Source organism: Aedes albopictus, chromosome 3, assembly GCF_035046485.1.
Source record: "Aedes albopictus strain Foshan chromosome 3, AalbF5, whole genome shotgun sequence".
In the NCBI taxonomy this organism is placed as follows: Eukaryota; Metazoa; Arthropoda; class Insecta; order Diptera; family Culicidae; genus Aedes; species Aedes albopictus.
Window position 1 is genome coordinate 193934071 of NC_085138.1, and position 124972 is coordinate 194059042.

General features: G+C 43.4%; 2 protein-coding genes across 8 annotated transcripts; one reads left to right on the forward strand and one right to left on the reverse strand.

The window, feature by feature from the left end:
• Positions 1–2766: 2766 nt before the first annotated feature.
• On the reverse strand, positions 2767–115377 carry LOC109411671 (neuroligin-4, Y-linked). Of its 2 annotated transcripts, none has more exons than XM_062857100.1 (10): positions 114946–115377; positions 114522–114718; positions 52792–53130; positions 31896–32782; positions 17903–18055; positions 17350–17827; positions 12304–12471; positions 12013–12202; positions 5674–5822; positions 2767–5605 (listed from the first exon to the last, which is right to left on the reverse strand). In XM_062857100.1, the coding sequence occupies exons 4-10, from the start codon at positions 32560–32562 to the stop codon at positions 3625–3627; spliced, it is 3786 nt and encodes a 1261-aa protein (XP_062713084.1). In that variant the 5' UTR covers positions 32563–32782; positions 52792–53130; positions 114522–114718; positions 114946–115377; the 3' UTR covers positions 2767–3624. The 2 variants fall into 2 exon arrangements, with proteins under 2 accessions (XP_062713084.1, XP_062713085.1); XM_062857101.1 differs by having other exon boundaries at positions 31896–32518; positions 32586–32782; positions 114522–115376.
• On the forward strand, positions 44209–51452 carry LOC134290086 (uncharacterized). 6 transcript variants are annotated; one of them, XM_062857099.1, is made up of 3 exons: positions 44209–51024; positions 51128–51196; positions 51254–51452. In XM_062857099.1, exon 1 carries the CDS (start codon positions 44434–44436, stop codon positions 50746–50748), a length of 6315 nt encoding a protein of 2104 aa, XP_062713083.1. In that variant the 5' UTR covers positions 44209–44433; the 3' UTR covers positions 50749–51024; positions 51128–51196; positions 51254–51452. The 6 variants fall into 6 exon arrangements, with proteins under 6 accessions (XP_062713083.1, XP_062713080.1, XP_062713079.1 ...); XM_062857096.1 differs by having other exon boundaries at positions 44209–51196; positions 51254–51335; positions 51392–51442; XM_062857095.1 differs by having other exon boundaries at positions 44209–51196.
• Positions 115378–124972: the final 9595 nt, after the last annotated feature.

Consider the following 124972-nt stretch of genomic DNA (forward strand, 5'->3'; position numbering starts at 1 on the left):
AAATACGATTATAAACGACGAAAATATTCACCATTTTCAAAACTAGGTATCTCAGTGTAGAATACAAGAACTTAGTGCTATAACTAGGTAACTAAGAAAATCATATCTATTTCCAACCACCCAGGTCAAAAGCTATCGGACGCTTGGTCGTGGGAATGTTACTTGACATTCTTTTATTAGTATATTGAAAGTCTACTACTGTTTATCATTTTAGGCTTAAAAACTTAATATTTTACTCGTGTTGATTTAGTTAAATGCTGTTATTGTTCGTAGACGATTATTTTATGAATATTTTGCGGTGTCATGTGGTGATATAGCAGGTATCCTAGCAAATTCAGTAATTACACGTTCATTTCAATATGTGGACCCTTTTAAATTTGCATACTGCAACAAGAAAACTAAAATGAATGGTATCAATAGTGGTACAAAATGTGGTATCTCGAACATCTTTTTATTTATGTTGCATTTTGAGTGCTATAACTAGGTAACTCGACAATTTTTCAACCATGTATTGATTTTATCAAAGGTTTAAACCAAAGTAGTTCAAAACTTTTTCTTGTAGTAGAAAGAGTAGAAGCTGAATAAGCAATCAGTGCTAAAAAATTAATATTTTATGGTTCCATACCTTTGGAACAACTGCAGGAAAATTTGTAAAATTTTCAAAGTCGTTTTTCTCGAAACTATGATTTGCGAGTTACCTAGTTCTAGCATTAAGGGGACGATATACAGTTTGAATTGGACATAGGTGATAGAGGAGCAGTACTCTATATAACTTGCCTAATCATTTCTCAGTACTGCATTTTCTATTTATTCTAAATGAGCTATTTCATTATACCCTAATTAATCCCAGACTCGAAGGAATTGCAAAGAGTGAATAAAAGAAGGAAGAATATCTGATGATGAGTTTCATACTATTTGCATTAAGTATCAGTGGAGTACCAGTTACATAGATTAGGTGAAAACTATTCGTGCACATAATACATTTTCGGGTTGTATTATGAATTAAAAGATATTATTATGCAGGGAAATAGCATTCGGGGAAATGTTTTTCGGGGAAGTGGTATAAGGGAACTGTTATTGGATCGTAAATTTCAATTACTTCAAGATCCCCATGAAATTCTCTAGAGATTTCATTGGAAATATCTCCCAATAACAATCAGCATGCCTTAGAGGTTTATTCATGTTTTATCCTGGTTTTATACGAGCATGTCAAAAAGCTAGTTGTTCTAAATTAGTTTTATGTGGTAGTTTTTTACTTTGAACCTTTGGCGTTCCATAAAACTATCATGTAACTTCTGCTATAAACATCTTCAATTAAAGACTTGCAAGTAGACATGAATTGGTTTTACCACTTATTATATACCATTTTAATAAAACTTACATTTGCGGTTGTTGTCGGAGAGATTTTTTTTGTAAACAAATACACAAAACTGTGAGGCAATGCATAAAACCAACAAAAGATTTCGTGGCCGTAACATAAACCAAAAACATGCTGTGATAAAACCGCTAGTTCTATCATGAGCTCAGTTATGACTACCTCAGGAGGGTTAGCCCTATTGGAGGAATCATCAGGAACACAGAGTTTTGTCAGAAAAATATGTCGCCTAGCCGGGATAATTCATGTAAATACAGAAAAATAATTGCTCAATTTTATGATTTCACGTACAGCTTAAGATCAAATTAAACCATACAACACGTTTCCGTCATTTTATTTTGTCAGAAAAATTACATAATGTCTTTTGAACTCCGCTGTGTTGAAAAATGCTTTTTTTGCACCCAATTCCGCCGAGTAAATTAAATGCATTTAACTTCCAAATTATGCATAGTTTGTGTGGCGCACTTAGTTTTTGTCATTATCACAGTCACATTCACCACAAATTTTCCGTGGCATGTCTCCTGACACGTATTAAATAGGAAAATAAATCTGAATTCCATATCTGCATCTTTCCAATTGATGGCTGGATAAACAACCAAGCATAATTTATTCTGACGATCGAACATTGAGAGTGAAAAATAATCAAAACAATTATTTGACAAGTCAGAAGATGGTTTTATTTAGAAGATTGATAAAACTATGATACAACCCGAAATCCTAAGCCGGTTTGCATACGAAGTCCTGTAGACCCTAATAAGACTGGGCCAATTAGCCAGAACGTGGGCTTATTGAGGCATACAAGAACTCGAGAGCATTTTCAAGTCGGCATCAATGGTTTTATGTTTAGGATTTCTGAATCGCTAAAAAACTTTGATAAAATTAAAATTGTTACTTGGGCTAACATATTGTAGCAGTCCACAACTAGGACAAATCTAAACATTATTTAACGATTTAAATTATAACATAAATAATCACTCAACAGCTATCCCTTATCAACCCAACACAAAACTGATCTCCAACCTTCCGAGTCCGGCTTCTCTATCTTCCTATCCTTCTCAGGCGATTCAGTCTCATCGGCTTCAGAGAGAGTAGATCGCAATACAGAGAAACGTGGTACAAGGTTGAATCTACGACGGGGTTTCGGTGATAAGGAGATTCTAGCCGTAACAATATGTTTTCAAGAATGTCATCACGATTTTCTGCAGAAATTCCCCACAGATTCCTGCTAGTGATTCCAGCGAAGATACCTAAGATTCCTGCATTTCGTGCAGATTTGTGCCATTTCTCCGACGGTTCTTTCTATACACTTCTTCAAGAGGTTTCGGAAGTTTAAGCTTAATGATAAATGTTCAAAAATACATGTATGCTGAATAATCAAACATCGGTACTGGTTGATGTTAGCTATAAAATCTCATTACGAGTTATTTTATTCGATTGCTTTCAAGTAGGTACACTATTCGTACGCTTGTGTGCCTATGTTCTGTGTGTTATGTTTACAACTTTATAAAAGTAATCATTTTGATAGCCGCTAGCCGACATCAAAACAAATCTAACTTCACACTTGTCAACTGTGCGTGTAATGTAATGTACCCTGCCCGGTTGCTCCTCGACAGCTCTGTTTACAACTAAATTATACAAGAGTTAAAATAAATATTTGATCGGAATTATCGTGGTGTGACACGGGAGGACATGGAAGGAGGTTTCTGTCGATAAATACATAAATACTATATCGTCGGTTTCCTGCAATAGGGGCACAACTCAAAAAATGTGAATTTTCAGAATAAGCGTTTGAAAATTGGCAATCATGAAGCACCTCCTGCAAATTCACTTATTTCTCTCATCATTTGACAAAAGTAAACAAATTTTGATTGCTGTATCATTGAAAGGGGCTGAAGGACTATCTGTTTCATGAATTTTTGACAACTATTTTTCAACGACTATTGAAAAAGTTGACCGATTTTGAGTTGTGCCCTTACTGCGGAAAATTGGTGAAAATGCCCAAATCTCGCGTTTCACAACGAATTTTGGAACGGGTCTTTGTGAGATGAAATTTTACATAGTTTTTCATCATTTGCCATCAAAATCTCAAAAATGACTAATTTTGAGTTGTGCCCCTATTGCAGGAAACCGACGATATATGCGATGATGAGTGTGAAAACCCACGGGTGGTGCTGCTGGTCGTACACTGACTGCGGTAAGGGTGTTTACGTGACGGTTTTGTACGGAGTAGTAGTACCGACGAAGTATGATTACAGCATCTTAATTGTTCCGGTGCTGCCGGATGTGGTGTCAGTGGCTGACGAATCGGAACTCATCTCTCGATGCAATGTGCTGCTGCCAGACCGAGCAATCGGCAAACGTGGCGTGGAACCATACGTCGTCGGTGGTTGATGCAGAAGTTCTGGCTTGCTCTCCGTTCGGTTCAGTTCTTTTGGTGGGGAGGACTTGAACGATGTCGGGGGTTTTATCGTACTTGGCGGTTTGATGTAACTGTAATGACTTTCTGGTTTGTGTTCTATACAAATGATGTCGACCGCTGGCTCTTCTGATGGCATGTTCTGTTCAGCTTCGGTAGAGTTTTGCCGGGACATGGTCATGTAAGTGTTTTCATGATGCTTCGGGAGTAATGGCCCTACGTGAAGTGTGTTCAGTGTGATTGGAGGTTCTTCCTCAATTGGTGGTTCTTCAGCCATCACGGGTGGTGAGCTGAGGAAATTATTGCTTGTTCTATTTTTCGAGGACCGTCGACCCAGTGTCGATGAGATTCGTGGGGGAGGCGCTGGAACCAGTCGGGAGCTGTCTCTCCTCAAACTGTGCGAGTTGGTCAACAGGAAAGCTTGCGGTGGCAGGGACCGCCGTTTCATGGAAGCTGTTATACCTGCGACCCCATTCGGGTAATCAGGTAGCACTTTCGGAAAGTTTCTTCGTTGAATGACTTTGAGTGCCTCCTCTGGCGAGAGAGGGTCTTTTTCTACACTTTTATCTCGAGACGTGACATTTATATCACCAGGTTCGATAAAACTAGTGATTTCTTCGTTTTGATATGGGTAATTATTATAAATTGGGTTCGAATCAGATTTGAAATGTTTCGGTTCGACTTTATAATCACAATCGTTGTATGAATATGACGATCCTGAGCTAGAGCACTGCTGTCGTGTGTCGGATTCGCACGGTGAGTCCTGACTGACGCTTTCACTATAGTCGTCCGGCGAAGCACATTCAAACGATTTGGCTTTTGTTATCTCGATTGGTTCTTGCCGCAGAACACTGTTGCTTCGAGCCTGTGGGGTAGCATCAATTGCCACGCTTACCTTCTGTGGCAAGGGGAGATTATCTTTATGGCAAGAACCATTTCCATCGCAGTCAATTTGTTTCGTACAAACTGTTCCATAGTCTTGTGAAATCCAGTCACAGACTTTCGTATGTGGATCCATTGTGTCACCACTGAACTGCCGTGGCAAAGTGAAATTATTCGCCTTCACCACCGGCTCGTATGGGTTCGACTTTCGCATCATGTCCAATATGTAGCTATCCTCGGTATCGTTAAGTTTCGATCGTTTTTCGTTCATGGAAGCAGCGCTCTCTAGGATGTTTTCGTCAAATTTTTGTTTTACTTTTCTGTGTCCAACATTGCGTTTGATGATGTAGCCCACGATGACGAATATGTTGAAAATCAGGAAAACTATCGCCACTGTAATTAGTAACGTGAGAGAAGCCTCAGTTTTCATCATTTCAGAACTCTCCAGGTCTTTTTCGACATTTTCAGGCTTAGGTTTTTCTTTCACCGGTGCTTCAGCCGGAATTCCAATCGATGAAGCCGCAGCATTGTACATTCCAGGTCCTCCACTGTGTCCGTCCTTCATCCGATAAACCAGCGCCTTGAAGGAGTCCTCGGTGGATTTATCAATGTCTACTTTTATTGGGAAAAGGTTGATGTGACCGGTAACAAATTCTGGGCTGGAAGTGGTCATTCGGCGATCTGGTGGGCTGATTAACTCCGAGTAGGGGGAGTACGGTTTTGAAGTAGTAATCCTCTTCAACTCTTCTGGCAGTTTCTGATTCCAAAATTTCATATACTGCTGACGATAATGACGACTAACAACTGGTGTCAACCCAAGATGCAAGAAGCTTTGATTTACACTATTGAACTCGGGCCAATCAACGTCGTAGTATCGCCAATCTTCTGGGTTCATATTCAAGAAGAGGTCCTTCCAGGGGGCTTTCGGGTTTCTGAAATGGAACAAAACAATTTTTAACAAACCAATTCACAATTCTTCAAATCATTCAGCATATCTTACCCAGTTTGAGCAAAGTTGGAAAAATACTTCATCACGGCTTCGGAGAAAAGTCGCTCCCGAGCGTTGTAGTGAGTTTGAAAGGGTCCAACCGGTCCGAGTGGAGCGCCAAATATGTACGCCAAGTCTTCGCCTACAACGCTTTGAGAGAGCTGTTGAATGAAGAGAAAAAGAACAGGATTCTTAGAAGTTCAATCTGATTCGATAGGCACAACTTTGTATGATTATAGTTTACAGTGTTATAAAATAATCATCGGTTTCTCATAAATTAACTAAAAAAAATCTTCTGGAAATTCCTCCTAAAATTCTTCAGATAATTAATCCAGAAACTCCTCAAGCAATACGCTTGTATTGGTAAGGTAAGGTGCTAAACAAAGGTAAGCGAACTCCTCTAAGAACTCCCTTCAGTAATTCCTCTGCGAATTCCCACAGCATTTTTTTCTGGGAATTCGTTCAGAAATTCCTCCGGGAGTATTTCCAAAAAAATCTGCTAATAATTCCTTCCAGGAATTGTTCCAGAAATTCCTCCAGGAATTTCTCCAGAATAAATTCCAGGAATTAGAAGTTCCTTCAAAAATTCCTCATTCGAGAAATCATGCAATTTTGTTTACCGGAATTCTTCAAGCAATTTCATCGGGGGTGTATTCAGCAATACCACCAGAAATTATTCCGTTTATTCGTCCAGAAATTTCTCCGGGAGTTAGTCCAGAAATTCCCCCAACAATTCCTCAAGAATTCGTTTAGATTTTATCCTGGAGCTTATCCAGAGTTTCCTCCAACAATTCTTCAAGAAACTCCTCCAAAAATTCGTCGAGAAATTCCTCCAGAAGGTCTTCTGGAAAATCATCCGGAAATTCCTCAAGAAATTCAAAGCATATCATCAAACCATTTCCAAAACCTTTCTTAGGGATTTTTTCAGAAGTTTCTCCAGAGTTCTTATGGATTTCTCTTTGAGGAATCCTTCTCTAGAAGGATTTTTTTTATCTGTATTAACGAGATTTTTAGAATGAGTGTAATCAGTTTCGTACCTTTTAATTCCGCCCATTGTTGCTTATCCTTTGTCAGATACGCGCATTTCGACTACCACTTGTAATCTTCCTCAGTGTCAGTTATCCACTTATTTTTAGCCCTAGGCTAGTTCATCTCGGGACCCACGCTTCCGAAGGAAGAACTCACATTTTGCGAGTTTGTTGGGAATAGAAGGATTCATCACTTCACAAATTTCTCCGAACAAAAAATAATAATAATTCCAGCTGCATCATCCGAAAAATTCTTCGGGGATTTATTCAAGGAATTTCAAAATTAATTCCCATAAACAAAACATTTTTTCAAAATTTTTCAAGAACATTCACAAAGACTATTGTGGGAATTTGTCCAAAGATTGATCCAGGAGATTTTCAAAGCATACCTTCCGGTAATTGTTCAAGAATTTATCATAAAGTCTCTTGTGATTCTTTTCTCAAAAATTTTCTAGAAACTTCATCAACAAACTTCTACAGAGTTATTTCCAAAGGTTTGTTAGGTTATTTCAGGAATTTACCTGTTGGGTTCGTCAAGTATGTTTCTCAGAAACTCTTTCAGAAATTCACCCAGCAGCTTCACCAAGAATTTCCACAGGAATGTTGAAGAAAATTTCATCAGGAATAGAAAATTTCCGCAGGAATTCTTTCAGAAATTTCCCCGTTTTATTCATAAATATTCTCCATGAAATTCTCCATGAATTACCACAGAAACTCCTTCAAGAATTTCACAGTAATTCATTTGGGAATGTCTATTAAAATTTTCCGTTAAAATTTTTTCACAGATCTCCCGAAAATTTTCTTCAAAAATTTTTTCCAGAGACTACGACAAGAATTCCTCCAGAATTTTCCCAGGAATATTTCAGAAATTCCTTTAGGAATTACTTCACAGATTTCCTCAGAAATTTCTCAAAAATTCCCCTGGCTGATGGCTGATTTTTTAACCACTAGCAGTATATTATGTGCAGATGATACCATAAAATTTTCAGAGGAATCGGTGAAGTATTTGCGGAGATATCTCCGACGTTGGAAAATTAGACTTTGGGATTCTTGCGCAAACAAAGAATTGAAATAAAATTTATATTTTATAGATCTATTTCTAGGAACAGAAATACTAAACCGATTGCAATGATTTTTTTCTCTATATGGAATATGTATGTAGGAATATTGTTTGAAAATTTCATTTGATTTGGTCCAGCCATTCAAAAGTTGTGGTTGTATATGTGTCATCACATACGCAAACCGATTGAACTGTATTGAGACATTCAAAGTTGTCTAACTTCCAAAGTTTTCAGCCAAAATGGCTCAAAATTTTACTGTAAACATGTTATTATGATAGTATATGACTGTCAAATTTTATTGTTGATAATAGCAGAATAGAATAGCAGAATAGTATATGACTGTCAAATTTTATTTAGAATCGGAGCAATACTGATTGTTCTACAGTCAAAATAGTGCAAACGGACCTTAAAATTTTTATGAAGGACCTAAAATTCACTCTGAAGCGGTTTGTGTTTTGAATTCTAGAAAATTCAGTACTAAACCAATCTTGATGAAATTTTCACCACTTCATTTTTATTATGTTGTTAATTTATAGTAAAATTTTCAGATGTTTTGATAAAGTAACAATAAAGTTATAGCCTAAACCATTTTCACAATGAGTGTACAAGAATTCCAAAACCTCGCTCTCGTGTGGAAGATATCTCCGCCAATAACACTAGTTTACAGCATTTTTGAACTCGGTAACCTGATGATCGTTTTTGGTGTAGAATCATGCCCTGAGTTCGAAAACGCGAAGGAAAAAAATTACAGTAGAGCGGAATTTTTTTCGACTTTCCATACAAGGTTGATGATTTGAAATCGATTTTTGTTCTATTTTTAAGCAAAGTCGCTCACTTCACACATCTCATTCTCCGTAATCAATGCTCCGATTGAGCTGATTTTTTTACTGTAAATCGCCTATATATGGTATGTCAAATAAACGTTGAGAAAGAATTTTTAAATTGTTTTTTTCTTAATGAAAAAAATACATTTCTTCATATATTTTTGGAAAAATTGCTAGAATTCAAGGAGATCGTCCCCAAAACTCGCCAATATCTCGAATTTCATCAATAGGATGCAAAACCTGCATTCAGATGATCGAATCGTAATATATTCAGCTTTTAATTTATGGAAAAAGATTTAAAATTGGTTGAACAAAACGCAAGATATTTGAATTTTAGTAAATTATATATTTTAAAAAGTTGTAAAACTCGATATTGAGCTAAAACTCAAAAACTGTTCTACTTTAAATTTTTTGAAGCACGGTTTCGAAATCAGCGCTAAACTATGCTTCAAAAATTTTGGTCGTTGACTGAAGTTCACAACTTTCGTTTTATTTTGTAAACTAGTGTAATTTACCGATTCCGATGAAAATTTTACAGTATCATCTGCGCTATTAGCTATTATTGGTTAAAAAACAGCCAGTTTGATGCATGCAATCGAAAGTTATACACTATTTTCCGTGGCGCAATTTGATTCCGTACACGCTTTATCTCAGTAACTTTTCCGGATATTTCCCAGAAATTTCTCCAAGTATTTTTCCAGAAATTCCTTCACCAATCCACGTAAGAAACTTTCGGAAAGTTCCCCAGGATTTACATTGATTTCTTTTTTTTCTCAATAATTTCCCAGGAATTCCTTCAGAAATTTCCCCAGGCAATTTTTTAGAAATTTCTCCAGTAGTTCATCTTGAAATGTCTTCAGCAAATCTATCATGTCGCATGAATTTCTTAGGAATTTTCTCCTAGATATTCCTTCAGGAATTTCTCTAGCATTTCTTATAAGTACAAAACATCTGCAGGAATTCAGTAAGAAAATTTCTTAGAAATTTCTCTATGAATTTTCCCGGGAATTGCTGTAGGAATTTCAGAAAAATCTTGGAAATATTCATAAAGTAACTCCTAGTAAAAATTGAGGTTGAAACCTTGTAAAAAAACAGAAGGAACTTCAATGGAATTCTTCGAATGAGTGTTATCAGTTTCGTACTTTTTAATTCCGCCCTAATTGATTATCCTTTGACAGATACGCGTATTTCGACTACCACTTCTAATCTTCCTCAGTGTCAGTTATCCACTGAGGAAGATTACAAATGGTAGTCGAAATACGCGTATCTGGCAAAGGATAAGCAATTAGGACGGAATTAAAAGGTACGAAACTGAAAACACTCATTCGGGTTAGAAAAGTCGGTACAAGTTCAATGGAATTGCAGAGATTTCATAAAGGGCTTCCACAAGAAATACCTGTATGAATTCAAGATGAAACCCCTGAAGAGTTCCTAGAATAATCCCAGATGCGTTTTCTGGAGGAACCATAACACAGTGGTCCAGATTTGAAAATACGTGGCAAAAATTTAAAACTTATAATAGTCTGCTAGTTTTAGCCTAAATGAACACTTGGAAGCTGAAGTTTTTCCATACACAAGAATTTCGAATAAACTTCTGGAAGCCATTAAACATTTATATGATTAAACTTTTGTAGTGGTTGAACTTGCTTGTGTTCTTTATCAAAAAATCAGCATATTTTCCATCAGTAGCTATTTAGCGCTGTAAAAAGATACAAAATCATAATTTCCATTTTATTTAAAAGACAGTCAACGCTTCTGATATTGTAGATGAATGATCGATATACTGAAACCCATTTAAGAGATGTTCAAAACTTGAGTTTCTGCCAGCTTTTTTCAAAATTGGACCATTGTGCGTAGATGAAATGTTATGGAGGAATATCAGGGTTTTATCCGAAATTCTTGGATAAACCACTGTTACCGTTGCGATCATCTGCGTTTGTTTATTCGTATGTTTTTAGAATATTGTCAGATTTGATGTTAGTAATTTTTAGTTAAAAATATAACATAGTATATGACTATTGGCTAGATGTTCTTTTGAATCGTTAGTAAAATTGTTATTTGATTATTAAAAATGATTTAAAATTGTTAGTACTGTATAATCACTCAGATAGAGCTAGGGAAAAATGTTTATACAGTCAGGTCTTTTTTTACGTGGTTTTCATTTACGCAGCCGCGTAAATGAAAACCCCATACAAAAAAAAAATTGCATCGTCTTATTTTTGCATGATTCGTCGAGAAATGGTGAGACTTTTTTACGCGGTTTTTTGAATTTTGAACTGAGTTTTTTTTTACGCGGTACGTATCCCCCGCGTAAACAAAAACCTGACTGTACACGAAAACACCTTGGACACGCCTAACAATCTAAAAGCACGGAAGGTTCGAAGAAAGAGAATAAGAGAGTTGAAGGTTGATGAGGGAAAAGGAAGGAAAAGGGAGAGCAGGCTACTGGGTCGAATAGCGTTAGAGCTAAGGGCTATTTTGATCTAGAGCTCACAGCAGATAGACACGAAAAATTACCGAATCCAAAGATTAAGTTGACCGTTAGTGGTACGCTTTCTGAGTACTAAGATTTTTAGTTAATAGTGCGCTAAAGGTCTTCCACAAGCCGCCAAATTCCGAGGAGAACCTGCGAAAGCGGCCTCGAAGAGTGCGTTTTCTTGAAACCTTGACGAGCTCACGCCGACCATAAGAGTCTCTCGTGCTAGGACAGTTCCATCCGACCCGCCGGGTATCACCGCAGAAGCCAGTACACAAATCCCAGATTGAAACTTCTGAGGGAGTCCTAAACTAGAGAAATCCAGAAAGAAATTTCTCGACCAATTTCAGAAGAATCATTTCACTGCTGGGTAAATTGAATAAAGCAGTTTGTGGAAGATGTTCACGGAAAGATTTCCGATAGAACTTCTCGAGGAACACTTAGCGAATCAATGAGAAGCTAAAATTTCTTAAGATTACCATTTCGGCACAATGTCAGATTTAAAAAAAAATCGTGTGCAGCTTGACTTCGAGACTGACTGCCGTAGCAACTGTTGTGCGGTGCCGAGTTGCACTCCTTGGTGACTGACCTTCTACTCCGCACTTCCTCCAGAGTTTACTCCTATCGGGGCTTGTACATGTTGCTTGCTTAGCGAAGAGAAGTATTCTATAGAATTCTTCTAATAGCGTTTCATATGGCTATATTAAAATCAAAAACAAACGAATTCCGCAACTTTTTCGATGAATTGAAGGACCTTGATTAGTAGATTAGTAGATGAGTATCTCATTCCATTCAAACAAAATAAAAACGAAACCTTGTACAATGTATTCAGAATTTGGAAAACCAATTTACATGTTGTACCGTGACCAGTGACTATGATCAAACATCAGCAACATATCGACAAGATATGGTGCTACTTCTGCTACATCTACTATTGAACCAAAAATGCAATCTGCACTTACCCGTCCATATTCGCCGGCCTCGCTATTATGACCGAACACGTACATGTAGCATTTGGGATTAACTTTTGCCAGATAGAGCCCGGTCTGGAGCATCGGGGCGGCAACGCGGGCATCAGATAAAATGTCCAACAAGGTGTCACGGTGGATGTCTGCCAGCGATTTGTTCGGATCAGTGAGGATACCGGTGTACCTGCGCAGCGAAGGGGAATGATAACAGTCAGTGGTGGTGGTTCCTCGGCAAGCTCGAATGGCGATTGAATTTATTGCAAATTGCGCGGTGTATAAACTTACTCATTAAGCGTTGCGGCGAGCGCCAGGTCGGGACGGATCTCGAAGCGATTTTGCATGTAGAACCGCAGCAGATTGTCGCGTTCGTTCTCCAGCAAGCCGTACGTCAGGGCGACAGCGTTCAGAATGTTGTACGATTCCAGCTCTGTCATCCCGTAAAGTAGGTCGTACCTGTTGTGAAATATGGCAATATTATATAGAGCGAATCGGATGGGTGGTCCAAAAATGTGCTTTATTTGAGTATGTTTGAATCATTCAATATTTATGCGTTGAATTCATTAAAAAAAGTCATATGTTTTCGGTTAAGGTTTTCTGATATTTAACCCTCCTACAGGAATATAAGTATAAGTACTAAAAGCTACCGACGGAAGCTGGAAAGTACTCACAGGCTAATGTGGCTGAGGGTTGCGAGAGCGTACCGTACCGTGTCACACGACGCTCTCTGCGTCATTACTGGTATGGTGCCTATCGGCATCCTTATCAATGAGGACATGGAGTGCTTCCAAATGCGCGGCATAAGAGGCATACGCAGGACTGCAAGGATGGCCTCTATGGTAAAATGACAGCGCGCGTGGGACAGTTCTACCAAAGGAAGGTGGACCCATTAGTAGGTCGGCTCCAGAGACACGTTCTCCTCCCATAGGTTGATACCGAGGGTAGATAGTTGGATTAATAGGCGCCATGGGGAAGTTACATTCCACCCGACAGAGGTCCTTACAGGTCATGGTTGCTTCCGACAGTATCTACACCGTTTCGGGCATGCGGATTCTCCCGAATGCCCAGTGTGCAATGGTTTAGAGGAAACGGCGGAACACGTTTTGTTCGTGTGCCCGCGTTTTCGCACAATGCGTGACCGCATGCTTGCCACATGCGGGGAGGACACAACTCCGGACAACTTGGTCCAGAGAATGTGTAGGGATGAGTTTTGCTGGAACGCCGTTTCAACGGCTATCACCCATATCGTCTGGGAGCTACAGAGGAGGTGGCGCATAGACTCGGAGAATGGCTAGTTTAGATGCAGTACAAGCGGTGGTCCAGGGGTTCGGAGTCGGCTTCGTAGGTCATACCGGTGCCCTGCGGTCGAGATCGACTCTTACAGCGATTAAGTAGCCACGGAGACTAAGTCCCGGTAGCGGTGCTGTCGTGACGTCGGTCTTCACGGTTGGAAAGGGGTCCCCGGCAAGGGTCGGAGCAGGGATGGCATTCACCATTTGCAAAGAGTACATTCACGCAAATTACATTCACGGCGTGGAGAGTTGCTTTCACAGCTCGCTCACGAGTTAAGCATGCGTGTGCGACCCTTATGATATTCGGCAAACTTTCAGATAAAACTACAAGATAAAAGTCATCCATACATTGTTTTTTGATAGGATGCTTATGAACTGAAATAGTAGCAAGTGAATGTAACTCTTTGCAAATGGTGAATGCCATCCCTGGGTCGGAGTAGGTGAGACCCTGCTGTCTGCTACCTTCGGGTGCATCTGATAGGGCCTGAAGGGTAGAGATGCCCTTGCTTTGCGGTCAGGTCAGATCGGGTTGCACGTGGGCATCAGTTCTTGATGTCTGCTAAGCAGTTGGGCGCGGGCGGGGTTTGGCGACCATAGGAATGTGTTTTAGTGGATCGAGGAGAGAGTAGTCCTTGCTTTTACTATTGTTGTAGAAGACGGCCTTAACCCCACACTACCCTAACCTTCCTGTTAGGGTGTATGTTGAGCAGATTTTTCACCCTATGGTTTAGAAGAAAATAAAATGTAATTTGATTTAGTCAAATGGAGTTGAAAGTGTTCTTAGAACTATGATAAAACCGCAATAAGGTTTCGTGACGATTCTCAAAACAACATCAAGATATTACTGGCTCTGCTCGTATAATATACAAGATCCAGCAGTTCCTGGAAACCAATTATAGTTCGCTGCCATTATCTATTCATTCACTGCCATTCGTATACTCTGCTTGATCAAATTCCCAACGATGTATCAGACCTACTACCAATCGGCACCCTCTGGTCATCATATTATTCATGCTTCAGTGACGACATGCTCTGCGTGACTGCTCTGTTAATCCGGGAGCCATTATGAGGACGACGTCATTTGCGAAACCGACGATCTTGACTTCTCTGGATAGCTCCAGTCCTAATACTCCATTTTACATCATATTTCACAACGTAGGGCCGAGAATAGAACCCTTCTTTTTCTTCTTCTGTATGGCTCTACGTTCCCACTTCACTTGACACTACGTTGGAACTTGACCTGTTCTATGAGCACTTTCACAGTTATTAATTGAAGGGCTTTCATGGCTTGCCATTACACGAATTTGTATATGGTGAGGCAAGTACAATGATACACTATGCCCGGGGAGTCGAGAAAATTCTCCCGACTTGAACGGGAATCGAACTCGCCTTCTCCGGATTGGCGATCCATAGCCTTAACCACAAGGCTAACTGGAGACCCCTGTGATTATGATTGACCTCTGGCTTACATCAACATCGTAGATCAAGACTCTTAATAGGGTATTGTACCATTTGGGCAGGTGTACCTATTTTGGGCACTTGCCGCTATAACTAAGTCAATTGCAAACCGATTGATTTGGGTTTTTGTACAGAGTTAGATACTGTACGTGCCTAACTCTATACAAAATTTCAAATCAATCGGGTGAAATTGACTTAGTTATAGCAACAACTGCCCAAATGGTACAAGACCCTATATGTAGCTTAGAACTTTGCACAGATTGACGAGGACCCACACACTATGCGGCACTGTGACAATAACGGCCTTCCAGTTGGTGCTGTTAAAACCGTTAAACGTATTCTTCACATCTATGGCGCAGTACCAATTACCCTTTCACTTCCATTTTGACGCTCACTTCGCGAAGACATCCTCTAGATTACATCCCTCATTGATCTTCCTTTCCGGAATCCGCACGCTTCCCAGGGATTTCTCGATCAGTTCCCGGGAAGCCAAACTTTTTACCAAGTTTTTGCCTTTCTCGTACACTACAGTGTACTGAAAGGGACTGAAAGGCTGCATGTTCACTCAAAAAACTAATTTTCGATTAAAGGCTCGGAGAGTCGAGTCACATATACCAATCAACTCAGTTCGACGAATTGAGTTGATGTCTGTATGTATGTCTGTGCGCAAAAAAAAGTTCACTTACTTTTAAGGCACTTCCCATTGACCGGATTATAGCTCGAATCGAACCTGAAGTTTACCGCATTGATTGTTATTGAAAGTAGTCCGGATCGGGCGAGGCGTTTCGGAGTTATGGCCATTTCAGTGATCCTGACCAGCATGCAACACCGGTAAAACTGGTCGAAACCAAGCTTCATCGTGCGACACACCAAACCACGGCGACTTTTGTAACCTTTAGCATGGTTGACGAATTTTGTGCTGTAATTAACATTAGAGACCGAAAATTCCCCGTTGTCGGTCCAATTCTGGATGGTAGCCTAATATTCGGCTCCAAATCCATGGTGGCGGCTGTTTATTGGTGTTCTAGACTCTCAAACCATGCGATATGAGCATTGATATGAGGAAGTAGTCTGGACGGTGACCAGAATATACAAGATGGTGGCCTAAAATCCAAGATGGAGGCTCCCATTTTAAAATGGCGGCTGTTAAATGGAATTTTAGCCTCCTAAAACCATGCAATATGGGTATATTTGGAAAAGGGAAGGCGTCCGGAGTCCAAGACCAGAATATCCAAGATGGCTGCCTGAAATCCAAGATGGCGGCTCCAAAATCAAGATGGTGTCTGTTTAATTGAGTTTTAGGTCCTAGAACCATGCAATATGGGTAAATTTGATATAAGACGTCCGGAGTCCAAAAATAACGACCAAAATATCCAAGATGGTGGTCTAAAATCCAAGATTGCAGCTTCAAATACAAGATGATGGCTGTATAATGGAGTATTAAGCTCAATATGGTGTATGGTATATTTGGAATGGGTAAAAGTTTAAAAAAGACGACCAGAATATCTTAGGGTGTCTTAAAATTTAAGATGGCAGCTATTTAATGGAGGTTTAGATTCTAAAATATTTAAATATGGGTTTATTTGTTATGTAGAAGAGTTCAAAAATGGCAACCGGAATATCCGAGATGGCGATCTAAATCCGACGCTTGGTACTAAAGTTGTACCCTAGGTAAAGTGAGGTGAAACTTTATTGTTATTTTTTCCAGTACATTTATAAATAATATCAATAATGAAATCTCAATACTGCGCCTTACTTTGCCTAGGATATAATTTTTTTCACAGCCGTCGGATCACTCTGCGGTCTTCGACAAAGATGTTCGGCATATAGAAGAATACCAAAGGATTAATTATCAAACACTTACAGTGCCACCTAGCGACAAAACACAAATCCTCGCCACCCGACACCCGAATCCTGGCCAGAACGTCAAGAACTCCTCCACGTGCTGCACTTCCGCCGGCCGGCCTCATCGATACGAGTTACACACCACATCTCCCACACTCACACACCTCGTAAGTCAAGAAAAAAAAAACAGTTTAAGAAAGAAGAGTGTGCTTTCTTGGACCCTTGACGAGCTCACGCCGACCCTAAGAGTCTCTAGTGCTAGGGCTGGCCCATCTGACCCGCCGGGTAACACTTTCGTCTGTTGGGGCATTATTACAATTTTCTGCAATAAAGGCACAACTCAAAATCAGTCAACTTTTTCCATAGCCGTTGAAAAACAGTCATCCAAAATTCACGAAACAGATAGTTCTACAGCCCCTTTCCATAATTCGTTTACTTTTTCCAAATGGTGAGTGAAATAATATGTGAACTGGTAAAATGTGCTTCAAGATTCCCAACTTTCAAACGCTTATTCTGACAATTCACATTTTTGAATTGTGCCCCTATTGCAGGTAACCGACTATATGTAATAAACTCAACGTGAATATGTACGGATGGATTAGCTCATAGTTGTTGACCGTTTCTAAATCTAAAAGCATAGTGTTAGAAAATTTCAAACATCCCAGCAGTTTAGCACAGGTTTAGAACACCCTACTGAATCCTCACCAAAGTGCACACAATCATAAATTATTGAAATTACCCACTAAATATGTCGCTATACTGGCCCATCACTTTGTGCGGCGTGTTTGGAATCACCAATCCATCCACTATCGGTCCGAATCGAGTGGAAAATTGTGGCGAGGCAATTTTCACATTCAGTATCTCACTGTAGCGTTTCCGTCGCAGGCAGGCAGCAACTTCATCGTTATCGCCGTTTAGCGGACAATTGAGTCCTTGTAGCACCTGCATGGTCGACTGCAAGGGATGCTGCGTCAAGGCCCAATCGGACAGGGCTGACCCGGAGAGTAGAACCGCCCGGTGAAACAATCCCTTGGCAACAGGTGACACCATCAGAAAGTTTACACACGCTGCTCCCGTTCCGTGGCCCATCACCGTCACCAGCTTGTTGTCGCCGCCGAACGCACCGATGTTTTCCTTTATCCATTGCAGGGCGGCTATCTGATCGAGTAAACCGAAATTGCTGGTAGTATGGTCGCTAATGCCTGGTTTCATGAAGCCTGCCCATAAATTTCCATTAATAGAAAGAACACAATCAATTTCCATTCAATTTTCGATTGATAAAATTCATTTACCCAGAATTCCAAGCCGAAAATTTAGCGTGACCACGATGACCCTGCCGTAACTGGCCAGGATTGATCCGTCATACGGGTTGCCGCTGTTCCACTCGTAGGACTCGCCGTGTATGTACACAATTACCGGATATTTCGCTTGTGGTCCAATTCCATCTGAAATCGAGGAAACGAATTAATTATGCAGGATTCAACGTGGGATGATTAAAATAACATTTCGAATTATTGCCAAGCTCAATGTGGAAGCTGCTGCTGTGGTGTGATAGCAATTGTCGATGCCGTTGTACCTACTCTGGGTCGGTAATTTATTCGGGTGATTCTGCTGATTTCGAAAATCAATTATCAAACTGATACAATGTTCTGTGAAAATCAACATAATACCTGGAATAGACTACGTTATTGACCACTTGGAATTGTAATTGGTTCTGTGCTAGATCATCTACCATTTGATTTCGATTTAACCGCAGGCCGCTTTTAATGCCTGAGTTGATAGATTTTCTGGAATTGTAAAGCATATGAATCGAATACAAGTAGGGAATCGCGCCACTTGGGCGGTGGCTTCTATATTCGTCTGTTTTCCACTATAACTCAGTCAAATTTGAACCAATTGACACAACTTTTGGAATGTGGTGAGATAGGTATAGTATCTACCCGTGTACAACATTTCAAGTCAATAGGTTCAAAATTGACTGAGTTATAGCGGAAAACAGACGAATATAGAAGCCACCGCCCAAGTGGCGCGATACCCTAACTGTAGCGTTATGATAATTTAAGAGGAACTGGAATTGAGCCTTAAGTTAATTTTCTGCTGTTTTATGTCATCAGGTAGAGCTGGCTTCGTACTTTTCCTTTCAACAAGGTGTTTCCCAATGTCATCCTCTTTGAACATCTCTTACGTGCCATACATACTGCGTACACTAAAATAGCGAAATTTTGGACCAGTAATAGAACATTGTATGTAGGTTATACCATAAAATTTTAATCAAAATCGATTGAGTATTTGCGGAGATATTGTTGAATCCTGAGATCTGCCATTTTAAAGTTTTGTACAAAGATGATTCAAAAACAAGAACACATTTTTACTGTTTTATTTATATAGCCAGAAAAAGTTAACCGATTGCAATGCCTTCAATGCCGGGACCGCCATACCTTAGTATGGATGTAGCGACACTAGCCAGAAGTTTGCACTTACTGGCGTACACCGAAAGCGAAATTGGACATCATCCGGGACAGTGCCACTACATCTTACGCCACTATATCTATACGCCTGTAAATCAACGTGGCTACCGAAGGTGAGCTTAACGTCGTTCATCGCGCCCACGTGTTTGTAGGGGCGCTTCGTCGTGATAGTGCAATCGCCTACATTGATCACCGCTCCGACTTCCGGTTGTTAACAACCATTACCTCAGTTTTGTGGTGAGCCAACTCCAGTTTCCTGGACCTCATCCACGCCTCCGCCACCTTGATCAAGTTAGTGGTAGTCAACTACACTTCTTGGATCGTCTCACCGTAGATCTCGAGCGTAATGTCGTCAGCAAAACCGACAATTTCCACTCTCACCGGGAATTCTAACCTCAACACCTCGTCGTACATGACATCCCATATCACCGGACCTAGGATAAAACTTTGCGGGACTGCTGAGGTTATGTGAAAGCACTTCCGACCCACCTCTGCGTCGTAAACTAGTACTTGATTCTGGAATAACTTCCGAGAATCTTGTACAGGTACCCGGGTATCCCCACACGCAGGAACGCATCGGCAATATCTTGCCAACTGGCGCTATTGAACGCATTCCTTACATCCAGAGTTACTACTGCACAGTAGCGTATCCCACTTCTCTTTCGCTGGAGCGGTATGTCGACGGTTTTTGTAAGCCGAACTGGCTACTCGAGAGACCATTTAGAACCTCGGTGTGCCTAAACATTCTATTGAGGATAATCTTTTCGATCACCTTCGCCGCCGTGTCGATCAAGCATATTGTTCTATATGCCAACGATTTTCTGGGTGGTTTCCCCGCCTTTGGCAATAGATATAGGCTCTGACCCATCCACACTTCTGGGAGAACTCCCTCGTCTAGGCATTTCTGCATAGCAGACCTGAATATCTCGGGAGCCTCTGAAATATCTACTTTTAAGGTCAGGTCTGGAACTCCGTCCGGACCTAGAGCTTAACCTAGGGCCTAACCTAGGTTAAGGGACTTTGATATCCCCGCAAGTTCCACATCGGTGACCCTCTCCTCATCGCCAGCTCCAGTCCCAGGCTGTCCTACGAAAGGAGCCCAAGGACTAGGATCATGACGCGAGAAAAGCCCCTCGATGATCCCCTCAAACATCTCTTGAGATTGTTCTGTAGGAGCCATTACACCTCTCGTCTTGGCCATCACGATCCTGTAGGCATCACACCACGGATTCGCATTTGCACACTGACAGAGACCCTCAGAGCAGGCCTTTTTGCTTGCCATTATCTCGGTCTTCAGTGAGTGCGGTTTTTGCAGCAACTAACACCACCTGCCGTTCGTTTCGTTCTTCATCAGATCGTGCTCGCTGCATCCGTCGCCTAGCCCGTAGACAGGCGCAGTGAAAGTCCGCAACCGCTTGAATCCACCAGGTAACCGGTGGTCTTCCATTTTTAGGGTGGACTCACCTAGGCATGGTCGCATCGCACACACGTGAGAGCACCGCTACCCGCACGTCACCATCTAAACCAAGTAGGTTTCGCTCACGGCGCACCGCTCCCCTAAATACCCCTTCATCGAAGTATGATGTCTTCCACCTTCGAGGACTAGGCCTTGGCCTAGCCGCCTCTTCATCTACTCGCTGCTTGTTGTAATCCATACTGTAGCTATCATCTACTCTCCAGTTTCAACTAACTGTTAGGCCAGAACTATAAAAAGTTCCGTCAATAATCAACTCTTCACCGTTCCGACTAAAGGTACTCTTGGTACCGACTTTAGCCAGGCCGACGTCTAGTATGGCCAGTGTCTTTAACAAGATCTGACTCCGCTGGTGCGTGAAACGGCTTCCAAATTGCCCGACTCAGATATTGAAGTCACCCGCTATTACCACCGGCCTAAGCCCTGTCAGCACGGTCGTCATACAGTCCAGCATCTGCGTGAGCTGCTCGATCAACCACCGCGGAGGCGCATAACAACTACAGAAGAAGAACCCGTTTACTTTGGCACCCACGAAGCCCTCATAGGTAGTAGGTACCAACTCCTGGACGGGGTATTTACCCGTCAACCCATCCGAGACCCAATTGCCGTTGCTGGCAGGTATTCGGTATGGGCCCACTGTGATAGCGATATATGTCCCCCACTCAGAAACTGCCTGACAAAACAGTTGCTGGGCTGCGTCACAATGGTTTAGGTCGAGCTGCACAGATAAAAATAATGATATTTACACGTCATGTAAACTTCATTATAGTCATGTAAACTTCCTGTTATGATGGTTTACATGATATATTATGTAAATTTGTGTTATATGTCATGTAAAAACTCTGAGTCATGCTGAATTACATGACATATAACGGAAGTTTACATGATATTTCATGAGATTTACATGACATGTCATGCAAACATCTGTGAAATCCCACGCTCCAATCATGTGCATTATATGTCACAGAAATTTACACTCTCTTTTCGATCTGTGTGCGTTACCTGCACTGTTATTTGTCAGTGACGCCTCTACTGAAGGCCGGTCACCTTAAACCTTCCGTTGAGAGCTTGCTGTTCGCAGATTTTCCGGAACAAATCAATCACTTGGGTGGACTCGTGTAGCCTTGTGCCTTGTGACCTACACCGCCACATAGCCTGCAAAGCTTGCTCTTGTTGCGCCTTTGCAGTCCCATGACTTATGTCCTGGCTCCAGACACCTTGAGCTTCCCTAATTTGACGGACTTGTTAGCTTCCGCCACAAGTAGCTATATGTACCAAGGCCACCTGTGTCCCTTCCGGGCCCTACCGTAGCCTAACGGCAGTGGTGACCACCTGCACCTCACACTGTTGTCGCAATGCAGTGACGCAAATCGACCACATCTGCATCAGCCGAAAATGGAGACGGAGCCTTCTTGATGTGCGGAACAAACGTAGCGCCGACATTGCGTTCGACCATCATCTCCTAATCGGCGAGTTCCGACTGCGCATTGCTAGGATCCATCGACAGGAGGAGAAAATCGTGCGCCGGTACAACACACGCCGACTGGAAGACGCAGCGATGAAAAAGTCCTTCGCCGAGGAGCTAGAGAACCGTGCTGTGGATATTCCAGCAGGTGGAAGCGTAGAAGATCAATGGAGCGCCATCAAGAACGCCTTCATCGTTACCGGCGAGAATTATTTGGGTGAGCTACGCTCCCGGAGAGAGCAGTAGATCATAGATGATACCTGGAGGAAGAAAGAGGAGCGAAGGAACGCCATAGCCGCGATAGAGCGGGCAAAAACACAAGGAGGAGCCGTCAGCGCTATTCGGCTCTCGAGAAAAAAGTGAAACGCTCATGTAGACGGAACAAAAGAGCGTGGGCGGTCTTCCTAGCCGACGAAGGCGAGAAAGCCGCAAACACCGGCGACATCCGTCTCCTCTTTATGTTTCACGTCGCCTTAGTGGGACCAAGAATAATGCTACGATGCCCGTGAAAGACACGTCTGGACAGTTACTGATCGACCCCGCTGACCAGTTGAAACGCTGGTTCAAGCACTTTGGAAACCTTTTTCAAGTGTCGGTCACGCCATCAACACCTGAGCATGATCCGCCAAGGATTCGACGCATTACCCGTGTCAACACCGAAGCTCCATCAGTGCAGGAGATAGAAACAGCCATCCGTAGCGTTAAATCGAACAGGGTCCCAGGAGTTGATCGTATATCAGCTAAGATGCTCAAGGCTGACCCCGTAGTATCCGCACAACTACTGCATCAATTATTCTGCAACATATGGGAAACCGCGGCATTTACGGTCGACCGGATGCAAGACGTCTTAGTTAAGGCACCCGAAAAGAGTGACCTGACTGAATGCGATAATTGGTGGGATATTATGTTACTGTGTATCGCTCTCAAAATCCTCTTCAAAGTGATCCTTACAATAGGATCGGATACAGGAGAAGATTGACGCAACTTCCGGCGGCAGCAAGCAGGATTCCTTGCCGGACGATCCTGTATGGACCATATTGTCACGCTCCGTATCATCCTGGAGAAAATCAATGAATTCCAAGAGTCTCTACCTGGTGTGCATTGATTACGAAAAAGCTTTCGACCGTCTAAATCACGGAAACATGTGGGAAGCCCTCAGGCGCAAGGGTCTCTCTGAGAAAATCATCGGCCTCATTGAAGCACAGTACAGAGCATTTTCGAGCAGAGTACTGCACAACGGTATTTTGTCCGATCCCATCCGAATCGTTGCTGGAGTGAGGCAAGGATGTATGCTATCACCGCTACTGTTCCTCATCGTAATCTACGAAATCCTGGTAGGTGAGATTGACCGTGAACCAAATCGTGGATTGCTTTGGCAGACCATTACCATGAAGCACCCAAATGACTTCGAACTGGCTGATGGCGTTGCTCTTCTAGCTCAACAGCGCTCTGATATGCAGAGCAAGCTCGACAATCTTGCCTATCGCTCCTCAGCTGCAGGTCTTACCATCAACGTCAACAAGACCAAATCGTTGTTGAATGCAAACACGGTCAACCTTTCCAGCTTTACAGTAGCTGGACAATCAGTGGAGAAGGTTGAAAGCTTTCAATATCATGATAGCCAAGTGGCGGCGAGGTGCACGGATCAAGAAGGTGAGGGCTGCTTTTGCGAGTTTAAGAAATGTATGAAAAAACAACCAGATTAGTCGACACACCAAAATCCGAATTTTTAACTCGAACGTGAAATCTGTGGTGTATCAATGGAGAACACGCAACGGCTGCAGGTCTTCATCAATAGATGCCTGCGGTATAGAATTCGTGCATGGTGGCCTCACAATTGGATCTCCAACGTGGAGCTCCATCGTCGATGTCATCAAAAGCCGATAGCGACAGAAATTCGGAAACGAAAGTGGAGGTGGGTCGGCCACACTCTACGCAGGGACGGAAACGAAATCTGCAAGCAAACGTTAGATTGGAACCCAGCAGGACATCGCAGCAGAGGTAGACCCAGGGGCTCATGGTGACGCAGCCTCAACAATGAAATCAAGCAAGTCGACAGAAATTTGACCTGACCTGGTGGGCAATCGCCTAGGGTGGAAATCTCTCAATTCGGCCCTTTGCACCACCGTGGGTGCCCAGGACTGAAAGTAAGTAAGTAGTCTAAGTATCCTTGAAAATATTGTACCATATTGAATCATCATTCGATGTACAAAAGTAATCGAAATCCCACTTATGATGCGAACGAGTTATTATGGATTGCAAACATCAGTCTCGAATAAAGCATTAAAAATGTGTGCTACTTGAAGCATGTTTCATGTTGAATAGTTTATATTTCTCATATTGTATGTCTGTTCACAAGTAACAGTAATATAATATATCATATTATGATGACATGACGCAATATAAATAATGAAGGTCATACGTCGAATTCGTTAGTTGCACACGCAACACGGCTCGTCCTCGTCTTCCTAATGATTGCTATTTCTAATTATTTCACTTTTTTCCGTTCGAATTGTTTCCCTCGCTGCAGTGCTTCGATGATTGCAATCTTTCGGAAAAATCCTTTGAAGTAGGTCAGTCGCGTGAAAAATAGTGCAGCCCATTCGAATGCAATAAAATCCACTTCTGCTTGCAGGGTTCCGCCATCGCATCGCAAACGCAGTTCATCGGATGGTTGGTGATGGTAGTGTAGTAACTTTTGCGGGAAGAAGGTGGGCAAAGTGCCACGGTGCGGTGGTGGGTACACATCTATTACTGGTATAGATACTCTCCGATTCCGTCCGTGATCAGGTGAAGCGAGCCAGCAAAATGGAAAATTAATTACACTCGAGTGCTATTGGAATAATATGAACATAAATTCCAATTTCAAAATAAGAGCCGAAGCGCCAACAACCGACGACGTCGTCAAGTGATGCGAAGCGAAATATACTTCCACTGAAGCCGGTCGCCGAGAGGTTTGCTTTGTGCGTTTGGACCCAGCAGAACCGAGGTAGGTGGGAGGATTCGGTAGCAAAAATAATTCTTTTTCCAAGCTGTCGGATGCCAGGAAGATTGGCGAGGGGTGGTACTTAGTTTTGGGAGAGCGGAAAAATTCGTTGGTGGCGTCGTACTTCAATAATATTTTCCGCGCGTCCGTCGATCGGTTGTAAGCAGACTGACGACAGTTAAATCAATTATAGTGGCGACCGGTTTGTGTCGAAAATTGCGCTTCATGGAACAAAAATAGAAGCGCTTCGTTTTTTGATGTGCGGTGTTCCTGTTAGAACTTGGCCTGATTTTTTTACATACGTGTAGGGTAAAAGGGTATAATACGCCCCACCGGGGCAAAACGCCCCCCTTCATTTTCTAGCGATTCAAGCGCTTTTTGCATGCGGGATCGATTGGAAATCTTAAATATTGATGATTAATTGCCATCAAGCTGGTCCGTTAGTTGATTGGTATAGAGAAGCAATAAAAATATCAAAAAGTCTGAAATCGAGGCTTTTGGCGTAATATTTTACCTCTTGCAAGCTGGCTTCATTGTAAACGAAGCTAGTTTTGTTCGCTTATGTTATTTTGCAACTTTTATGCAGTTAAACACTTGTTAAAAGGCCCTCCTAGGATAAGCATGTGGTAGAATTATCCCCTGGTACAGTTTTATCACGGGGCTTTATGTTTTTCTTTTGATGGGACGTATTGCCCCGTTTGTTTTGATAAGGTAAATTTTGGAACGTTTTCGGAAAACGTTTCAAAGCTTCCATAGCCGCCCCTCCAGAGGTAAAGTTCTCATGCAATACTTCACTGACTTTAGAAACAACGATTTGCAGTGGACAATAGATGGAATAATGCGCCAATTTTAGATATAGGGTCTGGGACCATTTGGGCAGGAGCACCTATTTTGGGCACTTGCTGCTATAACTCAGTCAATTTCGAACCGATTGACTGGATTTTTTACACATGACTAGATACTGTGCGTATCTGATCGTGTCTCAAAAATCAAGTCAATCGGTTCAAAATCGACTGAGCTATAGTAGGAAGTGCCCAAAATAGGTGCTCCTGCCCAAATGGTCCCAGACCCTATTACCATTTCTGCTTAGGGGGGGCATATTATACCTGTTTACCCTAAATGATGCGGTTTACTCACGTAACACTCTAGGGGGAGGGGGAGTATGGTCAAGCGTAACGGCCCATACAAAAATTTCCAGATTTTCATACAAAAAAGCGTTACGAAGGAGGGAGGGGGAGATCGAAAATTGTAGATTTTAGCGTAACGTAATAAATGGACGCTGCCATACGTAGATCATGAATAGATTCGATAAGTAGGAACTTAAAGGGGGCGGGGGCAACATGTTTGGGATAGGCAACTTTTTTTTCTCTCACGATTGGAAAGTTAGCGCCCGCTAGCAGACGAACGAAAATGGCCTACGACTCATTGATTTCGCCGCCTCCAAAAATAAGGCCATACGTAGCATCCTTTTCCAACACAGTCTCCCTTATCGTTACACCTGGAGATCACCACAGCAGACGGAATCGCATATCGAATCCGAACGCTATCTGGTGATGGTCAAACTGTGCCCAAAACGCTCCCATCAACAATGTACGGTACCGGCGACCGCTAGGTACAACCAAGAGCGACTAAAACAACCGGATGTCGCCTCAGCATACGCGCAGAATCTCGAGGCCGCGTTGCCGGACGTGAGCGAGCTCGATGAGGCCCCTCTAGAGGATTGATGGAGTACAGTGAAAGCAGCAATCAACGACGCCAAGAGCTCCATCGGGTACGTGGATCGGAATCAACGTAACGAATGGTTCGACGAAGAGTGCACAACGGTTATGGAGGAGAAGAACGCAGCGCGGGTGGTAATGCTGTAGCAAGGGACCCGATAGAACGTGGAAAGTTACAAACAGAAGCGGAAAAAGCAGACCCGCCTCTTTCGGGAGAAAAAGCTCCACATGGAAGAAGCGGAGTGCAAAGAAATGGAACTACTGTGGCGTTCCTAAGAAACACGAAAGTTTTACAGCGGCCGTTCGCTCGTTGCAACATGTTTACATTGCAACGAGAGGATGACATTCTTTAATTGCAACAACTGACAGCTGACAGTTCTTCTGTGAAAAAAAAAACTGAGGGGGCATACCAATGTTTTCATTTGAGTCACAAACATTTTACGAGATTTTTAAGTGTCGGTCAGAATAACAAATGTGAATACATAGTTTGTACATAAAAGATACCGGTAAAAACAGACGTAAGATAGTTCCAAATATTGTTCGTACAGTTGAAAACCGGAATTTTTGACAAGCAAAAATCCATTTTTCTCCTAAACCGTGCGTCGGACACAGTGCGCTGGATAGAGGACCAAATACGCTGTCCAGTGCACTTTGTCTGACGTTAGGTTTCCCGTATGGATTTGGAGAAAAGGCGATTGTCACGTGTGGAGAAACTTCGGGTTTCAACCGCGACAATATGAGTTCGACTGAGAATGAATCACTTAACACGGCATTCGCTGGAGTGCTCGATGAATCAACCAGTTTGGCATGTGATCCATCTTCTGGTTCCGTTTGTGATTCGGAAACTGAATCATCAGGAACATCCTGCATCCTCGTTTCTTCTACAGATTTGGCACCACCATCAGGTAATATTGATGATTCAACCCAAATTTCAAATCTAATTCCACTATTTTTAGCGGACACATCTCCTGACACAAGATCCTTCTCCACGCCTGGAACATCTGGTGCGCTGTCATCCGAATCGATAACCATCACGACATCCGAACTATCTTCTGTTTCGGCTTCTGATGCAGCTTCTGAATCAACTTCTGGAAAAGCTACAGCTGGCGCTGGTGTGAAACGTAAATATACTACGCTCAACTTGGTGACAAAAATGCAAATAATTGAGGAGGCGGAAAGAGACGAACGACGATTGTGAAAAAATATGGGGTAGCAACATCTTCCGTTTCCCGGTACGTGACAAACAAGAACTTCATATGGGAAAATGTTTAAAAGTATCGGGGACATGGAATCGCTGATCAGAAAACAATGAAAGAACCATGCTATCCCATTGCTGGAAGATGTGGGTTCTGCAGGAACGCGAACGGAACATGATCATCCCCAGGCCCGGATGAAGGATTGTGGGGGCCCGGGGCCTGAGCGAATGTGGAGGTCCCTCGGTGCTACACATGCGATGACCAAAAAAGTTTTTTTTTTTGTTTTTGAACAGTATTTGAGCAAAATGAAAAATAAAGTTAATGTTTAGCATGCAGAAACAGTTTTTGTGGGGGCCCCTAAAATGCGGGGGCCTGGGGAACAGGCCCCTTCGCCCCCCCCCCCCCCCCACCCCCTCCTCATTGAATCCAGCCCTGATCATCCGCCCGATGTGCTCAAGGCGAAATCGGAAAAAAATCTTCCGGGCCTTTCAGGAACAAGGATGCTACGCCGGTAAAACATTCGCTGGTTCTGATGGATGGCTTCGTAGCAGAGTTGCTCTCTGTCACTATCAATGGTAGGCAAACTGCCGATTTTGATAGGCTGACTGCGATCCAAGTCAGCGTGTGCTCTGTTGAGTCACCGCGTCACGTCACTTTTCTTTTCCCATCACAACTGGACTGATTGCGATGGCGGGTAGATATCACTGATAGACCATCTTTAAAATTCGTTTAAAAATCAAAATAAACGCTTACAGTGATGAAATTTAAATATGTGGTACAGAATAAAAAGTTTCGTATGATGATCACAAAACATTTTGAGTTTTGACCAAAATCGCAAAAATATCAGTTCAGTTGCTATGATAGTGCTCTGGAGTGTGGATCAGTATGAAGTCGTTGCCGGTCACTATCGTTTTGATATTGGGAATCGCGCTACTTGGGCGGTGGCTTCTATATTCGTCTGTTTTCCACTATAACTCAGTCAAATTTGAACCAATTGACACAACATTTGGAATGTGGTGAGATAGGTATAGTATCTACCCGTGTACAACATTTCAAGTCAATTGGTTCAAAATTGACTGAGTTATAGTGGCAAACAGACGAATATAGAAGCCACCGCCCAAGTGGCGCGATACCCTTGATCGGCCTACAGTGATAGCGACGATAGTGCAAAATCAGTAGTCAACTGACATGACTGATACTTGGCAGCTCTGCTTCGTAGATTCAGGAAACGTTATGGTTTGCGGGAACTAACTAATAGCTGCAGGGGAAAAAGCATTCGCGGACGTGGATGCATAATTTTCGTTCATAACCGTACTTCTGAATAAAATGGTTGAAATGGGTCTCACGGAGCCTCAGGTTTACAACGCAGATGACTCACCGATATTTATTAAAATGATTGCTTCTCGCACTGCGGCACTTTGGGACGAATCGTGTGGATCAAGTCAAAAGTTGGATAAAACAAGATTCAATTTCATTCCGTGCTGTAATATTGATGCCACAATGAAAATGAAATTAATGTTTATCGGCACTGCAGCAAACCCAAGAGATTTCAGCCGCTATTCGAAAAATTTGCTTCCAGTATCTTATTATCATTCGAAGAAGGCGTGGATGACACGTCAACTTTTTCGGTTCTGGATTCATGAAGAATTCGTCCCGGATGTTCGCAAGTTTTCCATACAACACAATCTTGAACCAAAAGCGTTGCTAGTCTTATGAGGTTTTCGTTTTTGTTTCAGTTCCAACCTGGGTTGGAACTGGATCAGATCACAGTTGAAACCCCAACCCGACTCAGGTCCGCTTGCACTGAAATTGGTTTGACGTTTGTTTGTTTACACATTTTCCGCTGATCCAGTTCCAACCCAGGTTCAAAAGCGAATTCGACATTAGACAACTGCTCAGCTCACTTTGATGGTTACGGAGTTACGGAGATCTGCAAAGTGATAATTGACTCATACAAGTAATATGTTTGCCACCTTATGCCAAGCCCGTGCAAAACGGGGGGGGGGGGGGGGGGTGGGTTGTTTCCGACGCTTCATACACTAGGCGCCCCATGATTTGTCTGCAGTAAGCAAGATGAAGTTGTTGCGCATGAATCTAATTGAAAACGAGTGGAAGAAGCTGGGAATATGTGATTTGTGTAAGAGGAAAAATACTGAGTTTTGATAATATCTCTCATACGATAAAAAGAGAAAATTAAAAAAAATCGCATCAAATTGTAGTTTATTTATTTCTATTTGTGAGCCCCTCCGCAAATCTGTGAGTTTATAATTTGACATTTGATTATGACAGTTAATTTCTTTTAAATGCTGCAACATGCTGCAATTAGCGAACATGCAACCAAAAGACGTTGTAACGAGCGGGTTTGCAACGAACGAACAGACGCTGTACCAGAGGCTCAACGCATTCCGAAACGGCTTCGTGCCGAAATATTAAGGGATAATAACGGAGGCCTCTTGAAGGACGGACGTGAAGAGCTCGAAAGGTAGAAGCAGCACTTCGATCAGCACCTGAATGGCGTGGAGAACGTAGACACGGTGTGCGGCGGTGAAGAATGAACCACGAGCTCGCTGAACTCTACGGCGAACCTAGCATCCGAAAGGTAGCAAAAGCTGGAAGAATACGATGGGCGGGGCTTGTAATGATTATGCCGGAACACAACCCTGCAAAGCTAGTGTTCGCAAAAGATCCGGATGGTACAAGAAGACCTGGACGGCAGCGTGCAAGGTGGGAGGACCAGATGCTGAACGATCAGGTAAGTGTGGGACGCGGCCGAGGATGGAGGACGGCAGCCGCGAACCGAGTGTTGCGGCGGAGAATTGTTTATTCAAATTTATTATGGTTAAAAAATGAATGAATGTATGCTAAATAAATGAATGAATGTATCAGAAGGCCAGCTCCAGGGGCACGTTGTCCCGTTGATACAGACTTCACGCTATGTTTTCTGCCTCATTCCTTCGTTATCATGTGTTCCGAAGTGTCCCGAAAAGGTCCCAGTGGAAACTGCGCCAGATGTTCTGGAGTGGCCATATCAGTATATTTAAACTTCAGTTAATCTTATTTGGCGCATGCTCTTAAAATTATGAAGTTTGATCCGTCGCACAACATTTTTTTGGATGAAACCCAAAAGTGTCCCCAAAAAGGTCCCGGCGGAACCAGTGCCAGATATTCCGGAGAAGCCATATCAAATTATTGATTGACTTCAGTCCATCTTTCTGCATCACTTTTTCGAAATCACGAAGATTGATATGTCACATGGCAGGTATTGGATGAAAACCGGTAATGTCCTCAAAAATGCCTCGGCGAAACCTGTGCCAGATGTTCCGGTGTGGTCTTATCAGTTCAAACAAACTTCAGTCTATTATTTCTGATTCATTTTCTCGGAATCACGAAGATTGATACGTTGCATTATATAATCCCATTACAATCCGTAGCATTTCCGAAACGGTTCTGGGAAATGCTTAGCCACTAGGGTGTAATTTATGATCGATTGAGGGCGGTTATTGGCATTAAAACATTATTTTTATAGTCATGAAATTTTATCTGAAATCTGAAAAAATGTACAAATACGTATTAAAATTCTGCTAAACTTAGATAAAACACGCAATTACATAAATGATGATTGCCATTGCTACGACGCAATTCCAAAAATGTTATTCACACCATCAACTCTGAAGCTTCAAGCTAGGTATTCATCAATGATCGAAATGGAACTACCATTCTCTGTTACTTCTACTGCCCACAAACAGGCCGTCCATTAGCCTGGCGTTGTGATGCTTATACAAAATAGGTTGCAAGCTCACGTAATACAACAGGAAACATCCCCTCCCAAACCGCATTGTTTCATTATTGAATAGCCAGCTACCCCGAAGGAAGACTGCCCTCGGTTCGGAAAGATGACATCGATAAGTACACGGTTCAACTAAACACACAGCACGGTTTCCGAATGAATTAGCTTGACATCGACGATGCTCCACTTACCATAGCTAGGCACGTACAAATTTAAATATAAACAGTCTTCGCTCTCAACTTTTAGATATGGAAGCAGTCTTTTCAGCTGATCGTATCTGCCTTTCGAGTAGTTGTTATTTACATTATTTAAGGTGGGCAGATTCTGTGGACAAACGGGCGACATCTTGATTGCCATCTTGAGTCCCGTCCATGGAATGGGGGCACTTGGTGGCATGAAGCGCCTGGATCCAACCGGAGCTTCGGCGTACGGAATGCCCAGATACTGGTCGACACTTTTGAGCCCGGACTGAGGATGCATCACTCGAACGATGCCCTTGATCCGGCCCTGCTTCACTGCTACCTCCCTCGTGTACGGTGTGCCATCATGCGGGTCGAAGCTCGGACTCTGTGAACGTTGAGCATGTTGTTTGCGGTAAGAGCCACCGACACTACTATACTGCTGTTGATTTTGAATCCGATAGTCCCCGAATGGACCATCATTCGACATTGGCGGGAAAATTTCACTGCCATCATGCGCCAGCAAGGCCGCGACGGACTTTTTCGGACTCTCACTTCTGTCACTCACTATATCTTCATACACGTCGAAGGCTTCGTCACTATCGGTCCTGGTTTCCACCTGCTGATAAGCCAAACTGAAGCACAAAACCAGGTTAATTAGCACAACAAATAATTTCATTTTGTTTCACTTTTGGATCCAACCGTTATACTCCGAAGCAGCATTGCCATCGAGGACAAGCATTTCGACGTAGTAAATTATTTACTATTTCTACGAAACACCACTCGTCGGCACTAGAATGCATCGCGCACTGGTCGTCGGACAGTAATTTTCCTCGACGCTCACTGTCACTGCCGGCGTGCACTGATTTTCTCACATTCCGGGTCGCACTCGCCTGGCACTGAAACAGAAAGAAGAAAAAAAATAAAAGCATCTATATTATTCTGGTATACTTTGGAGCTGTCGTCAGATGGATCGTCGTCATCGTCGTCGTCGTCGTCGCTTTGGGACTCTTCTCATACATTTTCTTCGAATGCTGCGTCATTGTTGTGCGGAGGATAATTAAAATGCATATGCAGCCAGGGGAATGGATATCTTTTTAATCAGCATGACACATGTCGAGTTTACTCTGTTTAGACTCCCGGGAATCGCGCGCGCGTTTGGTGATGTGAGGCATAAATTAATACAACGGAAAACCGCTTCCGACAACGAAATAAAAAAAATGTGCTGAGAGAACGAAATGTGGCTTAAACCATAAAACATATCAGGTTAAGCTCCGGAAACAGAACGAAGATTTGATTTATTTCTTCGAGAGAAGATTATGAGATTTCATTTTACATTGGGTTAGGTAGTAAACTCAATAAACAAGCATTTGAGCGCATTGATAAGGAGGAAATGACACATTTGGCAATTTCATAACCTTTAACCCTAGAACAATCGCGTTTTCGACCATCCTCAGCGACACCTCGATAACACTGTGTATAATAAGCATGTTTTGATGGGCTGTGCACTCAGTGAACGACTCGACTGCTTTCGGGTTAAGATAGGAGAGAAGACCGAAACGTGTAGGTAGGTCAGCAGGAGCAAATTCGCACCAACGATTGCGAAGGTTGGCGCCCTTCAGGCGACGAATGAAAACGTCCTACGAGCTACGATTCACTGGCTTCATCGTCTCCAAGAATATGGTCATTCGTAGTACCTTCTTTCAACACAGCCTCCCTATTTGCCATAGCAGACGAAATCCGATTTATGGACGGCACTTCTCCGACATTGTGGAAGTCAGATACTTTCGTGGTGATTACATCGGCTCTGACCACTACCTGGTGCGGACCAAGCTGCGGCCACAGCTACCCGTAATTAACAATATACGGTACTGACGACCGCCTCGTTACGATCTTGAGCGACTGAAGCAACCGGATATCGCAATTTCATACGCGCAGAACCAATAGCAAGAGGCTGGTGCACCCGCACCGCACCCTCAACATTATCTGCGTAGCCTGCAGCAACGAGCATCGTTGACTCGCTCTAGGGAGTCCACCAAGGTAGCATGCTGGTGCTTAGCCAATTTCCCAAGTGGCCTTACCATTCCCTTTGCTCTCGGAAGGCAGGCAGCGTCGACACCACGTCTCCTTCCAACTGCACAGCAAATACCAAGAACTGATACCGCGTGCAGATATGATTCCACCTGCCTCAACCATGCCAAGGACTCTTTTCCAACCGTGGGCTCGGATGCAACCCACGACCGACACCACGACAGCAATGCTACAAGGTTCTCCCCGCGGCCACTTAATAACGTAGCTGACTTGCAATCCCTTGAACTACCTCGCTACACCACTATGTAGCTCCAAGACGATGTAGGTGATAGCCAATGAAACGGCATTTCAGCCGGCAATATCGCGTCTACGGTCGACCTCTCCTTAAGGGAATTCCGAAAGGCTTTACACCCTCGGTGTGCCTCTGTTCTCAACAGTCTGTTGAGGATGATCATCTGGAGCACCTTCTTCGCCGTGTAGATCAAGCTTATTGGACTATAAGCCGACGGGTCTCCGAGTGGTTTCCCCGCCTGTGGCAATAGAACCAGGATCTTCCGAATCCAAAGCTTTGGAACATTCCGGGAGCCTCTACAATAGCTACTTTTAAGACCAAGATCACATTTCCGTCCGGATGTGTGGCTTTACCAACGCTAAGAGAAGAAGGCATTGCTTCAAAAAGGGGCTAGTGCTCATGGCACCCTCAAGTTTTGCTGCGTAGCCTGCGCAGCATTAATGACTTCCTTTGGAGAGTTCATCACGGTAGCATGCTGGCGCTTACCCTAATTCATGGTGTTATGCGGCTTTACGCTTACCGTGCCTAGGAATGAATGGTTAGGGGGTCTTATAAAAACCTAATCGCAAACGGAGCCTGTGGAGTACCAGGGTACCCTCCACAGTATTTGCCCTTACTGTGCTAACCGGAGCAATAGCGCGGTGGACCTTGTGTTTCTCCGAGACAATCAGCTGCCCTTCTTCAATCTCATACTTGAGGCTGAATAAGGGCGGGATTATGAAGATGTTATTAATTAGTTTAAATTATCACCTATATGGTTTCGCATTATGCGTTTTACACAGTGTATTCTGTGCATCCTCGCCTTTGGCGCACTCAAATCGATACCGATCTGGCTTTATTGTTGCTGTTCTTTTTTGTGCTGTGATTGTTAAGAATTTAATCTTGCCTAGTTTGGGTAGTGGCTATGGTTAGGATAGCTCAGATCAATCTTCAGCACAAAAGAACAGCAACGATCAATCTTTGTAGACTTATGCAAAATGGTACAGCCCAAGTGGCGTTAGTCCAAGAACCTTACTTTCGTAAGGGGAATTTTTATCTTGGAAACCTTGTGAATCCGGTGTTTGCTACTTTCAGTGAAAATGAAATGGCAAACTCACGTGTCATGCCTCGAGCATGTGTACTTGTCAACAACGCAATCGTTGCTCCACTTATCTCTGAACTAACTACCAGAGATGTATGTGCTATCACAATCGATGTATCTGTTGGAAACCTCAACAGGAAATACGTTTATTGTTCGGTTTATTTACCGCATGATGAACCATCCCCTACGGATGCTTTCAAGCAAGTCATTGCATACTACACTTCAAAAGGCCTTCCGCTAATTGTTGGTAGTGATGCTAATGCTCACCATATAATCTGGGGCAGCTCAGACATCAATTTAAGAGGCTCCAGTTTGATGGAATACTTAAGTAGTACAGATCTTGGATTACTTAAAATAGGCAACCGCCCAACCTTCATGGTATCTGATATATAGAGAGGAAGTGTTAGACATAACGCTTTGCTCTAGCAGAATTAGTCATGAGCTGACCAATTGGCATGTGTCAGATGAAGAATCTTTATCTGACCATCGCTACATCTTGTTTGAACATGTGAATGTTACTTCGCAAACTTTGCGTTTCAGGAATCCCCGGTCAACCAACTGGGATCTCTTTACCGATTTGATTACAGCCAAATTTCATGGGTACTCGCCATCCATTGACACTCCAAGTGATTTAGATGATGCCGTTGATACTACAACGGTCTTCATCATGGAAGCTTTTGAAGAAGCCTGCCCTCTGCGGTCTGTGAAGACCACAAGAGGAACCCCTTGGTGAAACTCCGATCTGGCGAAGCTCAGGAAACAATGTAGAAAGAGTTGGAACAGACGACGTTCGGCTGGGTCGGAGGCTTTCAAGTCGGCTAGCAAGGCCTACCAGAAAGCTCTTCGGTCTGCTGAACGATCCGGCTGGAAAAACCTTTGTACAAATGTTTCTAGTCTGAGTGAAGCCAGTCGATTGAACAAAATCCTTGCAAAATCTAAGGATTTTCAAGTGAACGAACTTCGTTTGCCAAATGGTGATTTCACTTCCTCTGATGAGGAAGTTTTGGAATGTTTATTCAGTACACACTTCCCCGGATGTGTGGATATTACATCTTCGGATGAACCTGATATCTTTTCTTGTAGTTATGATTCTTTAGCTTCGGCTCGGAGTATCATAATTTTAGAAACGATTGAATGGGCACTTAATAGCTTTGCTCCTTTCAAATCTCCTGGGGCAGATGGGATTTATCCTATTCAGAAGGGATTTGATCATTTCAAACATGTTTTGAAACAACTACTTGTTTGCAGTTTTGCTACAGGGTATGTTCCCAAATCCTGGCGGGATATTACTGTGAAGTTTATTCCGAAAGTGGGTCGCGTGTCGTATGAAGAAGCAAAGAGCTTCAGACCTATCAGTTTGACCTCTTTTCTTCTGAAATGCTTAGAACGCATAGTCGATCATCACATCCGTGATGTTTATCTGGCCAATGTGTCTCTTCATGTGAACCAACATGCTTACCAATCTGGAAAGTACGATATCGAGAAGGCATTCGCTCAAAAGCAATCCTGCTTGGGTGTTTTATTAGATATCGAGGGTGCCTTTGACAACGTGCCTTTCGATGCCATATTGGAAGCCGCACGGGGTCATGGTATATCTCCAATGATTTCCAATTGGATTCACCAAATGCTCAAAAACCGATATCTCTTCTCGACATTGCGTCAAGCGGCGATTAGGAAATTGAGTGTTTGTGGATGCCCCCAAGGGGGAGTCCTATCACCACTTTTGTGAAATCTCGTAGCAGATACGCTATTGAGGCAACTCAATAATAGCGGTTTTCCTACTTATGGTTTTGCTGACGACTACCTAACATTGTTAGTCGATATGTGCATCAGCACCCTTTTCGACCTGATGCAAAACGCTCTTCAGGTAGTTGAGGGTTGGTGTCGCCAATATGGCCTTTCGGTAAATCCGAGTAAAACATCTATTGTTCTTTTCACGGAAAAGCGAAACCGTAATGGTGTTCGACCTTTACGTCTCTTTGATTCTGGAATCAATGTGACTGAACAGGTAAAGTACGTTGGAGTCATTCTTGATTCCAAGCTTTCCTGGACACCTCATGTCCAGTTCAGAATCAAAAAAGCTTGTTGAGTTCAGAATCAAAAAAGCTTGTATGGCCTTCGGGCAATGCCGGCGAACCTTTGGTACAACTTGGGGTCTTAAACCCAAGTATATCAAATGGATTTACACAACTGTTGTTCGGCCAATATTGGCTTATGGATGTCTGGTGTGGTGGCAAAAGGGCGAAGTAAGAGCGATTAAATCATAATTAGGCCATCTCCAAAGGATGTGCTTAATGGCGATGTCTGGAGCGTTCTCTTCAACTCCCACGGCAGCGCTCGAAGTTCTCTTTGACGTTGCCCCACTACACATTCATCTCAAACAAGAAGCACTTTCTTGCACTTACCGTCCATGGGTACTTGGTTTACTAGAGGAAACTCCTGTGAACCGATGGAACACCTCGTTGTTTCCACTTTTGGTGAATTGGGACAAAGTTGTCCTTGCTCCAAGTGATCTTACAATTGCTTGTAATTTTCCATATAGGACATTTTCCACGAAATTCCCTTCCCGGGAAGAGTGGACATCTGGTTATCTGGAGAGAAGTATTTCAGACGGCATCGTATGTTATACTGATGGCTCCCTTCTCGAAGGTTGAGCAGGTGCTGGTGTTTATTCTCGTGAGCTAAGGCTGTATCAGTCTTATTCACTTGGTAGACACTGCACCTTTTTTCAAGCCGAAATCTTCGCTCTTATGTGCGGAGTGCAATCAGCACTCCAGCAGCACGTAATGGGCAAAGTAGTATACTTCTGTTCAGATAGCCAGGCTGCTATTAAAGCACTTGCTTCGGCCAACTCTAGGTCGAAGATAGTTATCGCTTGTCGAACTCAAATCGAGGAGCTGAATTCAGCAAACCTTGTATGAATTGGCTGATGAGTTAGCTCGCACTGGAGCATCACATGACTTCATTGGCCCTGAGCCAACTATTCCGGTATCCAAGCGTTGGGCATAAGCGTAACTAGGTCATAGCTTTAGGGGGGGCCAAAGCCATGTCGATGTAAATTTTTTATACTAAAAAGATACTTTTCGCCTGAATTGCGTGATTTTTTTCCGAAATGCATTATTCTGGAGGGGGCCAGGCCCCCCTTGGTCACCCCCCTATTTACGCCAATGGCGTTGGGTGAAGCTTCAGATTGACACCTGGGCTGCCACTCATCACAAACAATACTAGAATAGTTTGGAGTCATGTCGTCAAACAAAATTGTATTGTACTGAGCCATCTCTAGGGGTGGCAAAGTATCTAACAAATCTGTCAAAGCAGAATTGCAGCATGCTGGTCAAAGCATTGGCTGGCCACTGCCGACTCAGTTATCACATGGCGAATATTCAGCAAGCTGATTCATTTGCCTGTGATAGCTGTGAATCCGATTATGGAACTTCGTCTCATTTAATATGTAACTGTCCAGTTTTTGCGCAATTGCGTTTCCGAGTACTCGGGAAACACTTATTAAGTGAAACTGACTTCAGAAACCTGAATCTTCAGGACGTTCTGTTGTTCTTGACCCGCTGTGGCTCTCTTTACGCTTTATGCGTTATCACAGTGCCCTTCTCAGGGCGCTGTTCGAACCCATTGTGGTACGCTTATGCGTTATTACAGTGTCCTTTTCAGGACGCTATGTGAACCCATTGTGGTACGCTTTTGCGAGTATGACGATCCTATTCCCTTACCTGTCCTTTCCCATGTCCTATCCTTTTTCCTTCCCTTCTCCGTCAGGTAAATGATGAATAGGCTCGTGTTCATAGCGATGGCACAAGCCTGCGCAGCATCGATGACTTCCTTTGGAGAGTCCATCACGGTAGCATACTGGCTCTTAGCCAGTTTACCAAGTGGTCCTCACCACTCCCTTTGTCTTCGGAAGACGGACAGGATCAACCGCGCCCGCGCACAACTGTTTTGTAGACATTAGGAACTGGTGCGTACGTGCAACCAAATCTGACCTGCCCGAAAGGAAGGGTATCAAAATCCTTCAGGCCCTATCAGGCGGAGGTGGAGCTCAGGCATTGAAAAAGCTCAGCTCACGAGCAAAACTCAGCCAATTTCATGCTAACTTGATGCTCAACAGAACGATGGGCCATGATCGTTCAAGCTCATTGAACTTGGACGCTCGTCAGTGTAGTCCCGGGTAGAGGCTAATGGCAAACAAAGGACAAAATAATAACTGGTTTTGCCATCATATCTCGTTTTGCCATTCTTCTGTTATTATGAAAAACTTAAAATGGCAAATCAATAGCAAAATATACAATCATAGCAAATCTTGTCATTGATATGTTATTCATGAATAATTCTAAATAACACATCAATAACAAAAATTACTATCATGGTAAAACTTGCAATTTAGCACCTTTTATAATGAATCATATAAAAATATCAAAACAATAACATAATTTACATTTTTAGCTAAATTTGCCATTATTTTGATATTGTGAGAAATTATTTATAAACATTAGGCCCCATAACATATTTTACTCTTAATATACCATTAACTATTATATTGTAGATTTCAAGCATAACTTTTCAATTCGACGTATCTCGCAAAAGTAAACAAATCCGGATTCTCAGCTGTGTGTTTGATTCGCAATGGATTCTATTTGATGCACATCAATTCATGTTAATATAGAACCCAAACAATTAAAGAGTACAATTTGTAAACCCGGGCAGAAGAGAATTACAAAGCAATGGCAATTTTTACCATTAAAAAAGAATTACTGAAAGGTAAAATTTGCCATTGGTTTGTTTGAAATAAGTGACAAAAGGGCAAAAATAATAACGGACATTGTTCGACGAAATAACTAAAGAATGTCAAATTTTTACATTACAATGGCAAACCAAGAACAAATAAAATTGAGGTTAAAAAATTGCAAAATACGCCATTATTGAGTTATTGAAAACAGAACAACAACAAAATTACTTATTCGCTTGTCAACCAAAATAAGGGTATATTAAGTTGTTTATTCCAATAACAAAAAAAAAATCTTATAAGTTTTCTGGATGGAAAGTAATTACAAACAAATATCAAATGTTACCATTAGAATAATTAAAATTCTAAATTTATCATTATGTTGTTCTTAATAAGTGGCAAAACTGCAATGGTTCATCAAACTCGTAAAAGGTCAACAATATCTCGCCAATTGTAAAATTAGTTATGATAGCAAAATAAGACATTGAGTAGTTATTCTTCCAATTTTCGAATCATATGATAAATGACAAGCAAATGACATATTTTGATATGATATCATAATTTGCTATTAATATGTTGTTTTAAGGTCTTCATGAAGAACTCATGAATGGTAAAATTAGTTAAGACAATAAAATTTGTTATTCTTTTGTTTTTGGTTTGCCATTCACCTCTACCCGGGAAAAGACGTGTCTATCTACCCTAACAATTTTCGAATCATATGATAAATGACAAGCAAATGACATATTTTGATATGATATCATAATTTGCTATTAATATGTTGTTTTAAGGTCTTCATGAAGAACTCATGAATGGTAAAATTAGTTAAGACAATAAAATTTGTTATTCTTTTGTTTTTGGTTTGCCATTCACCTCTACCCGGGAAAAGACGTGTCTATCTACCCTAACAACCCTACGCTGCGCAAACGTACCTAAATAGGAGAAGCCAGAGTAGATCGCGGGCAACGGTGGCTACGTTCATCAGTGAATTTAATTTTTAAATTCGTTTCGTTTTGAGTTTTTAATTTCCACAAAATAAAACTGTTTTTACATTGATTGATGAACTTAAATTTTATTGAAGAAAAACAAAAAGAAATAGCTCATTTTACCTTTCTTCTGCTACTTTGAAATAATAACTGAATCTACCATTATTTTAAAATTGAATTTGAACAACTAAACCTATCATTATTTTGATGGCCACATAAACATCTAAATTTGTTCTTATTCTGTTATCAATAACTCAAAAATGTAATATTTTGTTATTCACCGATAACAGTTAATTTGGGTCTTATTTTGTCATCAATATCTCAATAATAACTTATTTTGTTCTTCAATTTTATCCGCATGCTTTACCATTACTTTGTTATTACAATGGCAAAATAAGTTATTTTTAAGTTTTTCTGCTACCAAAATTTTGTTATTATTTTTGTTATTTTAACTCTTATTTCAAACAAACAAATACCACATTTTGCCATTCAAACATTCTGTTTTAATGGTAAAATTTGCCATTCTTTTGCCATTAAGCTCTACCCGGGGTGAGCTTCGAGCACCGCAGCTCACTGTACCAAAACTAGCTGAGCTTCGATTTTGTTTGGGAAAATATTTCCTATTTTCGGCCGCATTTTTGTGAACGAAACCTTTATTGCGGAGATTCCACCTGTTTAGACTCCTGCGGGAAAATTAGTTGCGTGGATTTTTCTTGCGTGAGCCCACAGATATAAAAACAGACCGCGTCCTGGTGCACGGAAAAACGAAAGTACCCAAAAGTGAGTTCATTCCACCCAACTTCGAGGTTGCGTGCGGGAAGCCAATTTTGAGTTGCTAGAGTCGATGTTTAGGTAGGTAGTTTGCATTTAGGCGTATACGGCCAAAGTACCTAAAGTCAAGGTTCTTTTTACTCAACCGTCAGTTAAAATTACTCAACTTTCGGTACTGTGCCACTTACTCAATTTTGGCTACCCGCATCGAATTCTCAAAGTTGGGTTGTTTTGCTATTCACTCTCTGACAACAATAAAGAGAGCGAATGAAACAGGATGCAAAAAAGAACTCAAAAATGAGTTTAAAAATACTCAAATTTGGGTTCTCTTGTTTTTCAGTGTGGAGATTTAACGCTGCGTTGTCAAGTACACATTTGGTGATAGTTTTGCATTGTAAACAAACATTTATAATGCGCCTACGTTGAAAATGAGCCCAATCAGTTTTTGCCGTCGGAATTTATAAATCTTCGCAACGGGCAATAACAAAATAAGCAACTGTTTAACCCTCCTTTGGCATTAGGTCATTTTTGACCCAAACCGAACATTGCATCTGCAAGATGTTCCCAACGTGATGCAAATAAAAGGTTACCTTATTTAGATGTTTTAGATGCCGTCTATTTATTAGATAAAATACTATTTTGACGATTTTTCGACACCCCCCGGCCCCCTCGTAGGATTTTTTCGCATTCTCCATGACACGTAAGGGTTCTCCTTCCGCAATCAATTAATGGCCCACGGCAGTTGCGAATGAGCAACCAAGTGACTAAAATGTCTACAGGGCACTGCATTGTTTTGATTTTGTATGGGATTTTGACGTTTCTTGGCCTTGTTGTTTACAAAATTTCTGTAAGAGTGAAAGAGAAGGCGCGAATTTCATGCAGTGCCCTACAGTGCCCAAATTGCCAAGTATGATCCTGACGCGGACCACATCGTGTGAGGCCAAAGGGCAATTAATTTCAATAGTTACCCCATGAGTTCAATGACCATTGGTCGGAAGGTATGATTCACAGAATACTCCCGCCAACTGTGGACTATCGGCCAACCCATCAATTTCGTTGGTCTATCCGATAAGGACCATTGTCCATTACACTAAGCCACTTTCAATCCACCAATAAAAACACAGTTTTTGCATCCGTAGTTTCGCGTAGCCCTTCCGAATTACCCCCAGTAGCATACGGGCACTGTGACTATGTCAACGGTCCCATGCTGCTGAGCTAGTAGGTATCCTGGAGTCGTGGTTCTTCCTTTCAGACGCTAGGCATTTTGTAAGCGTCAGTTTCAACTTTTACAGTTACACATGCCGGTTGTGACAGAAGTGACTGTTCCAGTGCATGAACATAATTTTGGTTTGCTATGATTTTCGAGTGGTACAAGCAGAAAGACGTTGTCAAGCAAACTCCAGCTCACTGTTTGTTCCAGAAGCGAGCCATCGTGATCGCTGGCTATAAGCGATTTGAGCATAAAAGTTCGCTCACATAACCGGGGCACTGCGATCATGTTAGGCTCATGCTCGTTGAGCTCGCTCAGAAGTCCAATGCCTGGTGGAGCTACAGAATGAGCTGCAGCTGGGAATTCTTGGACCTCCCGTTGTGTTGTTTACGTATATCCAGGAACAAATCAAACACGTAGGTGGTCTTATGCAGCCTTGTGCCTTATGGACTTCGCCGCCGCATCGCCTGCACAATTTGCTCCTGTCAGGGCCTTTGCAGTCCCTTGACTGGCACACTGACCAACTCACCTTTAACTTCCCTACTCCAACGGACTTATAAGCGCCCGCCACAGACAGCTGTACAAAGGCCACCTGTGTTCCTGCTGGGTCCTTCCGTAGCCTACGGCTACGATGGCCACCTGCACCTCGCACTGTTTCTGCAGTGTCGTGATGATCTCTTCCGCATCGGTGATCTCCTGTAGGTTGTTTATCTCCAGAGTCGCCTCCGCTGTAAGAGCCCTTGTTGCGGATTACAGGCAATAGGCCCTTTGGATCTGCGCCGCATTGACACATGCCTTTTCAATGTCAATGTCAACGTTGACTTGTATGCCGAAGTGATAATAGCCGACGATAACAAAAAGCGAATCGATAGCACGTGAAGTCGTACGGCTAATGAAGAAGCCTAATCTTAATATTACTCGTTTCTATGCAATCTTTTATTATAATAATTATTGAACAAAATCACATGAATTCTTAGTAGTTAGTTTCAGTAAGTTCAAGGTTTGTGGAATGTTAATTGTGCACTTATTTAGCTACTTAATCTATGATCATGCAACACACAAACAACACTTGAACATGTATCTAATCATTCTTAAAATTGCAGTTTAAAACCTATAGTTATTGCCTAAAGTGTCCCTAAACGCTAAATTATAAACTAAATTAGTACTTACTATACGGAGTAAATAGCCAATGATATACAGCTAATTTGACAATTTTGTTCATAGCTAGGTATCTAACCTCACAACTGCCTCATAAACCGATACTGGAAGGCTGATTGGATCAATCGGATAGTTTAGAAACTAATTTGTAAGTTGATTTCAGTTGATTGAATTGGATTGTTCTAAATAAAAGTTTTTTTCCAGTCGAGTTTACGGAAACACCGAACTACGGAACAGTTTTTTGTAACATCCTCGAAAATTAGTGCATCCAATCAGGTTCCAGCCAGTAATGAGCAGTGCAGCGATGCAGTCTGTCAACCACTGCAAGGCATGCAATCGGCCGGACCATGCCGACGATATGGTTGCATGCGATATTTGTGGAACTTGGTTCCACTACACTTGTGCAGGAGTTCAAGCCTCTATCTGCAACAAGCCATGGCATTGTGGATATTGCTCCAGCCGGGACGACGGCACTAACAGCTCAGCGATTTCGGTCAGCTCCGGAAGCTCGAATGCCCGTTTGCGGTTGAGGCAGCTAGAAGAATCTAAGGCGCTGGAAGATCGCCTTCTACTGCAGCAAGCTGAACGCGAGCGAGCTTTTCTAGCCGAGAAGCATCAGCTGGAGGCTGAGATTCAGTCGGACAAGCAGCTTAGAGGCAGCACTTCTAGTTTTAGGAGCCGACACAGTGCTAGAAGCCGTCACAGTTACAGAAGCGAGGTAAGAGCGTGGATCAATGAATCGGTAGATACTCCAGCGAAGACGGTGGATCATCAACCAGGGGCGTCAACATCGACACCTATTGTTTCCACTGGGAACGTGGTTCTAGCGGTACCAGAACAACAAACGGTATCAGCTCCGCCGGTTTCTTCTCTCGATCATCCGATGGTAGCCCAGGGTCTTGGCAATCAACCTCCATTCGTGCACCCCAACGTTGGCCAGGTCACATCGATTCTCCCACCAAGTAATTTGCCGTCAGTCGTCGCACCCGTCGTGTCAGTAGCTAACAGAGACCCACCGAGAACAATGACAAACTGCACAACTATTCATCCTCCTGAGCAGTCGTGTTCAGTTCCGCTTAGCAACGTCGTCCACCAAAAACAGCAGAAACAACACCCACTGCATCAGCCTAACCGGCAACTTCCACCGACCGTTCTGTCAGGTCCGAAGCAGCCAGTGCTTTCAGGTTCGAATCCTTTGGGAAGTCACGTTTCTGCCCGTGTATGCTGTGGAAGTCAAGCTCAGCTGCCAGATGCTCAGCTACCCAGGATGCAGCACCAAATTCATCAACGGTTCCAGCCGTGTGGTCAACAAACTGGTCAGCCCTTTCCTCCAACACTGAACCAGAACGCCTCTTCGTTTCCAGCACAGTGGCCACGAAACGCAAGTGTGACTTTCGTCGACAACCAGCAGTATTTCCCAACTGCAAACCAGATTCCCGTTGTGCAACCGATCGGCGCTTCTCACCCGATGAATTTCTACCAACCGTCGTACCCTCGATGGTCAACAGAATCGGTGCCACTCCAGCAATCGAGTACGACTGTGGGAAATGTAGCAGGAACCTACGCATCGGAACCACAACTCGATCCAGCAAGACATTCTAATCAGCAGACACTTTTTGGTCAAGCTTCGAGCTTCCACCGAGCACAGGCTGCTGAAGGCATATTGAGCGCACAGCAGTTGGCTGCACGACAAGTGGTATCACGTGAGTTGCCTAAATTTTCAGGTGATCCTCTTGAGTGGCCAATGTTTATAAACGCGTTTGAGTCCACGACGGCCATGTGTGGGATTCAACCAGACGAGAACCTGGCCAGGCTACAAAAAAGCTTGGTTGGCGCTGCTAGGGAGAAAGTCCAGAGCATACTAACTCTGCCGACGGCGATCCCAGAGATCATTGAAACTCTTCGCGACGAATGTGGCCGACCGGAACAGCTAGTTCATTGTCTGCTGGTCAAAATTCGACACGCACCTCCGCCCAATGTCAACAAGCTTGAGACGCTAATCAGTTTCGGAAGGGAGGTCAGAAACCTGGTAACCTTCATTGACGGGGCGAATTTGCAAGACCACCTGTCGAACCCGATGCTGCTGTCAGAGTTGGTAGGGAAACTACCTCCTAGTCTTCGCCTTGAATGGGGTCTTCATACGCAAAGAGTACCGCAGGTCTCGCTGAGGGCCTTCAGTGATTACGTCACATCCATCAAAACTGCTGCGTGCAAAGTGTCGCTGCCTACTGATTCGCATGCGGACGAGAACCGAAGAAGTAAGAAGGAGAAAGGGGGGTTCATTAACGCGCACACCGTGGAGGAGAAGAGGAGCTCCCCGGTATCGAGCCCGAAAAAGGAATATCATCCAAAATCCGAATCGTATGTCCCTAAACCGTGCCCTGCGTGTAATAATAGTGACCATAAGCTCCGTACCTGCGATAAATTCATTGGCTTCGGTATGGAGCAAAGGAAGCGTCTCGTCGATCAGCTTAAACTATGCCAACGTTGCCTGGGAAGCCACGGAAAGTGGCCGTGCAGATCGAAGCAAATCTGTGAAACCAACGGATGTAAGGAACCTCATCATAGACTGCTCCATCCTGCGAACACCAAACCAAACAATGCTGAGCATGCAGGTTCGTCAGGAATTATCTCGGCTCACTGTTCTCGCCAAGCCGGCGTGTTATTCAAGGTGATTCCTGTCACCCTCTCCAGCAATGGCAAGTCCGTCTCAACCTTCGCATTCCTGGACGATGGATCGAATGTCACGCTGATGGAAGAAGCTATTGCTGATGAACTTGGGCTGAACGGGAATATCAGTTCGCTATGCATCCAGTGGACAGGGAGCGTTACCAGGAAGGAACCGTCATCTAGGCAAGTGGAGTTGCGCATTTCCGGTGTCAACGGTGGACCAGATTACGCCATATCAGGGGTCCAAACAATACCGCACCTGGACCTACCGCAACAAAGCCTGGATTATGAAGAACTCTCCAAACTATTTCCGCATTTGAAAGGTCTTCCTGTTCGAAGTTTTTCGAATGCAGTTCCTCGTATTCTCATAGGTCTGGATAACGCCGCGCTGAAGTTAACGTTGGACAAACGCGAGAGGCGTAGCAGAGAACCGATAGCAGCCAAAACGCGACTTGGGTGGACAATATTCGGAGGTGGACACCGAGGAATGCCACATACCGATCACGTGATGTTCCACATGTGCAACTGTAGCGCTGACGAGTCTCTCCACAAGCTTGTTAACGACTACTTCGCAGTGGAGTCGCTCGGTGTGAACCCTTTGCCACCTTTAGAGTCTTCCGAAGATCAACGAGCTCGGCAGATTTTGATGCAGTCCACTAAGCGGACCGAGTCTGGCAGGTTCGAATGCGGCCTCCTATGGAAGAGCGACGATTTCGAGTTCCCTTCTAGCTACAGAATGGCTGAACGTCGCTTAATCTGTTTGGAAAAGAAATTTGCCAAAAATCCAGCGCTGAAAATGAAGGTAGCAGAGCAGATCGACGAGTATCTGCAGCGCGGTTATGCTCATATTGCTACCGAGGACGAGTTACAGCAGTCTGATCCACGTCACGTCTGGTACCTTCCCCTAGGTATCGTCCAGAATCCTCGCAAACCTGAGAAACTTCGCATCGTGTGGGACGCAGCGGCCCGTGTAGGAGATGTGTCACTCAACTCCATGTTACTGGTCGGGCCAGATCTTCTAACCCCACTGCTCAAGGTCATCTGTGGATTTCGTCAACGGCAGTACGTTGCAGTTGGCGATGTCCGCCAAATGTTTCACCAACTGCTGGTCAAGGAAAGCGACCGCCAAGCCCAAAGATTCTTATTTCGAATCGATCCCGAGCAAGCGCCAACGGTGTACGTCATGGACGTCGTTATCTTCGGCGCATCGTGCTCCCCGTGTTTGGCGCAGCATGTTAAAAACACCAACGCCAAGGACTTTGAGGAAACGTTTCCAGAAGCGGCGGCGGCGATCATCAACTGTACATACGTTGACGACTTTCTGGACAGCAGAGACACGGTAGATGAAACTGTGCGGATCGTGAAAGAAGTGCGCTTGATCTTCGATAAAGCTGGATTCGAGATTCGCAACTGGCAGTCTAATTCTGATGAGGTACTTCGACGGGTCGGGGTCGACAGCAACGATACTGCAAGATGCTTTTCAGTTGAGAAGTCTACGGTTGCCGAACGTGTTTTGGGGATGACATGGGATCCCAAGGATGACATGTTCGAATTTGAAACCCAGTTCCGTGAAGATCTTCATCCGTTATTATCCGGAAGCATCGTCCCCACAAAAAGACAAGTTCTCCGGGTCGTGATGAGCCATTTTGACCCCATCGGGATCGTAGCTACGTATACAGTGCACGGAAAAATTTTGATTCAGGATGTTTGGAGATCCGGTGTTAGTTGGGACGATCCTGTGACGACAGATGTTTTTGAGAGTTGGCAGCGATGGGTTCGATTGGCTCCGCATCTGAGACAGGTTCGAATTCCAAGGTGTTATTTCCCGAATTACCACCCGGACAGCTACGATTCTCTCGAACTTCATATCTTCGTTGATGCCAGCCTAATGGCATACTGTGCTGCAGCGTACTTCAGGATTTCCGACGAAGGTTCACCACGCTGTGCCCTAGTAGCCGCGAAGACGAAAGTTACACCTCTAAAACCTCAATCGGTTCCAAGAAACGAACTGTGCGCTGCGGTGATTGGAGTAAGACTTCTAAGGAGCATCCAGGAGAATCACTCCATACCAGTCCAGAAACGTTACATGTGGACTGATTCAACGACCGTTCTCGCTTGGTTAAGAGCGGATCCTCGGAAGTTCCGGCAATTCGTTGCTTTTCGGGTTGCTGAGATTCAGTCTGAAACAAGTGTCGATGAATGGCATTACGTCCCAACAAACCTGAATGTCGCTGACAAGGGTACCAAGTGGGGAAGCGGTCCCTGTTTTGACCCAGAAAGTCCGTGGTTCACGGGTCCAGTATTTCTTCATCGAGCGGAAAAGGAGTGGCCGCGTCAACCGGCCAAATACGCAGAGCCTCAGGAAGAGACTAAAGCTGTACAACACCACGTTGCAGTGTGCGACTCAACTAACGATTTCGGAAAGTTTTCTCGCTGGAAGGATCTAGTGAAGAATCTGAGCTACTTGCATCACTTCGTCCATCGCTGCCGAACTCCTCACCGAGAAACGACTGGCAGTAGGATTGCAGTTTTGGAGCAGCGAGATTACGTAGCAGCAGAGGCAAGTTTGTGGCGAGTTATACAAGGCGCAGAATACCCCGAAGAGGTATCCATCCTGCGTAAGAATTCTGAGATGCCCAGTTACGAACGCAAGCCGCTGAACAAGAGCAGCTGCATTCGAAAGTTGTCACCATTTCTAGATGACAAAGGTTTGTTGCGGATGAGTAGTCGGATCAATGAAGTTTCGCTGTATTACTCGGCAGAGTTCCAAAATCCGGTGATAGTTCCTCGGGGTCATCACGTTACTAAGCTGCTGATCCTTGAATACCATCAACGCTTCGGACACGCAAACGTCGATACTGTTGTCAACGAACTGCGCCAACGGTATTACATACCCAAGATTCGGTTTGAAGTGAAGAAGTTCGTGAAGCAATGTATGTGGTGCAAAGTCTACCGAGCAAAACCAGCCGAACCGAGGATGGCTAACCTACCACATCCTCGAGTAACACCTTTTGTTCGCCCGTTTACGTTTACTGGCTTGGACTATTTCGGGCCGTTGATTGTGAAGCGCCGGCGGTGCAATGAAAAACGGTGGGTGGCACTATTTACATGTTTAACCGTACGAGCTGTACATGTTGAAGTAGTCCACACGTTGTCAACTGAGTCATGTAGACTGGCGATTCGTCGTTTCATATCCCGGAGAGGGGCACCGCAACAGATATTTAGTGACAACGGTACCAATTTCCGGGGAGCTGCTCGCGAGATTGCCGATGAGATCAAATTTATTAATCGGGAACTGGCCAGTACGTTCACCAATGCTGAAATCGAGTGGGTGTTCAACCCGCCCTCCGCTCCCCACATGGGAGGTGTGTGGGAGCGGAAGGTACGCTCAATCAAGGATGCGTTCAAATGTCTACACCACAAGCAACATTTGAATGACGAGGAATTGATGACCTTTTTAACCGAAGCGGAGATGATTGTTAACTCCCATCCGTTGACTTTCGTGCCGCTAGAAGACTCTACAGAAGAAGCAATTACCCCCTACAACTTCCTGCTGATGAGTTCGAGTGGCACCAACACTTCATCAAGAATACGCATAGCTGAAGAAGTCAACTTGAGAGTAAATTGGAAACATATGCAACAACTCCTAAACCAGTTTTGGAAGCGATGGATTCAAGGCTATCTACCAACTATAGCGCGTCGGACCAAGTGGTTCAACGATGTCCGCCCGCTCCAAGTGGACGATCCGGTCGTCATCGTAGACGAAGCGGTTCGTAACGGATGGCTACGAGGTCGTGTCGAAAAGGTCTACACATCGAGTGATGGTCAGGTCAGAAGGGTTGATGTCCAGACAGCAGCAGGAAAGTATCAGAGACCAGCGATCAAAGTAGCATTATTGGATGTTCTGCAAGATGGTAAGGCCGTTCAAAGGTAAGGCATTACGGGTCGGGGTGTTGCGGATTACAGGCAATAGGCCCTTTGGATCTGCGCCGCATTGACACATGCCTTTTCAATGTCAATGTCAACGTTGACTTGTATGCCGAAGTGATAATAGCCGACGATAACAAAAAGCGAATCGATAGCACGTGAAGTCGTACGGCTAATGAAGAAGCCTAATCTTAATATTACTCGTTTCTATGCAATCTTTTATTATAATAATTATTGAACAAAATCACATGAATTCTTAGTAGTTAGTTTCAGTAAGTTCAAGGTTTGTGGAATGTTAATTGTGCACTTATTTAGCTACTTAATCTATGATCATGCAACACACAAACAACACTTGAACATGTATCTAATCATTCTTAAAATTGCAGTTTAAAACCTATAGTTATTGCCTAAAGTGTCCCTAAACGCTAAATTATAAACTAAATTAGTACGGGATAGTAAGTACGGAGTAAATAGCCAATGATATACAGCTAATTTGACAATTTTGTTCATAGCTAGGTATCTAACCTCACAACTGCCTCATAAACCGATACTGGAAGGCTGATTGGATCAATCGGATAGTTTAGAAACTAATTTGTAAGTTGATTTCAGTTGATTGAATTGGATTGTTCTAAATAAAAGTTTTTTTCCAGTCGAGTTTACGGAAACACCGAACTACGGAACAGTTTTTTGTAACAGCCCTCATCTCGACCCCTTCGCCAAAAACCTCTTCCGCCAGAATTTTGTAGGCGGCGCCCTTGCGCTCCTTGTTGTGTTTGAGCTCAAGCATCATTTCACCCAAATGTATGCTTCATCCTTCTCGCGCTTGACACCTGCCCTCCTACGTGTCCCTAAGCTCCTGCAGATCTAGTGGTTTCTTTTTTCTTTCTCTTCCGCTCAACTGTGGTCCAAAGAAGGGCCACCCCCTGATCTGCCTTATTTGGTGGTTGCTGAGGGCCTAACAATGGTCACAACGTCTTGTTCCCTTCCATCCGGGACGGGATAGCCTTTTCAGGCCCACCCTTCCCAGGTTTCCGAACGCCTGGCTGGGGTCCGACTTACTGACATTACTGCGGGCTTTCGGGGATAGTAATCGCATGTTAGGGGTTTTAGGCAGTGTTGCGAATACTCACTTGCAAGAGTGATACTCATTTGCTTCTATCTCAGTCCAGAAGCATGCTATCAAAAAATGATGTTAGAAGGGCTTTTAGATTGTTTTTCAATCTAAAAGTTTGCCGAATAAAGTAAAGGTCGCAGACGCATACCAAAGTTGTGAGAGAGCTGTGAGTACGAGGTGAGTAAAATTCGTGTAATTTATACTCACCTTGTACTCACAGCTCTCTCACGGTTTTGTTATGCGTCTGCGACCTTTACTTTAGGGCCCATATAGCCGAGGCGGTAAACGCACGGGTATTCAGCATGACCATGCTGAGGGTGACGGGTTCGATTCCCGGTCGGTCCAGGATCTTTTCGTAAAGGAAATTTACTTGACTTCCTTGGGCATAGAGTATCTTCGTGCCTGCCACACGATATACACATGCAAAATGGTCATTGGCAGAGGAAGCTCTCAGTTAATAACTGTGGAAGTGCTCATAGAACACTAAGCTGAGAAGCAGGCTTTGTCCCAGTGAGGACGTTACGCCAAGTAGAGGAGGAGGACCTTTACTTTATTCGGCAAACTTTTAAATTAAACTACAATCTAAAACCCCTTCGAACATCATTTTTTGATAGCATGCTTCTGGACTGAGATAGAAGCAAGTGAGTATAATTTTTTGCTAGTGAGTATTCGCAACACTGGTTTTAGGGACACAATTAACATTTAGAAAAAATGTAAAGTAAAATCCTAATTGTTAAGCGTATTTCCAACGTTAGTTAACAGAATAGGGTCTGATTGATCCAATATATTTTTTACTCTACAAAGAAAGATTAGAACGATTTTTGCTACATTTGCGTAATTTGAGTGGCCAATTATTCATAAAAATAAATGTTGTGTCGAAGATTGTCCCAAAGCGCTAGTTTAATATGAGATCAATTGCATAATTGTCTCGCTTACCTTTCTGGTCTATCATAGAATTCCCATACAAGTACGTAACCATAAAAATGTTTCCTTGTCACACTTAGGTTCACTCTGCCGTGTCAGTAAACTTGTTCCACCACTTTACTGTTGCATCAGCTCGACGTACGTAGTTTTAAAATTTGGCACCTTTCATGAACAAACACACACCCGCTCTGCATATACACTACTTTTTTCGACGGCTCAGTTTTTCACTTGGGCCTGGCTTGGGAGGTATGTCTCTGGTACACGTTCTACCTTCCCGAAAGTTTTCAGCTCCTGCTAGCCATCACAACAAACGCCCCAACACAATCGCGCATCAACCAACCACACTCGGATCTGTAACGAAAGATAAAAAGTGGAACAAAAATTCAGCGAACGAAAATAAAAATCATTTGAAAACAACAACACAGCACACGGATATAAGAGCAACAACATAGGCGCAATAAGTAGAAAAGTATACTTGAGCGAAGCTAATCAGATGTTTACGTTTTTTGTCAGCATTAGCGGCTCAAAGGGGCAGAAAAAATATTTTTAATCTATTTTTAACGCCCCTTCTTTTCGCTTTTGTGGACCCCGCCGGTTTGTGTGGCATTTTCCGCGCCCATTCGCGTGCCCGCATTTCTCATTTTCCCGCTGCTGGGTTTTGTGTGCGCGGCTTATAATGTGTAGATATTTATGCAGTGTTTTATTTATTTTGCTTAGCGCGCTCTCTCGGATGTGGGAAGCTGCTAGAGGAAGGTATGACGTACCTTCCAACTCTCAGCCGTGTCACAAAGCAGAAGGAATCCCACCGACCGTTCATCGTCAGACCGCGCAAGGCTGACGATTGAGGGAGAACCGCGTTGATGACGATTTTTGTCACTGGGTGTTAATCATTCGTTTAGTTAATGCTTAGATGTTGTGTGATATATATTATGATTTTAGAATAGTGTCCTTCATCTGAGTGATGCGACGTTTCTTAAAAATTCTAAAGAATTTACCAATGTTGGCAGTCAGATAAGTTACACATCATAACATCTACTGGCGTGATAGTAACTTTTCACATCATACAAAACTGCGATATGCAATCTACTATGTCCAATAAATCTTGTAAAAGTTTAGTTTAGAACATTTTAAATATCAGTTGCGCTGATCATCCAAACTATTATCAAGTTAAACATAGGTTCAACAGCCACTGCAGTGTTTTTATTGGTTACATAGAGTTACGTTACTAGATCGACTAGGTTTATTGTAGCTTGGTGAGCAACACCGAAACCCGATAAACGCATGTCAACGCTCTATAAACGGCGACGGTCAGCAATACATCGATTGGAGCAATTCAGATCAACATCACCCGAAGGTCTTACCGCTGATGCCAGCAAGATTCTCATTGAGCACCACCTGGAAGACGCAGGTACGCCCTCAGCCCAGGGAGTCCGACGCCAATCATTCAGTTAGAACTTGAAGTGTGATCAGATCTATTCAGTGGCGTAGCCAGAAATCGTCTCTGGGAGGGGGTTTCAACGGTCAATGATGCCTGTTTTGATTTAACATTTACATTTTGTGAACAGTAATGAGCAACTGTATTTGTAGTTTGAAAATAACGGCGCGGCCGAAAAATTTTTTCGTCGCAAAGCGCTTTACTGAAAATTTGTTCCATGAATTTTGGCTCAGGGGAGGGGTTTTTACCCTAACCACCATTCTCCCCCCATCCGTGGCTACGCCAGTGGACGTATTAATTAAAAGTTCTTAGTGAAGTTTGGTAAACAAGTTTTGGCCATCAGCCCTAGGAAATGTGAATGTTTAACAGTTAGTAAAATTGTGAAGAAGTGAAAAATATGATTTCTTTTCAAAAGACAGAAATGTTCAGTTCATTTTTATAGAACTTGGAATATATTTTTTCCCTGCAGACACAGGTACTTTGCCATGTTTTTTTTATTCCAGAACGAGAAGATTATGATGTAATATTTTCATCATGTAATTATGCTAGTAATACTGCATTACCTTTTGTTTACTGAGACTACAAGGATGTGGACATCTGAGAAGATTTGAGATAGTGTGGATGTTTTTCAAAGAAAACAGGGCATTCACTTCAACGCCTGGGCGATTGAGTGGGGTAGCCGCTTGACTAATGCGAGAGGCTGGACACTACTCGAAGCCATGGCTAGACTGAACGTGGATGTTGCGACGTACTACTTACTTACTTTCAGTCCTGGGCACCCACCCAGACAGCCAGTAATCGTAAAAAATGATAAAGTGGAGGCCATATGCGTACATGTCTCCATTTAGGCACATGTAAAATGTTCGCCTATCGCCTCCACTTTTACATCTTATTCAACATCTTATGCGATCACTGGTTGACTCTGGTGGTGGTGCAGAGGGCCGAATTGAAAGATTTCCATCCTGGGCCATTGCCAGTCATCGCCTTGACCTGTGACCAGGTCAAATTTCTGTCGACTTGCTTGATTTCGTTGTTGAGGCTGCGCCGCCATGAGCCTCTGGGTCTGCCTCTACTGCGATGTCCTGCTGGGTACCAGTATGTTTGTAGATTTCGTTTCCGCTCCTGCGTAGAGTGTGGCTGACCCACCTCCACTTTCGCTCCGAATTTCTGTCGCTATCGGCTTTTGATAACATCTACAATGGAGCTCCACGTTAGAGATCCAATTGTGAGGCCACCATGCAAGAATTATATACCGCAGGCATCTATTGATGAAGACCTGCAGCCGTTGAGTGTTCGCCACTGATACACACCAGGTTTCACTGGCGTATAGCAGCACAGATTTCACGTTCGAGTAGAAAATTCGGATTTTGGTGCGTCGACTAATCTGGTTGTTTTTCCATACATTTCTTAAACTCGCAAAAGCAGGCCTCGCCTTCTTGATTCGTGCACCTATGTCGAGCTTGGTGCCGCTATCGGCCGCCATTTGGCTACCAAGATTTTGGATGCTTTCAACATTCTCCATTGATTACCCAGCTACCGTAAAGCTGGAAAGGTTGACCGTGTTTACATCCAACGATTTGGTCTTGTTGGCGTTGATGGTAAGACCTGCCGCTGAGGAGCGATTTGTAACCGTCGGTTCCATATTTCAGAAACAAATTTTGAAAACGACGTATAATCAAAGGATGTAGTATTGATTATACGTCGATTTAAAAATTTGTTACTGATTTAACTTGTGGTTCAACCACAAATCCCAAAGCTCCCATTCCCGAACATAACACGCCCTTATCCCAAATTAGTCACTAAAACAAATGGAGTGAGCGGCACTCATGCAGTGACTTGATGCATGAGAAAGTGCCACTCCACTCTCACGGCGATCTGTCATGCTCAAGTGTCAGCTCATATTCGAGCAGTTAGAACCGATTTGCGTTGATAAGTGTAACCCACAGATTTCGCACAAGTTCCGAAATACAGGCATGTCCCGTTTTAATCATGCGAAAAGTATAAATTTGCATAAATGCACTCCCTGTATGTGTGCCACTTTGATATAAATACGGCTGCATTACACAATAGGGGCTGTCCATAAACCACGTGGTCATGAGAGGGGGGGGGGGGGTGTTGAAAAGTCCCAAAAAAATGACCACGTGGTTTATGGACAGCCCCTATTACACTTCTTTTTGGCTGGTAATTCTAGAGCGGTCTTTTTTTTTCCTTCTGAACCATAGGGGGATAAATCTGCTCATCAGACACCCTAACAGGAAGGTTAGGGTAGTGTGGGGTTAAGGCCGTCTTCTACAATGCCGGTAGAAGCCAGGACTACTCTCTCCTCGACCCACTAAAACACATTCCTATGGTCGCCAAACCCTACACTCAGCGAAAAAAACTAGCGAAATTCATCGAAATACCTTATGAAAATTTGCTATAACTAATTCTTATGGATGACATAAGAATACCTTATGAAAATTGATCGTGCTTGCTATGACACATTTCATAAGATAGACTTATGAAAAGAACAAAAAATTCTTAAAATTATGCAGACTGGATTCGATCCATGAACGTCGGGATCACCGAGCCCGTGTTTTATCCACACGGCTACCGACGCTTGAGAATACAATGTTGTTAAACATGAATAAAATCCAAGCTGTGAGACGATTTTGCGTCATAGAGTGACCTTATGAAATTCATCCGAATCATTATGAATTATTTAAAGGCCGTTTCATAAGTTGGGCCTTATGGAAATCTTAAGGTTATTTGGCTGAGTGTACGTCTCTCCGGAACCACCAAGAAGGTATAGGGCACTGCACTGTTTTGATTTTGTATGGGATTTTGACGTTTCGTGGCCTTGTTGTTTACAAAATGTCTGTAAGAGTGAAAGAGAAGGAGATAATTTCATGCACTGCCCTATTGCTTCAGAGAGGGGCTTGTGCATATCGCACCCTCAAGGTTAGCTGCCGTAGCCTAGCAGCAACGAACATCGATGACTCGCTCTGGAGAGTCCATCACGGTAGCGTGCTGGCGCTTAGCCAGTTTCCCGAGTGGTCTAGAGCGGTCTAGAAGTGCGCGTGTGTGTAGCTTTGTACAATGTAAAAGTTAAAATTGTATCAGACTCAAGTGGTGACATTGTTTTAACTTTAGTGTTTTGTTTCTTTGTTAGGCAAAATTAGTAGAACGTCAGTGAAAGTCATAACTGACTGGTAAAAATGTATTAATTATTTATGGTTAATGTTTGTAGAAAAGTACGTTGATGTGTAAGCAATTGTTAAAAGTAATGAAAAAAAAAGTTGGAGGGGTTGTATACTAGACACGACCGCAAGTCTGACGTTGAATAACGTCCGTTTATGCATTAGTTTCGATTATTGAATGCTGTATTAACATTGATAAAGCCTGTGATGTGAAATTTTGGTTTGGTTTAGTTTGATTGTAGACGGCAATTGATAGTGGAGTTTATTGTTCATCATTATTTTCGATCCGATTCATTCCTTATGAACTTTGCCGTTCAATTTGAATAGGTCGTAAATTTGCTGGGATTCCTATACAGATACGACCTATTCAAATCGAACGTCAGAACTATTTAAACCCTTGTACTAGCCCAGCACTAGGTTTTTTTGGTTCACCATTTATGGGCAGCCCAGGTACTGGTAGTCGTAACTAGTTTCTCTTTCATTAAACTATGCTGTTGCTCTCGAAATACAGTGAGTCAATTTGCAGAATAATTTCAGCGGGCCAACTGTAGTTTGCTAAACCTTTGAATTTCTTTGGATGCTAACAGGTAATTATTTTGCGAAGAAAATTGATGCAGATTTCAAATCCTCTCGCACAATTTCTCTGCTTTTGCAGGTTTATATATAGAAATTTAGAATGGATGCGACAAGACTTGTTCCGCGTAGTAGTTGGTTTTAAAATGTTTCCATAAACGAATTTTTCAAAACCATTTAAAAATCTTTACCTATAACAGAATTGTCTTGGTAACCGTTCATTTTATAAGAATTTAAACAGATGCAATCCTACAGATCATTCAAAAATGCAAATCATTAAGCTTTTGCTAATTGGTGGACTGAAATTACCAATATGTAATTATATAACTAAGAATTTCTAGATATCATACAGTTTTCTTCTAGATTGTGTGGCAAAAATGGGCAAAGAAATGTTTAATTTTTGGGAACATAACACACATTGATATTTGGCTGGGAAATATAAAGGATGCTACAACAATCTAATATATTTCCACTCCGCTTGCAAAGTTTATGCTACGGTTTTAAGACTTAGTCGGTTTTGACATATTTGTGACCCGACGCGTCGTCTAAGAAAATTATTCGATTCACTCTTGTGAGGAACATTTTTGAAGCCCTTAGAAGGGCTGTTTAATTTTATTTGTTGTACAATAATCGTTCAATTGTTGCATGAGGTGAAAATCGGTAGCTATGCCAACCAAATCCAGAAAGTCATCGGTAGCGTTGATTCCGATGGGGGTTTTGCGATGGCGATGCTGCGCAAACTCGGGGTAAAAGAAAGCCGTCGTTTTTGCCGCGCACCAGTTTGAACTGGCTGATGGCTCCACTGGCGCCGCGTACAACGATACGAAGAAGAGCGTAACAGCCGACAACCACTGTGCTCGGCTTGCCAAAGCGTACTAATGGAAAACGCAAACGGAGAAACTGGCTAGCTCTCCTTCGACTTCGATGCGATCCCCTCGAGGGGTCAAGAAAGAATGATGGAAGATGAGAAGAAGCAGTTTGCTTTTATACGGCACAATGGCTTCCCCTCTCGAACGTGATTGGTTAGATGTGAGGGGAGTAAAATTCAACGATGCCATACAAATTTATCTGCATTAATTTATTATAGCGGAGTATTAAAATATACTAAAATGATTATTATTAGCCATTGCCAAATCAGTAGGTAGGCTTAGGATTAACCAATATTATAATGTTTAGTAAGGAATGACAGTATATAGTACAAAAGTTATGTATTTTCGACCAAAATTTCTAAAGATTACAGATATTTGAAATTCTAAAATTCTTATTGAAATTTGGCAACGCTGGTTAACAGTTTTCATTTCCAGTAAACCTGCCATTTTTCAAGTTGTAGAAATTTCAAACAGATTTATGATGCGCGCATAAGTTTAGGCTTTTGTTACCGTACCTTGAATTTAGAATAGATTCTCATATTCCCAGTTGTTGCCATGCCCATCCGCTACCGCACTGGGAAAATGCGAATGAGCCACCGCCGCGGCTGCTTCTAGGTTGCTCTCGAAGTAGGTTTCAAAATGTTTGCAGGAATTCGAATCAACTCTTACGTGGAATTTAAAATTGTAGCGCTAATAATGGCTGTTTCATTTTGATCTGAGAATTTTGATTTCACAAAACCAAACCGCGTTACTGCCGTGTCATCGACGCCCATCCGCTTCCGAACTGGGAAAATGATACATTATTCCACCACCGCCGCTGTTGCTCGGTTGTCTTCGGTGCGTCCCGTCCCACGTCCGTCCGTCTACCGCGGTCGACAGCATGAGAATGTGCTGTGAGAAGAGAATGCTGAGCGGAAATGCAAACCGAGCTGTGCTCCTCCGTCTGATCCGGTAAACGAGCTGCCGCGCGCGAAGAGGCACCGACCACCGCGCTCGGCTTGCCAAAGAGTACTAAATGAAAACGCAAACGGAGCAAACTGCACAGCTCTCTGCCGATGCGTTCCCCTCGAGGTGTTGATGAAGAATGAAGGAAGAGGGGAAGAAGAAATAGCTTTTATACTGCCAGGCGCTCGACGGAAAAGTCCAAAACTGCGCTCGAACGTGATTGGCTGGATAAAACATGGTTTCACTTTTCCTAAATTTTCAATAGTTCGCTGTTGAAAATCAATAGTTGTTATTAATTGACATAATTGCTGGAAACATTTGCGTCTGATCGGTGCTAAAATTTTTAAAATTCGTTCATAAATGACTGAGTTATTAGCGTTCAAAAGCTGACCACTTTTCGTGACGCGGCCGATTTTTGGTTTTCCTGAAGTTACACCCCTATATGTTGCCGAAGGACGTTATTCAACGTCAAAACTTATGTGTTAACATTTGTAGCTAAAAGCTCAGAACGACACTAGAAAATTGTGAAAACTACGATTGAATAAGAAAAAGCAACAGAAAAAGGTAAAAACTATTGTAAAATTGTGAAAAGTTAGATGTGCGGTTTTGTGACGTCACAGGGGTCTAATGTGTGGTTAGGTCCAAGAATTGGGCCTTTTTCTTGTATTTCGGAGTATTTCTCCAACAGGCGGTGAAGAAGAGGACGGTACGGCGCACATCAACCAACTCTCGATGAAGAATTCCAGCCGGCGGCGCTTTCGCTAGCAGCCACCCCCCCACTGGGCCATCGCAACACCGAGGAAATGCCATCATCCATCCCGTCTATGAACGCCATGGTCGACTGCCGCGCTTTGTGGTCGAATATAACGTTTTAAGCCGCCATCTTGTTCTGCATGGCGGGCTCTTGTTCTATTGTCCGGTCTTGGCTACCGGAATCCGTCTTTCGGCTACAACATCAGTTCCGGAAAGTTAACATCGCCCACAGGCGGCCGCCTTCGTCATGGCAGGCCCGCAGTAAACAACCACCCGATTTTCCTCCGAAGACGTTCGGTCTACATCTCCGAAGTGAATCAGAGGTTCCCGAATCCCAAGTGACCATCTACAACCAAAAAAACCGCAAGTATACACCCCGCATAGTGACGTTACAACAATAAATAGAAATATGGTAAATTTTAAGCCACAGTGGTTGCTTATTTAAGTAGCATAGCCCTGGGTTAAATCAGTTCCACCACTTTTTCGTAATTTTCCGCTTTGTCGGGCTCTAGAACAGCCATCAGGCCTCGCCTTTCTTGAATCCCCAGAATTTCATTACGTTTTATACTTTCCGTATCGACGAGCATGTTTTTGTATCGGTTTGTGAAACACTGGTGGGTTATTATAGTAATTATTACCGGTCCTGCTGGTATGTTCGTCCTCAGCTGGAGATGTGAGAGCCAAGTCACTATAAACGACCCTAAGATCCATAATCCCTATGCCACCGAGTTACAGATTGGCAAGATCATCGAGCTTGTTCTGCATATCAGAGCGCCATTGAGCTAGGAGAGCAACGTCATTAGCCAGTTCGAAGTCATTAAGGTCTCCATAGTAATGGGTTGCCACAGCAATCCACGATTTGGCTCGCGGTCAATCGCACCAACCAAGGATCTCGTCGATTACGATGAGAATCAGTAGCGGTGATAGTATACATCCTTACCTCACTCCAGCAACGACCCGGATGGGATCGGACAAAACACCGTTGGGTCCTGTACTGTGCTTCCATGAGACCGATGATTTTCTCAGGGACACACTTGCGCCTGAGGGCTTCCCACATGTTCACATGATTGAGACGATCGGAAGCTTTTTCGTAATCAATGAACACCAGGTAGAGAGACTCTTCGAATTCATTGATTTGCCCCAGAATGATACAGAGCGTGACAATATGGTCCACACAGGATCATCCGGCACGGAAACCTGCTTGCTGCCTTCGGAGAGTTGCGTCAATCTTCTCCTATATCCGGTTAAGGATCACTTTGCAGAGGACTTTGAGAATGATACACAGTAACATGATGCCCCGCCAATTATCGCATACAGTCAGGTCACCCTTTTTGGGTACCTTTACTAAGACGCCTTGCATAGAGTCGGCCGGAAATGTCGTGGTTTCCCATATGTTGCAAAATAATTGATGAAGTAGTTGTGCAGATACTACGGGGTCAGCTTTGAGCAGCTCGGCTGATATGCGATCGACCCTTGGGGCTCTGTTCGATTTCATGCTACGGATGGCTGTTTCTATCTCCTGTACTGATGGAGCTTCGGTGTTTATTTATTTATTTATTTATTTATTTATTTATTTATTTATTTATTTATTACACCGTCTTCGACATACATCGTACAGACTGAACTTATAAACTAACACAATTAATTTATCTTAGGATCTAAACAATTCTCTTCAGTCGGGTTTTAAAAACAGATTTGGACATATTAAAATCGAACACTTCACAAACATTATTAAACAAGCGAATGCAAGAGTCAAGTGGGTTCTTCTTCTTCTTCTTTATGGCTCTACGTCCCAACTGGGACTTGGCCTGCCTCGCTTCAACTTAGTGTTCTTTGAGCACTTCCACAGTTATTAATTGAAGGGCTTTCTTTGCCTGCCATTGCATGCATTTGTATATTGTGAGGCAAGCACAATGATACACTATGCCCAGGGAGCCGAGAAAATTTACCCGACTGCAACAGGAATCGAACCCGCCGTCTCCGAATTGGCAATCCATAGCCTTAACCACTAGGCTATCTGGAGTCAAGTGGGTTATTATATCCGTAATTTGTTCGGCGATAGGGGACAGCCAAAAGAGAAGAGTACCGGAACCGCCGAGGTGGAATATTCAACGGTATCTGCTCAAGAAGCGAAGAGCAGTCGATTGCTCCCGTGATTATGTCGAAGACGAATAAACGCTGCATGTTCTCTCGTCTGGTCGATAGTGGTTCCAACCCTATCAGTTTGCATCTTGCCGAATAAGGAGGAAGATTAACTGGATCGTTCCACGGTAGTAGCCGCAGTGCAAAACGGAGAAATTTCTTCTGCACACTTTCTACGCTGGCGATATGATGTACATAGTATGGAGACCAAACCTGTGATGCATACTCTAGTATGTTTCGCACTAACGAACAATAAAGTGTTTTTAGGACGTACACGTCGGTGAATTCCGAACCATGCCGGTGTATGAATCCTAGCACAGAAAACGCTTTCGCTGTTACAGTTCCCACATGTTCGTTGAAGTTCAGCTTTTCGTCCACGATGACTCCAAGGTCGCAGATTGACGTTACGCGTTCCAATTGTTCTCCATCCATATTGTAACGATAGTGATGGGGATTGTAAGAGCGAGTAAACGATATGATTTTACATTTTTGACTATTTACACGCATGCCGTTGTCGCTACACCAAACCAACACGGTGTTGATGTCCTCTTGAAGGTCGGCAGAGTCTAGCGGTGAACACACCACACGGAAGAATTTAAGGTCGTCAGCAAACGAAAGTTTAAAAGACGAAAGCAGCAAACACAAATCGTTAACAAATATGTTAAAAATCAGCGGTCCTAGCACACTTCCCTGTGGAACTCCGGACGTAATGGAAAACATGCGAGATTCGGTCGAGTTAACCACTACATACGCGGTACGGTCGGATAGGTATGACAAAACCCACTCGGTAATCCAATTTGGAAAGCCGATATGTTTGAGCTTTTCAACTGCTAAGAAGTGAGGTACGGTATCAAATGCTTTAGCAAAATCGACATACACTGCATCGACTTGCCGCCTCATTTCAATTTTCCGGGAGAGCAGGGAAACATAGCACATGAGATTTGTCGCTGTCGAACGGTGTTTCATGAAACCATGCTGACAGTCAGATATTATCGGCGATGCGACAGAGTATAACACGTTATGCATGAGTTTTTCGAAGACTTTGCTCAGGCTACACAGTATGGAGACACCACGGTAATTTGTTACCCGGGTAATGCGTCGAACCCTTGGCGGATCATGCTGAGGTGTTCATGGCGTGACCGACACTTGAAAAAGTTTCCAAAGTGCTCGAACCAGCGTTTCAACTGGTCAGCCGGGTCGGTCAGTAATTGTCCAGACGTGTTTTTCACGGGCATCGTAGCATTCATCTTGGTCCCACTAAGGTGACGTGAGACATCGTAGAGGAGACGCATGTCGCCGGTGTTTGCAGCTTTCTCGCCTTCGTCGGCTAGGAAGTTCGCCCACGTTCTTTTGTCCCGTCTACATGAGCGTTTCACTTCCATCTCCAGAGCCGAATAGCGCTGACGGGATACGGCTTTGGCTCCTAGTGTTTTCACTCGTTCTATCGCGGCTTTGGCGTTCTTTCGCTCCTCTATCTTCCTCTAGATATCATCTGTGATCCACTGCTTTTTTCGGGTGCGTAGCTCACCCAAATTATTCTCGCCGGTGGCGATGAAGGCGTTCTTGATGGCGCTTCATTGATCTTCTACGCTTCCACCTTACGGAATATCCACGACACGGTTCTCCAGCTTCTCGACGAAGGACCTTTTCACCGCAACTTCTTCCAGTCGGCGTATGTTGAACCGGCGCCCGATTTTCTCCTCCTGTCGCTGAATCCTGCCAATGCGCAGTCGGATGTCGCCGATTAGAAGATGATAGTCGGACGCATTGCCGGCGCTACGTTTGTTCCGCACATCAAGAAGGCTCCGTCTCCATTTTCGGCTGATGCAGATGTGGTCGATTTGATTTTCCGTGACGCCATCATGGGAAACCTATGTGACTTTGTGCACTGGTCGATGAGGAATGAGCGATCCCCCAATCACCATGCACCACCCGACAGTTCTCCGTTTTCGCTCATTTTTAGGAGACCATGGCGTCCCATGACGTGCTCATAGTCCGAGTTGTCGGAACCAACATTCGCGTTGAAATCGCCCATGAGGATCTTCATATCGCCTTTCGGAGTCTTGTCCACGACAGCATTCAGTTGACTGTAAAAGTTCTCTTTATCTTGCAATTCGGCAGCATCGGTTGGCGCGTACCATTGGGTCATGGTATTTAAGGTTTCGAACCCGTGTTCTGAATCTGGCTACAATTATTCTCTCATTAATAAATTCCCACTTCATGAGCGCAGCGTGGGCGTGAGCGCTGAGCAGGAAACCAACTCCATGGTGGCGAGGAGTGTGTTCACCTCGTAGGCCAGAGTTTAGCAGAATTTGGCCCGACGCCAATCTGTGTTCTCCAAAGTTCGACCAACGGACTTCGCTTAGTCCCAGGAGTGTAGAATTAGCATTTAAGTTAAAATACACAAAAAAAAAAACAAAAAAAAAATAGTCCTAGGATCTCAAGGTTCATACGGCATGCCTCATTGGCTAGTTGTGCCAGTTCACCCTACTGGCTAGGGTTTTTTTTCTTCTAAACCGTAGGGGGATAAATCTGCTCATCAGACACCCTAACAGGAAGGTTAGGGTAGTGTGGGGTTAAGGCCGTCTTCTACAACACCAGTAGAAGCCAGGACTACTCTCTCCTCGACCCACTAAAACACATTCCTATGGTCGCCAAACCCTACGTCTCTCCGGAACCACCAAGAAGGTATTGCTTCAGAGAGGGGCTAGTGCATATCGTACCCTCAAGGTTAGCTGCCGTAGCCTAGCAGCAACGAACATCGATGACTCGCTCTGGAGAGTCCATCACGGTAGCATGCTGGCGCTTAGCCAGTTTCCCGAGTGGTCCTCGCTACTTCCTTTGTCCTCGGAAGGCGGGCAGGGTCAACCCCGCCCGCGCCCTACTGCTGAGCGGACATCAAGAACTGATGCCCACATGCAACCCGATCTGACCTGCCCGCAAAAGAAGGGTATCACTACCCTTCAGTCCCTATCAGATGCATCCGTAGGTTGCAGACAGCAGGGTCTCACCTACCCCGACCCTTGCCGGGGACCCCTTTCCAACCGCGGGCTCAGATCCAACTCAGTAGACTGACGCCACGACAGCACCGCTACCGGGACTTCCTCTTCGCGGCCACTTAATCGCTGTAAGGGTCGATCTCGACCGCAGGGCACCTGCTGGCTAAGGTTAATACATTCCAAGTTCCAATTCTTGTCCATTGTTTCGCGCTCAAAGTCGTTGCCGTTGAATCACTTCGTATTCTTTCATTTTCGGTTTCAGTAACGGTTTTTAGGGTTTCGGAGACAGTAGGTTGTTGGCCTAAGGTCCCCTATCCACCGTGGTGGGGCTGCCACCTTAGGTATGGCTTCCGGTGGAGGAGCATTTCATACTCAGCCGCTGGATGCCAGAACAGATGCTGTTTGAGCCGCACCTCCTTGGTGAACAGACGCTTGAGACGTACTTCCTCAATCTAGCTGAAGTCAGAAAGACAACAATGCCCAGGCTGCACTACCAACTAAGCACACAACTCTTAGCTGGCGGTCTTTGTCATCGCTTGACCCGTGGAAGCATGAGGTAGGAACTTGTGAGGATCAGAGCTATGCTGGACGCTCTCCTTTTTCACTCACCGTTTTGCAGCCCACAAAACGGGGGTGGTGGTGGCCAACAACCGCAAGTCTGAACAACAGGCAGTGGTAACCACAGGATACACGATCAACTCTAAGCGCTCACCAAAGCAATTGGGGATCATGATCGAAGATAAGCAGAAATTCGCAACAGTAGCAGTCTTAATACTACGGTCTGGCGCCGCTGCATGGGCGAATGTGGTATAGGTGAATTGAAACGTTAAGCGACTCGAGAGTACCCACAGGCTGATGTGCCTTAGGGTGGTCAGCGCATACTGCGCGATCTCAAAATCTCAAAGGACGCGGTATGTGTGCTAGCGGGCCTGATGCCCATAGTATTATTGGTGGCATAGAACGAAGAGTGCTTCGAGCGACGCGGTACAATAGGCGCGAGACGGATTGCCAGAACATCGTCGATGTTGAAATGACAGAGGGATTGGGATTCCTCCAGCAAGGGTAGGTGGACACATAGGCGCTCATACCGATCGTGTCCAAGTGGACGAGCAAGCCACATGGCGAGAATTTTCACTTGGAATGCCCACGTTTCGTGGAGCAAAGGTAGAGTATGCAGTTATGCGGTAAAAATATCACACTTGATGATATTGTTGAAAGAATGTGTACCTGGGGTGGGCAAGTGGGATTCCATGACTTCCACGGTTTCTCGAATCGTACTAGAACTACAGAAAAAATGGCGAGCCGAACAACAGCTAGCTTAGTTGGCCCTTTACCCATCCAGGAGCTTGAGTATTTTGTTCCATATTGTCTTGCGCCTCATAAATGACATTAATCTTTCCAGTCGCTTTATTTCTTCTAGGGTGATGCTGCGCGCGAATAGTATGCACAAAAAACCATCACCATGTCGTAGTCCCCAGCGCAACTCGACTTAAACGAACAGTTCACCTAAAATTTTCGCGAAGTTTAGTGCATCATTAATGAGTGTGAGTTAACATGAGAAGCATAATGGATAAACAGTTATGTGTCTCATATGTTTATCTATCTTCTAGAAAATAGTCAATGTACATAATGATTTCAGAAGGACTTCCATCGGTACATGAGAGATTCCTAGAAAAAGTTAACTAGTGTGAACCTATCTTGCCAATGACAATGATCAGGATACTCTCAGTATTTTTTTTATTTCGTAGGCTATGCTTTCCAAATCAGTCCATATTAAACCATGCCTCATCCCGAGCAGAAGGGAATAACATCAGCATAAGAAGCTGTGTTATTTGGGTAAAATAACTGAATAATAGAACCGATTATTTTTAAGTTATTAACATAACATATTATGTTAGAAACTTGTCTGTCATAAGCGGCAAAATAACAAATACCATAACCAAAAAATGTTCCTGGAAAACCATTTTAATAACTTGTTTTGTTAGTTTCAATAACAACTTAATAACAGTGAATTTGGAAAAAAATTCAACAACTAATTTTGATATTAGTATGTTATTGATAATAATCGGAGAGCAAAATTTGTTATTTGATATCAAATTCAGTTTTTAAGTCATTCTAAGAGATTTGATGTCGATGTATGTCAATAGCTTGATTTTAACAAAATGAGATTGTCCAACAAAAATTGTTATGGAAAAGCTATGCCTTGATAATTTAATAATAACAAAACAAGATATAAAAACAGGTTATGTGATTTCGTAGTTATTAGTTTGCTATTCTCCTCTGCTCGGGATACGTTGTATGCGCGTTTTAAGTTGAGAATTTATACATATCATGATGGCATGATCCTATGTGTCACGGCAAAACCATCACGCAAATATGATACAGTTTACTCAGAAATCAGATTGTCTTGTATTTTCGTACTGCGTAGGTACCTACCTACTCCACTTACTGGCAATTGAATCGAGCGTACACACCATCCGATCCGAATTTCAAGGTTTTAAAGTGCAATGAAAATGCAAACTAAATTAGCCGCACTCGTTGCAAAATGCTCTGCTGCTTTTCGGGTGGTTGTGTTGTTTGCGTATCTTACTTTGACTAGCTCAGGCCAGCAGCAGATGATGCCGTTCCGCTACTCTGTGTTGACTGGTTGATGCTCCTCTAGCTAGCTGCCGCATCGAGCTGCTAAGATTTACGTAGTAAAGGGCTAATGAACAACAGTTGCTCAGGATATAATTTAGGGTAGGTAATTTGAAGCAACGGAGATCATGCAGAAGATGACGCTGGCTGGCCGCTGCCACGCCGTGCTGTTGGTTTTGCATCATGCTGCTGGCCTGGCACCGTTGTAAACGATGTCATTGTGAGGACGGTTTCTTGGCTCGTCCTCAAGCATTTCTACTCTATAGGTTAAATTTGTTTGTGTCACGCTTTATAATGGCTGCGAACAACTTCCATCCGTTAAATGACATCAGTTATAGGGTCAAGATAAACGGAGTTGGCTTCAGCCATTTAGTGTGTTTAATAACAGTGAAGTTTTATGTTATTTCCATATTTGATGTCAATATGAGAGAAGTCGCAATTGTTCGACAAATAAACGCCAACAATCAACTTATTTGGTTCGTTGCATCTTATATGCATCTTATACAATTCCAAATGCACCATAGAGGCAGATCCCGAAGCCCGCATTCGATTCAAGCGAACAGAAACCACATCGAATGTTTCTTGAGAAAATAATCAAACGAGCCCTATTGCATTTTTCTCCGTACCAACCACATTCGGCATCAAAAGGCTCTTTTCCTAACTTTGGTTAATTAACAGCTCACTGATTAGTGGTTGGAAAATGCATCGACCGCCCAAAGTTTGACGTGTACCGGTTACCGAACTGGAAAGAAGCACTAACTGCATGGAAAGAAGTTTTGCCCTCAAAGAGCCCACAGCATAAATTAAAATATTCAGAAGAACTCAGCGGCCAACCCTCTTTCAGTGCCGTGAGCGAGGGCACGAGAGGTGGCGAGTGCACTGGTGCTGCAAATTTCCATCGACCGCCAAGCTTCTCCTAATCTTGCTTTTCATGGTTAGTATACTTTCTAGCATATTCCGTATAGGTACGGTCCCAGAACCGTTCTGGTTGCACTTGTCGGTTGCATCTGCCACCAATCGTCAGGGATGAATTCCGTCGTAAAATCCGTACCCACGGCGGCGACGGCGGCGAGAGCTGGCAGTGCAGCGTGCTCGACACGGAACAACAAGGTAGAGAGTTGACAACTTTTCTTTTTGTTTTTTTTTCTTCGGTAAATTTTGCCATACCAGAATGCAGCTTACGTGCGGTAAAATGCTCCACTTCCATGGTTGTCCATTTTTAGGATGATCATGCTGACGACGAACATGCGGATTATGACGATGAATCGATTGCACCATAAAGAGTGCATAAATGTTATGTTGTTAGAAATAAAGGTACTAATAATAGGCAACACACAGTTTGGGGATTATAGGAAATATGTGGCATAGATCAGTGAATTTTGAATAAATCATGGCTTGGGTATTCCGGGTTATATTTCCAAAAAAAACGGTAGAACTGGCGAGAACAAAGGCTACGACGTCTACCCAGATGGGGGCCTTCGCTTTCGCAGGAAGCCTGAAAGGTGTGACGGATGCGACTGCTTTTGATAAGCACTCGCAAGTGCAGGTGAGACAGCTGTCTGGTAGTACCCGCAAGGGGAGGCAGATACTAACCCCGAAGGTCGACAGCAATGCCGGTAAGTCGGACCACAGTCAGGCGTCCCGCAAAGCTAGGAAGGGTGGGCCTGAAAAAGCTGGTCCGTCCCGGATGGAAGGGAACACGAGGGCCGCCAAGCTCGTGGATCTGAAAGCCGACGTGCGTAGTTTTAGACGTAGGGCTCAAGCGCGACAAGTAGTGAAAGAGCGCCGCCTACAAAAGTCTGGCGGGAAGATCAGCAAAAGGGTCGAGGTGAAGGCTCTTACAGCAGAGGCGACTATGGAGGTGAAGAACCTAGACGAGAAAGCCGCAGTAAACAAATCACAGTGCACGTAATGCAGCTGAACCTTAACCACTATGACACAGCTCAGCAACTGCTTTGTCGTCAGGTGGTTTCCGAGTGCGGGACGGATATCGCCATCATGGCGGACGCATGCCGAGTACCCGGCGGTAACGGTAATTGGGTCGCGGATGTATCCAGAAAAATGGCGGCGATATGGACGACGGGTAAATAACCCGTCCAGGAGTTGGTGTCTACTACCTATGCGGGTTTCGTGGTCGCCAAAGTAAACGGGTTCTTCTGTTCCTGTTATGCGCCTCTGTGGTGGTCGATCGCAGATGCTGGACTGTATGACGACCGTGCTGACAAGGCGGTGGCAAAGGCCGTTGGTAACAGCAGATGACTGTTGTACATACAGCCATTCCATAGAAAAACGATATAGTGCATCTCCGATTGTCGTGAAACTTGGTGGGCTTGTAGTTCTCCGGAAATAATTAGACCCGTATTTTTTTATTTCGTCATTAGGGTAACCAATTTTCATAAAGGGTGGTCCAAATATTAAGGTTTTTCAGAACTAAAAATTTTCAAAAAATCGTAACTTTTGAACCAGTTGACCGATTTTAAACTTTTTTTTTTTGTTTGAAAGCTATTGAATTGTAGTTTTCAGAAAAAAATACGCTAAAGGGGCTAAAATGTAAAGAGTACTATAAAATATGCAAATATATTAGTTTTTTCACGTTTTCATGGTCTCGGGACCAAAGAGGTACCCTGGTTTTATATTTTTTATCAGAAAATTCAGGAAATTTGGCGTAACATAACAAAAAATCAGAAATGTATGTTGTTTTGTTTTTGAGATATGATTTTTTTAATATAGAGAGTCATATATTTTAGTACTAGCTACATAAGTGACCCGATTTTGTCAGCCTCATTTCGGAACACATTTTTTGCTCTCCTTGAAAATCTAAACAACTTTTCAAACTTTTTATCCCTCTATGTTCTGCCCTTAAGCTGTAGTTTGATGATCAAAATTGATGAATTGGATAAAGTTTGACAGTAAGCTACCGAGAGCAAAAAGTTTGTCGCAAAATGGGGCTGACAAAATCGGGTCCTCACTGGCATATTTTATAGTACTCTTTACATTTTAGCCCATTCAACGTATTTTTCCTGAAAACTACAATTCAATAGCTTTCAAACAAAAAAAAAGAAGTTTCAAATCGGTCAACTGGTTTAAAAGTTTCGATTTTTAGTTTTGAAAAACCTTAATTTTTTGGACCACCCTATATGAAAATTGGTCACCCTAATGACGAAATAAAAAATACGGGTCTGATTATTTCCGAAGAACTACAAGCCCACCAAGTTTCACGACAATCGGAGATGCACTATATCGTTTTTCTATGGAATGGCTGCATACATAGATTTATTTGTTCAACATCATTAAGACAAGACATAATCAGCAATAGTACGCCACAATACTCGATTTGTGGCTGCCGCTCTCCATCCTCGGTCGCGCCCAATGCTCGCCAGGTCACGCTCCACCTGGTCCGCCCATCGTGCTCTCTGTGCTCCACGCCCTCTTGTGCCAACCGGATCAGTTGCAAACACCAGCTTTGCAGGGTTGTTGTCCGGCAATCTTGCAATATACCCTGCCCACCGTATCCTTCCGGCTTTGGCCACCTTCTGGATACTGGGTTCGCCGTAAAGTGCAGCGAGCTCGTGGTTCATCCTTCTCCGCCACACACCGTTCTCCTATACACCACCGAAGATCGTTCTTAGCACGCGTTGCTCGAAAACTCCGAGTGCTTGCAGGTCCTCCTCGAGCATGGTCCATGTCTCGTGGCCGTAGAGGATCACCGGTCTTATTAGCGTTTTGTACATGGTGCATTTGGTGCGTGGGTGAATCTTTTTCGACCGCCGTTTTTTCTGGAGCCCGTAGTAGGCCCGACTTCCGCTGATGTTCTTTGTTTTTTAGGCATTCACCACCAGTCCGACCTTTTCTGCTTCGCGTTTCAGGCGGGTGTACAGCTCTGCCACCGTTCCAAATGTTCTGGCAATAATGTCCATGTCGTCCGCAAAGCACACAAATTGTCCGGATTTTATGAAAATCGTTCCCCGGCTGTTGAGCCCGGCTCGTCGCATCACACCTTCCAGAGCGATGTTGAAGAGTAGGCACTAGAGTCCATCACCTTGTCGCAGTCCCCGGCGAGATTCGAAGGAACTGGATAGTTCACCAGAAACCCTTACGCAGTTTTGCATACCGTCCATCGTTGCTTTAATCGGTCTAGTCAGCTTCCTAGGAAAGCCGTTTTCGTCCATGATTCTCCATAGCTCTGCGCGGTCGATACTGTCGTATGCCGCTTTGAAGTCGATGAACAGGTGATGCGTTGGGACCGAACTCATTCGTTTTAGGCGACAGACGGCGGAAGATGATCTGGGATAGCACTCCGTAGGCAGCATTCAAAGTAGTGATCGCCCTGAAGTTCTCACATTCCAAATGGTCGCCTTTCTTGTGAATGGGGCAGATTACCCCTTCCTTGCACTCCTCCGGTAGCTGTTCGGTTTCCCAGATCCTGACTATCAGCCGATGTAGGCAGGTGGCCAACTTTTCTGGGCCCATCTTGATGAGTTCAGCTGCGACACCATCCTTACCAGCTGCTTTGTTGGGTTTGAGCTTTGTTGGCATCCTTAACTTCCCTCAGCGTGGGAGTTGATTCATTTCCGTCCTCCGCTGCACTGGCGTCGTCGTTTCCTCCGTTGCCGTGGGCTTCCGTGCCTACGTTCTTCACGCCTTTCAGGTGCTGATCGAAGTGCTGCTTCCACCTCTCGATCACCTCACGTCCGTCCGTCAAGAGGCCTTCGTCTATATCCCTGCACATTTCGGATCGCAGCACGAAGCCGTTGCGGAGTGCGTTGAGCTTCTGATAGAACTTCCGTGTTTCTTGGAAACGGCACAGCAGTTCCATTTCTTCACACTCCGCTTCTTCCAGGCAGCGCTTTTTCTCCCGAAAGAGGCGGGTCTGCTGTTTCCGCTTCTTTTTGTAACGTTCCGAGTCCCTTTCTGCAGCATTACCGCCCTCGCTGCGTTCTTCTCCTCCAAAACCGTTCTGCACTCTTCGTCGAACCATTCGTTCCGTCGATTCCGTTCCACGTACCCGATGGTACTTTCGGCTGCGTCGTTGATGGCTGCTTTCAGTGTACTAATGCAGTCCTCTAGAGGGGTCTCATCGAGCTCGCCCTCATCTTGCAACGCGGCCTCGAGATTCTGCGCGTATGCTGAGGCGACATCCGGTTGCTTCAGTCGCTCTAGGTTGTACCGTGGTGGTCGCCGGTACCGTACAATAGTGATGACGGAGAGTTTTGGGCGCAGTTTGACCATCACCAGATAGTGGTCGGAGTCGATATTGGCGCCACGATAGGTCCTGACGTCGATAATGTCGGAGAAGTACCGTCCGTCAATCAGAACGTGGTCGATTTGAGATTCCGTCTGCTGTGGTGATCTCCAGGTGTAACGATAAAAGAGGCTGTGTTTAAAAAAGGTGCTACGAATGGCCATATTTTTGGAGGCGGCGAAATCAATGAGTCGTAGGCCGTTTTTGTTCGTCTGCTGGTGGGCGCTGAACTTTCCAATGATCTTGACGTCGTGGCTTGGGCAGCGATCGTATTCGCGGTTCAAGCTGCGCGTAAAATGCGTCCTTGTCATCATCAGTACTTCCGGAGTGTGGACTGGGCATGTTTATTATGCTGAAGTTGAAGAATCAGCCCTTGATCCTCAACCTGCACATTCTTTCGTCGATCGGCCACCAACCGATCATGCGCCTCTGCATATCACCCATCACGATGAAAGCTTTTCCCAGCTCGCGTGTGTTGCCGCTGCTCTGGTAGATGGTATGATTACCTCTAAACGTTCGCACCATCGATCCTATCCAGCACACCTCCTGCAGCGCTACGATGCCGAACCCGCGGGCAGTAGATCAGCGAGTATGTGGGTGCTCCCAATGAAGTTGAGAAATCGGCAGTTCCACGTACCGAGTTTCCAATCGCAAATCCTTTTTGTTCGCTGGGGTCGTTGCCGTTGGTCTCGGTTCGTATTATTCTGTTGCTGATTTTCCGCTACAATGGTTTTTTACGGCTGGCTCGTAAGGCCTGACACCAACCCCCTACTTTCCGGAGGACCATAGTGCACAGTTGAGCTTAGAGTCCTTCCCTGGCACTCGGACGTAGATCAGCCGTCCCTAACATGGGGATCAGACGCTGTTGTGAGCCGCTCCTTATGGAGAACAGACGCTCATGTTTGCCGAAGCAAGTGTGGTTGGTCATGTGTAGTGCGGTAATTGTTTGTTGCCTACACACTTAAAACAAATTCTCGAGCTCGGCAATCAAAAATGCCGAGTGAGAACGGCAACTTGAAAAATTGCTGATACTTCAGCAATTTGAACTGTTATTGCTGGGTTTCAGTAAACATTTTTACTGAATATGCGGCAAACCAGATCAATTTGCCGAATTTTGGTAATAAATATTACTGAACTATTCGGCAATCATTGATTTTACCGGAATCAGCAAATGCGTTTGACGAGATTTCGGTAAATGCATTACATTTTGCTGATATTCGGTAAAGCAACTGTCACTTTGAGTCATATTCACGCCATCCATCAACGCCATTGTTTTGAAGTGTTTGACCCTCGTTTTGAAGATAATTTTCATCATTTTAATAAATATAGATTAGATTAAGAAACAGAAAAGTCAAGGCGGTGTAATTCAAGTGTTGGTGCCCCAATTGATGATACTGCGGAAGCCGTGGAAAATGTGAGAAATAAAGATCAACTGCGTAAGTACACCATAATCATTTGTTTTTTTTCTCATTGCAGAGTGCAGACGGCGGACGTCTTTTTGACAAGCTTCCAGTCACATACAAGCTGATCCGGAACAAGCTCAGGATTTTCCATTACCACTCATCATAGATGAATATTATTTGAAATGTTGAAATGAAATAAACTACCACAAAATCAATGTAAACACCGACATTTTTACTGATTATTCGGCAAATCATGACATGTCTGAGCAGTTTCAACTTACTGATTAATCGGCAGTTTATTATTTGTTTTCATTCCGCTTTTGCCGGGCAGTCAGCAAAATTTGACATTTTGTCAAAATGCAAGATTGCCGAGCGCTCAGCATCTTGAACTTTTGCCGAGGTAATTGCTGAGCACTCGGCTGTGCAAATCTCGGCAATTATTTTGCTGAGACTCGGCAGAAAAAACTAAGTGTGTATATAATTGCTCTGCAGAAAGTTTTAAATCATTGGAAAGCTAAGTGATACCAGAATCACTATTTCCAGCAAGTTTAAGGCAGCACCCATCACTCGTTTTAAAAGTTTAGAAATTAGCTAGTTTGTGCTAGGTGTGATATAATTATTCACCATTGTTTTGTTATCTTCAAAAAGGCATTCTGAGTTTGAGACCTGGTGTAAACGACCGCTAACAAAAACAGCAGGAGGTGAATAGTCTGCACTGGTGAGCGAATAAATAGTGCGAAAACATTTTTGATCTGCTTCAGCGTGGTAAGTAGATAGGATAGATTCGATCATTGTCGCCTCTACCCGTATGGACAACTTTTGTGAATCGTCATCTGGAGTTTCGTCGTACAGCTATCAGGAACCTAGTTTGATGTATTTGTTTTTCTTTTTTTTTTGTTTGTTTCGATAATTTAGAGCCATTAATGAATTTAAATTTTGTTTTTGGTTGATTGTTTAAGTGTTTTTAAATTGACAAAATTCTTTGAATAAGTTGCAAATTTGGCTGAAAGTTTGAACTGTTTCTGATCTTGATTCACGTGTTAATATCCAAAGTTGACTGTTTAGATTTATTGTTTTTGTATCCTTTGTTCAAATTTGTTTGAAGCAATATGCCATTGATAAACATCATTGACCCCTACGTTCCGGGCGCCATTTCGTTTTTGTAGTACTTGGAACAATTGAATTGTGTACTACTTTATCAGAAAATTACTGCTGATGAGCACAAGGCTACTTTTTTAGCTTCTTGTGAGACGGAGGTCTACTCTGAGCTTAAACTGTTGTTCCCAGGTAAAGATTTGGTCAATACTGAGCTCAAAGAACAGAAGGGTTCGCTTAAAAAGCGGTATGACCGTAGCGAAAATGATCTTGTACAGCGTGTGAAGTTATTTGCTCGATACCAAAAGCCGTTGAGAGCCGCTGATTTTTTGTACTTTCAATGACATGGCTATTAGGGACAGGTTAGTCCGTGGCGTTTCTAGCAAGCAGCTTCAGGAGCTTATGCTTGATGAGGAGGAGTTAACCCTTGCGAAAGCGGAGAAAATAATCGTTAACCGCGAGCAGGCCGCTGAGCGACTGACGTCCATCAATGGAGCAACAGCTAGGGTCAGTGTAGTAGAACATCTAAGGACCAAAAGGGTTGGATTTCAGCGTGAGCCAACACCAACTTTTTTCCGTGGTCGTCGTAGAATCCGTGAAAACTACAACAATCGCAACAGCAACGGTAGCAGCGGAAGTCTTTCTACCCCGAGGAAGGGCGGAAAGAAGACCTACTTCTGCAACTACTGCCGCAGAAAGGGGCAGCTGATAGGGTCTGAAGGGTAGAAAAACCTTTGCCTTCAGCGGGTCAGATCGTGTTGCACGTAAGCATCAGTTCCTAATGCTTGCAAGACAGTTGGGCACGGTCGTGGTGGTCGACCCTGCCCAGCTTTCGAGGACAAAGATAGTGGTGAACACAACTTAGGAAACTGGCTAAGCCCCAGCATGCTAGCTTGGTGGACTCTCCACAGCGAGTCATGTTCGATGTTCATTGCTGCAGGCTATGCAGCTTACCTTGAGAGTGCAATGTTTGGCGACCGTGGGAGTGTGTTAAGTGGGACAAGGAGAGAGTAGTCCTGGCTTAGCCCCCACTACTTGGAGCTTCCTGTTCGGGTGTCTGTTGAGCAGATTTTCCTCCCATGGTTTAGAAGGAAAAAATATATCCTATTCTGCTTTACCGAGCTGGTTGCCTTTGTGGTGCTTTCGCTTTTATACTCTGTCCGTGGTGGGATGATGAGGAAGAAACAAATGTTTAATTGTGAATGTTCTATGTTATGACTTCAAAATTGATAAAAAATTTTATGTTTTCGCCAACTAACAATGTTCACTACTGTTCCAAAACACCATCTACAATTCTACCGACCACAACATGTGCGAATGTTTACATCGCTCACATATCTCCGTTCCTTAAATACTTCCTAGCGACAACTGCATCCACGATTCTGGTGCCCATCGTTATGTGCCATTGGCTGTTCATGTGGCATGAGGTATCTACATATCCCTCCACACCACACGTACAGTTGTTGCCGGTACAGAGAAGGGCTGTAGTGTGTGTACATAAGGTAACCGAAACGACACTCTTGAGCCATTTGGCGTTTGCCGAGAACGCATCGACCGAGGACACGGCGGCGGCGCGGCTTGGTGGACGACCAACCAAGTTCCTTTTCCAGTCATCAACATCACAGAACCGCCGGTGCTTCTGGCTCTTGCTGGTGTTGCACATGGCAGAGCAGTTGAAGGCTAAAACCAGCACCAGAGTACGAAGATTGATGTACTTTGCGAAAAACACAGGAACGATCTTCTAAATGAATTTTTCTTCATTCTTCCCCCGGCCGCACCGGCTGCCAACTGGTTCCACTTGGGGTGGTGCAGTTGGGATTTTCATTATTTTTGGAAAACCGAGCGTCCTAGACTAATTAATTTATGTATCGCTGAAGAATTGTCAGCAGGAATATGAGAAATGGTCCTCAGGTTCGTCTGTGCTGCTGCTATTAATTAATAATTACTGCTTAGCAGCGTTCTCGTCTTCGGATATTAGTTCGGTGGGAAAGTTTGGTTGCCGTCCGGAGGAGCAGCAGAACGGTTACCATTACGAGCTGGTTGAAGTCTGTCTGGAACGAGAAAAGGCCATCGGACGCGATTATCGTTTGGCACATCTGTTCAAGCGTTTCGCATGAATTTTACCAAAATGTATCGCACCAAAGGTTAGAACCTGTTAAATCGATACAGATGGTTCACTTGTTAAAGTTGCTTCCTGGCTGGGCAGGGCGATTTTAATGGAAGACGTTACAGTATTCCGTCGAGTATACTGAATTGACACACAGTGATGATTTTCATACGTCAAATAATGCATTTCTGCATATGAAAAAATGATGTTTGAAATCTACAATATACGGCTTGTTATGTGGTTTTTAAATAAACACCTGCTGTGGTTATTATTTCTATTACATCCCCCTCTCACTCGTAGACTTTTGTTCAAAGAATAAAAAAATATAAAAAAAAATTGGAGCGTAGACGTTTGTAAGACCCTCTACGTTGTCTACTAAGTTTATGGACAGGCCCTTATGAGACTTTTACCCCAAGCTGTTTTACTCTGGAGCAATAGTTTATAAAAAAAAAAAACAAATAAAAAAAGACACAAACGCGTTTAATGCTCCCAGTGACTTATTCGCTCTTTGAAGGAAGCACGAGACTAGACCATGGACTAGCATGCACCGCACAGTTGTCAGCCGAGAACCTTTCCTGATAGCTGAGGCGGTTTGTGAACCCGCCCCCTCAACCCGATGGGACTAAATGTATTGGCGACACTAGCCGCACGATCATGAAGCCACACAAATTTAGCATTAAATTTGAAGAAAATGCCGAAACACAACTCGAAGCGTACTAAACAGATAGTCCTCGAATACAATCAAACCTCTGTGAGTCGAGGCCGAAGAATCATGGTCATCTAATGAAGTGGAACGAAAATTCCTTGACAAGACTTTTGCAGGGTACGAGGGTCCCTTTATGGCAATTAATGACTATTATTTTTACCATAGGAAAAACTATCACCATCACGAGACAAGCAACATGGACTCATGGATGTTTTACTGTAGTTGAAAATGGTTGAGAAGTTTCCGAAAGGCATCAAATCAATGCGCCACCCCGAATGGAATCACTGCATGTCACCGTATGTCCAACAGAGTGATAGCGCTGAACGTCATTGAAAAGCCACAGTTCTCATCGTCCAAGCAAAGCCTGAGCAGCGTCATATTTGATTAGACGCGCGTCACCTCAACTCATCATGGGCATGCGAGCTATTCAAACCCATAGTTTTCAACGTCCAGCGATTTCCAACAATCTCCAAAGTAGCTTATACATCTCTTCGATCGATCAAAAGGATGGTTTCTGGCAGCTGCCACGTCATCCACTGACACCTTCAGGATTCCATCCAGAGGCTACTAAAAAGGTGGTGTCTTTTGAGCTGATCACGGCAAGCCAAGCTCAATCACGAATGAATCATAAGTTACAGTCCATCCATTTGCCGACTTGAAGCCTCTGGAAGTTCATCACCTGCTCCGAGACTTTCAGAAAATAAGTTGCCTGTCGGCTACGCCAAACGAAACCCACGTTTTCAGTGCAGCAGTCCAACTTCTGCCGAAAGAGCATGTATTAGCGCATTTGCCCAAAAGTACACGCGGCAAATCACTGAGGAAAGGAACAGCCGCGTTTTTTGCTCCCCTTTTACTCAATTCTTATTGGAGATAACATTGCGGCGTTTCCTCAAGTGCGGTTGTTCCTTTCCAAGAGGATTTGCCGCGTGGAATTTCGTGCAAATGCGCGTTTGGAACATTACAAAGGCCGCGCGGTGTATCATATTCAGCAAACCAGTCAATAGCTCGGCTTCGTTATCGACGATCAAGTTGGCTTTCAGACGACGAGAAAGTACAAGCGATTGTACAGATTTCAAATCCGGCGACACGGAAGAAGTATATTGATTTCTCGGTAATACTAAAAGGGACTCTCTCAAATTTTATGCCGCCGTTTATCACCGATTGCAAGAGAGTTCGTGGGACAATATCAGGCTGGATTCATGGGTGAACGCTCTACAACGGACCAGATGTTCGCCATGCGCCAGGTGCTGCCGAAATGCCGCGAATACAACATGCCCACACATCACTTGTTCATCGATTTCAAATCGGCGTATGATACAATCGATCGAGAACAGCTATGGCAGATCATGCACGAATACGGATTCCCGGATAAACTGATACGATTGATTAAGGCGACGATGGATCGAGTGATGTGCGTGTTCGAGTATCAGGGGCACTCTCGAGTCCCTTCGAATCTCGCAGAGGGTTACGGCAAGGTATTGGGCTTCGGTGCTTACTGTTCAACTTTGCTTTAGAGGGTGTAATAAGGAGAGCGGGGATAATCACGAGTGGAACGATTTTTACGAAGTCCGTTCAGCTGCTTGGTTTCGCTGATGATATTGATATTATAGCTCGTAAATTTGAGACGATGGCGGAAACGTACATCCGACTAAAGAGTGAAGCCAGGCGAATCGGATTAGTCATTAATGTGTCGAAGACAAAGTACATGATGGCAAAGAGCTCCAGGGAGGAATCCTCGCGTCCATCACCCCGAATTTCTATCGACGGTGATGAAATCGAGGCGGTTGAAGAATTCGTGTACTTGGACTCACTTGTTGACCGCCGAAAACGACACCAGCAGAGATTCAGAGGCGCATTGTGGCAGGAAATCGTTCTTACTTTGGACTCCGCAGAACTCTACGATTGGATAAAGTTCGCCGTAACACGAAGTTAACCATCGACAAAACGCTGATTAGACCGGTCATCCTCTATGGGCACGAAACATGGACCCTACGTGCAGAGGACCAACGCACCCTTGGAGTTTTCGAACGGAAGGTGTTGCGTACCATCTACGGTGGAGTGCAGATGGAAGACGGGACTTGGAGAAGGCGAATGAACCACGAGCTGCATCAGCTGCTGGGAGAACCAACCATCGTCCATACCGCGAAAATCGGGAGGCTACGGTGGGCGGGTCACGTCATCAGGATGTCGGATAGCAACCCGACCGGTACAAGAAGACGTGGAGCGCAGCGAGCTAGGTGGGTCGACCAAGTGGATGACGATCTGCGGACCCTACGCAGAGTGCGGAACTGGAGACAAACAGCCATGGACCGAGTGGAATGGAGGCGGCTACTATGTACAGCAGAGGCCACCCCGGCCTTAGCCTGACCGGTAAGGTAAGGTAAGTTATGTTCGACTTAGTTGACGCAAAGTCGATGATTTTGCCAAGCCACCTCTATTGCGGACCGTCCTTTGGATTCTCGGTTGACGGCCCTCGACAACCACGCTCCGTCCATAGCCTCCACCGGCTGGCTTGCCGGGAAGTGGACTGGAGCACCCACGTTTGAGCTGCGTACGCAGCTCCCAGCGCCTATCTTCTCACTTCTCCTAGTCGGAGACCTCATCAACCCGCTTCTTGCGAAGGGGTTGATCCCACCACTACTTCCACCTGAATTTTGATTATTTTTGTTCGATTTCATGTTTAAATCCCACAAGTCGCACGGGAAGGAATGTCCACCACGCCAGAGCCCTGCATTAACGCGGTAAGGGACAGCTTACTGTGGGGGGTGCCCAGGTACCCCACAGGCTCCGTTAAAGATCGAGCATCTTTTTCACCCCCTCGATCATTCATTCCTCAGCACGGGTCGCTTGACTCCTTGAATTGGGGTTAGTAGTCCTATTCTTAGCCGGGGACTACGCGGCAGTCTCTTTGGTTTTACTTAAGTTTTGAACTGTCAGTGCAAATTCGATTACGGTATCGAGTTTATGGGCATAGGGAGCAGGCGCAGCAATTATTTTCGATATTAGGTAATGAATTTCCGTACAGCATTTTCATCGTGACTGTAATTCCAGAAACATTGACACTTTACAGCGTCGTATGCCATTCCCTTAAGGCCTTTTTGGAGACGTATGAGGTTTTCTTCCTGAGAATTCCAACACATTTCTATAGTCATGTTGAACGTAGAGTAGAACAAGGACCATTCCTCTGGGGAACCACTGAATACGGGAAGCTCCCACGATACCGCCTGTCTTGCAACTACCGGATTGTGTTTCAGATTATTTCTGTATTGGCTTGGCGTTGAGCGCTGCACCGGATCAAAGTTGGGTTGACCAGTGTAAGCGAATCTGATACTTTTTGTCGGAGCTCGACTATCGTCTTGCTGTTCATATTGATGATGATGATGATGATTGTGTACCCATTATCAGCGCAAGGATTACTCCGAAACCCCCTTAAGACCCACTTGGATACCTCTAAAACTCTGTGCAATGCTTTCGAAAACCCCCTCAGACACCCTCTGGGCACAGTTGCAGTAGTTCCCGTCATTATACAATATTGGCTCTGAGTAGCTTTCCCTCTTTTTATGTAGGGCTTTAAAAAGGTGCATGAATTAAAAGTGCATAAAAATAAGATTCATAACATTCATAATAAGTAATTTTGCCTCTTGTTGCCACAGGGTATATTGTTATTGGGATTTGGCCGCTGTCCTTGAGCAGATACATAAGAACAATATGTATCTGCTCAAGGACAGCGGCCAAATCTGGAAGGTCAAGTTGGGCGAGACATGTTGCGATAATGCCAGACAATAACCTTGCAAATTTAGTGTTCGCAGCTGATCCGGTTGGCACATGAAGGCATCTGGCAAGTATTGAGCGTGACCAATGTTAGGAAAATGCAATTGCAATCGACAAACTGGAGGCAAACTGTTGACTCAGTGTTATCATGAATTTGATGTAGGGTTCATGTACCAGTTATCGCACTACCTAAGGAAACCTATTTCTACAAAAATAAGAAGAAGATCGACGAATGTCATCGATTAGTTTTCATTCTTTATGGGAAAAATATAGAAACCGAGCCAAAACTACTTTTAGTATTTATTACGACGTGCCAATGATAGGAACCCTGTACCAGTTATGGACACATTTGATAATTTGGGTTCCACTTCGCACTGCTGACATGCATTCTTTACGGAGTTAGCCATAACTGGTACACGATGGCGAAATAGGGTGCAAGGAAGCCGAAAAGTTAAGGAAAATGAATTATTTATATCATAATTTGAGCAAATTGTGAAGTTTAAATGATAGCAACCATCTTTTGTGATCGTGATCTGTTCACGATTGTTTTCTTGTAGATTTGCATCATTAAATGTTGAAAATCGACTATGGCGAATTTGAGGTACTATAGCCATAACTGGTACACTGAGCCTGTAACTAAAGGCTAAGGAAAATATTCTGCTGATAGTATATTTAGTTGACTATTTTGGTCTGAACTTTGATCCGATAGAGTGCACCCACCAAAGGACATTTCCACACCTCTGTGCTTCCTATAAGGATAACTTCGTGAGAATGTGTGAGCAATAATGATATACTCAAAGGTAAGCTGTTGAATATTGTTCTAAAACCACGCGAAGAAAGGAAACATTTTCAGAATTGTTAAATATTTTTTATAAGAGGCGGCACGTGTCTACCAGTAGCATGTCAGTTCCAGAGAAGTCGCTTTAACGTTTCATTAATGGTAGCCGAAACAGCGTGTTAATTTGATGAAGGTAGTCATGACGATATCTGCTCTGCTTTTGTCGTTTAAATAAAATCCAACAACAGCGCAAGCTTCTGCAACGAGCAAGTAATTTTGATTACTTTCTTATCAAGCGAAGAATCAAATTTCACCTCAAGGCGCTAACTGCTCAGAGCCTCCCAGCGGGAACCAGGTATGTATATCTGGACGTGATCTATCGCGTTGGCAATTTGTTCGCGGAACCGATCTGAAACCGGGGAAATGTTTACCGCCAGAGCGCTGCTAGTTATGCCGCACCACTTCCTTAAGCCGAGCCCGAGTTGATTAATTGGATGATTACGCTACCAGAAAATCTATGCCACCGCACACACGGAGCTACGGCTGCTGCCGCTTGCTGGTGGATTCCTTCCCGAAGGAGGATTAAAACCACCCACGCTTCGCCACGCCATCGCGATGTTGGTTGGATCGAACAGAAACGGAAGCTTTCATTACGTATCGAAGAGGAAGCAAGTGAAAGTTTTTCCTCTGGTGCCAATAAACTCCGCGCCGAGATCGGAGTCGATGTTTCGCACCGCAAATTCATCTCGTCACCCGGAAGCTGGAAGCGACAACAGCAGCGGCGTGGCCTCAAAACACCGTCTACTTATAGAAACCACGCGAATGCTTGCATATTTCAGCTGGGGGTATGTGGTAGCGCCAATGATCCCCGTCAATGGTGGTTCGAAAGAAAATCCCGTGAAATTACATGAAATGCAGCACCAAAGATGGATTTTTGTTAAGGCTTAGTTCGCGTTGTTGCGAAAAGTTCAATCTTTAGTAATTTGTGTGGTGACCGACCTAGGCTAGAACAGATGAAATCAATCATCAATATAAATTAACAGTTTAGTCAAGAACCTTACTCGCCTGTCATGCCTCGAGCATGTGTAATAGCCAACAACACAGTCTCAACACTGGTTTCTAAATTTGATACCAGAAAATCAATAAGTTGCGACCCCAAGATGCCTCGTATTGTTTCGTATCGAAATGCCACTGAATTGCGTATCGCATCGCCTTAAGCTTACCACCACCACCGGTTCTTGGTAGGTACTGGGGGAAGCATAAATTGATTGGCTTCTGCCGCCGCCGCCGACGGTTTCTTGCACATTGCTAAAATGCGTGCAAAGCTGGCAGCGGGATTTATGAACACCAACCAACTCGGGAACGAGATAAAAATATCTCGCACTCAATCGCAACGAATCACTACCTACTACCTACTGACTGCTTGCTTGAGGAAGGAACTGGATCGATGACATTTTAACACGATTTGGTTGGTTGGACAGAAGACATGTCGCCACTTTTGCCACTTTTGCAAAAGTTCGGACAATGATGGATGACCGACCGGTTTATTTCGGGGAACTGTGGAACTGGAACTGTGCACTGTCTACCACCAACCAGGACTGTGTGCATTGAAAGGGCAGAAGTTAGTGGGAGTCACTGGGTGGAAAATTTAGAAATTAGAACCTGTTATTCCGGTGTCTGAGCTTTGGAAAATTGCAGACAACTGTGGGAAGTAAAGGTCGCAATGTGGTACGGTTAGGATTACTCTGAGTACAGTTGACAGCAAACGGTCGTCACGAACGTACGCGTTTCTATAGAGCTCCGTGTCTATTGTGCGTATTTCTATTGTGCTTCCGAAACAGTCAATTAAGTGATTGGCGCTCCCCATTAGGGCCTTCTGGTGCCGAAAGTGTTTTATAACCTCTACCGGAAGAGTTTCGGGCTCCATAAAGGGGCCCATTGTGCTAACTGACTGAGTGGAACAACCGCGTGGTGATTGATTGTTTGTGATCGCATATTTTCGAGAAAAAGGGAAGAGTATTTTTCCGCATTTGGGTGAACCGCGGCACGTGTGTGACTGAACGTGGTCTAGTGTTACAGTGGTAAAGAGAGTGTTATACGTACAGAGAGAAGCGTAAGAGAGTGCGTAACCACCGTTCTGCCAGCATGGAGCTGGCGAACGGCCAACGCTTCCACCCTGGGGACCCTGGAGGGTCCGGAGGTGGGCAGAACCCTGGAATAAACTGGCGTCAAGGTGAGTACATGGGACCCACGCTCCCATCGTATATGGACCGGAATGGTACTGCGGGTACCCTACAGTATCTTAGGATGCAAGCCACAACTGGATCAATGCCTCAGGATCCCTTCCTGCTGCGCATTTCAGTTGAGAAACACGTCGGAGCACGGATTGAGGGTGCCTTCAAAGAGAGTCGTGGTGTATCTTATGTTCTCAAGGTACGTAGTGTGGCACAGTTCAACAAACTGCTTCGCATGGAAAAGCTGTGTGATGGGACTCCGGTATCCATCAGTGAACATCCTCAACTGAATCAGAGGCAGTGCGTCGTCTCCAACCAGGATGTCATCGGCCTCAGTGACGACTACCTAAAGACTCAGCTCGCCGCTCAAGGGATAAAAGATCTCCGGAGAATTCGACGCCGCCTGCCCGATGGATCGTTCATCAATACGTCGACGATTATCCTTACTATTAGCGGTACGGTTATCCCAGAGCACGTTGATTTCGGATGGACAAGGTGCAAGACAAGGAATTATTACCCGTCACCAATGTTGTGCTTCCACTGCTGGTCTTTTGGACACACCAGCAAGCGGTGCACTGAACCACATCGGATCTGCGGCAGATGCTGTAAGGCTCATCCTGAACAACAAGTCGCAACTTCAACGGAAAACGGAATCAAAGCACCCCCTACGGATGGTCTCCCTGGAGAAAATTTGGGAATGAACAGGTTTGCTTGTACAGAGTTAGTGTTCTGTAAGAACTGCAAAGCGGATGACCATGCAGTATCTAGTCGGAAGTGTCCTATCTACCTGAAGGAGGTTGAAATTCAGAAGCTACGAATCGACAACAACATTTCCTACCCACAAGCCCGTCGTGAATTTGAAGCACGTTTAACCACTAGCACCAGCGCTACCTCTTATTCAGGAGTGGCCGCAGCGAGTAAGGATGCGGAGATTGAGAACCTCAAGGCAGCGATGCGCCAGATGCAAGAGGACTCCAAAGCCAAGGACGTGAGAATGGCGGAAATGGAAGCCGCTCTTCGCAGCCCAAGTGTTGGTGAACGCCTCGACAAGGTTCGGGAACATGGGACCATTGAACAGCTCATCAAGCAAGTAGCCGACTTAACTGCCACTGTTCAGAAGCTTCAACGAACGGTGGAGATCAAGGACCAAATAATCTCAAAACTGATGACAGAAAAAAAGTGTGCAGCTATCCCTGAAGCCGAAGACCTACCGACAGTTTTCTCGATTGCGGATTCCCAAGAAGAAATACCTGTATCTCAGGATTCGATGGACTTCATCCCGGCTACCGCTGAGCAAAAACTAGAAACGAAGGTTCAGAAGTGGATCGACCAAACAAGATCAAATAGCGCAAACAACAGTTTGACACCGAAAGCTGTAGAAAACTCTGCAACAAAAAAGGATAAACGGCTCAAAAAACGAGGCAAAAGCTCCATTGAGGAAGGTACATCAACTGACGAAAGCATGTCATCTGTGATATCGCAGACCTCACACCACACGAACTACACCAACAACTCTACGCTGAACAAACGGAACCATGAAGGATCAGACTCTAGTAACGACCCCGGTAACGCCCTCAGCCTGCGGCGGAACAATAAGTCCCGCAAGCAGGAGGAGAACAAAAAAGATCACTCGAAGAAGTAAACCACCCATTTCGCTCAGTTCCTCCAAATCAACGGCCCTCACGCAAGTGATCAAATCTAAAAGCAATATCTTCACACCTTTTCCTATCTTAGAAGGAGAAGTGAGTAAGGAGTGGACTGAGCAGTCCTACGAAATAACACAAACCACCGAAAACAGACCGATAGTGGAGACCTCTAATAGTTGGAGCTCCAATAGCGCGGAAGTCACATCCCCAGCGGTACTACCGAACAATCTGCGAAGCTCGACCAATTCAACTGTAAGTGGGACGCACAAGGGCGTAAAAACCCGTTCCCCACAATCCCCAGATCTGAGACTGGACAGTCAGGGCCCCGTCGGTGCGGAAGTCAAGGCCGTACCGGAACCGGCGGACAACCTCTGGCGTCCAGTTTCGGCTGGAAGAGGGACGCACAAAGGTGTTAAAACCTGTTCCCCTACGGACAACGTGGGAGTCAAGCTCAAGGAACAAGGAAGGGAGAAGCCAGGAACGTCACAATCTCTTAAGGACTACGAGGGAGTCAAGCTACCTACTAGGAGAAACCCCCCACGAACTCGTCACCCACCTGCTAGGCTGGTGATCAAATGGCATGTCGACAATCCACCACCCACTGAATATTTTCCAGCGCTGGGACTAGAAGTGAGCAATGCAGAATTGTACGACGCCCTCCATAAGGAACGATACGGATGCACTGCCGAAATCGCTCCTAGCACCTCTACCTGGAGTCTCCATCCTTCAAACAACATCATCCGAAACCAACGAAGAGCGTTCCTCAACGCTAGCCACTCGAAGACAGCAAATTATGGTAAGTCCGACCCTAAAAACTGCTTGATCGCCTCCACTAAACTCCACCGCACCGTCAAGGCGGGCCAGCCTGTGGTGCATGACTCGCCGCCTCTCAATGATAGAACGATCCTTTCTACCGCTGAATCACCCCTGCACACACAAAATCACCCTGATATCCACACAGGAAACAACCATAACAAGCTGAGTCCCCCTGGGCACCCCGGGCCTCAAATCCCGGGTGGTAAGTCCCATTTGATTCCTTCCTCCTCTGATCTTTTTTGCGCTGTCGGGACAACTCTGCCTTTGGTGGGTGGCATATCGCAACCTACCACTGGTGAAGCTCTGTCTCGTTCAGCAACACACTCACCTTCATTCTCTGGCTCCAACAACCCGCACAAAAGCCTCCCTCAAAATCGAACCACACTTGCGGTTCAATGGAACATGAACGGTTATTTCCATAATCTGCCGGATCTCGAGATGATAGTCGACCGACTCCGTCCTATCGCGCTGGCGATTCAGGAGGTTCACCGTGTAACCGTCGCACAAATGAATGCAACTTTGAAGCAACAGTATAAATGGTATGTTAAATCCGGCAACAACGTATATCAGTCTACTGCTGTCGGGATATCGGCAGATATTCCTGCGGAGGAACTCGACATTGACACGGATTTGCCCATCATAGGAGCTCGCATCTCATGGCCCTTCCCGGTGTCGATTATCTCGGTATATCTTCCAAATGGAAGAATCCCGGACTTGAAGAACTGCCTGAGGGGGATACTTGAACGAATACCCGGTCCAATAATTTTGCTTGGGGACGTGAACGGACATCACATGGCTTGGGGAAGTCGCCATAACGACATCCACGGGGCTGTAATCGCTGAACTTGCCTGCCAATATGACCTTACAATCCTCAACGATGGCTCTCCCACTTTTTCGCGGGGTGTTACTGAAAGCTCCATCGACATCTCTCTCGCTTCAGCCCAGATAACAAACCGTCTGCTCTGGGCCGCTGAACCAGACCTTCACAGTAGTGATCACTTTCCGATATCTCTTACTCTAGAGGGCACCGCAGCTCCTGAAACATCGCGTCGACCAAAATGGCTTTTCGAGCGAGCTGATTGGTCAGCCTTCCAAAATGGAATTGATGAAAGACTAATTGCAACTCCCCCAGAATCGTTCGAAGATTTTACTGAACTGCTATACACTACCGCAGCACAAACAATCCCGCGAACTAGCTCAAATCCCGGTCGCCGAGCACTTCGTTGGTGGAATGAGGAGATCCGGAAAGCTGTCAAACTGCGCCGGAAAACATTACGGAAATTTCGGAAACTCCGGAAAAAACTTCCGGAAGGGCACCCTGACCTTACTAAGGCACAGGCAGAGTACACTACATCGAGAAACGAATGCCGACAAACAATCCGAACAGCGAAGGAAGCATCCTGGACAGAGTTTTTAGATGGGATAAATGAGGAACAAAAATCTTGTGAACTCTGGAGAAGAATTAACTGTCTTCAAGGTAAAAGACGGGCGAAAGGCATGACTCTGAAGATAGATGGGGTATTAACGCGAGATCCTGTATGCATAGCAGATGCCTTTGCAGACTATTTTCATAAACTCTCATCCATTCAGAGATACCCTGACAGTTTTAGGAATACGTTACGATCGCCGGAGTTCGCAATACGCGACTTTTCGATTCCTCCTGACAGAGGCCAGGATTTCAACCTACCATTTACGATCGCTGAGCTTGATTTTGCCCTCAAAAAAGCGAAAGGTAAATCGGCGGGATCGGATGAAATTGGGTATCCAATGCTCAAGCATCTTCCTCCGAACGGTAAGTTGGCGCTATTAGAAGGTATCAACCGCGAGTGGCTTAATGAAACCCTTCCGGAGACTTGGAGACACAGCCTGGTAGTGGCGATTCCGAAAAATTTGGGTCCTGCCTCGGACGTCAGCAGCTACCGACCAATCGCCCTAACAAGTTGCCTTTCCAAAATTACGGAACGGATGGTTAATCGAAGGCTGATTAGTTATCTGGAGAATAATCAACTTTTGGACCACCGGCAGCATGCTTTCCGATCGGGTTACGGGACAGGCACTTATTTTGCCGCCATCGGACAAATCCTAGAGGACGCAACTAAAAATGACGAGCATATTGAAATGGTATCACTTGACCTTGCAAAAGCATACAACCGAGCCTGGACACCAGCAGTACTCAAGAAGCTCGCCAACTGGGGCTTCTCTGGAAACCTTCTGGCCTTCGTAAAAAACTTTTTGAATGGACGAACTTTCCAAGTTCTCATCGGCAATCATCGCTCAAAAATTGCAAAGGAAGAAACGGGAGTACCGCAGGGATCTGTCCTGGCTGTTACACTATTTCTAGTGGCCATGAGCGGTGTTGTCCTGGTCCTCCCTAAAGGTGTCTTTATATTAGTATACGCTGATGATATTTTGCTCTTAGTGAGAGGAAAGCACCCAAAAAGCCTTAGGAGAAAACTCCAAGCAGCGGTATCAGCCGTAGCAAAATGGGCCAAAACGGAGGGTTTCGACATTGCCGCCGAAAAATGTGCCCGTATCCATATTTGCACATCCAATCATCGGCCTCCAGGGAAGATTTTCATAAATAAAGCTCCAATACCGACCAGAAATAATGTGAAAATCCTTGGTGTAACATTCGATCGGAATCTCTCCTTCCAGACCCATTTCAAAAATGTAAAGGTTTCCTGTAGGAATCGGGTCAACATGATAAAATGCATTTCCACTAAAAGAACGCGAAGCAGTAGAGCCACCCGGAAGCACGTCACGGACGCAGTGGTGTGCAGCCGGCTTCTGTACGGCATAGAAGCAACCTGTCGAAGTCTCAACGAACTTGTGAAACACCTGGCACCAATCTACAACAAATCTATTCGTCACCTGTCTGGATTGCTTCCGTCCACTCCAGCCCTATCAGCATGTGCTGAGCTGGGAGTTCTTCCCTTTCGGCATAAAGCTATCCTCGTGCTCTGTAACCGTACAATAGGGTACCTCGAACGTACCAAGGAACAGGGGCCGATTTGCTTCCTGGCCGAGCAAGCAAACTTGGCTCTTGAATCAGTGGCCGCAGTTCAGCTTCCACCGGTGGCCGGGCTCCACCGGATTGGACCGCGAAGCTGGATGGCTAAATCTCCGAAGATAGATGGAACCATCAAAGCTAGCTTCCGTAGGAAAGCTACACCCGAAAGAGTCAAAGCTCACTTTTACGAAAGGATCGAGAAGCACTACAACGATTATGAAGTCAGATTCACTGACGGCTCCAAACTAGGAGATAAGGTCGGCCTAGGAATACTGGGTGACCAAATAGAACGATGCTACAGTTTACCAAGTGCCTGTTCAGTATTTTCCGCCGAGGCTGCGGCAATCCTACAAGCTATTGTACTCCCAAGCGATAAACCAATTCTAATAGTCACTGATTCGGGTAGTGCCTTGACAGCGCTCGAGTCGCCAACAAACAAACATCCGTACATCCAGCGCATTCAGTCCGAATTAGAGCAAAGTGAGGTCGATGTATCGTTTATGTGGGTTCCAGGCCACTCCGGAATTGCTGGAAATGAGAAAGCGGACGCACTAGCGGGGACCGGTCGAAACGAACCATTACTATATAGGAAAATTCCGTCAGATGACATTAAAACGTGGACTAAAAACACGGTCTGGGATGCCTGGTCCCGGGAATGGCAGCGTGAACGAATGCTTTTCTGTCGTAAAATCAAAAATACGACCGCCCCGTGGGATGACTTACCGGCCCGGCGAGAGCAGATCGTGCTATCCAGACTAAGGACTGGACACAGCAGAATGTCGCACGATATGAGCGGTGGTACAGATGGTTTCCGCAAACATTGTGAATCGTGCGGGGAACGCTGCACAACCGAGCATATTATAAGCCACTGTCCAGCTCTTGAGGATCTGAGAAGAATACATGACATCACCAACGTAATCAGAGCACTTCAAAATGACCCATCATTTGAGAGGCAACTGATAAATTTTCTCAAGGACGCACAGATATACAACAGCATCTAATTTGCTTCTCGGCTCTGGGCAGCCCGGGATCTCCTATCCCGGTGTCGTAAGCCCCGCTTGTAACTTCGCAGATTACTTCCTCTTTTATTCTCTTTCACGTCGGGGCATCCTGGCCTACAAAGGGTGGCGGATTGCCACCTAGAGGTGGTCAGGAAATACCTCTTTCAAGCACTCTTCCCCTCGCGAAACCCTTGGAGCCTTTTTTTTTTTACAACTAATCCGCCTCACACAAAAATCAAGCAAGTTTTTAGATCGGACAGTTAAAACACATTGACAGTAAATTTTTGTAGCCCTTCTGGCCCACATGAGAAGATAGGTTTAATTAGAAATAAGTAGATTTATGGCAACTATTCTGCTAAAACTCTGTAATCTGCTGATACCCTTAAGGTATCTTCAGATCATTTTCTTTTATTTTTTGGAGATGAACCAGCCGCGGGCTGAAAATCTCCTTAATAAAGCTAATAATAATAATACTCTGAGTAGGATGCTTTCCTGGTAAAAATATACTAGGTACTTGACCTTTTTTATGGACTGGGAATATGTGTATTACGTAAAGACAGAAGGCGTTGTGTTCAACGCCCGGTCCGTCTTTGTACCTTCCTATCTACGTTCTACGTTCCAATCAAAATAAGGCCATTTCCAAAGGATGTGTTTAATGACGATATCTGAAGCATTCTCTTCAACTTCCACTGCAGCGCTCGAAGTTCTCTTTGACGTTGCCCCACTACACATTCATCTTAAACAAGAAGGACTTTTGTGCACCTACCGTCTACGGGTACTCGGTCTACTAGAGGAAACTCCTGTGAACCGAACATCAACACACACCTCGTTGTTTCCACTTTTGGTGAATTGGGACAACGATGGCCTTGCTCCAAGTGATCCTGCAATTGTTTGTAATTTTCCATGTAGGTCATTTTCCACGAAATTCCCTTCTCAGGATGAGTGGACATCTGGTTATCTGGAGAGAAGCATTTCAGACGGTATCGTATGTTACACTGATATCTCCCTTCTCGAAGGTCGTGCAGGTGCTGGTGTCTTCTCTCCTGAGCTAAGGCTACATCAGTCATACTCACTTGGTAGATACTGTACCGTTTTTCAGGCTCAAATCCCTGCTTTTATGTGTGGAGCGCAATTAGCACTTGTGGAGCGGACCTGGTGTGATGGTTAGAACACTTGACTATCACGCCGAGGACCTGGGATCGAATCCCACTCCCGACAAACTCGCAAAATGTGAGTTCTTCTTTCGGAAGGGAAGTAAAGCGTGGGTCCCGAGATGAACCAGCCTAGGGCTAAAAATCTCGTTAATACAGAAAAAAAAAGAAAAAAAAATAGCACTTCAACAGCACGTAAAGTAACATATCGTCCCCTTAATGCTAGAACTAGGTATCTGGTTTTGCGAAATCGCGAGCAATTTGTTTATATCTGAACATTAACCACAATAAACCAAAGTTTGTCGATTGAAACTACAAAAACACATAATGATTTTTCTTTTAAGACCCACAAAGTGTTTGTTTTATAGCAGGGTTAGTTTTACCAGCCATTTTTACCCGTACTTCCCAAAACGAGTTACCTAGTTCTAGCATTAAGGGGACGAATGTACTTCTGTTCAGATAGCCAGGCTGCTGTTCAAGCACTTGCTTCGACCAGCTCTAGGTAAAAGTTAGTTATCGCTTGTCGAACTCAAATCGAGGAGCTAAATTCAGCAAACGCTGTACACCTTGTATTGGAACTTGACCATTATGTCAGCGTAGGAAATCAATTGGCTGATGAGTTAGCTCGCACTGGAGCATCACATGACTTCAGTGGCCCTGAGCCAGCTATCCCGATATAGAAGTGTTGGGTAAAGATTAAGATTGACATCTAGGGTGCCACTCAGCATAACAATATTGGATTAGTTTGGAGTAATGTCGTCAAACAAAATTGTATTGTACTGAGCCATTTCCAGGGACGGCGACTTACTAACCTTACCGATCAAACTATGGCCTGAGTAGCCTCTGTTGTACATAGCAGCCGTCTCCATTCCACTCGGTCTATGGTTGCGTGTCTTCTATTCCGCACTCTGCGAAGAGTCCGCAGATCGTCCTCGACTTGATCGACCCACCAACCCGCTACGCACCACGTCTTCTTGTAATGGTCGGATGACTCTCGAGAATCATTTTAGTCGGGTTGCTATTCGACATCCTGATGACTTGACCCGTCCACTGTTGCCTCCCGAATTTTGCGGTATGGACGATGGTTGGTTCTCAGCAGCTGATGCAGCTCGTGGTTCATTCGCCATCTCCAAGTCCCGTCTTCCATCTGCACTCCGCCGTAGATGGTACGCAACACATTCCGTTCGAAAACTTCAAGGGCGCATTGGTCCTCTGCACGTAGGGTACATGTTTCGTGCCCGTAGAGGACTACCGATCATATAAGCGATTTGTAGATAATTAACTTCGTATGACGGCGAATTTTGTTCGATCGTAGAGTTCTGCAGAGTCTAAAGTAAGCTCGATTTCCTGCCACAATGTGCCTCTGAATTACGGTGCTGGTGGCGGTTGTCGGCGGTAACCAGTGAGCACAAGTACACGAATTCTTCAACCGCCTCGATTTCATCACCGTCGATAGAAATTCGGGGTGGCGGGCGCGATGATTTTTTCCTGGAGTCATTTTCCATCTTGTACTTTGTCTTCGACACATTAATGACTAATCCGATTCGACTGGCTTCATTCTTTAGTCGGATGTACGTTTTCGCCATCGTGTCAAATTTACGAGCTATAATATCAATATCATCAGCGAAACTAAGCAGCTGAACGGACTTCGTGAAAATCGCTCCACTCGTGTTTATCCCCGCTCTCCTTATTACACCTTCTAAAGCAGGGGTTCCCAACCTTTTTGAGGTGGCCCCCTTTTAGAATTGTCGAAACATCTGGGGCCCAATGAAATATTTTGGAAGAAAATGAAGGAGTTTTTTTTGGGTACAGTGACGTAGCAAGAAATTTACTGTGGGAGGGGTTTTCGACGATCAATGATACGTTTTTTTTTATTCGACATTCACATTTCGTAAACAATAATGTCATATACACTCAATTTTAGTTATAGCTGGAAAATAGCGGCGCAGCCGAAAATTTTTTCATCTAAAGGCGTTTTATACTGAAAATTTGTTCCTAAAATTGTCGCTTTTGGGGATGGAGGTATACAAAATTAACAATTGGTATAATTTGCACAAAATAGAATAAAAATTTAACAAGTTTTTGGTAACATCGCGGCCCTCTTGGACTGGCCTCACGGCCCCCAGGGGGCCGCGGACCACCGGTTGGGAACCCGTGTTCTAAAGCAATGTTGAACAGGAAGCACCAAAAAACAATACCTTGCCGTAACCCTCTGCGAGATTCGAATGGACTCGAGAGTGCCGCTGATACTCGAACACGCACATCACTCGATCCATCGTCTCCTTGATCAATCGTATCAGTTTATCCGGGAATCCGTATTCGTACATAATCTTAATTGTTCTCGATCGATTGTATCATACGTCGATTTGAAATCGATGAACAAGTGATTTGTGGGCACGTTGTTTTCGCGGCATTTCTGCAACACCTGGCGAATGGCGAACATCTGATCCGTTGGAGCAATTGGCGATAGACGGCGGCATAAAATTTAAGAGAGTATCTTGTAGGCAGCGCTCAGAAGTGTGATCACGCGATAGTTCCCGCAATCCAACATGTCGCCCTTTTTGTAGATGGAACACATCTACATCTACATCTACAATGCCATCCATTCCTCTGGTAATACTTCATCTCCCAAATCTTGGTAATGAACCAGTGTAGTGCTCTCACCAGTGCTTCTCCACCGTATTTCAGTAATTTGCTTGGCAGTTGATCTGCTCCTGCGGCTTTGTTGGTTTTCAACCGGCTAACCTCCTCCTCAATCTCTTGGAGGTTAGCGGCTGGAAATCTTTCGTCCTGCGCACGTACTCCTAAATCTGTTACCACGTCACCTTCGGTGCTTGCAACGTCGCTAATCGTTATGCTGCCACCACCTGTCGACCACCTCATGCTCGCTCGTGAGATGATTCCCGTGATTGTCTCGGCAAATGTCGGCTTGTGGCATAAAGCCTCTGCGCGAGCCGTTAAGCTTCTCAAAGAACTTCCGGGTGTCCTTAGTGTGTTACAGCTCTTCTATTGCTTCGCGATTTCGTTCTTCCTGAAGGGGCGCCGAAATATATAACAAATTTGTCCAAGCAGAATGACAGCATGCTGGTCAAAGCATTGACTGACCAAGACTACTGGTTCCCTATGCTTTATATCTGTGATCTTCGATAAAACTATACTAGGGTAATTCATGTATTTTGGACAAGCTGAGGACATCGTTGAAAAAATCTTCCCTTAGCTTCCTTAGAAAGCAATTGGTTATTTTGCAAAGTTACCAATACGCTTATAATATGATTGTACTTTGCATTCCTGGTGACAAAAACCTTAACGAAAGCATTTTAAGCTGAAAAAATCACAATTTCCGATCGCCTGTAAGAATTGCATTTTGGACACCGAATATATGTTTTGGACACCCTCAGGTATATATAATTTGGACAGGGCAATTATATCAATGTATAGCCATGAATACTGCAATATCATGGCAGTAGCATAAATTAACAAATATTTTCTCATAAATAATCAAATTTCTCCGCTTAACAGGCATCTATTTTGATAACTATTACAGTTTTTTGTTAAAATCGAGGAAATATCGCCAGACCCTCAGAATACGCCTCCAAGTATGCAATCGCACAGCATCCCCATGTACACTCTGAAATAATAGTAATCCTGATCTGTTTAAAATTTAATCATTTTTGTCATTCGCGGCCTTTAAACACATATCAGTTTAAAAAGTATACTGACGGCAATTAATAATTTAAACTAAGCCAGATTTAGATGAGACTATTTTTTCAAGCGTTTTAATTAGCCCGAGATCAGCCATGTTGGGAAACTCCACTTCAGCCAAGACTCCAGCTGCTTTCCAGCATTTTCCGTTGAAAAACTTTTTCTAAGGATGGTCCGCGGGTGCAGAGGTAAGTGTTGAAATCAATAATATTGTTACCGGATGACAACAGGTTGAAATTCAATGTTTTCTAGGACACATCGTTCAGCAGGGCAAAACCAGACAGATTCCTTCACTGAATGCACAACGATGGGAATGTGTTGCTGCTTCCGAGGCTGCTTCCCCATCATCGCCCGCCGGAAACTTCAAAAAGTGGAACTAGTTCTAGCATCAGTTTGCGTGTGCAGCTCCGGGTACAGGTAACGGCATCAGTGGACACGAAGGAAACTGCGATGGATGATTCTCTCCGTGATGGTGGATTCCGCAACGGTGGCGGCAGTGCTGGTGAACCCCCACGTAGGGCAGCGAGAAGCAATTGAGCCCCGTCCAAACCGGAAACGTTCCTTTTCGACGCCAAGTAAAACTCGGACGCGGCGGAAACAAATTCCGCGAATCATAGGACCACTGCCGGCTGTTGGTGTTAATGGATAAGCAGCGCAACGGGGACGGTCAGAACACTGGACATCACCGGGCGCGAGAAACCGGCGAATGATTACCAAGATTGCCGAAAATATTGAATATTTATTCCTAAATCTATTCAAATAAAATTTTGCCAATTTAATTTATTCTTAAATTTTTTTTTTTCATTTTTTTCTATTGAAAACAAAAAGCAGCAATCTAAGCAAATTCTCGATAAATCCAGGTTAAACTAGCATAAATTTTTACAACTTATACTAAAATTTGTTTTTATCAAAGTTATACTAGGCCAGTATAGCCTGCATATAAACTAAGCTTGGGGTCAACCAGGCGAAATGGAATTAGAGTGGGATTTATACTATTTAGTTTAGATTTTTTTCTGAGTGTAGTTCGTCAGATGACCAAAATATATTAACCCTTATGTGGCCGACAGGGTACCCGGGTACCCAGCGCCCATTCAAAAAGCACGGTGTAGAAAAAAGCAAAAATTTTGTCGGACACATAACGGTTAACAGTGGAAACCATGCAATGTATTTTGGACACCTCCTATTTTAAGCGTTCTAGATGAATGTTAAGAGATTGGCTGCCTAATGCTTCATTATTGAACAGTTTTCATTGCAATAAGGTTTTTAAATTTCTTACAATTATCAATTCAACGACTTTGAGGTGAATATTGTATGTGACTGTGAAGTGTATGTCGTCTTGCATACCTGTGCATTTGAGGGGTTTCAGTGAAATAATTTACATTTTCGATAATTTTGAAGTAAATTCTTATTTGTTAAGCGTATTTCCAACGTAAGTCATCAGAATAGGGTCTATTTGATCCAATAATCGATATTGAGAAGTATCTACTTTTATTAGCTCTCCGGAACAAGACATATATCGCCGTGCATGTCCAAATTATATACATGTCCAAATTATATTTTTTACCCTACTGCTTGGATCAGTAGTTTTTTTTTTGTTTACCAAAAGCAATGACAGTTTTATACCAGTGTCGCGTACAAGAAAAATGGTGCAACTTTTTCCTTCGCTCTGATTGTGGAGTTATGTGTACTAAGTGTAACCCCAAAGGCAGCCTCTACTGTACTGAACGCAAACGACTCACTTTCTGACACTCACTTTCTGACTGAGTGTCTCTATACCAACTGTGACGAACCAAAACAACATCGACCGATGAGCATTCGTCGTCGCGATTCAAAACGGACTGTGCACGAGTGAACAAAGTGGTGGAAAATGCTATCTACAGTATCTACGTTCATGTGTACAGCAGTAACGTCTCCCACCGAGACGAGGAACCCTGCCTATGTGTGTGATTCTAATGCTGGTCAACTCATCGGTAGGTTCGATCCCAGCCCCGGCACTTTCGTTAGTTGCGCTTTCCCCCTGAGAACAGCTGACACTGGCCCTCTTCTGAGCCCATGGCTCAAACGGACCCGGATACTCGGACATCGGCAAACGGCAACCCCCAATCGGACTGGAAAAAGGAACAATCAACAGCCACACATATTAACATCCTAGTGCTCATCATACCATCATGATAGGGTAGAAAGTGAAAGCCGCGCAACGGCAACCAGTTCGATATAGTAAAAAGTAGAATAGAATACATGTAGGCGCTGTACAAAGTGTAAGTACAGCTTCCAATTGGAATCGCTCACGCAGTGCCCTAGTGGACAAAAGAGCTGTGATTGAAGAATTAAAAACCCAAATTAATCCACCTAGAGGTGATAGTGCCTTTCTCGTCGTATATGTTCTCACGATCTGTCCGTCGACGTAAGTCAAAGTGTTCCTGAATCCTGATATTTTTTAAGAAAAGCAAGCATTTTATCAAAGTCATCATTGAATTGACTTAAAACTTATTGATGGCACATACTCCGACATTGTGTTCAGCATAAAAGCAGAGCTGAATAATATCAGATTTGTCAGTTGACTGCTTGAGTACCTTCACTAACATTGGGAGCTGCAATATCAAGACGATACTAACAAGCTAAGATATAACTTTTTACACATTCACAGATCGCTTTGCGGTCTTCGATAAAGTTTATTCTGCACATTCTAGGTCATATTTTATTGACCGTTAAAAACAAGAACGTCGTGAGTATAGTGAGACGTCTGTTTGTATGTGGGTTTAATATGTCAAGATTTTGTTCTCTTACACATATTTATCGCTTGCTTTGATTTTATTTACTTTCGTAGTTCCGGCGAAGCATCAAACGCTGGTTGTGCACCCCAACCAGTAGTCACTAATGTGGTATGAGCCTATTTTCTAGTTAACCGTTCTTCAGGTTATTAAAAAAGCCGTGATGTGATGTGTCGCATGGTACATTTGGTTACTTTCCGGAACAGGTTCCGGAGCACCGCCGGGTCTTCCAAATATAGTCTGAGGCAATATCACTGCTAACGTACATCAGGTTACCTAAAAAAACCACGATTTGATTTATCTTATGCATGGGTACAAATCACTTTTACATTTGACCACTTCCAGTGCGACATCCAGAACTAGTGTCGGGACACTACCGGTTGTCTAAAATATGGTCTGAGGCTATGTTCTTACGAATCGAATACGTGTTATCAAAAAAGGGTCTCCAGTTGACCTAGTGGTTAAGGCTATGAATCGCCAATCCGGAAACGGCGGGTTTGATTCCCGTTCCGGTCGGGAACATTTTCTCGACTTCCTGAGCATAGTGTATCATTGAACTTGCCTCACAATATACAAATTCATGCAATGGCGGGCAAAGAAACCCCTTCAATTATTAACTGTGGAAGTGCTCTAAAGAACACTAAGTAGAAGAGAGGCAGGCCAAGTTCCAATGCGAACGTCGAGCTATAAAAAGAATTATTTAGAAGAAGAAGTTATCAAAAAAGCTGCTATTTGATGTACTGTCAAACCCCGCGTATTCATCACTCTTTAATAAGACACTTTTTTACTTGTACCCCGCGCATTCGAAATTTGTTCAATTAAAAAATGATCAAATGTCACAGTGTAATACACTGTAAATACGAATGATACGATATTGTGAAGTTACTTACACCCGCAGCGGCTCCTCGTGCAGCTGCTACTTCCGAAAGTTCTAATTTGGTGCATTCCGACACCTGATCCGTTTGGTGATCAACCGCAGTGAACCTCGGAAGCTAACAATCGTAAAATGTACAAGCTATCAATTCGTACCACCACAGAATCTGTAAGATTTGTGTTCAAAAACAAATCATAGGGGTTGTGTGCTAGTAGTGGACCCTGCGCCTATAGTGGACCCCCTACAGAAAAACTCAAATATGAATGCCCAAATCATCTGATTCGAGGCAACTTCCACCGGGGGAACATCAATTACATTGTTCCACAGCAGTTCCTGACAAACAAATTGCCAAATGGTCACAAAAATCGATTATTTTAACTATTTAATGAATGTAAACACTCAAAAGGGTCCACTATAGGGCACATTCAGGAGGGTCCACTATAGGCTCCGTCGGCAGCATGACAGATAACATGGAAATCAAATGGGGGGTCCACTATAGGCGCCGAGATATGTGTAAACAATCCTATAGTGGACCCCGATGGGGTCCATTATAGGCAACATCGATGCATATTTTCAAATGCGTATTTCACTGGAATACTTTATTATTGTTGTATGTTTGACGATCTTAACATAAAGAGGGAACATGAAGCTTGTCATAAAATTTCACTTTGGAACAATCCACTGACGTAACATAGCTAAAATCCCGCAGAAGTAAATGTCGATGGCTTAGGGGGTCCACTACTAGTACCCAAACCCTACAATCTAAAACTAAAATAGAGTTAGTTTATCGAATTGAAAGTTTACACAGGTAATTTGACAGCAATCATTGTCGAATTAGCGTGGTTTTATGGTACGACACGCATGGATTTGATTCAATTTCACATTTACAACTTTCGGTTCACATTTTACCACTTACCGATTGTCCCTGATGTGGTCTTAGACTAGTTTCATGCAAATTATTAATCAGTTCTCCTAAAAAGTCGCAAACTGATGTAATGCATGTATGGGTTTGGTTCATTCGTGCATTTCGCCAGTTCCGGCGAGGCACTCGAATCTGGTTCCGGAACACTACTGACCTGAGACTATTTTCTTGCTGACCGTTCTTCGCGTTATCGAAGAAGCCGTTATTTAGTGTGCTGCGTGTATGCGTTTGGTTTTTTTTTACATTTGACCACTTCCGTCGGGGCACCTGGAACCGGTTTCAGCACACTATTGGTTTTCCAAAGTATGATCTATGATTTTTTTTGTTAACCGTTCATCAGCTTACCTAAAAAGTCATTAAATGTGTCAAATTTATGGGTTTGGTTCTCCTTTACATTTGACCACTTCCGATGGGGCAACCGTAATCGGTTGCGGAACACTACCGGTGGTCCCCAATATGGCCGGAAACTTTTTTTTTTGTCAAATCAAGATGCCTTAAAATCCGCGATTTGATGTGTCGCTTGCATGGGTTTGGTTCCCTTTTATATTTGGCATTTCCGGTGGGACACCCGGAATCGGTTCTGGATCACAACCGATTCAGATATGTTCTGAAAATATTTTCCTGCTTACTGTTCATCAGGATATCAAAAAAGCCACGATTTGATATGTCCCTTGCATGGGTTTAATTAACTTGTATACCTTGCCACCTCCGGCAGAACATCTGGAACCGGTTCCGATATGGTCTGAGAATGGTTTCCTGCTTACTGTTCATCAGGTTATCGAAAAAGCTGTGGTTTGATATGTCACATGCATGGTTTTATTTCAATTTTATATTTGGCCACTTCCGACGGGACACCTGGAACTGGTTCCGGGACACAACCGGTTCAGATATGGGCTGAGAATATTATCCTGCTTACTGTTCATCAGGATATCAAAAAAGCCACTATTTGATATGTTGCATGCATGGGTTTGGTTAACTTTAATACTTGGCACGGTAAAGGCTGGATATGCTGCGCAATTCAGATCCCATTGTGATCCACTAGCCTCTGCCCAGCAACTCCTATCCCTACCTCCACGCGGTACCGGCCGGAAACTATGAGCAACCTTAGGGAAGATCGGGTAACCAACCCCGGTGGGAACTTTGGTCGTAGGCTGACAGGGAAAGGGGGGGTTTGCTTCGGCAAACCTGAGCGTCTGTTCCCCAGGAGGAGCGGCTCACAACAGCGTCTGATCCCCATGTTAGGGGCGGCTGATCTACGTCCGAGTGCCAGGGAAGGACTCCAAGCTCAACTGTGCACTATGGTCCTCCGGAAAGTAGGGGGTTGGTGTCAGGCCCTACGAGCCAGCCGTAAAAAAACCATTGTAACGGAAAATCAGCAACAGAATAATACGAACCGAGACCAACGGCAACGACCCCAGCGAACAAAAAGGACTTGCGATTGGAAACTCGGTACGTGGAACTGCCGATCTCTCAACTTCATTGGGAGCACCCGCATACTCGCCGATCTACTGAAGGACCGCGGGTTCAGCATCGTAGCGCTGCAGGAGGTGTGTTGGACAGGATCCATGGTGCGAACGTTTAGAGGTAATCATACCATCTACCAGAGCTGCGGCAACACACGCGAGCTGGGAACAGCTTTCATCGTGATGGGTGATATGCAGAGGCGCGTGATCGGTTGGTGGCCGATCGACGAAAGAATGTGCAGGTTGAGGATCAAGGGCCGATTCTTCAACTTCAGCATAATAAACGTGCACAGCCCACACTCCGGAAGTACTGATGATGACAAGGACGCATTTTACGCGCAGCTCGAACGCGAGTACGATCGCTGCCCAAGATCATCATAGGAGATTTGAACGCTCAGGTAGGCCAGGAGGAGGAATTCAGACCGACGATTGGTAATTTCAGCGCCCACCAGCAGACGAACGAAAACGGCCTACGACTCATTGATTTCGCCGCCTCCAAAAATATGGCCATACGTAGCACCTTTTTCCAACACAGCCTCCCTTATCGTTACACCTGGAGATCACCACAGCAGACGGAATCTCAAATCGACCACGTTCTGATTGACGGACGGCACTTCTCCGACATTATCGACGTCAGGACCTATCGTGGCGCCAACATCGACTCCGAACACTATCTGGTGATGGTCAAACTGCGCCCAAAACTCTCCGTCATCAACAATGTACGGTACCGGCGACCGCCACGGTACAACCTAGAGCGACTGAAGCAATCGGATGTCGCCTCAGCATACGCGCAGAATCTCGAAGCCGCGTTGCCAGACGTGGGCGAGCTCGATGAGGCCCCTCTAGAGGACTGCTGGAGTACAGTGAAAGCAGCCATCAACGACGCAGCCGAGAACACCATCGGGTACGTGGAACGGAATCGACGTAACGAATGGTTCGACGAAGAGTGCAGAACGGTTTTGGAGGAGAAGAACGCAGCGAGGGCGGTAATGCTGCAGCAAGGGACTCGACAGAACGTGGAACGTTACAAACAGAAGCGGAAACAGCAGACCCGCCTCTTTCGGGAGAAAAAGCGCCGCCTGGAAGAAGCGGAGTGTGAAGAAATGGAACTGCTGTGCCGTTCCCAAGAAACACGGAAGTTCTATCAGAAGCTCAACGCATCCCGCAACGGCTTCGTGCCGCGAGCCGAAATATGCAGGGATAAAGACGGAGGCCTCTTGACGGACGGACGTGAGGTGATCGAAAGGTGGAAGCAGCACTTCGATCAGCACCTGAACGGCGTGGAGAACGTAGGCACGGGAGCCCACGGCAACGGAAGGAACGACAACGCCAGTGCAGCGGAGGACGGAAATGAATCAACTCCCACGCTGAGTTAAGTTAAGGATGCCATTCACCAGCTCAAAACCAACAAAGCAGCTGGTAAGGATGGTATCGCAGCTGAACTCATCAAGATGGGCCCAGAAAAGTTGGCCACCTGTCTGCATCGGCTGATAGTCAGGATCTGGGAAACCGAACAGCTACCGGAGGAGTGGAAGGAAGGGGTAATCTGCCCTATTCACAAGAAAGGCGACCATTTGGAATGTGAGAACTTCAGGGCGATCACTATTTTGAATGCTGCCTACAAAGTGCTATCCCAGATCATCTTCCGTCGTCTGTCACCTAAAACAAATGAGTTCGTGGGAAGTTATCAAGCCGGCTTCATCGACGGCCGGTCGACAACGGACCAGATCTTTACCGTACGGCAAATCCTCCAGAAATGCCGTGAATACCAGGTCCCAACGCACCACCTGTTCATCGACTTCAAAGCGGCATACGATAGTATCGACCGCGCAGAGCTATGGAGAATCATGGACGAAAACGGCTTTCCTGGGAAGCTGACTAGACTGATTAAAGAAACGATGGACGGTGTGCAAAACTGCGTAAGGGTTTCGGGTGAACTATCCAGTTCATTCGTATCTCGCCGGGGACTGCGACAAGGTGACGGACCCTCATGTCTACTCTTCAACATCGCGCTGGAAGGTGTGATGCGACGAGCCGGGCTCAACAGCCGGGGAACGATTTTCACAAAATCCGGTCAATTTGTGCGCTTTGCGGACGACATGGACATTATCGCTAGAACATTTGGAACGGTGGCAGAACTGTACACCCGCCTGAAACGCGAAGCAGCAAAGGTCGGACTGGTGGTGAATGCCTCAAAAACAAAGCACATGCTGGTAGGCGGAACCGAAAACGACCGGATCCGTCTGGGTAGTATTGTTACGATAGACGGGGATACTTTCGAGGTGGTGGAGGAATTCGTCTACCTCGGATCCTTACTGACGGCTGACAACAACGTGAGCCGAGAAATTCGGAGGCGCATCATCAGCGGAAGTCGGGCCTACTACGGGCTCCAGAAGAAACTGCGGTCGAAAAAGATTCACCCACGCACCAAATGCACCATGTACAAAACGCTAATAAGACCGGTAATCCTCTACGGGCACGAGACATGGACCATGCTCGAGGAGGACCTACAAGCACTCGGAGTTTTCGAGCGACGCGTGCTAAGAACGATCTTCGGCGATGTGCAGGAGAACGGTGTGTGGCGGAGAAGGATGAACCACGAGCTCGCTGCACTTTACGGCGAACCCAGCATCCAGAAGGTGGCCAAAGCCGGAAGGATACGTTGGGCAGGGCATGTTGCAAGAATGCCGGACAACAACCCTGCAAAGCTGGTGTTTGCAACGGATCCGGTTGGCACAAGAAGGCGTGGAGCGCAGAGAGCACGATGGGCGGATCAGGTGGAGCGTGACTTGGCGAGCATTGGGCGCGACCGAGGATGGAGAGCGGCAGCCACAAACCGAGTATTGTGGCGTACTATTGTTGATTATGTCTTATCTTATGTCTTATGATGTTGAACAAATAAATGTATGTATGTAACTTTGATACTTGGCCACTTCCGGCGGGACATTTGCAACCGGTTCCGGGACACTACCGGTTCCGATATGGTCTGAGAATGTTTTCCTGCTTACTGTTCACCACGTTATCGAAAAAGCCGCGGTTTGATATGTCGCATGCATGGGTTTAGTTCACTTTTATGTTTGGTCACTTCCGGCGGGACACCCGGAACCGGTTCCGGGACACTACCGGTTCAGATATGGTCTGAGACTATTTTTATGCTTACCATTCATCAAGTTATCGAAAATGCCGTAGTTTGATGTGCCGCATGGATGGGTTTGTAGCGTTTTCATATCTGGCCCCCTCCTGGGGTACCGGTCCGGAACACCTAAATGGCCATAACTCCGGAACGGCTGGACCAATCTGAACCATTTGCAATAGGAAACAATGGGACCAGATTCCGCGTCGAATGAACCGTCGGTCAATAAAGTCGGTTGAGGTTTACTGCCAAAAAGTGATGTGAGTTTTTTTGTACACACACATACACACACACATACACACACACAGACTTCACCTCAATTCGTCGAGCTGAGTCGATTGGTATATAAGACTTGACCCCTCCGGAGGCTCTATCAAATTTTCGTTTTTGGAGTGAACATATAGCCTTTCGGTACACCTTGGTGTACGAGAAAGGCAAAAAGCTCATCGGTTCGGAATGGTGTTTTATGTATTTTGTTGGCCTAATGCGGACCACCGGAATACATAGCTGGTTCAACGACCGTTGACTACTTAACGAAACGTTTTGTGATACTCTTAAAAGAAAGGTTCTGGTTACCCAACATTTTTTCGTAGACACTTAACTTCTAAATTCATCTTTTCAGGACGAAAATAATTTCGGCTTTCGTGGTACAAGACTGCGCACGATTTTCTTTCGGTATGTGAAACCAGAGAACCGTTCAGCAACATTGTAAGTATATTCTTTTGTTTATCTTATCTTGAAACGTCCTGAATAATTTCATTCTATTCATAGCCCGAGAAATCCACCTTCAAACAAACAAACAAGTCTGCTGCTATTGATCGAACCCGAAGTCCGACACTATCAGCTCTATCAGTCAATATCATCTTCGGAATCGGGAACTACTGAAGCGGTACGAGGAAGAATACAATAACGAGTATAGATCGGAAGCGCATAGGCCGAATCCAACTGTTGGACAGAACAGAAGCGTAAGTCCCCGGTAGCACCGTCGAGTTTCACTCGCAATGCATCAAAAACTCCGAAAAAATAGAAGCGCCGTTCTGTATGTTCATCCGCATCACATCACATCAGCGCTGAATAAATTGGACAACATTCGTGCATCAGTGTAACCACCTATTCAGGATGAGTTCCAAACTTCAGACTGAATCTCGCTGCTCAACAAAGTAACTTGCCGAAGAGCGTTGATTCTGCACGATAAGTTACAAAGAATGGTTGCCCTCGAACGAATCGAGTACGAATCCAGTCAGCCAGCGTAACCAACGTATGACTGCCAGAAATGAACCAGTCGACAGCGTATTACCAATGGGATCTATATCGTTCAAGAGAAGAGATGATTATCACCACGAACAACCTGCTACTCCTCTGGAATACACTACGTGTGTCCTGGTGAATTGACTAAATGAGCAAGTAGATATGGTAGCATAAAAAGCGAATACTCTGGCACCTAGTGAATTATCGACGAGTCAACTGGATGACGCTGATCGCAAAATCTGGGTTTCGACGCTAACAGTCCTATAGTATCAAAACATATCTGTACCAATTTATTTGCAACAGATAAATCAAGACCAGATAAACCAAGCTCCTAAATACTACAAGTTCGACCAGTCGATCATCATATTCGAATTGGTTGATTCCGGATTTGGAGAATCTCAATCGAGCAGGTGTACCCAAGCAGGAGGCAAGCTTTCACATGTACGATAGAATTTATGTCCGTAATGTATTCAAATAGAAAACATGTTTTTTTTTGCTAATCCAATCCGATGAATGATGAATCAATGTGCAGATCAATGGAGCGCCATCAAGAACGCCTTCGACGAGAAAAAATTGGTGAGCTACCCACCCGGAGAAAGTGATCCACTGCATAGATAATACCTGGAGGAAGGTAGAGGAGCCCGTCAATAGTTTTCGGCTCTAGAGAGGGAAGTGAAACGCTAATGTAAACGGGGAAAAAAGAGCGTGGGCGGACTCCTAAGTCGACGACGGCGAGAAAGCCGTAATCACCGGCGACATTCGTTCTTCTCTACGATGTTTTACATCGCCTAAGTAAGATGAATGCTACGATGTCCGTGAAAGACAAGCCTGGACAGTTATTGACCTCAGGCGCAAGGGTGTCCCCGAAAAAATCATCGGCCTCATTGAAGCACAGTCCAGGGCATTTTCGTGCAGAGTGCTGTACAACGGTGGTGTCTTATCCAATCCCATCCGGGTCGTTGCTGGAGTGAGGATAGGATGCATATTATCACCACCACTGTTCCTCATCGTAATCGACGAGGTCTAGGTAGGTGCGATTGATCGTGAACCAAATCTTAGGTTACTGTAGAGGAATTCCACGGAGTCATGTCAGTCGATCCTGAGCGACCATTTCAAAAATATCTGAAACTTTGCACAGTTTTTCAATTTCATCTAAATCGCCATTTTTCGATATCAAACCTTCATATTCACTCACGACTAACTTTTCAAAAGGGTGTATGCGAAAATAGTTCAAAAATATTCTAAAAGCTGTACAGCAAAAACGGATTGTTCGATTGTTATGAATTTTTCAGCAAAGTTAGATAACTAAATGATGATTCCTTAGAAAATATACACTGTAAAAAATTTCTTTTTTTACTATAAAAAAATATGATCTTTGTCACAAAAACTCAAATATCTCAGAACCCTATCTTTTTACCAACGTCAATTTTTTAGGGAAAATGGCCCATTATATCAGCTATCTACCATAAAATTTTGGTGATGGTAAACTGATAAACAAAAAAGTTATGACATTTCAAACATTTCACAATTTTTACATTTAGTAACAAAAAAAAATTTTTTTTTCTGTGTAAATTATTTCGAGAACTATATTTTGATGCTGATTTTATTGTAAAGGCTACCGCATGAATTAAACAAGTTGTTTTCATGATATTTTTGTTTGATTATTTATAATTACTATAGTATCTATTTGAACCTTACACGCGATCCAGTGTTGTGATCAAAAATATTGAGATTGTCATACTTTTTATTGTACGTGACTGGTGAAAAAATCCCTTGATAGTGTTGAAAAGCTGTTGATCATAAGAAAAATGGAATTAAACTTATTTTGAAGACGAAAGCTGCATAATAAAAGTTTTATATATACGCGTATACGTCTAGTTGATCTGCAAAAAAATACCTCTTAGAGAACAGACTTTATGATCGGAAAAATGCGAGTAACTTCAACAACAACAAATGCATGAGAGGTACATACCACAGACAAACAGACAAAACGCCTAGAACAATTTTCGTGAAAATCCATCGCCCAGTTCACACTACCACCACCTGGTGGAAATGTTTCACGAAACACTGCGTTGTGCAATATCGTCATCAGAAGGCGCTAGTGTGAAACGTCAAACGCAAAGAAAAACGATGGGCACTCTTCTGGTTATGAAAGCCACAACCAAGATTCAAAATGATCGTTAAAGGCGTGGTCAATGAAAATTTCGTCAGTGTTACGTTTGTTTGTCTGTATAATACATACCATGAAAATGCTCACGAAAAAGCAAAAAAATACTACCGCTATGGATATTAAAAATTTTATAGTAAATTTTTTCTTCGTCCAAGCAAACAACACCAAACTAGTCAGTTAAAACTAATAAGTGATTTTGTTTATTATAATGTAACGAACAACATGAACAGTCGCTTTCTCAAAGGTCTTCAACTCAACGCTCTCTTGTAGACCGCTTGTGAAAAAAAATGTTCAAAAGAGTTACGAATTGTGGAGCCTCGTAGCCGTGCGGTTAGGGTCACCAAGCTTATAATCGCACCATGCTATGGGGTGAGGGTTCGATTCCCGCTTCGGGCGTTGAAACTTTTCGTGAGAATAGTTTCTTCCCCGTTTCCACTGGTGCATGCTCCGTTGTCCGTTGTCTAATGTTAAGTTTAAAACAGTCTGTACAGCCGAAAGCTGAAGACGTTGTCCGTGTCTCTTTTTAAATCTCATAGATAAACTGAAAGAGACTGGTTATGCCCAAATTGAATACAAATTTACGCATTTGCACGTCCTGCCGTCTAGACTTTGACAAACGAGCCATCTGTATATCATCGGTAAAGCAGGGCGCAGGAAGTTCGAAAACGACAACTGAGAAATTGCCAGAAGTGCTAAGTGCAGAGAGTCATGCCACCGTACCATCAGCGACATCTGTTTAAACAATTTAATCACGCCTCTTTTCCAAAATGCTTTGAAATATACTTCAACATTTATACCCATTTCAATATTTTTAACGTTGCAAAACACGCTTTCAACATTCATCTTGAAGAAGAGGGAAAACACTTGTCCTCAAATGTAACAGCAAATTAATCAATAAACGACTAATGCGCGGAGGGCGTGATAAAATCGGAACAGTACTGTACATATAATATACATAATACATAATAAAAACAGATTGTTTTACTCACGCAAGGCCATTAACAATAAAATCAGCATCAAACTGCGCTTTCCGGCCGAAATAATTTACACTAAAAAAAATTATTACTAAATGTGAAAAATGTGGAATGTTTGAATTGTCATAACTTTTGTGTTTATTAGTTTATCATCATCAAATTTTTATGGTAGATTGCTAATACAATGGACCGTTTTCCCTAAAAAATTACATTGGTAAAAAGATAGGGTTTTGAGATATTTGAGTTTTTGTGACAAAAATGATATTTTTTAATGTTAAAAAAAGATTTTTTTTTCACAGTGTACATTTTCTTAGGAATCACCATTTAGTTATCTAACTTTGCTGAACAATAAAATCTGCATGTAACTGCGATTTCTGATCGAAATAATTTACACAGAAAAAAATATTTACCAAATGTGAAAATTGTGAAATGTTTGAAATGTTATAACTTTTTTGTTTATTAGTTTACCATCACCAAATTTTTATGGTAGATTGCTAATACAATGGACCGTCTTCCCTAAAAAAATTACGTTGGTAAAAAGATAGGGTTTTGAGATATTTGAGTTTTTGTGACAAAAATGATATTTTTTAATGTTAAAAAAGATGTTTTTTCACAGTGTATATTTTCTTAGGAATCACCATTTAGTTATCTAACTTTGCTGAAAAATTTATTGCAATCGAACGAACCATTTTGGCTGTGCAGATTTTTGAATATTTTTGAACCATTTTCACATGCACCCTTTTGAAAAGTTAGTCGTGATTCAAAATAAAAATTTGATATCGGAAAATGACGATTTAGATGGAACTTAAAAACTGTGCAAAGTTTCAGTTCAATAGAAAATCATGAATTAAAAAATTTCCTTAATTTTGATGCTGTTGCTTGGAATCGCTCTGTAGCAGCCTCCCAGTCAACACACGATCGCATATGATGTTGAATAGGCTGCTAAAGTAGATTTGATATGTGTACTCTTTACACGCGGTTAAATGGAAGCATGTACGCATATGGCCTCCACTCTAGCATTCTATTCTACAGCATATACGACTTCATGTTCGCTGGGCTATTACTATGGAGCAACTGAATGGCTTAGAACTGGCTGGTGACGTTGCTCTCTTGGCCCAACGGCACTCTGATATGCAGAGTAAGGGCTGTTTTTGCGAGCTTAAGGTTGAGGGATTCGTCATTGACATAATCGTCATCATTGAAAACTCGAAAGCAGTTCTCTCGTTCAAAACTGAAATTTTCGCGGTGAAAATGTGATCACCTTACTCCATTCTCCACCCACAATACAGTGAATACATTTTCACTGCGGAAATAAACGAGAAAACTGCTATCGAATTTTCAATGATGACGATTATGTCAATGACGAATCCTTTAACCTTAAGAAATTATGGATGAACAGTAGGGCAGTTCAGACTTCAAACATGTCAAAAATTTAAAGCTCCCATATGTTCATTACAATCCTTGATGCAAAACTAGAGTCCTTTCAAATTTTCAGCCATTTTGGTGGTGATTTATTGATGGCCCAATAGCAAAATAGGTTTATATAGGGATTACTATGAAGAATTTTGGAAAAAGGTTCTCCGCGCTGTAGAGCATTACCACAGGAATGAAGTCATAGGGTCAAAGCCGAATTGAATTCTTCAGATCTCAATTATGAATGTTGTCGAAGACAGGAACTTATTTCGACAATCGGGTAAAAAGTTATTAAACAAACTCTCACTCGCATGCGCATCTTTATACACGATGTCCTGCAAGATGTGCAAGAAGAATTCGACTTTGACCCTATGACTTCAACCTTGTGTTAGTGCTCTACAGCGTGGAGAACCTTTTTTCAAAATTCTCAATAGTAATTCCCATATAAACCTATTTTGCTTTTGGGCCACCATTAAATCACCACCGAAATGGCTGAAAATTTGACTGGACTCTAGTTTTGAACCAAGGATTGTAATGAACATATGGGAGCTTTGAATTTTTGACATGTTTAAAGTCTGAACTGCCCTAATGAACAGTCACAAAAGTAAACGCTCCAAAATCCGAGTTTTCAATTCAAACGTGAAATCTACGCTACTGTACGGCAGTGAAACCTCATATGAATAAGTGGAGAATACTCAGTGACTGCAGGTCTTTATCAGATGTTTGCGGTATATAATTCATGTAAGGTAGCTTTACAATTGGAACTCCAAAGTGAAGCTTCAAAATAATAAGAAAAACTGTCGATTTTGTAGTACAGTAAAATGGGGCAACTTTGATAGTTTTTCAGCGAATTTTCTTAATATTTTTCCATGTAACAGTATTTCCTCGAGTTCTATATTTTTAAAACAAGTACTGGGGTATCAGTTATCAATTGCAATTGAAAGATTCGATAATCTGAAATATTTTGGGTGAATTTTAGTTTTCCATATGAGCGTGAATCAGATTTTCATATTGTGGTAAGGTACACCGGGGCAAGTTGAAACGGGTGGGGCAAGATGAAACACGAAGTTTTGAAATAGATTTCAATATAATTTGGAAATTTATCCTTCGCTAAAAGATGGTTTCAAGCAAAAACTATGTGTTATGGCGATCAAACTGTTTGTCATCATTAGAAAACATCATGTTAACCCGCTGTTTCATCTTGCCCCACCCGTTTCAACTTGCCCCGGTGTACCTTAACTTTGATAATGCCCTGAAACACACATCAAATTTTAAAAAATAATCACAGGTTGAAATCATAGGAGTATTAGCATGATGAGAGAAGCCTTGTGGAATATATCAGATAGAATTTTCATATCACAACATCGATTTTTACTAAATTCTAAATATAAAAATGTGTTTGTGGAGTACCTACTGAGTAAAAAACACAGTGAATTTAGCTATAAAAAATCATTGTCTTTGTAAAAATATATGTTTAACGGTACATCATAATATGATTATATGATATTCATGATGAGTTCTCTTATTTTTTGCAATGTATGTTCTATTAACAAATTTTGAACAACCCAGATTTATCTACATGATATTACAAGGGCATTGCATACTTTTAGGCGTTTATCAATGTAAGGAGATATACGTCACAATTTACAAAATTGCTTCTATTTCGTAAAAACACACGTCGTTAAGAGATCCAAGGCCAGATTTGGAATCTACTATGATGATTCTAACGAGAATAAGAGTCTATTCATAGTTGTAACGAAGTCGTATAGCAGATTGTATGAAAGGGTTGACAAATGACAAAAATATTAACAATCTTTATTTTTTGTCCAAAAAGTTTTGTTTAAACTAGGTTTTAATGAAAATACGTCTAAGATGAACTTTCATATGAATAGAATTGATCTACGTTCACCTTTTTCTTAACTGGTTGAAGGAATCATAGTTATAAGATAAACTATACAATGCCTATCGCACTATCAAAGTTACCCGCATTATCAAAGATACCCCGTTTTACGGTAATTTCATTTGAAATGTTTCAGAAGTATTCTTCGCCTTGAACTTCGGCTTCTACCGCCCCTAAGTTATAAATAATGGCTGAACATAACAGCAACAACCCTCTTGTGATGATTGTTGAGATGCAGTTTGTTATATTCTCGGTCTCCAATAACAATTCATTTGCAATTTATACCTGCTAAAATCAATCACAGAAAAACAGCCATTGAAAAATACAGTCTTAATCCCAAGAACTATGACCATAAACAATCTTGTCTTGGTTGTTTGATAGCCACAAATCACAAATGTTTAATAAATTCATGTGACTGGGGAAAAATTGTGCAATTCTTTTCAATGCAGCAACACCGATGTTGATTCAAGATTTAAGAATTCCCTTTTAAAAATATGTGTTACCGTGAAGCTGTATGACTCGTCGTATGACCACCAATCCTCATTCCTAGAATACCGGCGTTTCATACATTCTCAACAAACGAAACGGCATCTGCCCGAAAACAAGCATGAAACACAATGTGTTTCCTATTTTTAACCTAAATCAAGCGACAAAATAATAATGTGAAGTAAACTACTCACTCTCAAACAGCAGATGTGGCTTGTTCTTCGCTGGTTACTGATCTCCTGAACCTTTTCGACAGAGGGCAGGTGCTGATCCGTGGCTTCACCTTATTGCAGTGAAATCGAAATTGAAAACGTGATCGCCTCACTTCAATTGGTTTTTAATCCATTTCCTCGAAGCATCGAAGCGCGCATTTTCCTCGCAGGCTCGATTCCTACCAAACATAAATTTATATATTTAGCCGAGCCAAACGGGGAAGACGGAAAACACTCTTTTTGCCGTAGAACGACGAACGACGACGACGACGACGACAACGATGTCAGTTGCGCTGCAGCCAAACGAGATTTTGCGTGTTTTCCCCCCGTGGATATTAATAGTCACCGAGAGGAAATTTCTGTTTTCTTTTCAGATTCACCAACGCACTAACTAATGCTAACTCACATATAATCAGGTGAGTGAACTCTTTGCCGCGTGGGGTAGCCAAAATTCACTTAAACACTCCACACAAATGTCACCCAATTGATCGCAACGGATTGTTTGCTAATTTCTTCACCGTCGATCCGCAAACACTTAATTCAAACGAATCATTTCCGAACAACAAACGCACTGTCACCACACAACAGATACACGCTCGATGCTCGGGACCATCAAGAAAAGCGCGGATCCACTCTCGATTTGGTTAAGTAACACACCGCCAGCTCTACAGCACAAAATGCTCTGAAGGTTAGATCGGTTTATTTTCAGTCTTTGCTGATCGTTCAACGACCAAAATTGAGCAGTTTGAGCACAACCGAAACTGCGACGCTTCTCGACTCGACCGATGATCGCGTCCACACTGCTTCAAGACTCACCGACGACTGATGCAAACGTTGCGAGAGCACCTCCTCACTTCGAATTCTAGGACTTGTGCACGGCGGAAGGTGACGAACTGATGCGATCTTGTTTTGTGATTTTACAGGAATAGCTAGATTTTCAGAAACGGGTCTTAAATTATGTCTTTATGCAATTCATGTCATTTGTTGGTAAATTTAAATTTTATTATTGGCCCTGGCTCTAAGCAATAGCTTAACTCCATACGATGTAAGATATCAGGGTTATTGTTCTAGAGACCTTCTAGCTTTGAACGGTTCTTCAAAGTATTCTTCTAGACATGTCTCAACTTCAAAGCTGTGTGCTGTTGCATCATGGTGATCCAATTCGTTCCAAATAATCTATTCACGATCAGTAGATTCATTTCGCAGATATACAGCCTGAGTATGAAACAATTCAGAATCGATGTCACATACTTCAAGATCTATGTACTCTGCATTTGTTGGAAAGTCATCTACGACAAGTTGGTTCCAAACGTTGGCCAGAGTTTTCGCAGCAAATTTAAAATTCTACTGATGTTCCGTGTTTGTCGTTTTAAGCCAAAAGTCGAGGTGGAATATAAAATGGTCGTGTGATAGGATAAATACTGCTAGATCCTTGCAATTTACAATTACAAAAAAACGTTGGAAGAATAGGGCTTTACCTTGTAGATAGATCAGGTCTAGAGCTCCCACTCGGGCATCGATAAAAAAAAACAATCTTCTGTGGAACAGTGATGTTTCAATTGTGCTACATGCACCATCCAAATAGTGTCTTGAGCCCGCTTTGTCCCAAAGGGTCCGTTACGCCAAGAAGAAGACGTATGCAGATCCTCCCGGTCCTTGCTCTCTCAACTTTTGACCACATCCCTGAAGGAAGCATTAGGATCTCGCTTAAACGCTTTCAAAAGTATTCCATAAGACGACTAAACTAGACCACTGCTGCTGGTCTGATCAACGGCAATATGCGACATGGGGCGCCAATTAGAGGATATTTTGGCTTGGTCCAGACCTCCAGACGTTCTAGTTGGATGTTCCATTTGAACTACTCACGACTCACGAGAATGTCGGCACCTTTTTTTTTTTGAGCCACCGCACTCCCGAGCTGGGTCGTCGGAATGTGATCTTGCATGATTCCATTTTTTTTCCTCCCCTGTAGGGGAAATTAAGCCACTACGTCCAATAGGCTGAACTTTTGTGGCATGTCCCGTTTTGATATTCGCATCTAGCCAGCTAATTACCATGTGTAATCAGCAGAGGGCTCTCAGCCTGCCCTTGCAGGCAAGTAACATGTAGTTCTCCTATCCTCCTGCCTCTGACACTTGCCAAGTTTCCAGCGAAATTCAAAACCACCATATCGACTGCACACGTCATTGACTGACTGCTATCCTCGTACCTAACATCATCCTGCCTCTGATCGATCGTTATCCTCGTACTGAAGATCATCTGGGACGAACTCAACAGGCACTATGAGAGCCCTCGCTCACTCCACCAAAGACCACTCCATCGTCGTCACTTCCGGCAACCCGCCGGTGCTCATCAAGTTGCAGCCTTCTATCGTCCCGGTCGGTTGGTTGGAGAGAATGAGCAGAGGGCTCTCAGCCTGCCCTTGCAGGCAAGTAACATGGTGTTCCCCTATTATCCTGTCTCTGACGCTTGCCCAAGTTTTCAGCAAACTTCAGAAACCACCCTACTGTCTACACATTCCATCGAACTTGGTATCCTGTCGGTGTCCATCCAACAGCAGCTTTCTGTCATCCCGGTCGACTCGGTGATCCTGACAAGCAACCATCACCGTAAGCTGTTATTTTCATTCGTAATTAGTGTATTGTAATGTATGTTAAATACCGGCACTTCCTTCAAAGAGACAAAGTCTCACTGGAAGTGCCATTGAATTATTATTATGTTGAAAAGAAGAGGAGGTTTTATGCCTTTTGGAGAAGAGGTTCAAAAGGAACTTCACTCCAAGGGGCTTTTCCCTGCTCCAAATAAAGAAAGAATTTGAATGTTAATCAGCTACTGCCACGACGCGTCGTCTCCCAGTCAGGTGCAATGGAATTGATAAACTCCAAGACCTTCCCAGGTTCTGCAGACCAGATCTCGCAAGCAACCACTATTTAGAAATCTTTGCCTGCGCGTGTATAAAGCACCACAACTGCAAAGCAGATGTTCCGAGGTTTCACGATCCGTATTACGGAAACGACAGATATCACTCTGAATATGGCCAATATTTTTCAAGTGATACCTGCTCGGGCAGTGTCCAGTTACTAGGCCAGTGTATGTACATAGAGCTCTCTTGTTGAGCTCTAAGAGCTTTTTGGTTTTATAAGCATTTGGTGTTATAAATCGTTTTGACTGATTGCAATTGGATATCACCCTCTGCTCAGCCCAGCGTTTCAGGTCCATTTTAATTGTACAGTTTGATATACCACAGAATGGTTCTGGGCCAGCAAACTGTAAATTGGAACCACATTTAGCAAGCTCGTCTGACATTTCATTCCCTTCAATGCCACAGTGACCTGGAACCTATTATAAGTTTACTGAATTCCCTTGACACATTTGTACATTTGTAAGCGCACAATGCCTTTAGTGCAGCTTGACTATCTGAGAAAATACAAATATTTGCATATCTGTATTTTCTCTCAAGACAGATATTTGCGCATTTGAAAATAGCAAGCATCTCTGCTTGAAACACCGTAGGATAGTGTCCCATCGCCACTGAAATTTGAATTCCAGGGCCATAGATTCCTGCTCCCGTTTTTATTCCAACTTTTGAGCCATCTGTATAGAATTTGATTGATCCTTGACGAACAGTGGGGCCTCCGACTTCCCAAACTGCACGAGTTGGTTCGTGCAACTTGTAAGGTGTTACAATTCACTTTTTTAATTCAACTTAATCTGAGAAAAAGCAAAGAAAAAGACTAACACTAAGAAGAAGAGCAAAAAAAAACTTATTTAAATAATAAATACAAAACTATTATTCACAAAAATATTTACAGTTATCCCAGAACTATTTACACTTTAGCCCTCTCAGGGTCTATCCGGGAGAATCGTTGGTGCAGACTCACTTCCCACACTTGCGTCTCGAATTCAATTCCACAAAGATGAGTGAGAGAGAGAAAAAGGCTTTACCGTAAATAATTATACACTGACACTGAATTCAAGAATATAACTTTATACTTAGGTTTTTAAGGGGAAAAGGAAATTTTGAGCATGGATTGTATTGACTTATCCTGACAGCGGCGGCAACCGGCGCTACAAATTGATGTCGGATCGCTTTCGGTCACTTCGTCCTTCGACCTGTCGCTCTGGAGGTGGACGATGGTTAACTTCACCACGATGTCGACTCTCGGGTTCGGAACCAGGCTGGTTGTCTTCTGGTTCCCTCATGGTTCCCTCATGTACATATTAACTTTTTTTCTTTTTTAATTTAGTGTAATACTAGTATATAATTATTTACAGAAGGCAGAAAAATTAATTATAATACAAAAATAAGAATAAGAAGCAAATTTGAAGCAAAACCTATCTCATAGGTAACAAAGGAACATCATGGTTCTCCACAGGTTTCATCCAGTCTTTAATCATTTTCATTACTGGCCTATTTTGGAAGTATTGTGAAATGCTCAGGTGACCTACAAGTTCACCTGGCATAAACTTTTCAATTCGTGCAAGTCTCAGCAATTCCTTTTCTGCTTCTAATTGCACGTACTCGTGCAAAGGTAGCAGATTGAGAATCGCATCTAAAGCTTTTGATGGAGTGCTTCGCATCGCTCCTGTAACAGCAATGGACGCAAGACGTTGAATTTTTGCAAGCTTTGATTGCGTGGTAGTCTCTTTTGTTTTTGGCCACCAGACAAACGGAGCATACGTCACTTTTGGGCGGATTATGGCAGTATAAATCTACATTTATCATTTTTGGTTTTAAGCCCCACTTCCTTCCAATAGTTTTGGAGCATAACCAGAACGCACTTGTTGCCTTACCGATCACGGACTCAATTTGAGCATTCCAGTTCAGTTTAGCATCCAGTATCAAACCTAAGTTTTTGACTCGATCACTAGGATGAATTTTTATCCCTCCAAGCCGAAAAGCTTTTAGGTTGATCTTCCTTCTCCTAGTGAAAGGGACAATTACGACTTTTGACGGGTTGATGACAAGGCCCTCCTTAATACACCATGAATGTGTATAGTTTAGGGCTCTTTGCATTCTTTCCGAAACAGTTTCGTCATACTTTATTCTCACTATTATGACTATTATGACTATATTGTCTGCAAAGCCCACAACTTCGAAACCTCTTTCCTTCAAGCTTCTTAGAAGATCGTCTACAACTAAGGACCACATTAGTGGTGAGAGGACTCCTCTTTGAGGGCAACCTTTCGTTGCCCTTACTGTTATAGAAGAACTTCCCAGCTCAGAGGTGATTTCTCTTTTTGCAAGCACAGTATAAATCCAATGTATGATACATTGGTCGAAGTTTTTGTTCTCCATGGCACGCTTCATAGATGAAGAGGAGGCATTATCAAATGCCCCTTCTATGTCTAAAAAGGCGCATAGAGCTATTTCTTTTGCTGAAAACGATATGACATGTAATTCATGAAAATTGAATTACATAGGGTACCGCGCCACTTGGGCGGTGGCTTCTATATTCGTCTGTTTTCCACTATAACTCAGTCAATTTTGAACCAATTGACTTGAAATGTTGTACACGGGTAGATACTATACCTATCTCACCACATTCCAAAAGCTGTGTCAATTGGTTCAAATTTGACTGAGCTATAGTGGAAAACAGACGAATATAGAAGCCACCGCCCAAGTGGCGCGATTCCCTAATCATTGAAATAAATCTATTTTTCCAAAACTGTGTTTCGTAACGCAATAAGATACATTGTCAAACATTCATGCTTGGCATGAATACTAGATACAATATGAGGTTCGAAATCACTGAATTACTTCAATATGATATCCTGGAGTTGGATTAAATAAATGAAACTTCTATGAAAATGTCCTTTTAAAGGTGAATATATGATGAAGCCACACCTCGAATTCTCAAGAGCACAAATCTGAAGAACCGAATGTCGGTTTGAGCTGAAAAGTTGATTGATTGGTTACCCGCTGGTTGTGACCAATCGATCAACTTTTCCGCGCAAACCGACATTCGGTTCTTCGGATTTGTGCTCTTGAAAATTCGAAAGGTGGCTTCGTCATATCTTTTATATTCAGTTTTTGACCAATTTACATTCCCTGCACTCGTGCGGATGGCGACACAGGAACAGGAGACAACAACAGCCAGAAAAATGATGAGACGTTTTGAGACGACCAAGAGGATACTGATTCCAGTGGCGATGACGCCAACGACCATGATGATGGCAGCGATAGTGGTAATGACCACGTCGATTGATGAGGATGACGAGGATGACGAAACTGACGATGATGGCAACGACAACAGCTATGATATACCTAATAAAGATACCGATAATGATGCCAACACTGACAATGATGATGATCATGACAGCGAACAGGTGATCTCGGCAAAAACAGGTGCTCGAAACAAACAGACAAGCATCACCGCCTTTCTGGGTATGTAATTGGTATTTGTATTTAATTTATTATTTGTATTTCATACTCATACTATGAGTATGTTACTTACGTTTACTTTTTCAGTGGTAACCAGGTAAATGATTAAACCATGACAATTTCTCATACGCTTTTTCGCAAAGGAAAGCATCCCATTAAGCCCTATCCAATTTCCAACTTCAGATATCTCCCCCTTCCAATTGTTGGATTCCGACCAAAATATTCCAAGGGGGGGGGGGGGGGGGGGGGGTGTTGATATAAGAGAAAATCGAAATTTGTGTCAGCCTAACTTAAAAAGTACATAACTTGTAAGAATTTGGACAACATATTCGATATCAACGACCCCGAATTTAGTAAGTAAGGGTATTTTCAACTGACATTAGGGTAATTCTCGCTGAGACCGGCCCACTATTTACACCTTGTCTTCAAAAATGTTTAAGGTGCCGATTTTCTGAAAGCCCTCGCTAAAAAAGTAAGAAAAATGCATTTGGTTACTCAAATTGATGGACCCCCCGTTAGTTTGAGCCACAACAATTTTTGCAGACCCCTCGATTTTGGTCAAATGGTGGCTCATTTAAACCGTTATAACTCGAAAGTTTCTCCAAAAACCACCTCAAAACGAATTGTTGTTGAAAAGAGGAAAGATAGAGCTACTATTTACAATAATAAAAGTTGGGTCGGCCATATTGATTTTGGGCGCCATCTTGGATTTTTATACCAAAACATTTTTTTTTTTCACCATGAGGGCAACCACCGATTTTCAAAATCTTTGCATCAATTGAAAGCTGAGACATTTATGCATAACATATCAAAAAATAAGAGATGTATTTTTTTCCTATCAAAAGATATCTGCCTTTTTGTAAATTATGCCACTTTTGCGCACTGGGCCCAGAGCCGGCCGTTTACATAAATGCAGCGTTATTTCGCAGTGTTTACGAACACTAATTTAAATTCTGAGTCCACTAATGGAAAGCTGAAGGTTTAAGCTTTTCAAAACACTATAGGGGGATTAGGGGCATAATGGACACCCGGGGCGAAATGGACACCCCTATTTTTGCCGAAACCGTTGACTTTTATGTGAAACTTTTAATGCATAAGTATAAAGGAACAAGTCACTGTTCTATTTTTCAATAGTACCATTTATAATCCTTCCAAATAACCAAAATATCATTGAAATTGAAGGATGTTTTTCATATGGTGGATTTCTTATAATTTCGAAGCAACAGCAAATAAGGTATTACGAGCGTTTGAGTATGTCCACCATAAAAACAAGTGTATTGTTAGCTTATCTACATGTATACGCAGATTTAGCAATGGATGAAGTATTATATTTTTGATCAGAACTTACTCAAAATAGCAATTTCAATGTTTTAATCGTTTCGGGGCGAAATGAACACTGGCAATTATGAATGGATGTACGCGCGTTGCATACTGTTAGGCGTTTTAGAGAGTTCTAAAATGGAGTATTATATATGTGGTATTGATCTCCGTAGGCAAATTACTTAACTGGTCGATGTAACCAAAGAATTAGCATAAAATATGCAGGGGTGTCCATTATGCCCCGATGGGTGTCCAATGTCCATTTCGCCCCGTACCTTTCTTGTCAGCCCTAAAAAACACACGGTTTACAATTCATTATTTCTTTACAATGATGACGTTCTACCTGCTGTAAATGATTGTAATACGTAGGAAACAAGTTAAAGTTGTGAGCCAACTGATAATATGTTAAGTTTTTGTCTGTTATACAGGCCTAACATACTCATTTGATTAGGGTGTCCATTATGCCCCTAATCCCCCTAAAAGTTATGAAAGCAATGCCCGCATCATTGAGAAACAGTCAAAAACGGAAACGAACCTCCGATTTGGCCAAATTTTGCGGCACGCGCCTTTGTGTATACATGCAGGAGTAAACTCGGATGCTGTTGCATGTCGTTGCCGGTGCGCATGGAAATGTATGGAGAAAACGTGGCTTAATTTACAAAACTGTAGATAACTTTTGATAGGAAAAAAAGACATCTCTAATTTTTTGATATGTTATGCATAAATGCCTCAGCTTTCAATTGATGCAAAAATTTTGAAAATCGGTGGTTGCAGTCATGGTGAAAAAAATGTTTTGGTATAAAAATCCAAGATGGCGCCCAAAATCAATATGGCCGACCCAACTTTTTATTATTGTAAATAGTAGCTCTATCTTTCCTCTTTTCAACGACAATTCGTTTTGAGGTGGTTTTTGGAGAAACTTTCGGGTTAAAACGGCTTAAATGAGCCACCATTTGACCGAAATCGAGGAGTCTGCAAAAATTGTTGTGGCTCAAACTAACGGGGGGTCCATCAATTTGAGTAAGCAAATGCATTTTTCTTACTTTTTTAGCGAGGGATTTCAGAAAATCGGCACCTTGAACATTTTTGAAGGGCCGGTCTCAGCGAGAATTGCCCATGATCAATGTTACCCCAAATCAACAAAATCAAAATGTTCATTAAAAATAGGCTTTTTAATGTTTAAAAGTTTTACAATACTTTTTCGAGTAGCTTAACACATACTCAGAGGGCCAGTACTTGTTTTAAAAATATAAAACATGTAACGTTTGCTTTAACAAGAGAATTATTCAAGAAAGTTAGAAAATTCTGATAAATTCTAGTGGAGGCTCGACTGTATCGTTTCAACTATCATTGAAAACGGCTACGCAGTCTTGAAATTTGCAAACGATGTTTATTACTTGCCCAACGTTTCGACACGGGGTAAGTGTCTTCTTCAGGGGGAAACTAATTTGGTCGTTTTTGGTCTTGTGTTTCGTCTAACTGTAACTGTCCTGTCATTAATTTGTTGGTACCGTAAAACGGGGTATCATTGATCAGCGGGGTAACATTGATCGGCTTGACCGACCTCATGAAATGTTAAAACAAGCATTTTACATTGAACCAGTTTCTGCTATCGAATGGTATATCGTAATCTGCTGTTATTTAGCTATTAAATGACATGTAATTCTTGAAAATTGAATTTCACAAACAATGAAATAAATCGATTTTTCCATAACTGTGTTGCGTAACGCAATGAGATACATGATCAAACATTCATGCATGGCATGAGTACTAGATACATTATGAGGTTCGAAATCACTGTATTACTTCAATATGATATCCTAGAGTTGGATTTAATGTACGAAACTTTTATGAAAATGCTCTTTTTCAGTAAAATATACAATTTACTTAAAGTAAGCTATCAAATCTTTAAGCAATTGCCTACCTTTAGGCGTTATTCGCGGTTTGGAGGAATTTAATCTTAAAATAACACAAAAAGTACATAATTTGTAAGAATTTGGACAACATATTCGAGATCAGCGACCCCGAATTTAGTAAGTAAGGGTATTTTCAATACAAACGAACATTGAAAACTGACAAGATCAATGTTACCCCAAATCAACAAAATCAAAAATCAGATTAAAAAGTCTATTTAAACATGTTTATAAGTTTTGCAATACTTTTTCGAGTAGTTTAACACATAATCAGAGGGCCAGTACTTGTTTTAAAAATATAAAACATGTAACATTACCTTTAATAAGAGAATTATTCAAGAAAGATCGAAAATTCTGATCAATGTTACCCCGTATTACGGTACCGTGATTTCGGGTGAAATTGATCAGTCGGGTGAAATTGATCGGTGTGAGGGCAATTTTTATTTGTCAGAAATAAAGCTTTGAACTTAAAACAATTTGTAGAAAATGACCATCATCTGGCTCAACAGCTATTGAATGATGAGTATACATGTTTTTCAGCTAATTGGTCATATATTTCTGTATCAAATTTAATATTTTTCGAAACTGCGAGTTTGGCGAATTTCAAAGACACTTCCAAACTTTTGCTACCGTATCTGTATCACATATGGAATAAATATTCGAATGAATGTTTATAGCTGCCAAGTATTCGCTAAACCCGATTTCGTCATCAAAAGTTCTATAAATATTGATATTTATGCATAAAATAGTACTTTTGCTAAAGTAATTACTTGTTTAGTATGAAAATTGCATACTTTTAGGCGGTTTCTTCAGAT

Excerpts from the sequence above, each read along its gene's own strand:
- LOC109411671 (XM_062857100.1), bottom strand. The coding sequence starts at position 32,562 with ATGAAATTATTTGTTGTGCTAATTAACCTGGTTTTGTGCTTCAGTTTG. Across the intron at positions 12,472-17,349 it reads TATAGCGACATATTTAGTGG|GTACGACCTACTTTACGGGA; the intron begins GTAATTTCAATA and ends ATTTCACAACAG. Across the intron at positions 5,606-5,673 it reads TCCAACTTTGCTCAAACTGG|AAACCCGAAAGCCCCCTGGA; the intron begins GTAAGATATGCT and ends GTTCCATTTCAG.
- LOC134290086 (XM_062857095.1), top strand. The coding sequence starts at position 44,434 with ATGAGCAGTGCAGCGATGCAGTCTGTCAACCACTGCAAGGCATGCAAT.